General features: G+C 38.1%; 2 protein-coding genes across 3 annotated transcripts; both read left to right on the top strand.

Moving 5' to 3' along the window:
• The first annotated feature begins 1,852 nt into the window (after window positions 1-1,852).
• LOC127411385 (alpha-actinin-2-like) lies at window positions 1,853-30,429 on the top strand. 2 transcript variants are annotated; one of them, XM_051646912.1, is made up of 22 exons: window positions 1,853-2,138; window positions 5,772-5,886; window positions 5,977-6,096; window positions 6,419-6,505; window positions 9,695-9,782; window positions 9,918-9,996; window positions 14,499-14,580; window positions 15,321-15,406; window positions 15,519-15,611; window positions 15,825-16,055; window positions 16,970-17,117; window positions 17,828-17,978; window positions 19,415-19,523; window positions 22,497-22,637; window positions 22,742-22,924; window positions 25,452-25,586; window positions 26,340-26,519; window positions 26,832-26,978; window positions 27,436-27,513; window positions 27,816-27,881; window positions 28,272-28,430; window positions 28,541-30,429. In XM_051646912.1, the coding sequence occupies exons 1-22, from the start codon at window positions 2,013-2,015 to the stop codon at window positions 28,697-28,699; spliced, it is 2,763 nt and encodes a 920-aa protein (XP_051502872.1). In that variant the 5' UTR covers window positions 1,853-2,012; the 3' UTR covers window positions 28,700-30,429. The 2 variants fall into 2 exon arrangements, with proteins under 2 accessions (XP_051502872.1, XP_051502871.1); XM_051646911.1 differs by lacking the exon at window positions 27,436-27,513.
• Window positions 30,430-30,825: 396 nt separating this feature from the next.
• Window positions 30,826-103,735, top strand: LOC127411408 (ryanodine receptor 2-like). Its single transcript, XM_051646945.1, is given in 103 exon segments — window positions 30,826-30,888; window positions 33,306-33,422; window positions 33,558-33,662; window positions 33,833-33,925; window positions 34,036-34,114; window positions 34,190-34,302; window positions 34,381-34,498; window positions 34,995-35,091; window positions 35,174-35,248; window positions 36,200-36,356; window positions 36,580-36,738; window positions 36,920-37,041; window positions 37,238-37,421; window positions 37,712-37,847; window positions 37,933-38,028; window positions 39,020-39,138; window positions 39,243-39,376; window positions 39,607-39,848; window positions 39,970-40,162; window positions 40,857-41,076; window positions 41,248-41,352; window positions 41,432-41,535; window positions 41,633-41,716; window positions 41,849-42,023; window positions 42,289-42,436; window positions 42,614-42,819; window positions 42,990-43,164; window positions 43,356-43,564; window positions 43,843-44,168; window positions 44,310-44,424; window positions 44,568-44,728; window positions 44,877-45,036; window positions 45,347-45,433; window positions 48,427-48,653; window positions 48,798-49,623; window positions 50,099-50,299; window positions 50,638-50,740; window positions 58,364-58,504; window positions 59,388-59,664; window positions 59,842-59,956; window positions 60,067-60,199; window positions 62,451-62,554; window positions 62,853-62,988; window positions 63,111-63,297; window positions 63,383-63,491; window positions 63,697-63,817; window positions 64,112-64,281; window positions 64,720-64,943; window positions 65,075-65,165; window positions 65,274-65,414; window positions 65,579-65,742; window positions 65,918-65,996; window positions 66,166-66,255; window positions 66,440-66,577; window positions 71,457-71,534; window positions 71,914-71,989; window positions 72,379-72,502; window positions 72,596-72,711; window positions 73,248-73,324; window positions 74,037-74,158; window positions 74,889-74,938; window positions 75,268-75,328; window positions 75,692-75,927; window positions 77,246-77,327; window positions 77,540-77,658; window positions 77,760-78,056; window positions 78,289-78,529; window positions 78,648-78,735; window positions 79,947-80,039; window positions 80,202-80,372; window positions 80,490-80,540; window positions 80,642-80,722; window positions 81,835-81,947; window positions 84,305-84,401; window positions 84,529-84,638; window positions 84,865-84,916; window positions 85,023-85,073; window positions 85,294-85,393; window positions 86,335-86,414; window positions 86,573-86,649; window positions 86,950-87,023; window positions 87,147-87,227; window positions 87,749-87,837; window positions 88,097-88,225; window positions 88,889-88,993; window positions 89,106-89,187; window positions 89,321-89,850; window positions 90,001-90,735; window positions 92,440-92,507; window positions 92,936-93,065; window positions 93,217-93,303; window positions 93,955-94,152; window positions 94,905-95,035; window positions 95,223-95,265; window positions 97,443-97,579; window positions 97,832-97,898; window positions 98,034-98,180; window positions 98,264-98,398; window positions 99,115-99,271; window positions 99,673-99,737; window positions 102,210-102,310; window positions 102,846-102,897; window positions 103,150-103,735. Coding segments are annotated over 103 exon segments (14,721 nt in total). The 5' UTR covers window positions 30,826-30,840; the 3' UTR covers window positions 103,246-103,735.
• Window positions 103,736-112,877: the final 9,142 nt, after the last annotated feature.

The raw sequence follows: 112,877 nt of genomic DNA, 5'->3' as shown, positions 1-112,877 counted from the left end.
ACAAAACTGGCTCTCATCTGAAAAGAGGACTTTGGACCACTGGGCAACAGTCCAGTTCTTCTTCTCCTTAGCCCAGGTAAGACGCCTCTGACGTTGTCCGTGGTTCAGGAGTGGCTTAACAAGAGGAATACGACAACTGTAGCCAAATTCCTTGACACATCTGTGTGTGGTGGCTCTTGATGCCTTGACCCCAGCCTCAGTCCATTCCTTGTGAAGTTCACCGGAATAATTGAATCGATTTTGCTTGACAATCCTCATAAAGCTGCAGTTCTCTCGGTTGGTTGTGCATCTTTTTCTTCCACACTTTTTCCTTCCACTCAGCTTTCTGTTAACATGCTTGGATACAGCACTCTGTGAACAGCCAGCTTCTTTGGCAATGAATGTTTGTGGCTTACCCTCCTTATGAAGGGTGTCAATGATTGTCTTCTGGACAACTGTCAGATCAGCAGTCTTCCCCATGATTGTGTAGCCTAGTGAACCAAACTGAGAGACCATTCTGAAGGCTCAGGAAACCTTTGCAGGTGTTTTGAGTTGATTAGCTGATTGGCATGTCACCACATGAGCCAAAATCATCACAATTAAAAGAACCAAAGACTTAAACTACTTCAGTCTGTGTGCATGGAATTTATTTAATACACGAGTTTCACAATTTGAGTTGAATTACTGAAATAAATGAACTTTTCCACGACATTCTAATTTATTGAGATGCACCTGTAGCTATACGGAAATTTAGTTTAAAAAAATAAACCTACCTTGAGAAACATTCACTGCAGTAAAAAGTGTCAGCTAGCCCCATTCTCCTCTATATAGCCTTATAAATGTAAATATAATTTAAAATCCAATGTTTATTTAACCCTTTAATGCATACTTTGGGTGTGTAGTGACCTGGGACCTCATTCCACCCTCTGTATGTCATTCTTTTTTGGAGTTATACCCACACCTTATTAGTGTTCCTTAACTGATCTCTTCTCAATAGTGTAAAAAAAAAAGTGCTTAATTACCAAAGGTTTATAGGGTCATTAAAGACCCGAGATCTTTATTAGTGTTGCTTTTTTTCGCACTTTGATAAATCATATTTTTATGATTATTTCATATATAAGTTTACCATCACAGGATATACTGTATATTTCTTTATTACCAAACAAATGAGTAATATATTCATACAAATGACGATATCACGTTAAGTTTCTGTGTGAAAATGGTGAATTATCAGTATCCCAAATGCTTGTATACATATTATAAATGTTTTTTCTTACTCTAGGTGGTGCTGTTGTTTCAGCAATTGACTTGATTTACATTTGACATTGCTATTGGATAAAGAAGCAACGTGGAAGTGAACTATAGTAAGTGTAACGCATGAACAGTATGATTTGTAAATTGTCATTTGGGTGTACTACTGAAATTATGTAAGTTGTGGGTCTCTTTAGACTCAAAAAGTGCCGGAGGGAAAAAGTGCTTATGTGTTACGTGTAGCTTAATATGTTTTTGACAGCCAATTGTGTCTCATGAAATTTCAGTATGGAAGTAATGAATCTTGTTCTACAGTATAGGCCTATTTGTTGCATCATCTCTTTGATACGAAAAATAAGACATCAGAATATATTTTATGCTGTTTTATTATTTTCTAATTGTCTTGAATGTTTATTTATAATTATTTTTCTAAGTAAAAAGATCTAAATAACATTGGTTCAATCAATGGAAACGGTAGTGTGTGTGTGTGTGTGTGTGTGTGTGTGTGTGTGTGTGTGTGTGTGTTAATATAACTTTAGTGAGTGTTGTGTGTCCCGCAGTGGAAAGAGAGGTCGTGTGACCCATCATTACTAATCGACAACCGCTCCTCTCACTGTGCGGTCACTGCTCGCGCACTGCGGCCGGAAGGTAGGAAACCAACACGGGAATAAAAGAGACAGACATCCGACAAAACTGAAGCTTCCAGTTCCATCATAAATTCGCAGTCAAAAGACGAATATCATCAAGTTACTCATCGAACAGGAGAATATAACGGAGGAAAGATGAATCCGATCCAGATCGCAGTGCAGTATGATAATGGATACGATGAGAACGAGTATATGATGCAGGAGGAGGAATGGGACCGGGATTTACTGCTGGACCCAGCATGGGAAAAACAGCAACGGAAGGTAAGAGAAGGTTTGGTCCCTTAAGACGCAAAGCACACAGAAAAAAATAAATAAATAAAAATGAAAAACATTTTTTTTTTTTTTTATTGTTAACACTTTATTATAACTTTAATTAACAAATAGCCTATACTGCTTTACAGAGAGGTAAAGTTAGAAAAGTCATTTAACTTTCATTTATTTTTTCATTGAAGAATGTGTTTTAACCTACAATCAAATAGTTATGAAATGTCAGGATATGCACTGAGCTGTTAATCACTAGGCTATATAATGACTGAAGTGTCATCTTACATTATGAATTCCCTCTAATGTGCCTTTTACAGTGGAAATCTGTTAGATATAAATGGCATTGTATCACTAACGGTGGATTATCAGTTGCCTGCAATGGAATCTCGTCCCGTTATGCTGGCACTCACTCACTGAGGGGGGTCTGGTTTGGCTCCTCTGAGGGACGGATGAAGCGGGTACCGAACTAACAATGGCGCAGCTGCACGCGGCACTGTGCGTCTGTTGCCGCTCCGCTGATACGAATGGAATGCGGACTGTCAACAGATGCTTCCAACACACGATGACGTCCTTGGGATTAGAATTGATGCAGGGGCTAATTTTAACCCCAGGACCAAAAGGCTTAATCCGGTGTCCTTGGTGGGGAATTCTTTTGGACATAAAAGCTGCACTACGTTATTGTATAGGCTATAATTGTGCATCGGATTTACATAATGGAGCTACATATCCTGTATTGAAGTAGGAAGGCACACGTGCCTTACCTGTGCACCTATTAAGAATTTAATATCACATTACTGATTTCATATCAAAACAAAGTACATTACTTGGCATAAGAGAGATGTGAGACATTTAATAGCCAAGGGTTTAAACTCATTGGGATACCTCATGGATTGTGATATGGTTTATGGACCTCTTAAAATGCAGTTAAGCAGGGTGTTCTTTAACTATATCTCAACAACACAAGAATTCAATCCTATTATAGCCTATACACAACCACAAAAGTTCTCTCTCTCGCTCTCATCTACTCAGACTTATGCATTTTCATAGGGAAGAGTATACAGCGATCCTAAATATTTGTATTTATTATAATTTTTTTTTATTCCCTTTTCTCCCAATTTGGAATGCCCAGTTCCCACTACTTAGTAGGTCCTCGTGGTGGCGTGGTTTCTCACCTCAATCCGGGTGGTGGAGGACAAGTCTCAGTTGCCTCCGCTTGTGAGACCATCAATCCGCACATCTTATCACGTGGCTCGTTGTGCATGACACCATGGAGACTCCCAGCATGTGGAGGCTCATGCTACTCTCCGCGATCCACGCACAACTTACCACGTGCCCCATTGAGAGAAAGAACCACTAATCGCGACCACAAGGAGGTTACCCCATGTGACTCTACCCTCCCTAGCAACCAGGCCAGTTGCTTAGGAGACCTGGCTGGAGTCACTCAGCACACCCTGGATTCGAACTAACGACTCCAGGGGTGGTAGTCAGCGTCAATACTTACTGAGCTACCCAGGCCCTCCTAAATATTTTAATTGACAGACAGTATGAACATTTTGACGGACTATCAATGAGTGGAAAACAATTATGTTTTGTTAATAATATCAGAGGATGAAATCGTAACAAATGGACATTTACTCCCATTGAGAAAAACAAACAAACCAACGAACAATGTTATTACAATTTTATTTTTTAAGTTAAACCACGAACCCAAATATAAACCTAACCATAAAGTCTTATCAAAACCCTAAACTAAATAAAATGAAATTCTGTTTGAAATTCTGTTGATCGGTTGGTCTCCATGGGAATAAATGTTGACCTTTTCATATGAGCCAAGTCGTACGATATCTTTTGGTTTCACCATCTCGTACAAAATATTACGAGATGTCACTAGAAAGCACTGATTCACTGTTCATCAGGTCCTGTTCTTGTTTGCGTTGGGCAATTAGGCCTCTTCTTAAATTAGCCTGCAATATACAAGGTAGATTGCATTCTGTCCTTTAAGAACTTTAGATTATTAAAGACAAGAGTAGAGACAGGACAACTATTATGAACACAAGGAAAGTGTCTGATACAATTTGGTCTCAATTTGATTCCTAAAGGAATAAAAAATCTAGTTTGCTTGAGGTCTTGTGGTTTGTATAGCTCAGTTACACCCAAGGATGTAATCAAACATTCAAGATTAAGGGAGGACTTAATGTAAAAGCTCATGAATTGGTCAGTGTTCCATATGGATCTTCCACGATTCCATATATCTGAGGGGGAGTGGATGTCACCCTCAATGTTGTTCTCAAACATGCCACACTTTCTACAGTATTTACATTTAATAAATATCTAATAAAAGATATTTATCTGAACTGAATTTAATAACTGAAATATAAGGTATTGAGCACATAGCTTGTTGATCTGTGACAAACTCCTCTTATTCTTCCAGAAACCATAACCCCACACAGACATGTTACTGTTGACACACCCTATAGTTTTACAGAATTAATGAAATTATTTCCTGTATAAAGCGTGTTATACATACTGCATTCTCTCTCATATCTCTTTCCTCAATGTGAGCATACTTCGTCAGGTCTCTTGTCAAAAGCAGACTCTGCAGAGAGAGCTAAATTTACATCCTTACCTCACAGGAATTTGCTCTGGAGTCCACAGTAAAGCTTTCATCTGGCCAGGAATGACTGCGGCATTGTGGAACCTGCTTTGATGGATTAAAAGATGCTCCACTGAGACCAAAATTTGAGAATGCAACTTAATGCAGATATGGGCAGCACTACAGTTCCTGGCATTACTGATTCATTTTTGGTCTAAATATTAGTGTCTGACATGTGTCTAACACAATTTAGACAGTTCTTTGTTATAGTTCTTTGACTATAGTGATGTTAATGGAATTTAGTTGCATTTGTAAAGTTATTTATACATTTACAGATTCTTTAAAAGTAGTTCTGTAGGGCAATCACAGGGTAATGCTATAGGTAATCCTGCTGTTAGTTTTTTGCTTTGTAGCTTATTTGTAGATCTTGGTAAGTGTTGGCTATTTATGGAGGATGAACTCAACAGTACAACTGAAGTGGAGACTCGCAAGTGTGTAATGCAAGTGTGTATGTGTGTGTTGGGGATTTTTATTATGGAAAAGTCTTTCCATTGTCTCACAGTCTAGACGACCTGATTACACTTCCTGTTCATGATAAGAGTGCCTATTTCAAAGATTATGTATTAAATAATGGACAGAAGTTAGGACAAAAGAAGAATAAATACAGAAACTAAAACACATCCTACAGAGATTGAGTTATGCAGCAGTTTTTCCCCCATATCTTTCTAAATTAAATGTAAAGTGCATGAACTAGTCTACAAACTTCCCTACTACACCTTCTCTTGGCACAGCTATTAGTATAGGGAGTAGTTTCATTGGCAGCTATCCTCAACTTCACCCATGCAGTGAGGTTTTGACTGAAAGTGATATCAAAAGCTTTCATTGTGCCAACAAACACATTAAGACCTAACAGTCTCATGATCAAATCTGGTCTATTGGCAGACATCAGACTTAGGGGAACTACATTAACATTTACTTAACATTTGTAAATTTTTTTTAAACGCAGGTTGTATGATTTATGTTGTTTTTACTCCTAGACCTTCACAGCCTGGTGTAACTCTCACCTGAGGAAGGCTGGCACACAGATTGAGAACATAGAAGAAGATTTCAGGAATGGCCTCAAACTAATGCTGCTGCTTGAAGTGATCTCAGGTACACATACTGAGCTTCCTCAATAATGAAACATTCATATGATCCACTTTACATCAATAAAATCTTTCATACCAAACTGCATTTTGGCAGGTGAGAGGTTACCCAAGCCTGACAGAGGAAAAATGCGTTTTCACAAGATAGCCAATGTGAACAAAGCCCTTGTTTTCATCACCAGTAAAGGAGTAAAATTGGTCTCTATTGGAGCTGAAGGTATTTAATTCTTGGCATGCAATGCTTATGACGTCTGATTCATTAAAAGTATACTACAGAGAATTTGTTTTGTTAAAATTTTCATTAAAAATTAACAAAATACCATTATTGAGCCAGTACATAAAAAAATGGGTCAAAACCATGTTCTTGCACTTGCCACAGAATGATGTGCAGTGTACCTTTAATAAATTTAAATTACATAACTCAGAGAAGCTATGTTGTTCAGTATATTACAGACAGTTTGTTAGTTTTAAAATCTTAGAGTGGTTTTAGTTTAACTCTAAAGCAACAGAGCAGTGATTTTGCTGTTGTATGTTTGTAGAAATTGTGGATGGGAATGTGAAGATGACTCTTGGATTGATTTGGACCATCATCCTTCGCTTCGCCATCCATGATATCTCTGTAGAAGGTAATATTAAGTCACCATTTTTACAAGTTATACAACAGCTGCACAAATAGTAGCAAAACACAGTAACATTGCTGGAATAAAATAATGTCCTTTTGCTAATGACTGTAGTGCTCAAATAAATGCTTCAAAGATTTGTTGGTGGAATTCATAACACATGAAGTCTGTCATACGCTATTTGCGTTATGTGCAGATTGGCTGAGGTCAGTGTATGGTAATGACATGGTTTCATAATTCATATAACATGTTTTTAAAAGGGAAAATGGAAGCAATGCAAGACTTGTATTCAAAGGAAACCTGTTTGAAAACAGTCACTATTTTGGCAATTCTGTTTGGGGGACACTATTGGTGCAGAATGACACACTTCACCTCTAAATGCTACATTAATTTAACACATGATTCAGCAGCCTGGGGCCAAATCTAAATAACAATATGTTGTATATGTTTATATACAACAGTTAGTTCTGGTCCTCGAATCTGATTGGACGAGAGACGTTCCATGAGCACTGATGGTCTCACACCATCAGCACTCGGACACTTCACTGTGTGTATCACTCCGCTTGTGTTCGTGCCATTCTAAACAAAAGTGTAAGAGCAGTGTAGATGTGTTAAGAGCTACTGTATGTGTGTCTCTTTACATGTAGTTTTTTTTTTTACATTACATATGTTAGCCAGCAGGTGGTGGCAAAAGATAATATTTGTGTGTAATATATGCCAGTTAGGTGAGGTGAAGTGAATCCGCGTCAGTCAGTGTTTACATACAACAGCACTCCGTGATCGCTTGTATTACTACTACACTACTAAAGCTAGGAAATAGCTTTAAACCGCTTTAAATGAACAACTTCAGCATTAAGGCTCATCACAGCTGAGAGACACAACAGACTGATTAGTTACACAACTCAAGGCGCTTACCTCTTACTGGAGTTTCCACATTGGAGAGGACATGCTGTTTAAAACGGCGGAGGAGATTGCGGTTTCTATAGTGAAAGACTCTTGCGCAACGGCTTCTGTGAAATAGGGAGAAATACCCCAGCTTGGACGGCTATTTTTCCACTGAGAAAGCTAATCTTCAGAAAGCTGACAGCATTTCTGCTTGGGAGTGGCAACAGGTGATCGCACCTGCTCCATCACTCTCTCTTTGTCTCTCTCTCTCTCTCTCTCTCTACACACACACACACACACACACACACACATCCATCCTTGTTTATCCAATAACTTGTTAGAAACAGCACAAGCCGTGATACTATTTCTGAAGTGACATTTCTGAATTACTAACGAAGGCTTGGATGCATCATTTGTTTTGAACCAGCAACGGCAGATTCTGATCCGTCACGTAAGAAAGTAGTTCCATGCACAAATGAGTTTTTTATGACCGAACTCAGTTTTTCCTAATTTTTTAAAATTTACTTGTTCATTGAACTGTTGTATATAAGCAATATCACACTCACAATCGTGCTATATGGCCCTAAATCAGCACTGCTGTGATTCGGCCGCAGGCCGAGTGCCGTAGGTAATCACAGTGCTGATGTAGGGCCATATTGCACTCTTGCTCGTGTGATTTTGCTTAAGTATGATATACAGGTGCATCTCAATAAATTAGAATGTCGTGGAAAAGTTTCATTTATTTCAGTAATTCAACTCAAATTGTGACACCCATGTATTAAATAAATTCAATGCACACAGACTGAAGTAGTTTAAGTCTTTGGTTCTTTTAATTGTGATGATTTTGGCTCACATTTAACAAAAACCCACCAATTCACTATCTCAAAAAATTAGAATACATCATAAGACCAATAAAAAAAACATTTTTAGTGAATTGTTGGCCTTCTGGAAAGTATGTTCATTGACTGTATATGTACTCAATACTTGGTAGGGGCTCCTTTTGCTTTAATTACTGCCTCAATTCGGCGTGGCATGGAGGTGATCAGTTTGTGGCACTGCTGAGGTGGTATGGAAGCCCAGGTTTCTTTGACAGTGGCCTTCAGCTCATCTGCATTTTTTGGTCTCTTGTTTCTCATTTTCCTCTTGACAATACCCCATAGATTCTCTATGGGGTTCAGGTCTGGTGAGTTTGCTGGCCAGTCAAGCACACCAACACCGTGGTCATTTAACCAACTTTTGGTGCTTTTGGCAGTGTGGGCAGGTGCCAAATCCTGCTGGAAAATGAAATCAGCATCTTTAAAAAGCTGGTCAGCAGAAGGAAGCATGAAGTGCTCCAAAATGTCTTGGTAAACGGGTGCAGTGACTTTGGTTTTCAAAAAACACAATGGACCAACACCAGCAGATGACATTGCACCCCAAATCATCACAGACTGTGGAAACTTAACACTGGACTTCAAGCAACTTGGGCTATGAGCTTCTCCACCCTTCCTCCAGACTCTAGGACCTTGGTTTCCAAATGAAATACAAAACTTGCTCTCATCTGAAAAGAGGACTTTGGACCACTGGGCAACAGTCCAGTTCTTCTTCTCCTTAGCCCAGGTAAGACGCCTCTGACGTTGTCTGTGGTTCAGGAGTGGCTTAACAAGAGGAATACGACAACTGTAGCCAAATTCCTTGACACATCTGTGTGTGGTGGCTCTTGATGCCTTGACCCCAGCCTCAGTCCATTCCTTGTGAAGTTCACCCAAATTCTTGAATCAATTTTGCTTGACAATCCTCATAAGGCTGCGGTTCTCTCGGTTGGTTTTGCATCTTTTTCTTCCACACTTTTTCCTTCCACTCAACTTTCTGTTAACATGCTTGGATACAGCACTCTGTGAACAGCCAGCTTCTTTGGCAATGAATGTTTGTGGCTTACTCTCCTTGTGAAGGGTGTCAATGATTGTCTTCTGGACAACTGTCAGATCAGCAGTCTTCCCCATGATTGTGTAGCCTAGTGAACCAAACTGAGAGACCATTTTGAAGGCTCAGGAAACCTTTGCAGGTGTTTTGAGTTGATTAGCAGATTGGGATGTCACCATATTCTAATTTTTTGAGATAGTGAATTGGTGGGTTTTTGTTAAATGTGAGCCAAAATCATCACAATTAAAAGAACCAAAGACTTAAACTACTTCAGTCTGTGTGCATTGAATTTATTTAATACACGAGTTTCACAATTTGAGTTGAATTACTGAAATAAATGAACTTTTCCACAACATTCTAATTTATTGAGATGCACCTGTATATGGATTCTCTCATTTCTTCTTTCAGAAACTTCTGCCAAAGAAGGACTTCTACTATGGTGTCAGAGGAAGACTGCTCCCTATAGGAATGTCAATGTTCAGAACTTTCATGTCAGGTGAGGCTCATTTTTTGGTGCAAAAACAAAATTGTCAGATGAGGCGATTCCAATAATGGTTTTCACAACCTTTTATTGACCATTTGATCTGATGACCCCAATATGACCCTGGTTCTCTCTCTCTCTCTGATGAAGCTGGAAGGATGGATTGGCGCTGTGCGCTCTCATCCACAGGCACAGGCCTGACCTTATTGACTACTCCAAGCTCAACAAGGTCTTGAGTGTTTCCCCAGATTAACATTTGACCCTCTGGGACATATAATCTAACAGTTCTTTCACAGTAAATTAACATATCTGCCACAACGTTTTGATGTTCCCTTGTATTGATATCACTGTACAGATGGTGTGTGTTTACACTAACGTTTCATTTTTTTATTGTCTCATAAATTGCACATTCCAGTCACCACATTTGCACTTGCAGGAATCCAAGGATTTAATCTCTAAAATTAATGATTGATCTTTTATCTGTGGTTAATCCCACTCTTCACTTCTTGCATGCACAATCAGAATTTCACTGTTTTGTGCTTCTTGTGGCTTCAATAGCTGAAGGGATGGACTGGCCTTCTGTGCACTCATACACAGACACAAACCAGAACTGACTGACTTTCAGAACCTGAAGGTAGCATAAATTGGTTGGATGTGCTTGTTGTTTTTGCAAGTATATGTATATAATAGATTAGATATGATCAATCCTGCACCTAGAGATCAACCTAGAGTTTATTTCCAACTTGAACACACTGGCCGATCATTTTTTTAGTGAACCCCAAGACCATGGCTGCATGCCAGTTTGCATACAAATTAATAATACTGTATGTGGGCTACTTCACTGGTAATACACTGAGTATGTAGTAATACAGCTTGCCAGTATTAGACACACTATCATAAAATTGCATCTTGATACCACAGACCCCCTTGTTGTGTTTGGTTTGTGTTTACAAGTGCTGGCATTTTGTTAATTTATTCCCTCAAAAAAACAAAATAAATAAATAATGCCATAGTCTCACAATATTAGCCAAAAAAAAAAAAAACTTTGAAAATCTACTGGAAATAGTTTACCATCTGGGCACATTTGGCCTTGTCTAACACTAATACATTTTAGTTTGAAAACACATTTATTTTGCTATGTTTACGCCTCTCATCCAAAGGCACAGCATTTTCCTTCACCAAAACCAGAGCTTTTTGAAAACATTTGATGACTTTAGGAAACTGAAAATAGTGCCTTTAAACAAAACAGATTAGTGTGGATGTGGTCTTTGACATGCTGTTTTAAACATACTATTTCAATGGTGCACTGATTCTAATCTCACATACATTTTAGGATGGATAGTATGCAAATTGGGACTAAGCTCTTGATTAACTGGTTCTGATGTACTTGATGAAAGATGGATATAAACTCTGCAGGAAGGTAGATCTGGATTGAGCTCCATTGTAAATAGATGAGGTGTTGTTTTGTTAAAAGATAGTGAGAACAAATTTGTAGTTTATATTTGTGAGCTGTAATTAGCAAGTTGTTATTTGTGTTGTAGATGTTAGTCTACTTCACTAATGTAGTTAAACACTGATAGTTTTACACATATTTGCTCTTTAGTTGTTATGGAAGGTATGGCAATCAAGAGGCAAACAGAGAAAGCCGGTCCATACCACTTTTCCCAGGGGACCATATGGGATACCTGGAATAGAACTTGTTAAACTGATCCACATACCAGGAGCACCAGAGCTTTTTCTGAAAGATGCTTTCTAATAAACTAGCAGTGGGAATTCTACTAACTGTGGCCCAAGCCCCTCTGAATAGATCAGCTTAACCAACATAAACTGGTTGGCTGGTCTAAGCTGGTTTATGATGGTATAACTTGTCTCTCAGCCTGACCAAGCTGGTTTTCAACTAGTTTAGATGGTCAGTCAGCTGATCTCCTAGACTGGCCAGCTGATAAGTGTCTGAAACCCCTCTAAAACCAGCAAACCAGACCTGTTGAACAGGCTGAGAGACCAGATTAGATCAGCACATAACAGGCATGGCTGGTTTAAATGAGTTTTGTTTACCAAGCAGGGAAAGCATGTCAGAACTTAGAGGAGCACTCAGTAACTTTTTGATTGTGTCATCTTGGACTTACAGTGACACCTAGTGGTGTGGATGCAGCATCATTCAAAATAAATAGTTTTCATTTACAGATGCCATTGTAGAAATTAACTATTCACTATCAGCCAAGAGCTATCAGCCATCCAAGAGTGAAATTGTCCAATAACAAGACGGTAACTGAGATTAAGCGAATAGTATCAAAGTCTTTCTAGCAAGTCAGTCCACTGTCGGCCATCTTTGGAATGCTCTCGGGAGGTTATGTCCTGTCATGACAGTGCAGCTCCTGTCTACTTGAATGGGAAAATACAAAAATCTCAAAAACGGTTGGTCAAGATTACGATAAAAGAACATATTTCAAATAAGCATTAAAGTTTTTTTGGTCCGAGGCGCATGGGGCGGCAAGTTCACTCGAGCGCCCTGGCTCCCCTGGGTCTTGGTACTTGAGGAGAATAGCGGCCCAGCATCCTGGCCCTTCGGCCACGACGCATGCTCCAATCCCTGGCGTCGCATATAACTCGTGGCGGGGTTCCGGGGTGTGGGTCCGGCGATGCATCTAACTCACACTGGACCCTCCATGCTCTGTTCCTGGACCCACGATGATGCCAGCAATTAGAGACTGGTCTCCAGAGGAGAGGTGCACTCGGTGTTTAAGGCAGTGGTGATAAGGCTGTATTTTTTCTGTTGACCATTGGCTGCCATTGGGTGTTCCAATTTCTCCCATTATTTTTAATAGAAGTGTCCCATCTCTGCTACATAGTCTCTGTTTTGACAAGCAGGAAATGTTCACGGAACAGTGACGTCACTTGACGTCACCAATGAACAGTCCTTGAAATGGTCTATAGCTAATGCGCATGTGTGTTCTCGAGTTGATTGGCAGGCAATGTCTGTATCTAAATGGTGATTGGTGGTTTTACCTGTAAGGCTGGACTTCCTTTCTACATCTGTTTACCATTGGGCGCTAGAGCTCCTTGGTTGGGCATTCCAATTTCTCCCATTCACTTAATAGAAGTAACCCATCACTGCTAAATAATCTCTGGTAGTATTCAGATGGTCATGTGATTCTAAAATGGCAGCCCCCACGAGGGTGCCCCTCCCCCATTTAGAATGAAACAGCTTTTATAAGGTTACTGATATGACTGGAGTCTTCATCTCATGTGAGTTGTCATGATTTTATACATATGTTTAAAAATTACATTTAATTTATTTAGGAGTAAAACTTTTTAAATGGGGAAAAAATTATTGAGTGCACCTTTAAGTGTAGACTAGGTTTTATTTAGTTTGACTTGGTAGTGTTTGGATGCACGAAAGGTCTTTTATTATTACCTGAATGAGTGTGATTGTCTAGATCTGTGCTGTGGTTTTAATTAGATGTTGGATCAGATCACTGAAGATTTAGGATTTATTTAGCATGACAGGGTCAGTCAGTTCAGCAGTGAGTGAATAAAAGAGCACACACACACACACACAGACACATTCCTATCCCTTTCAGCTGTTGCTGTTGGCTCCAGGTGAGCTTGAATGGGGTAATCCGGTGTTTAGCATGGACCTCTGGGTCCCAGTATGGGCACGGGCAATAGGAGTGCCCAGGACCCTCATGGATCCCTTGCAGCTGCTGATGTCCTGCAATGTGGCCTTTTATTGACACAGACAACAAAAGCTTAATCCCCACCCTTAAACACATACACACAGACCCAAAAATACATCCTACCATAAACATACACATGGATGTGATCATAGGATACAATATTAATACATTTTGTGTGTGACCTGTGATTGGGAGAGTATTACTATGCTGCTTGATCTGAAAAATGTGACCAAACAATGTTTTAGTATGATCTGCCTGTTTGTTTGTTTTTACAGCAAAGCCATATTTCTCACACTTTTTTATGCATATTTACACATTATGGCCCTGGGCTGTCACACATTTGTCTTTTTTTGGCTTCTATATATTGTTAAGTTGTTAAGCAGGACACAAAAACTATACAAAGGGTAAACAATAAAAAGGGCAAACAATCATATATATATATATATATATATATATATATATATATATATATATATATATATATATATATATATATATATATATATATATATACACATATACATATGATGACTTGCAAGTAATTCATCATTTTAAAAATCCCTAAGAATTATATTTTTACTTCCCAAAAATCTCAAGGTTTAAAGTCGTAACTCCCCTCTGGTGGCACCTGAATACTGACACTCCGTGCTCAATACTGACCTGAATACTGCATGGAAAAAGATTTTGATTGATTTCTTATGTAATTTACTCAGTCTCATGTTGTTCCAAACCTTTAAGACTTTCTTTCTTACGTGAAACACAAAAGAAGTCAGGCAGTATGTTAGTCTCAGTCACCATTCACCTTCATTGCATCTTTTTTTCTTAATGAAAGTGAATGGTGACAGAGGCTGTCATTGTGAACCACACTGTAAGCTGTCATCTTCTTTTGAGTTCCACATAAGAAAGAGAGTTATACTGGCTTGGAGCAACATGAGGGTGAATAAATAATTTTCATATTTGGATGAACTTACCTTGTAAGTTTTTCTTATAGATTTTCACATATAACCAACGTTTTTCTTATAAATGCATTTTCTCTCCTTTTGTCTTCCTGTAGGATGATGCACTGGGTAATCTGAATCTGGCATTTGACATTGCTGAAAAACATCTGGACATCCCCAAAATGTTGGATGCAGAGGGTAAACAATAATGTGAAGTTAGAAACTTTTAAAAAGTTTCTTGTCAATTTTAAGGAACTTTTAGCATGTCTAGGGTTTTGGGTGTGTGCAGTTTCTCTATATTCTCAAACCCATTTCTCAAACTTACTTGGCTTTTCAAGTCAATTCAACTTTATTTGTATAGTGAATTGTATGTGTGTGTGTATATATATATATATACATACAATATATGGTTTCAAAGCAGCTTTACAGAAAATGGAGCCTTAATACCCCCAGAGTAATAAAGCATGGAAAAACTCTTTAAGATGTTGTGGTAGGGAAAAAATCTGGAGACCTGTCTAGAGAGATGTTGTCGGTAGACCTGTCTAGTCCCCAGTTACTTCTGATAAAGCAGCAAAATTATACAAGAATGCAAAAAAATTATATAACATTTTTCTATTGATACCGTAACTTTAAAATGATTGCAAAAAATGGCCTTTGCTCCACAGTCCTAGTTAGCACAGACAGGCCAGATGAAAGGACAGTCATGACTTATGTCTCAGTTACTACCACACGTTTTCAGAGGCTCAGAAGGTACATCTGCTTCCGGAACTAATTCCAGATGTTTTAGAGATGTAGTTTCCCCAGTAGCCCTTTATCCATCTAATGTTATTGTGGTTGTGTTTTGTGCATTTCCTTGTGGTCTTACTATTTTCTTTCCTTAGCACCCTCCTGTAAATTGTCTCCTCTCTTGTCCTCTCCTCTCCTCTCCTCTCCTGCAGACATTCTGAACACCCCTAAGCCTGATGAGAGAGCTATTATGACATATGTGTCCTGCTTCTACCATGCATTTGCTGGAGCTGAACAGGTACTGAGTGCTAGCATGAGAAAAGAATAGATCTTTGTGTTCCTCTTTGCCTATGTCCCCCCACTCTATCCTTACTACCATCCTTCCATTCTTACTCTTTTCTCTCCATCAGGCTGAAACTGCTGCTAACAGGATTTGTAAGGTGCTGGGAGTGAATCAGGAAAATGAGAAGTTGATGGAAGAATATGAAAGACTGGCTAGTGAGGTCAGGAGACACACTGCACAAAAAAATACATTGGCACACACTTGTTGGTTAAAATGATTTCCCCACCCACATAGCCTTGGCTACATAATCAGAATAGAGAAATAGTTTCCAAGGCAATTCAAAGTTTTTTTTTGTTTTTTTTTTTGCAATAACAGGCACTGATGAATTGTGCTCAATTATAATAATAAACTTAAGCTGTCCTTTCTTCTCTAGCTGTTGGAGTGGATTAGACGTACCATCCCCTGGCTGGAGAACCGTGTGGCGGAGAAGACTATGGCAGAGATGCAGCGGAAGCTGGAGGATTTCCGAGATTACCGCAGATTGCACAAACCGCCCAGAGTGCAGGAGAAGAGTCAGCTAGAGATCAGCTTCAACACCCTGCAGACTAAACTCCGCATCAGCAACCGGCCTGCCTTCATGCCCTCTGAGGGAAAGATGGTGTCGGTGAGAGCCTACCCCCCCTTTTGTTTTTACATTAAACTAATTGACTCTTTGCTAAGCCCCACCTTAAAAGCGCTTCTGACCAATCCTGTCCTAGTAAATAAAGCGAATAAAGACATTTAGGATCTTTACAACCATTTTTCCTCACGAGCATGTACCTAAACAGAGATTTTCAAATCCACAACTTCTGTAGATATTTTTCAGCAATTTAGTCCCCAGAAGTATTGCTAGATCAGAAACATACAAGCATAAAAGATGTTAATATTTTGTAACTTGTGTGGTGAACCAGTGCAGGGGGCAGCAAGGGGGTGCTAAAGGGTCCGCAGAAAGTTTCCGAAAAAAGGGACGTGAACAATGTAAAAATATTTATACTGAATTTGATAACAGATTTATTCTGCTTTCTAAAGACTACAAATACATTTCAATTTAATTTAAAGTATTTTTATTCTAATAATGGGTAGAAAAAAAGATATGCTGTCAGTTTTATTCAAACAAAATATTTTCCTGATAATATTTTCATATTTCTTTTGGCTTTAGTGCAGTGACAATATAAACACCAATTATTTAATTTAGCAAACACCATGTTGTCTTTGTAATATGCTCTCTGTTTTTCTCTCACAGTATAAATTGGTCTTTATTTACTGTATAATGTAGCTGCCTTTATATTTCTGGACTGTGGTCCCTCGCAGGGAGGATTATCATATTCGGGGGTCCTTGGCATCAAAAAGTTTGAAAACCCTTAACTAGAAGACTATCATGATGTTCATTACTTTTAAGTGCAGTTGGCCTATATAATTGTCTCAGATTGTGGGTGTTTTTGAGTGTGGTTATATGTAAGCCGTATGTAACTCGTTTGTAAGTCGCTTTGTATAAAAGCAAATGTAAATGTACATGTAAATGAATGTGTGTTTGTGTAGGACATAGCAAGTGCTTGGCAGGGGCTGGAACAGGCTGAGAAGGGCTATGAGGAATGGTTGTTGACTGAAATTCGGAGACTGGAAAGATTGGACCATTTGGCAGAGAAATTCAGACAGAAAGCCACCAACCATGAGTGCTGGGCTGCAGGTGTGTCACAAACAAAGAGTGTGTGAATGTTTGTGAGTTTCATCACTATGATACTGCAAACTGTACAGCTGACTCCTGTAATGTATGTTAAATCCTTGTGAACTGGGAGGCCTGGGTAGCTCAGTGAGTATTGATGCTGACTACCACCCTGGAGTCGTGAGTTTGAATCCAGGGTGTGCTGAGTGACTCCAGCCAGGTCTCCTAAGCAACCAAATTGGCCCGGTTGCTAGGGAGGGTAGAGTCACATGGGGTAACCTCCTCGTGGTAACGATTAGTGGTTCTCGCTCTCAATGGGGCACGTGGTAAGTTGTGCGTGGATCGCGGAGAGTAGCATGAGCCTCCACATATGTGAGTGTCCGCCGTGTCATGCACAACGAGCCACGTGATAAGATGCGTGGATTGACGGTCTCAGAAGCGGAGGCAACTGAGACTTGTCCTCTGCCACCTGGCTTGAGGTGAGTAACTGTGCCACCACAAGGACCTACTAAGTAGAGTGAATTGGGCATTCCAAATTGGGGAGAAAAGGGGATATAAAAAATAAAAATCCCTGTGAACTGTAACTGCCTGGCCAACTTTGAGACTATTGTAAACCATCTAACTTAATTGACTTATTATGATTAAATTTGCCAGATTGCAACTTGCATTCCTTTTTGGATAAAAGTATTTGCTAAATGGATAAATCTAAATGTAATTCAAATGCTTTGCAATAGGTAAGGAGGAGATGTTGACACGGAAGGATTTTGAGTCAGCATCACTAATGGAAGTTCGAGCTTTGCTGCGGAAGCACGAGGCATTTGAGAGTGACCTTTCCGCTCACCAGGACAGAGTCGAGCAGATTGCTGCTATTGCTCAGGAGCTCAAGTATGACCTTTGACCCCTTAAATAATGAGTGTCCTCTACTACAGTATATGCTCAAGCATAACACTTATAACAGTGAATAACATCTTGTGCCATGCCATAGTTAGTATGCTCATTCTAGTATGTATTTTGTCCTTGTGACTGACCTGTGACGTTCTGTTTTCCAATGCCTTGCAGGGACTGGATAGCTTCGTTTCTCTTACACTGCTTGTCTACAGCTACACACACAAACACAAACACACACACACACACACACACACACACACACACACACACAAATTGGTGCAGCTATCATTATGAGGACTCTCCATAGACATAATGATTTTTATACTGTACGAACTATAGATTCTATTCCCTATCCCTAACCCTACCACTAAACCTAACCCTCACAAAAAACTTTCTGTATTTTTACATTTTCAAAAAAAACATCATTTAGTATGCGATCTGAATTATGGGGACACTAGAAATGTCCTTATAAACCACATTTATAGCATAATACCCTGGTAATTACCAGTTTGTAACCTAAAAAAAAAGTCCACCCAAACCTGCCCCCACACACACACACACACGCGCCGTGCATCGCTGTCTTTCTATTTTAGCATGTATTGTCTCCATGCAGGCCTGATTAATTGTCTGTGCCTGTGTGTATTTAGTCTGTGACTGACAGGTTCTGACCTTTAGGCTGTTGCTGTGGCTACAGTGTGATATCATTTATTAGCTATGGAGGTTTGCTAGTATGGACATAAAAGGCAAACAGAAAAGAAACACTGTGTGAACAGTTTGACACTACTATAAGGAGGGTGAAAGTTGATTTGTATTTTAAAGTACAGTTAGGCCATGGAAAACAGGATTGAGATCAAAGAGGTCAATGTACATCTATAGTACGGTAGTTCACCAAGCAACAAGCTACTCATAATTTAAAGTAGTTAGATGCAGTGAAGCTACTCTTTTGAAAAATTAACTTCATTACAAGCTATTAACAAAATCATAAGCTACTTAATAGGGTAATGTGTAAATGAACATATAAGTTACACTAAATACAGCTTAAAGTAATGTAATGAAAAACAGCATTTAAATATTTACATTAAAAAAAGTCCTAAAATACCAAGCAGGGACTTGTATCAGTTAATTGTTTTATGAATCTGTTCATTTCACAAGGGTCAGAAAGAGGGTGGGAAAAGATAAACTTCTGTTTTTGGTGCAAGAAACCTTCAGGAGAAAATGAATACCAAAGTATAAAATGCTTCAAAAGTGTAAAATGTTTCCATAGCATGCAACAGAACCATTTTTATTCCTCGTCATTGTTACTAGGTGCTTCTTCTTTTAACCACTAGAGGGAGACAGCAGATGGTAGTGTTATTTTGATGCCTGAGGTCTCTCTCTCTCTCTCTCTCTCTGTCTGTCTGTCTGTCTGTCTGTCTTTGTCGGTCACTTTAAAGTGAGCTGGACTATCATGATGTGGCATCAGTGAATCAAAGGTGTCAAAGTATCTGTGACCTCTGGGACCAACTGGGCACACTCACCCAGAAACGCAGAGAGTCACTGGAGGTACGCTGTTTACAGGGTTGGGCGGATTACTTTAAGAAAGTATTCTGGGCTGAATACAAAATACTCTTTCTAAAATGTATTCAGTAAAGTATTCCGAATGCATCAAATAAAAAGTAATGAATTCAGAATACTTTTAGAATACATATTAATAAAGGCAAGGCACAATTGGAAGAATTACATGTGATGTTATTATTATCTTATCTGAAGTGCTACACCTCCACTTTTAACTAATCTAAGTGAATCTGAATATCTTGTTTCTTTAAATTAGATGTGGAGTTGGACACTAATGTTTTTCTTTGTGGAAGGCTTGTAACAAAATTGTAATCTTCTTCTTAACTCCTTATTTAATTGAACTAACGAAGAATAATATACTGTATTTTGACACAAAATTAAAAAAGAAATGCAAGTAAACCATTTTTATTTTCGAGATGATAACTGGATGCCACTTGCAGAAATTAAACAAAATAGTGAGGTCATTTGACAACAATGTAGTATATTCATGATTTTAACTAGACTTGCTTGCGTATTTCCATAAGGCCTATTTATTCATTGTATTTATTTATTTATCTCTTTTATTACTGACACTTTTATTTTTGGGTGCTTCTGATTCTTTTACTCATCCTTTGTTTTTTTTATTGTGATGTCATATTTTTCGTGAATCACTTCATATGAGATGTTTTTAAAAAGTGAGATAAATAATAATATGTCTGTATCATGTTACAATACGCGTCACACTGAACTAGCCTCCCAAATTTGTTTTTTTTCTGTCTTCGTTTGGACTCTGATCCACTTCAAGTCATTTTCGGTCTTTCATTATTTGCAGTAGACCTACTTTCTCCCATATTTTACCTATTCATATTATTGCTTTTAATAACTGCTGTTTATCATTCTTCAAGTTTCTGATGTGGACGTGACTCACCAAATGCTTATCAAGAGGCGAGAGCCGTCTGTCTTTACTCCGTCTTTAAATGTATTTACACAGCAACAATCGCGAGAAACAATGTATAATGCGCGTGAAATTTTTTTTGCTGGCTGTATTGATACTGTTGCACAGCTGACAGTGCTCTGATTGTTAAGACAACGGCATACTGGCATGAATAAGATGTTGTATTTTAATTCATTAGTGCCTGACATCAAACCTATTGGTGACCACATTCCATTTTTAATGTATCCCAAAAACACAACCCGCAATTCTGAGATTTTAAATCGTGCGTTAAAATCTCAGAATTGTGGGTTACGTTTTTGGGATACTTTAAAAATGGACAGCGGTCACCAAAATGTGTTTTCAAATGAGCCCAGTTTTGCATGAAACCCTGGCAACGCTGCAGTAACGCGCGGCTGCTGATCTGAGGAAGAGAGAGCGAGAAGAACCATTTACAGCACGCATCTGCTGTTCAGAAACTCTCTTCAGAAAAACAATCAAGTTTCTCACTTGATTGACAAGAATTTGAATTTGGTCACTATGAGAGAAGTATTCTTAAAGTATTCTAACAAAATGTTATAAAGTAGGGGCCTGGGTAGCTCAGCAAGTAAAGATTCTGACTACCACTCCTGGTGTCACAAGTTCGAATCCAGGGTGTGCTGATTGACTCCAGCCAGGTCTCCTAAGCAACCAAATTGGCCCGGTTGCTAGGGAGGGTAGAGTCACATGGGGTAACCTCCTCGTGGTCACTATAATGTGGTTTGCTCTCGGTGGGGCGCGTGGTGAGTTGTGCATGGATGTCACGGAGAATAGCGTGAAGCCTCCACTGTAGTAACTGTATTTTGAATACAGGTGCTTGAAAACGTAACAGGAAGCTGAATACAGTTACTTCATTTTTGTATTCTGAATACGTAACATGTATTCTGTTACAGCCCAACCCTGGGTTTGTTTGTGTGTGTGTGTGTATGTATATATATATATATATATATATATATATATATATATATATACACACATATTTACATATACATACATATATATATATATATATATATATATATATATATACAGTACTGTGCAAAAGTTTTAGGCACTTGTGAAAAATGTTGCATAGTGAGGACTTCTTCAAAAATAATGCAATAAATAGTTTTCATTGATCAATTAATGTCATACAAAGTCCAGGAAACATAAAAAGCTAAATCAATATTTGGTTTGACCACCTTTGCATTCAAAATAGCACCAATTCGTACACCTGGACACGGTTTTTCTTGTTTTTTGGCAGATAGGATGTACCAAGCTTCTTGGACAATATGCCACAGTTCTTCTATCTATTTAGGCTGTCTCAATTGCTTCTGTCTCTTCATGTAATCTCAGACTGACTCGAAGTTCAGTGGTGGGCACTGTAGGGGCCATGCCATCTGTTGCAGGGCTCCCTGTATTTGCATAAGGAATGTTTGTCTCAAATTTATATTTCCCATTGACACACTAAAACTGAAGATGTAAATAACCATCTTAAGACAAATGTTTTTGTGAAACATATTATGTGCCTCAGACTTTTCCACAGTACTGTATATATAGAGTATGTATACATACTTATCTATAGTTTTGGCACAACTTTGTCCCCAGAAGTGAGGTAAATTCAAGAAAACCTCCCTCTGGGAACGTTTTGGTACGTCCTCATTTGGGAAAATGATCCATACATAAATATTGTTGACAAATATGCAAAAAGTTTTCTTTTAGGGTTAGGATTAGGTTGTGGGGAAGGGTTAGTGTTATAATCAGATGTATATAAAATCTATGAAGTCTATGGTATGTGCTCATTTAGAAATAATTGCGTTTCTAGGGCATATAATCTTTGCCATTCTACAAAAATTTATTTTTTTTTTTCTAGAATGTTCTGTGAAACATATGTAAGGAATAGCTCACCCCCAAAAAATGAAAATTCTTGAGGGTTTGTAAATGATTACAGCATTTCTGAATTTCTTTAAAGGATCCAATGTAAAAACAGTAAACAGCTGATATGGTCTGAATCTGTGTTGTCTTGTCTGTAGAGGACAGAGAAGCTTCTGGAGACAGTGGAGCAGTTGTTTCTGGAATACGCAAAGAGATCTGCACCCTTCAATAACTGGATGGAGGGAGCCATGGAAGACCTGCTGGACATGTTTATAGTGCACACCATAGAGGAGGTCCAGGTAAACACAACATACACCCCAAGAAACAGATACTGTAAATAAACACAAGAAAAAAGACCTTTTCTTCTAAAGTTTTCTTTGTCTATGTTCCTCATTGTGTGCAGAGTCTGATAGCTGGTCACGAGCAGTTTAAAGCTACTCTTCCTGAGGCAGATGCAGAGAGGAAGGCCATAGTCAGCATTCAGCAGGAAGTCCTAAAAATCTCCCATAGTTATGGTATCCGTGCAGATCTCACCAACCCCTACAGCACCATAACTCCTGAAGAGATCGCCGCCAAGTGGGACAAGGTCAGACACACACACCACAATTCTCAAAGAAATATTCTGGGTTCAGTACAAGTTAAGCTCAATCGACAGCATTTGTGGAATAATGTTGATTATATATTGTCGACTGAGCTTAGTTTGATGCTGTTTCATTGCTGTTCAGGAAATTTAAACAATAAGCTCCAATTTACCGTTATTTTTTAAATGTAAATAACTAATTTATCTCACATATTAAATGAATCTCTGATTTCAGTCTGTTGTATAATATCTATATCTCTTGACTCATTAAAAAAGCTCAACTGTTTTTTTTAGAGCAGTTTCTTATTAGAGCAGATCTGTGGCCTGTTACACAAAGCTAGTTGAATAAACTCAGAGTTTCAGAGTAAGTTTCAGGTTGACAAAACCAGATAGAGCCAAACAGGTTAAGAGATCTCAAGACGCTCGCTACAAACATTCTCTGTCAACTCAGAGTTTGATCCTGAGTTTGTGGGTAACTCTGAAGCTTGTGCACATGAATGAGTGACATTTGAAGCGAACAGCCAATGGGTGAAGAGAGTCGGCACGATTTACTTCTTGCGAGAAATTCAGTGTGATTTACGTCTCCACTGAAATCAAGAGATCATTATGAAAATATGAAGAATTTTAACATTTACACTACATGAAGAAACACTGTTGCTGCTGCAAAAGAAAAAAATAACTGAATATAATTTGTAAATTCATATTAAATAAGAACATACAGGCTTATTCATTTTAAAAGCATAAAAATCTATATATTTATCTAAAATGTAAATGCTTTTATATTAATTTAAATTAAAAGCCCAATATAATTTAATGAAGTGCAAGCTATGTCACTTTGTGTGATAGTCTAATATAATTCTAGGCAGTATTTTTGTTTATGGGCAAAGACTCGTCACACAATAAATTTGTCTTTAAAGTGTGACAATCACCTTACATTTATACATTTACATTTATTCATTTGGCAGACGCTTTTATCCAAAGCGACTTACAAAAGAGGAAAACATAAGCGAATCGTCTTAAGGAGACAGTGGTACGAAAAGTGCCATATTACAAAGTTTCACTAGCATCAGAATAGTAGTATTCAAAACAGATTAAAGTGCAACAAGAAATTATATTTTTTATTTATTTATTTATTGTATTTTTTTGTGACTGGTTAAGTGCTTATGGAAAATATGTGTTTTTAGCCATTTTTTGAAGACAGAAAGTGTGTCAGCTTTACGTATGGAGTTGGGAAGGTCATTCCTCCAACGTGGTATGATGAAGCCGAAAGTCCGGGAAGGTGTTTTGGTGCCCCTTTGTGTTGGTACAACAAGGCGACGTTCCTTAGCCAACCGCAGGCTTCTAGTGGGCGTGTAGCTCTGCAGACGTGGTTTTAGGTATGCTGGAGCAGACCCAGTGACTGTTCTGTATGCCAGCATCAGAGCCTTGAATTTGATACGTGCATCAACAGGCAGCCTGTGAAGGGAGACAAGGAGTGGTGTAACACGAGCCCTCTTTGGTTAATTAAAGACCAGACGTGCTGCTGCATTCTGGATCATTTGCAGGGGTCTAACTGCACATGCAGGGAGGCCTGCAATGAGAGCATTTCAGTAGTCCAGTCTAGTTATGACAAGTGACTGAACAAGAAGTTGTGTGGCATGTTCAGAGAGGAAGGGTCTTATCTTACTGATATTGTAGAGTGTAAATCTACATGATCTTGCTGTCTTTGAGATGTGGTCTGTACAATTTAGTTTGTTATCGATGGTTACCCCTAGATTTCTGACTGTTTTGGAAGGTGCTACTGTAGTTGAACCTTACGAACACTTTTGCAAGCAGTATTGTTTTCGAGTTTTTCAGCAACACGCTCTGCATGTAAAGAAATGCAAATAAACTCAATAATACATTTTAATGTGCTGCTCAAAAGATAAAAGTTTCCTGTTCTCTCAAATAAATCATCTTATAGTATCTTAATATACAGGTCTAATAATACATAAAATGTTAATATATAAATATAAATTCATGAAACATATCCATTTCCCTGTGAAGGGCGGTTTATTTTGGAGTGAGAAATACAGGGAGAGTGACTTCATTGCATCAGAGATGTCACTTTACTCACAGCTGATTGGTTCAGCTTCAGTTTGTGATCTGTAACCCAGAATAAAACTTGCTCCGGAGTAGGTTAGCCATGTAGCGTAAATTGCTATGGCGATGAACACCAGTAAAAACCGACCCACCTTCTTGAAACTGAAAAACCAGAGTTTGCTCAAACTAACCTCAAACTTACTTGGGTAGCCACTGAAACTGGCTTTGTGCAACAGGCCGCTGTTATAACAAAGGAATAATTGATAACAGTTAATCATTTTTCTCTTTTATGAACTGTTTTTAAAATGTTACTATACTAAACTTTGGTTTTCCCTGAATTTCATGATTTTTCATGCTGGTCAGGATGGATTATGCTAATTTGTGCTGGTTTTATCTATATGATGATTTTTCAAACAAAAACAGTTACTTTCGAGTGTGCCCTTAGATTTAATGAGGATGTGTGTGTATTCAGGTGAAGAAGTTGGTTCCCCAGCGTGACAGTGCACTGCAGGAGGAGTTAGCCCGACAGCATGCTAATGAAAGGCTCAGACGCCAGTTTGCGGCCCAGGCCAACCTCATTGGACCCTGGATACAGACCAGGATGGAGGTGGGTGGCTGAACCATCAGAAAATGAGATGTACATAAAATTGGTGAAAAGAAATAGATGTTTATTGTACACATTATCAAAAATACTTGACAAAAGAGAATTTTCAAACTTTGGCAAAGTTTTTGGCAAATTTTGGAACTAACACAAGGGGAAGTTAACACTTCTGTTAATCAGTCAAGTGGCACAGTTATTGCCAGTTGCCAATATGCTCAAAATGGTCAAATTGCCCCCTGGAGTTGCGAGTTCGAATCCAGGGTGTGCTGAGTGACTCCAGCCAGGTCTCCTAAGCAACCAAATTGGCCCGGTTGCTAGGGAGGGTAGAGTCACATGGGGTAACCTCCTTGTGGTCGTGTTAGTGTTTATTAGTGTTTCTCGCTCTCAATGGGGCGCGTGGTAAGTTGTGCGTGGATCGTGGAGAGTAGCATGAGCCTCCACATGCAGAGTCTCCGCGTTGTCATGCACAATGAGCCACGTGATAAGATGCGCGGATTGACGGTCTCAGAAGTGGAGGCAACTGAGACTTGTCCTCCGCCACCCAGATTGAGGTGAGTAACCACGCCACCATGAGGACCTACTAAGTAGAGTGAACTGGGCATTCCAAATTGGGGAGAAAATGGGATAAAAAATAAAAATACTAAATAATGGTCCAATTGCCTGGTCTATCACTAATAGATAAAGTATGTATTACTATAGTAATATATATATATTGCAAGTCCATCTTGACTTGTTGTACATGTGTTAATGACACAACAGGAAATTGGCCGTTGTTCTGTGGCGATGGGTGGGACGCTGGAGGATCAGATGACCCAGCTGAAGCAGTATGAGCATGTGATTGTGAGCTACAAACCCAACATTGACAGACTGGAGGGAGACCACCAACTCATCCAGGAGTCACTTATCTTTGACAACAAACACACAAACTACACCATGGAGGTACACTCATGCACACATGCAAAAATTCTTTCGCTCCTGTAGCTCAAACGAGTATGGCGCAAAACAAGATAATAGGTTTGATTCCCAGGGAGCTCACAAAATGGACAAAACATACATCTGCTATGCACTGCAAGTTGCACAGAAAAAAACCATCTTACAAATGTGATTAAATGTAAACATCCATGTCATGCATATTCAGGTGTATTTACATATACATTTATTTATTGTTTTAGAATAATTCGAACACTTAGCAACAAGTTTAAATTGTGCCGTAATCCTGTTTAATTACTGCAATATCCCTCTCTCTTTCAGCACATCCGTGTTGGATGGGAGCTCCTCTTGACTACGATCGCTCGTACTATAAATGAAATTGAGACTCAGATTCTGACACGCGATGCAAAGGGCATCAGCCAGAAACAGATGAACGAATTCCGCTCCTCGTTCAACCACTTTGATCGGGTGCTGTACTCTGTGTTTACGTAAATTAACTACACTAACCTCTTTTTTACTGTGACTGGATGCTCTACTAAACTGTATTTAATCTTCACTACCCCTCTACCCCACTGAGCATTAAAATACATTAAAAAACAACAAATCTGTCCACAGAAACAAATACATATTCTTTTGCTTTATTTTATCTATGTTTTGCCTTCAATTTATCAGAGGCTTCACAAGGCAAGAGTGGTAACTATCCCTCTCATCAGATTATGCTAAAACAAAGTGAATGAGGCAAGACACAGTAATGCTGTGCAAAGAGATACATGTATATGTGACATTTCATATCATGAAATTTAGATGTAGCCAGTAATTTTGTGCAGTTTTTGTGTCTCTTATTATATTGATCACTTTAATTACTTTATTTCTACTTACTATCTGTGCATGTACTGTATATGTGTCTGTGGATACCTGCTCTCAGGAAGAGAAGAGTAATCTCATGCCTGATGAGTTTAAAGCATGTCTGATCAGCCTTGGTAATGTGGGAAATGATAAACAGGTACTAACCACACCCCTCTCCCCAACATGTCTGCTAATCCTTGACCCCAACATGTAGTTCTTTGCATAGATTGATATATATTTATTCCCGTGTCTATCGGGATGTAGATCTGATGTATCTCTCCTAATTTTTCTGTCTCCGGTAGTATGATGTCTCATTTATTTTGTTTATGTGTGTGAATGTATGTGTGTTTCTGTGTTAGGTGCTACCATTTTCCCTTCTCTCCATTGCTTTGTTTTTCCTGCCGTGCCCTCCGTTATCCGTCCACACTCAACTGCTACACTTTAACGTTTGTGGTGCAGAAGAAGAACGGTGCAATGGATTCTGATGACTTTAGGGCCTGTCTGATCTCAATGGGCTATGATCTGGTATGGTTCAGAGAGGACTGCCAATAAAAATAATTTTCATAATCAGTGTTGTTGTCTTGTTTTCTAGGTGCTTTTTTGTTATGTTGTGGTTTAATTTTGTTGTGCTGTTGTTTATTTCCATTGTGTTTTCCACTTGGTTTTGTTGTGCTTCCCTGGTTTATGCTTCAAACAAGAAGATTTATTTTTTTTTTTACTTAATTCTTTTTTCATAATTTTAAGCATCAATTTAACAGAATTTAGTGAGGTTTAGAAATTGTGCTGTGCAAATTATAAAACACAGTAAGTATAATATACTTTATATAGCATAGCAAAAACATGCTGTGATGATGGGACAGTATTTCAGTTTTTAAATACTATAAATGTGTATATGTTTGTGTCTGTTTTTTTAAGGGTGAAGTGGAGTTTGCTCGGATCATGATGCTGGTTGATCCAAACACAACAGGTGTTGTGTCGTTCCAGTCCTTCATTGACTTCATGACCAGAGAGACAGCAGACACAGATACAGCTGAACAGGTCATCGCCTCCTTCAGGATCCTCGCTGCAGACAAGGTGCGTGTGTGGGTTATGTTGTTTACCTAATCTCAAATGAAGAGGAGCATCTCTCTCCGAGATATTCTTTCCATGCCCCTTATCTGTTGTTTGCTTAATGTCTTTTACAGCCGTATATTCTGGCAGATGAGCTAAGGCGTGAGCTTCCTCCAGATCAGGCAGAGTACTGCATTAGCAGGATGCCCCCATATACCGGCAGTGGAGCTTTAAATGGAGCCCTGGACTACACCGCCTTCTCCACTGCCCTCTACGGAGAGAGTGACCTTTAACTTCAGTACCTGACCTTTGATCTTGAAAATTCCACCTCACTTGTTACCCTAGTAAATTCTTTACCCAGCGGATCCAGTGCACCAAAGAAATTAAAACATGCAAGTTACATGAAACAAATTTTTATTTCCATATTCACAGTAAATATTATTCGCTAGTTGATATAGATATTATGGTTTATTAAATAAAACATTTTTTAAATAAAACCTTTGGAACGCAGTCAAAATGCAGCCAATAAAGTGAAAATTTTGCCATTTAGCTGCAAGCTTATGAAATTGATATTCACTTTGTTCCTATTGAATTTGTGGTAATGGTAAGAATATCAGACTGTCATTCATGTATTGCTTTTGGTCATGTAGTACAATAACAATTGAGATACAACGTGTCGCTCTATATCACATTATATTTGTTTGAAAAAAAATATCAGTAATGCACTAAGCATTTTAAGTTATGCATTTTTTTCTTTTTTCTTTCAAGAATTAAATCCTTTGCCTTTGCAAGTGTAAAACCTACAATATGGAAGATTTTGCTAATTGAATTACTCTCAAATTGCCATGGTTAATTGAGAAAGTCTAGTTTCCTTTTATTTTACCCTGGTAGTATCCCTCAAAACATGCAGAGCAGAATTCTAGAATTGCTGGAATTTTACTGAGGTGCAGCATATCATCTCAGATAATCAGGGGATGTTTTTACCAGTTAGGACACTCAGTGTGAATTATATTATTTTTATATACGGATTCTTCTTTGACAACATCACCTGACCCTTTGCTACAGTGCCTGATATACAGTAATATTTTATAAAGTAAGGAGAGGAGGCATGTATCATTCTCATTAGTGAGTCAGTAAGCATGAGCGCACCAAATACACACTGCAAAAAATACTTTTCTTAATTACTGTAGTATTTTTGTTTTGTTCTCCAGTGAAAATATCCAAACATTCTCAAAACAAGTAAAATTTAAAAATATCTTGTTTTCAGAAATCTGACTAAATCTATTAAAGTTTATGCTTAAAACAAGAAAAAAACTATAAACTTATTTCAAAGGGTAAACAAGTATATTTGTCTTACCCCCAAATGGTATATATATATATATATATATATATATATATATATATATATATATATATATATATATATATATATATTCTTGTTTTAAGCATAAGTTTACTCAGTTTTAGATTTCTCAGTTAGATTTCTCTGAAGACAAGACTTGATATACCATTTTGCTTGTCAAGTAAATATATCTTTTAAGAATATTTAGATATTTTTACTGGAAAACAAGACAAAAATCCCTTTTTTTTTTCTTTTTGCAGTATACTGATTTTGTTGCACTCGATAAAAGATGTTTGAACATTTTCATCAAGTCAAGAAGTTGTATGCAATCTACAGATAAAAACAAAAATTATTTTGTGACAATACCTGACTTTTTTGGGAGTATTCAGTTGTACTCTTCCAGGTTCAAATGTCTTCATGTTAAAATGTTTGGGATATTAAAACTATTTGATTTCCAGAAATGTCAGTCAAACTTAATTTGAAGAAAGGTCACACCAGTGGCATATACTGTGACATTGCATTGTGATTTTGCATTTCAATTTGTTATCCCACAAAAATACCTTTAATACACAACAATGAAAGTGATTGTGAATGTTTTTGGTGTTAAATTACTATGAGCAAGAAGGCCAAATATGTTGGTTTTACAGTCACACAAATAAAAAATAAATCTTATTAAATCAAGTCTCTGCATTTGTTATATGTCAAATATTAATTGAATGTAAAAAAATATACATATAAATAATGATACATGAATAATATATGAAAAATAATAAACACATTTTTATATAATATAGTGAATATAAAATAATTAATTGATTAGTTGATCATTAATATTAATTAGATGTTAAAGTTTCATGTCTCTGAAACATGAAACAATTCTTTCTTTCTTTCTCTCCAAACATGGTAAACACCTTACTTTCCCACTTTAACCTTATCAAATGTGAGCAGTATTATCTCATGATGGGTGGTTTCATGGTCTCTCTCTCTGTCCTGGGATGCACCTGTGGCTGGATAAGTGGGGAGTTGTTCAGTCTTCTGTTTCTTGTGCACCGAATCCTGAACATCCAACGCACGGCTACATAGTCACTGAAAATGATGGATACAATAGAGGGGGAAGATGAAATTCAGTTTCTGCGAACTGTAAGTATAGACTGCATTATAGTGCAAATATGTACAGGTTTATATATATATATATATATATATATATATATATATATATATATATATATATATATATATAGGGCTTAGTAGTGTGCATTTGTAACGTCTCACAGAGAAAGACTAAACTGTACTAAGATCTTCACTCTGGAGAATATATGTTAACAGACAGGTTGCAAGAGGTTATTATTCACAATAATCAGGACATTTTGGTTGTGCATGCAGGCACGTTTCCAGCTTCTATTAATTTTAGATGTCATTTAAGACAATTTCATACTGACTTCAACAATCAACCATTAATCTGTCTATTGCTTATCATTAGGCTAAAGGGTTGTACACATTAATGTATATATACATTTATGGACAGAATTAATGCTATGTGCTTGATGATTTACAGTGTTTGACTCCCATTTTTAGCCCATATCTCAGATGTCTATTTTTATTGTGTGCTATCAGTAGTAGGATAACTGGAGAGACTGTTGGATGTGTGAGCTATCCACTCTCAGCCTCATATCTCTAAAAGAAAGATAAATGGGACATTGCATTCTCTCTCTCTCTCTCTCTCTCTCTCTCTCTCACACACACACACACACACAAACACACACACACACACTTACCCTTCAACATATTCAAACATGTATATTTCAATAGATACAAAGTAAATCGCTTAATCTTCTGCTTTTAGCATGTTTCTGTGACAAATAATGTATATGTAGAATGAGAAACAGTATAGGTTATGTACAGGTTTAATCTCCATTGTGGGGACCAAATGTCCCCACAAGGATCGTAAAACCTGAGATCACCTACATTGTGGGGACCAGCCAGTGGTCCCCACAAGGGAAATGGCATATTAAATGATGTTTTTTTGAAAATGTAAAAATGCAAAAAGGTTTCTGTGAGGGTTAGGTTTAGGGGTAGGGTTAGGGTTAGGGGATATAATCTATAGTTTGTACAGTATAAAAATCATTATGTCTATGGAGAGTCCTCATAAGGATAGCTAAACCAACATGTGTGTGTGTGTGTGTGTGTGTGTATGTGTAGGCAGGTTTAAGTGGTTTACGAGAACATATTTTAGGTTACAAACTGGTAATTACAAGGGTATTATGCTATAAATGTGGTTTATGAGGACATTTCTAGTGTCCCCATAATTGAAATCGCTTAAAAAACATACTAAACGATGTTTTATTGAAAATGTAAAAATGCAGAAAGTTTTTTGTGAGGGTTAGGGTTAGGGGATAGAATCTATAGTTCATACAGTATAAAAATCATTATGTCTATGGAGAGTCCTCATAATGATAGCTACACCAATATGTGTGCAGGTGCACTGGAATTCATTGACAAGCAATAGGTGTTGGAATTCTCCATTCAGTGAGTGTCTAATTATACACCAGCATTCAGTCCTTTTAAGGCTGTACTGTAACAGAGCAACAGAAACAGAATTTATTCTCCATGGCACATTTAATCATCAAAGTGCAGGCAATCCAAATAAGTCATATTTTACTGCATTACCTACTCAAACATTATAATTTATCATGCATTTGTTTCTCAGATGTTTAATGTTTATGTTCTGTGACAGTAATTTTTGTTCTGTCTGTGCAATGAGAAAAGCACCGAAATAAATATGGAAAAAAAGTCACATTTTAATTTTCATATAATATAAAAATATTGATAAAGCTCGATCCATCTGCTGATACATAACTAAAGGGTTTCAATATTACTGTATAAGTAGGATAATTTTAAACATTATTACATCATAAAGCTATTATTTCAGAAATAATTTTAAATTTATTTTTAGTTAAGCTTTAGTTAGGTTGCAATAGCTTTGGACTTAAGTGTTGGGGAAGCAAAACTGCCGTTTAAAAAACAATGAGGGTTTTTAAATGAACAATCTCAATAAAGGTGAGCATAAAACATGAACAGATGTTTACACTAAATATCTATAAAACTGCAATACAAACTAATTTACATAACGAAAACATAGTAGGCCTAACAAAAGGCAGCGTTTATTTATTTTTTTCGCTTTACAAAAGAAGACCTTAAATACTGCGTAGGGTCCACAGACTCGAACCGTGACTTTCCAACGTTAAATATGAGTGAGGAGGACCTTTTAGGAAAAATCGATTCAGTAGAATTATTTGGATTTTTGAGAGAGAGGACAGTGTGTGAGCGCGCGTAACTCGTCCTGCTGCTCGCGCGACGAAGCCGGGGGCTCATAAGCAAAAACGAGACATTTTGTAAACAGCTGAACTGCACTGACGCTGATGCAGTTAGCCCAGAGCATTGTTGAGCTTATGTATGTGTTGAGTTATATTTGTACTGTGTTTTTGTTGAGAGGTCGTATCAATCCATATTCTTAGTGCTTTACCCTATTGTAATGAGAAATGTGGTGTATTTTTCAGAGGGATGAGTTGGTGTTGAGGTGTTGCTCGTCAGGCCCTCATCTGCAGAAACTGTGTTTAGCTGCAGAAGGTTTTGGTGACCCCCTGTGTTTTCTGGAGTCCACCTCCAACTCCAAGGTGAGATACACAGTTACATGAACATTTCAAACAGAGTCACTATTCATATACAGTATGTAAGTACAGTCTGTGCATATTCATACTCCTCAAAAGGAACCTCCTGCAGCTTCCTGTTATCTCTCCTTTTGTTCACAGAATGTTCCAGCAGACCTTTCTGTGTGCGTGTTTCTTCTTGACCAGTGTCTGTCTGTCCGAGCGCTACAGGAGATGCTGGGCAACCATGAAGACCTGTGGGCAGGGGTGGGTGATGCTGTAAAAGGGAGATAATTTAACATTCAGGAACACTTATCAATTATTGATTATCAATCATGGATATCATTTCATACTCAAACCAGTGTACAGGACAGGTTACATATTTAATGGTCAAGTCTGTAAACAAATGCTGCAATTTGTGGCAAATTTAAACTTAGATCTTGTTTTTGTGTTAGTCACCCGAAGCAGGTGGGCGTCGTACTCTGCTCTATGGCCAGGCAGTGCTGTTCCGACACGCCTACAGTGATATGGTGACAGACCAGACTTTTTTTCTTTCTTTTTTTTCTTAATGATTGCCACAGCTATTTAGCTACTTGAAAATCCTGACTCTGGTCTTGCAATCTCTTCTTTCTTGTTTTAGTATCTGTGCTGTCTGTCCACGTCAGGGCTCTCCTCCGACAAACTGGCTTTTGATGTTGGTTTGCAGGAGGACACAAAGGGTAAAAAAATCAATCCTTTTTGTGACAGTATAAGCATATAAAAGTATTATGATGTCACTTGTTGTCTACTTTTAGGCGAGGTGTGCTGGTGGACGGTTCACCCCGCCTCCAAGCAGAGGTCAGAGGGTGAGAAAGTCAGAGTGGGTGATGATCTCATTCTAGTTAGTGTTTCCTCTGAGAGATACCTAGTAAGTATGTCTGTCTGTCTATCTAATGAGGTGTCTTTCTCTCATTCTTGCTCTCAAGCCCATTCTCTTTCTTTCAAGCATGTGTCATGGAGTTACAGTAACAATAATGAGAATGGCATTGGCAGAGTGGATGCTGCCTTTCAGCAAACATTGTGGAGTGTGGCTTCTGTGTCCTCTGCGACTGTAGAAACAGGAGGTACATGACCGATCACATGGCAGCATTCATTTAAGCATTTGTCTAAACATCTTCATGGCTGATTTTCATGATCATTGACTGCATTATCTAAAATTACAGTGAAATGTATTGAGTTCTCATCTTAAAGGGTTAGTTCACACAAAAAATGTCATTCTCTCATCATCTACTCACCCACATGCCATCCCAGATGTTTATTACTTTTTTGTTTTTCTGCTGAACATAAACAATTATTTTTAGAAAAATATCCCAGCTCTGTAGGTCCATTCAATTCACTTTTATGCTACCTTTATATGCTTTTTGGACCTTCAAAGTTCTGGCCACCATTCACTTGGATTGAATGGACCTACAGAGCTGAGATATTCTTCTAAAAATCTTTGTTTGTGTTCTGCTAAAGAAAGGAAGTCTGGGATAGCATGAGGGTGAGTAAATGATGAGAGAATTAACATTTTTGGGTGAACTATCCCTTTAACTACAAGTCTAACCTGTTGACCTTTAGGTCATCTGAGAGGAGGCGACACTGTGCGTCTGCTACATGGACACACAGATGAGTGTCTGACCATTCCAGCAGCTGAACACAAAGCGGAGGAGCGCAGGTCAGAGAGACCAGAGCTTACTTATGAGACTGACATTTACTGATATTTATTTTAAAAGATTATATTCATCCTCTTCCTCCAGATCTGTCTATTTTGAGGGAGGCTTGGCGTCTCTTCAGGCTCGATCACTGTGGAGGCTTGAGAAGTTGCATGTTGTGTAGGTTTACCTCCACTTAATAATAAATATTCCAAAATTCTCTCATCATTTACTCACCCTCATGATATCCCAGGTGTGTATGACCTTCTTTCTTCACCAGAACACATTTGAAGCAAAATAGAAAAATATTTGAGCTCAGTAGGTCCTTAAAATACAAGTGGATGGTGATCCGACTTTTGAACCTATACAAAGAACAGATAGTCAGCATAAACATCATCCATATGACTCCAGCTGTTAAATGTATGTCTTCTAAAGCGACTCGATCACTTTTGGTGCGAAAAAGATCAAAATTTAAGTACTTTTTAACTCTAAATCATCGCTTCCAGTCAGCAGCGGTATGCGCGTGTGATGTAATCGTGTTGGCACGTGAGACACGCGAGAACTGAGGCACATGCGACACACCCGGAAGAGCAGCGCTGTTTACAACTGAGTTGGAGGAATGCTGTACAGAAGCTTTGTTGGTTTTGGTTTAGATCTGTATTTATCTGTTTCTTTACTCACAGTGGTGTGTTTGTGTGCTTATTCTGGATGTCTCAACCGAGAGATGAACGTGAGATTATGTCCGTAACATGCTAAAGCGAATTCTTCACATAAGGAACATGTGAACTCGGCACTCTCGATGATTTATATTTAAAAAGTACTATAATATTGATCTTTTTCACACCAAAAGCGATCGCATTGCTTTAGAAGACATTAACAGTATCAATGACGTTTATGCTGTCTGTCTGTGATTTTTGGAGCTTCAAAAGAGAAATCTCCATCCACTTGCATTTTAAGGACCTACTGAGCTAAGATATTTTCTAATTTTCTTCAAATGTGTTCTGATGAAGAAAGAAAGTCATACACACCTGGGATATCATGAGGATGAGTAAATTATGAGAGAATTTTCATTTTTGGGTGAACTACCCCTTTATGTAAAAGATTGTGATTTATGTGTGTTTGTGTTTGTAGGTGGAGTGGTAGCCACACTCACTGGGGTCAGCCTTTCCGTATTAGACACCTTACTACTGGATCATACTTGGGATTGACTCATAATCAGGCACTGCAGCTGATCGAACGAGAGAGAGCGGATGTTAAAAGTACTGCATTCTGTCTTCGTGCATCAAAGGTGGGACTACCCATATTTGTAAATGCAGCACAACCAGACAAACAGCACACATATTGACCAATAAGATTTAATGATTTTATTTAATTGATTATATTATATAATCATAGAACCATCTGTATAATCATCATGTGTGCGTTGTGTAATATGAGAAGTATGTAAAATAATTATGATGCAATAATTATTAAGCATATTATTCATGCTTTTTTTATAGGAAGAGAGCCAGGAGAAGTTCAACTTTTTTGAGAGGAGAGATGGTATGGGTGCACCTGAGATCAAATACGGAGACTCTCTTTGTTTTGTCCAGCACGTTGACACTGGGTTGTGGCTCACTTATCAGACCAATGACACCAAGAGAGAGAAGGAAAGAGTGCCACAGAGACAGGTTAGATTATGTGAATAAATAAAACAGACTCAATACACAATCCACAGACATGATAGATTAGAATATTTACATTTGACAGTTCAGAAAAGATGCTTGGTGGGTTGTAATTCAAAATTCTCCTTTTATAATAGTTCCGTGAGAATTATTTTTTTTTATTTATAAAGTGAAATGCTTCTCGCAGGCTATTCTGCAAGCGGAGGGTCACATGGATGATGGAATTACACTCTCTCGCTCTCAGAGGGAGGAGTCTCGGGCTGCTTGTTTAATACGAAGCTCTACCCTTCTCTTCTCACAACTGATTAGGTAAATGTTAAACGCAACAAACATAGACTGCCAGAAAGTGATTTAACTGATTAAATACCATCACGCAATCGTAACAGAGAAATGTGTTTATAAGCTGTGCATGGGTTTGTATTCTAAATGGTTTTCGTAAGCATAAGATGGATCTATTAATGACATCATACATTTATTTCATAATGATTTTTCTTTATTTTTGAAGGGGACTTGATGATGTGAGTCAGAAAGAAAATATTACTGTTTTGGATCTTCCAGTTGAGATAGTTCGTCTGACCCTCCAGGATTTGATTGGTTATTTTCAGTCACCTCAGTTGGCGAAAGGCCACAAAGTCAGAAAGGCAGATATTAGTGCTCTGAAGAACAGACAAAATCTGTTTCAAGATGAGGTAACACATGTCACTACCAAAAAAATTAACTAAAAATACTAGTATTGTAAAAAGAATTTTGGGATCGAAATTGGTATCGAGAACCATAAAAATTTCACTGGTATCGTTACTAACTAATACAATTTTAGTGTTATGACAACACTACATGAGACATGATGAAAAATTTTATTTTTTATTTACTTAAAAAAATTACACATTTAATACAATTTAGTATGAATACCTACAGTATGTCTAGCTATACAATACTAATACTGCCTTTTCTTTGTCTCGTTGTCTAATCCTTTCCTCAGGGTATAATCGCACTGGTGCTGGACTGCATTGACCACCTGCATGTGTACAACAGTACAGCCCATTTTGCTCAGGCTGCTGGGAAAGAGGCAGGAGAGTCATGGGAAATGATCTTGAACTGTTTTTATGAGTTGCTAGGTATAATATTTCTTTGGTTTCTTGAGTTATGGATGTTCTAATTTACAGTATTGCAATTTGTAGTTTTTTGTTTTGTTTCCTTTAGCTGCCCTAATCAGGGGTAATCGGAAAAACTGTGCCCACTTTTCTGGCTCCTTGGACTGGTTGGTCAGCAGATTGGAGAGACTGGAAGCCTCCTCTGGTAGATGTCTCCAAAATTACTAATTTAGTTTATTGACCCACAGTTTAAACTAGGGATGTGCATGCGCAATCGATTAATCATGTACTAGTTCAGCTTTAAATATTTGACAACTCTACTTGAAAAACACTACTTGAATATTGCAATTTGATTTTACTTTGTGCCTTTGCCTGGCGTGGGCAACAATAAAACTGCTTCTCTCACCTAAATCTTGCCATTACAACTAAATGCATTGGTTGGTGCAGTAGATGCATGATGTTGTTAAAGGAATAGTTCATTCAAAAATAAAATTCTGCCATTATTTTAAGTTATTATATCGCTGGGGCATGGGTAGCTCAGCGAGTAAAGATGCTGACTACCACCCCTGGAGTCGTGAGGTCTCCTAAGCAACCAAATTGGCCCGGTTGCTATGGAGGGTAGAGTCACATGGGGTAACCTCCTCGTGGTCGCTATAATGTGGTTCTCGCTCTCGGTGGGGCGCGTGGTGAGTTGTGCGTGGATGCCGCGGAGAATAGCGCGAAGCCTCCACATGCGCTATGTCTCCGCGGTAACGCGCTCAACAAGCCACGTGATAAGATGCGCAGATTGACTGTCTCAGATGCAGAGGCAACTGAGATTCATCCTCCGCCACCTGGATTGAGGTGAGTCACTATGCCACCACGAGGTCTTAGAGTGCATTTGGAACTGGGCATTCCAAATTGGGGAGAAAAGGGGAGAAAAAAAAGTTATTATATCGCTGTGCTGTATGTTAATGTGCAAATGTATTTTTTTCTTCATTTTTTTATCTAGATGTTTATGCATAGTGCTGTTTTTCATAAGAAAAACAGGTTTAAATGTTGAACTTAAATTCTACATTTCAAGTAATCGACTACTTTTTTTATGTGTAAGTGTACTCAACTACAAAATTACTTGAAATGCCCATCCCTAGTTTAAACACAATGTTTTTAAAGTCCTTTTCTAATTCTGTTATTCTCTTCATTTCATGCTTGTTTAGGAATTTTGGAAGTGCTACATTGTGTTTTAGTGGAAAGTCCCGAAGCTTTGAATGTAATCAAAGAAGGTCACATAAAATCTATCATCTCTTTACTGGATAAACATGGACGGAACAATAAGGTATATTTTGTGTGCTCTAATGAGAGTAGTCCAGTCATTTCTGGAATTAACTGCATTCAACATGTGTTGGTATGTGTGTGTGTGTGTGTGTGTTGAATCTGCAGATCCTGGATGTGTTGTGTTCACTCTGTGTGTGTCATGGCGTGGCTGTTCGCTCTAATCAACATTTGATATGTGACACACTGCTGCCAGAAAGAGATCTGCTGCTACAGACAAGACTAGTCAATCAAGTTGTCAGGTGACCTCTTTACGCTGAACTCAAATTTAACCACTTCATGGAATTCCAAGCCTGAACGTACTGTACCATTTAATTTAAAAAGGTGCCACAAAGTCATAGTACAAGGCGCATTTTAGAAATATTTAAACAGTAACAGCTTTTTAGTTACGATAGTTATAAATATTTGCACAAATGTGAGTGTAAATCAAAGAAAACATCTCTTAGATTTTCTTATTTTTATTTCTGTGTAGTGTACGTCCAAACATCTTCCTATGTGCAAGAGATGATTGTGCCCAGTACAGGAAGTGGTATTATGAGGTGCAAGTTGAGAAGGCAGAGCCTTTTGTGACAGCAGAGCCCACTCACTTGCGTGTGGGTTGGGCCAGCTCTGAGGGGTACAGTCCCTCCCCTACAGGGGGTCATGGCTGGGGGTCAAATGGTGTAGGAGATGACCTCTGTTCATATGGTTTTGATGGGCTTCAGCTATGGACAGGTGAGATGGATACAACTGGGCAGCACAGAATTTGGAATCTCAGGGGTTCTAGGGGTTCATATACAGTTTCATTGAAACTGTTAATATGTAATTATTGATAACTGCATATATTTTTACTTAGGTGGGGTTGGTCGAAGGGTCAGCTCACCCAATCGGCACCTGTTAAGAGATGATGATGTTATTAGTTGCTGCCTTGACCTTAGTACAACCTGCATCTCCTTCAGAGTAAATGGACAGCCAGTTCAAGGCATGCTGGAAAACTTCAATGTAGATGGGCTGCTGTTTCCTGTGGTCAGCTTCTCTGCTGGAGTGCAGTGAGTTGCTTTAGAATGGCATGTTTGTTTGTTCTCTTTTTTTTTTTCCAAGTGATCCGGCCAACATTGAGAAATTAGTTCTAACTCCCAAAAGACCTTATCTACAGTAGTGCCATATTCAATTTTTGACTTGAATGAAAATGAGGCTTTGAGGGTAGACTTACTGTCTTGTCAACGGCATCCTCTGTTTAAAGCTCCTAGATCACATATAATTTTCTGCAACTCATGTTTTCTCATGATTTTTTATTTTTTTTTTCAACTGAAATTTTTTGGAAAGATGTTTTTTTTTAAATGTTACATCTGCCGAATGATCAAAAACAAGTTTAAACAACCGTAAAACCCATTGAAGAGACTATAAGTCTATCCCTTACTGCCTTGTTGTCATTCCCATCTAAAATTAAAGATGCTTTTGCTGTGAATAATGTCCATTCTGTCTCGTTTTGCTTGGAATCAGCCATACCATATCAATACTGTAACTGTAGGCCTCCTTTCTTGCCAAATGTGTTTACTGATATTTTCATGTCACTTGTCAGAGATAAAGCAAAACAAAACAAAACAAAACAAATGCTAAATGGCTCAATGGGATAAAGGCATTATTTTCTACTTGTATTGCAATATGGAATATTTCCCCTTTAAAAATGAATTTTTTCCCATCGCAAGGCCTCCTTATAGTGTTTGTTTAATTGTCCTTTAGGGTACGTATGCTGTTCGGAGGGCGGCAGGGTGAGTTTAAGTTTCTTCCTCCAGCTGGTTTCTCCCCGTGTGCGGAAGCTCTCCTCCCCAAAACACGCTGCAAGCTGGAACTGTGTCATGAACTCACACGAAATCACACTGGAAGTCAACGTGACCTCTTAGGCCCTGTCATACTTTCTATCCCAGTGACCTTTACCCCCACTCCAGTGGACACCAGCAAGGTACCCATTATTTTTATATAACTTTTTACCCAACAGGCATTAGATGAAGAATGACATGACATGCGTGAATCTCAGTAGAGTACGTCATATGCGTGTTTGAAGCCACAACCTGTCTTGTATCAACTTGTATGAGTGTATGGCACCTCTAAGCTGTACTCTGTATCCTGCCAGGTTGAACATCCTCCACAGCTGGAGCAAATCAGAGAGCGATTAGCAGAAAACCTCCATGAACTTTGGCTCATTGACAAAATAGAGCAGGGTTGGACCTATGGACCCGTAAGTACAACATCTGACCAACACCCATTCAGTAACATCTCATTCAAGAGTAAACTGAAAACTATGTCTCTTCTTCCAGGTCAAAGATGAGGCTAAAGGAGTACATCCTTGTCTAGTTGAGTTTCCCAAACTCCCAGATCAGGAGAGAATTCATAAGCTTCAGTCATCTGAGGACATTCTCAGGTATTGTGGATAATTTTCTTTAACCAATTATGATTTAAAAACATTTCTGGTATGAATTAGCTCTCAATGATTAATTGAACACCTCCTTGTACTGAAGGACTCTTCTGGCTTTCGGCGTCCATATTGGACTATCTGATGAACATGCTGAGGAGAATGTGAAATATATTCAACTTTCAAATAAGTACATCTAAATATCAATCCTCACTGACACACCTGATTTTACTGTTCACTTACATCTCAGTAGACATGAAGAGTGCAATGATGAAGTGTTAATTGTTTAATGAATCCTCAATACTATATATCACCTGTTTAGGTATGAGCTATGGAACGGATATAAACCAGCCCCTGTGGATCAGTCCCGTATTGTACTAACAGCTGCTCAGGAAGAGTTGGTTGACAAACTGGCTGAAAATGAGCACAACATCTGGGCCAGAGAGCGTATTAGGCAGGGCTGGAGCTATGGACCACACCAGGTGGAAATCAACAATGTGACACTAAACCTTGTTTTTTGAAATCTTAAAAGAAAGAATTTGTGATCTTGAGAAATATTCAGTCACAGTGATGGAAATGTAAGATTTGTCTGTTTGAGACTGTCTGTTGCCGTTTTACATGCTATTCTTTAACTACATCTCCAACTAGCATTTACCCTTTGTCATTGTATTTGATTTTTTAAATTATGTTAAATGAGGAAATGGCATCTCACTGTATTTATAATATATCTATATTTATATATACAATATGTCTGTATTTTAGGATGTGAAGTGTAAGAGAAGCACTCAACTGGTGCCGTTTTCCCTGTTGGATGAAAAGAGTAAACAGGCTGGTAAAGATGCCATGAGGGACGTACTGGGGACACTTCTTGGGTTTGGATACACTGTGGAACCCCTGGAGCAAGAACATTGTTGGTTCTGCCATTTGCTATAAAATATCCTTTCTCTAATGCATGTTGTTAACAACATCCTTTGGTTTTGGAAACTTTGCTCAAGAAATGCATGAAAATCTGATCATTTGTTGTATGAATTCACATGTCATCTTACATTGCAGACATGAACACTGTTGTGTTTTATTTATGCTATAGATTCGGGAAGCAATGATTCGGTGAGTTCTGAGAGATTTCGAATTTTCCGTCTGGAGCAGCCCTTTGCAGTGCATTGTGGGAAATGGTACTTTGAGTTTGAAGCCGTAACTGATGGAGAGATGAAAGTCGGCTGGGCACGACCAGGATGTAAACCTGATGTTGATCTTGGTTCAGATGATCAGGCCTTCGTGTTTGATGGCTCTAAGGTATTTCAGTGCTAATAACAATTTGATTATGCCAGCTCTTTCCAGCACAAAATCTCTGCTGTGAATCAAGGTAAATTGTACCGAGATCATGTAAACATACAGTACATTGTCACTGAATTGCTATTATGAACAGTTAAGGATTATAAAAATAATAATAAAATATGTTATAGGGGCAGTGGTGGCATGGTGGTGCAGAGCAACTTGGCGGCTTATGGAAGAGAGGGGATGTAATTGGCTGTTTGCTGGACCTGACTAGATGCACCATGATGGTCACTCTTAATGGAGAGTTATTTCTAAACAATTGTGGTTCAGAGCTGGCTGCCAAAGACTTCAATAAGTCTGATGGTCAGTATAATTTTGTGATAATTGTAATTTTAAAATGTAAAAATTTTATATAAATGTTGTATTTTTCTGTTGTTAACAATAAATGCAACTATTGCTTTTAGTTAATTTGAAAAGCCATATTATGTACAGTAGTATGTATAGAAAACATTTTCCACTTTCATATGCTACCCCTGATCCTCTTGGTGTTGCAGGTTTCCTGCCTGTTTGTAGTGTAGGGATGAACCAGGTGGGTCGTCTAAATTTGGGTCGCCAGGTTGAATCACTGAAATACTTTAATGTGTGCGGCTTACAAGAGGGTTACCAGCCCTTTGGTCTGAACATGAGCAAAGATCTGCCTCTGTGGATGAGCTGGAAAGAACCCTTATTCATTCCTGTACCTGAAGACCATCCTAACATACAGGTTAATTTATTTATATCAAGTTTGGTTTAAACATTTGCAGATAATTGATAAATTTACAGATATTTTAAGAAAATTTACATTCAGAACATTCAAGCCATGCCCCCCTTCACCTTTGGCAATTGTTGTGTCTTATATATAATTCTTGGCTTTTTCCCCTGCCAAATATAGCAAGAAATCTATAAATGACTAAAATGACATCTGCAAACAGAGACAATTTCTGATCCCTTCCAATCATGTCCATTCCCTTGATGTCATTGTTCTGTCTTATATATTGGCAGGTCACAAGATTTGATGAACCAATTGATCACACCCCATGTCTGAAAGTCACTCAGAGACTTTTTGGAAAACAACATGGCAGCAAAGGTGATTTTGGGTTTTATCGCCTGAGCATGCCAATAGAGTGTGCACAGATGTTCTCCAACCCCAGCGAGGGCACTGTGCCCCCCAGCAGTGGTGTGCTGTGCCATCTCAGAGAGCAAGAGGAAGGAGAGGCAGATTCTGACTTTGAGTTACTGATGAAAGCTCACAGATATGCAGGATCCAGAGATGAACTCAATAATCACAAGGACCACGGTCAGGAAAAACCATCCAAACTCAAGCAGCGGTGAGTTTAAGCCTCTTCAAAACATAAGATCCACTTATTCACCTTTCTATAAATCTTACCAAGGTGAAACTCATCAGATTACACAATGATTTGAAATGAATCATCTGATTTTGCCATGTTTGTGCATACTGGTGGGTTTAGGTTTCTGATGAAGAAGAAACCAGAGTTAAACACTAGCCACTCATCAGCACGGCTGTTGGAGGAAGTGCTGGCCATTGAGAGAGATGAAGACAACAGCCTTGTTCACTGCACTATGGTACTTACACTACATGTTTTGCATTTGACCACTGAGTGGAACCTCTTGACTTTCAAACAAGTGGTCTTCCTTTAGAGTTTGGGTTAAGATTGCATTGGTTTTAGCAACTTTTTATCTCTCTCTCTCTCTCTCTCTCATTGCAGTATTACTACTCAGTGAGAATCCCTCACAGTCAGGAGCCTTCTTATGTCTGGGTGGGGTGGGTAACCTCTAATTTCCACCATCATGATGTTACCTTTGACCTGGACAGCATTTGCACTGTCACAGTCACACTTGGGGATGAATGGGGCAAAGTTCATGAGAGGTAAGATTTACATGTTAAGTCTCAGAGCCTCTAGGATATGGCATATATTCAAACATAGCAAAGAGATTGTTTTATATGCTTCATTTCTTTTTGTGAATACCTGTTATATACGTATAACATAGTATGTGTGTGTTCATGTATTTGTCAGTGTCAAACGCAGTAGCTGTTACATGGTGTGTGCAGCAGAGGGCAGTAATCTGTCTCAGAGTCGCAACAGCAGTGGCCTAGAGATTGGATGCCTGGTTGACACGGCAACAGGTGTCCTGACATTCACTGCTAATGGCAAAGAGCTTGGAACGTTCTACCAGGTAGCCATCATACTATGACTGAGGTGGTGATAATGTAGTTTAAGCATTTTATCATGTAATTTAAACATTATTGCATTTAAATTATCAAGGGATAAAAGTGGCTGTATCAAGAGCTGTACCATAAAATGCCCCATGATCCTTAAATGATGAAGAGTAACAGCAGTTGAAATGTGGTTTGGTTGACAATTTTGACATGATTTCACCCATACAAAGAGAACTAAAAACTTTTAAAATTTGTCTCACTTTTCCTTGATGTCTGTATTATTTGAGTTTGACTCGAGTAATAGCTTACCATCTCTCTAATTTGAAGGTGGAACCTGGTACCAAGCTCTTCCCTGCTGTGTTTGCTAAAGCAACCAGTCCTAATGTCTTCCAGTTTGAGCTGGGACGTATTAAGGTAAACCCAATGTATCAGTTATGTACGCCCAGATAAAATAAAATCTGTGAAAAGTGCTTCTTTCACCCCAACAGGAGTGCTTGCATGCTTGCAAGAAAATAAATTTCAATACAGCAGTTTCTGTTCTGCCATTGATAAAAAAAAACTTTTAACCTTGAATTCCGTAACTGTCTTTTTAAAATTGTCTAAAACAATTCAAATTTGGAGCAAAGATGAATATCACAACATGCTTTAACATTAATGCCTCCATCCACAAAGAAACATATATACATTTTGCTTTACAAATGTTTGTACCATTTTATACCACTGGAAATTTAACCTGTATTCTCTGACTTTATTATTCACAAATTTATGGCGCATTTATTAGGGGCCAAGAACCGAAGGTCCTTAGGCACTGGGCACCTATTGTATCCGCTAGTGTTCTTATTCTTCTTCTTCTTCCTCATTTTAAGTCTATGGCAACCCATTGAAACATGTTATGAAATTTGACACACTGATAGAGGACACTCTCAGATGTAACTGACCCAAATTTGGGCTCTCTAACTAAAACCCTCTAGCGGCACCAACTGTTCAAAATTTCACAAACGTTTTGGCCTTTAACTTTTGAAACATATGGCCTAGAAACAAAAATTATTTTTCCTCTGATTCCTTGGCTCATGCCGAGTTGAATGGATACCATGACGAATTGTAAAGAAACTTGGTATAGTGCATAGCTATCATGCCCTGAGGGTACCTAAGCAGTTTCGGCACAGTGCCACCTAGCGGTCAAGAAATATGTAAAATGGCTATATTTGCTCATGACTTCTGAATAGTTTGGCCTAAAATCATGAAACTGGTCTGATTAGATTCCTTGGGCCATACCGAGTCGAATGATACCCAATATTCCTTTGTCAGCCATTTTACATTTTATAGTAAAAATTTGTATTTTACAAGCACATTGGCGGATTGTTATGAAACTTGGTATGCATCATGCCCTGAGGATACCTATAAAGTTTGGGGACAGCGGCAACTTGCGGTCAACAATTATAACGAAATGTGCAAAAATGATTGTAATTAGGCCTGTTGATTATTAAATAACCACCTGATCGCGGTTATTTCATCTAACCACGGTTATTTGAGACAACAGCGATTATTGGGCATTCAAATTCCAATCACATTTTAATGAGCATCACTGAGCCGCACCGTGGTGGTCAAACAGCTCCTTCCTGAAGAGCGCATGAAGCGCTCTGATGTGCGCGCTGTCAGCAGAATCTCGTGCCAAACTCCCGCGAAAATATAAACAAACAAGAATAAACTTTGATAGTAAACACAGAGTTTTAAAGTTTCACTTTAAAGGATTGTGTAATGGCAAATGTTCCTGGTTCATACACGCTGTGTTAATGACACGCAGTGACAAAGAGGAGGAGACACGCGCTTACTCTATTTCTGTAGAGTGATAAAATGATGAAACGAAATCTCAAAGATTTTGCTTCATGAGAGATAAGGACTCGTGAGTTTATTTAGAGCATTAAAATAACATGTAAAAGTGAAGAAATTAGGAAATAAATATTTTTCTATTGCATAGTATAATACAAATGTAATATAAATATAATAATAAATATATAAAATATATGTCATTTTATTTGAATTATAAAAATGTGTAAATGTAAAATTGACCAAAATTAAGTTGACCAAAAAGAAAGACATATTTTAAGTATTTAGAAATATTTTGATATTTAAAACATGAATTTTCATGTTATTCATAAGTTTTTAAATCCTTAAAAGAAAATCATAGTTTATCCCTATTTTATTATTTGATTTATATATTTGAAGTTAAATATGTAAAAATTACTTCTTAAGGTGTATGAAGCACACATGCAGAAAAAAGCACACCTTAAAAAAATATGACAATTTATGTGACAATTAATCGTGAAAGCCCATAACGAGACAATTAATCATCATAAACGCAATTATTTGTTTGACAATTAATCGTCAGCCAAATTTCATAATCGTGACAGCCCTACTTGTAATATTTGATTAATTTGGCCAAACGTCCTGTGACTGCTCTCTTTAGATTCCTTGGATCATGTCAAGTATGATGATACCTAATTTGCCATGGTCATCCATACTTCCTGTCTGCCATTTTGAATGTAACTGAACACCTACTTTTGCAAACTCCTCCAAGGACGTATATCCGATTTGCAGAAAATTGGCTGTGTGTCATCTAGGGACACTCTCGGCAAAAAATTATGAAAATCTTTTTGATAGACCAAACCGTTCTCATGTAACGCATCAACGAATTTAATGGAAAGATGCCAAAATGGATCTGAGGCTGTATTTCGGCAATGCTTTGACCTACTGACATGAAATTTTGTTTGTGTCATTGTCTTTGTTTGTTTGCATCACCTTGACAGCATCATATTTGCTAGGGGCAGTGGTGGCTCAGCGGTTAAGGCTCTGGGTTACTGATCAGAAGGTCAGGGGTTCAAGCCCCAGCACCACCAAGATGCCACTGTTGGGCCCTTGAGTAAGGCCCTTGACTCTATCCACTCCAGGGGTGCCATATCATGGCTGACCCTGCACTTTGACCCCAGCTTGGCTGGGATATGTGAAAAAAAAAAGAATTTCAATGTGCAATAAATAAATACAATTATAAATTATTATATAGATATGGTCAAAACTTGGTTTACTATTGGTCAAATGTTAGAATTGTAATATAAGCAATTCTAACATATATATATATATATATGCAGGTTTTCTTAAATTATAATCACTGATGTCCAATAATACTCCCTTTCATGCCATTGGTGTGCTTGGCCCTGCCTTTCATAAACATAAAGAGGAGCTTTCAGTAAAATCATTTCACTTCCACTTACCTTTTGTCTGTATTATTCTCTCTGTAATATTTAGTCTACTGTAAAATGTTCCTGTTGGTCAAGTGGTAGATCGTAGCGCTAAAAATGACAAGTGGCTGTAATTCATTCTGAAATATTTCAATCGTCCATTATCCTCAGAATGTGATGCCGTTGTCGGCGGGGGTTTTTCGGAGCGAGAAGAGGAACACAAATCCTCAATGCCCTCCCAGACTGTGTGTTCAGTATCTAAAGCCCATGCGGTGGACCCGGGTACCCGACCATGCTCAGCCTGTGGAGGTGACCCGACTGGAGGAGAGATATGGCTGGAGAGCTCGCTTTACTCGGATCCAACAGGTTATGACCCTGCACATACCTGAGGAGAGCAGGTCAGAGGTCACTTTGAAGATGTCATTGTTTCCAACTTTTTTTTATTATTATATTATATTATATTATATTACATGTCTAAATTGCACTATTAGAATTGACTAGGAACAGATGTTCTACTAGTTATCCTCTCTTCCCTCTCTCAGGTGTGTGGACATTCTTGAATTATCTGAACTGAACAACCTTCTCAAATTCCATGACCAGACCCTTCGTCTCTACTCTGCCCTCTCAGCCCACGGGAACACACATGTGAGCCACGCCCTCTGCAGCCATGTGGACCAATTGCAACTCTTGTTCGCCTTGCAATGCTCTAGAATGCCAGGTCATCTGCGCACAGGTTACTACAATCTCCTCGTCAATACCCACCTTAGTGCCCACGCCAGTGCCAGGCAGGCCATGAACCATGAATATATTGTGCCCATGACTGATGCCACACAGTCCATTACACTCTACAAAAATCAGAAGAAAGCACAGAGATTCCCAGGAAGTGACCTCAGCACGTCTTTGTGGCCAAGAATGCACTTCACATCACCTTGTTTTATCAGAGCTGATCGAATAGGTTTGATTGACAGTGATGGGGGCAGAGCTATTTTGAGTAACTTGTGCCAAGACAGCCCTGAGTTCCCACTGGGTATATTAAAAGCTGTTGTCATAGCAATGCTGAAGGATGCCGTAACAGTGGTAGGGCAATGTGTGAGGGATCCTGCAGGGGGCAGCATTGAGCTCCTGCTGGTTCCTCTGCTTGGTTTGCTTCATACACTCTTGTTGATGGGTGTGTATCAAGGGACAGATCTGGAGGCTGTGTTTAGTCTCATTTTGCCAGACAGTTTCATGAAAGGAACATGTAGAGCAGAAGAGCTGGATGAACTGGAAGAAAGTGTTGGAGAGGAAAGGGAGGGTAGAAATTGGGAGGATAATGTGCCTCAACAATGTCTTCTTCAGATGAAACTTCCAGAGGCTGTCAAATTACAGGTAAACCAGTACAGCTTATTTAATGGGAGATTTCATCCAAAAATGAACATTATGTCAAATTTACTCACCCTCATGTTGCTTGAAACATAACACAAAGTAGTTATCTAGCTGAATTACAGTCTTTGTTCCGCACAATGAAAGAGGATGGGTGTCAAACTCAAAAGAAGCTACGTTTCCAGTCTTTTGAAGTCATACATGAGCTTTGTGTGGGGGACAGACTAAAATGTAAGTTGTTATGCACTGGAAATCTTGCGTTTTGCTCTTATTCTCAAATGCTGTTCATACTTTTGCACATTCAAATAATGCATGTGTTGAGCAACATGAGGGCAAGTAGATGATAGATTTTTCCTTTTTGGGTGAACTGTCCCTTTACACTATTGTCTCCCTTTCTTTCTGTCTTTCCATTTCTAATCTGATTCTCTCTCAGATTATGTTTTCTCTTTCCCCCTTTTCCCTCTCCTTCTCCATGTTGCAGCTGTGCCACCTTCTCCACTACCTGTGTGACTGCCAGGTGCGTCACAGAGTAGAGGCTTTGGTGGCATTCTCAATTGACTTTGTAGGTCATCTTCAAGACAATCAACACTTCCGGTACAATGAAGTCATGGGTGCGCTTAACATGTCTGCTGCCCTCACTGCACGCAAAACCAAAGAGTTCCGCTCTCCCCCACAGGAACAGGTTATAAGCCATAGTTTAACAGTCATAAATACATTTTTAATTGTCTTGGGCAAGATTCTATACTTCAAAGTGCACTAAGTAATTTTCTCATGATGGGCTACTGAGGTAAAGTGAGTTGTGTTCGGCTGGTCATGTCATCTCAACATGGCAGCCCCTATGAGGGGGTCCAGATGATATAGCATTTTTTTTATAATAGCTTATGAGAGTGTTCATTATTTTTTTTTATACTCTTTTTGTCGAAGTACCCTTAATTTCATTAGGTGTTAAACTTATTTAGTGCACCTAGACTGTGATAAGTCTTTCCATGAATAGTTGTGTACTGTTTTCTCTAATTTTAGATCAACTTAATGCTGAACTTCCGGGAGTGTCAGGTATGTCCTTGTCCAGAGGAGATCCAAGATCTGCTGTGGGAATTCCATCAAGATCTAATGAGTCACTGCGGTAAGCAGCCAATCGCAGAGGACTGTAGTTAGGACAACATTTCCATATTTCACTGCCATCAGCTGGCATCATGATCGTCCTCTTATTAAGTGTAACCTCGATTCTCTGAAGGAAAGGATTGAGATGCAGACCACTCTAGGAGAGATGCGGCCCTCGCACAACTGCTCTTGAAGCCTTTTTAAACATGCCTTTAGGCAGCAGGAATTGGCTGCTGGCATTGGGAGCCCCGCCCTCCCAAATAAAATCAGGCAGCTGCTCAATTCCACTTCAGAATTATTCAGCTCTGAAAGACCAGCTGGGATTGCGTGGCTCTCTTGGTCTGTGTCTCACACCTTTCCTTCAAAGAACCAAGGTTACACTAAGTAACCGGATGTTCTGTTTTAGTCAAGGTGTTTCGACGGACCACTCTACGGGAGATGTTTTAAATACGCCCCGCAATGGAAATAAATCCACAAATAAATACATTATACAGTATATTACACATTCATCTCCAAAGTTGAGCTTCGGTCACATGCCTGTAATACTTGACAGAAGTGTGATAAGAGGCCCAACTAGCAGCTGCACAGATATCTTCAACAGGAGTACCCTTAAATAAAGTCCAGAATGACGCTACAGCTCTGGGAGCTCCTACCCTGAACAATGATGTACACGAGTAATAGCCTCAACTTTTCAGTGTGAAAGGCGTTGCTTAGATAAAGCAAAGACCTTAAATGGCTCAGAAAAACAAAGTCTAAAATACCTAGTCCTGTCAATATAAATTCACAAGGCACAAACTGGGAAAAGAGCATGAAATCTCTGGCATTCGTCCCATGAAAAAGGTGGCGGACAAAATGACGACAGTTGAAAAGACGAACGTGCATAGGCCTTAAGAACTGAAGGTATAAAAGCAGTGTTTGGGTGTAAAATGACTTCAGAGCCGTCAGCACTGAACTCAGTACATGACGGATGCACCGACAGCACATGAAGCTCCCCAGCGTAAGAGTAAGAGAGCAGACTTGTAAGACAAGATATTTAAATCCACCTCACACAATGCTCGAATGGTGACTCACACAAAGAATTTAAACAACAGTCAAGTCCCATGAAGGAAAGACTGATTTAAGAGTCGAGCGAAGCCGACAAACACCTTTTAAAAAATGGCATGCAAGTGAATGCGCCCCGGCGATACCACATCAAAGCCCACATGATAGGCTGATATAGCAGACAAATAAGCATTCTGAATGAATATTTCCTCATGTATGCGTTCAGGGCCCTCAAATCCAGAATTGTATTTAACCCCACATCTTTTTTGGGAGTTAGAAAGTATCGGCTGTAAAAGCCCCACTCTTTCTCTTCCATGGGACTGTTCTAATTGCACATTTTGAAAAAAGGGAGACAATCTCGTCTCGTAGGGTCTGCGCAGAGCTCTGTATTACCCTCGACTGCAGCACACCCCGAAATGCCAGTGAGCATTTCACAAACTGCAACCTGTAGGGAGGGAATAAGGAACAGCTGCCGGTACCGGGATTTGTTTGTGGGGCAAAAGACAGCTAAAAGCCTAATTTTCTTTCTTCTTTGACTCACAGTGAGCTTGCATAACTGCCACCACTGAACTGAATAGTCCATCTGGAGACACAGGAGCATCAAGGAACAGTAGTTGGTCCTTATCAGTTGTCTTGGAGAGGTTAAGCCATAGATGGCATTGAGCTGCCACTGTCAGGCCCATGGCACGACCCACCACTTGGCTTGAACATCTTGTCATCCTCATGACAAAGTCCATAGCAGTGCTACTAATTTCAGTCCATAAGTCTTTAACAGGCTTACCCTCCTTAATAGCTGTGCCCACATCAGCCCTGCAGCTCAAGCAGCAGAAAAACAGAGTTCTGAGGCCAAAATAGGCAGCTAGAGACTGTTCCACCTAAGGGCAATCAAAAAAGCCTCTGTTTGCAGCATCATTCATATCTAAAAATGTAAGAAAAATGTTGTTGCATGTTGGCGGCCTATGTCAAGTTAAGTCAAGTCATATTTATTTGTATAGCAATTTTTTACAACAGGCATTGTTTCAAAGCAGCTGTACATGAAATTATGCTATAACAGAAACTTAATGAATATAATACCAATATTAGTTATTTATGTTTAGAACTATTAGTGGTTAAAATTAGTAAACTAAGTAAGCATTGTGGGTCAATAATTAAACAAAATGATTTTATATGAACTATAAGTTTTAGTGTTAAAGTCCTTGTAGAACCAAAGTCCAATACATGTAGGTGCATTGTCCTTTGATTTTGGCCGATGAAGGCTTTTTTTAATGGTTAATTTATGTTCTATGTAGTTTAAGAGAGTGTTGTCCCTCCTTTGACCAAGTTGATATAGGCATCATTCAGTGGAGTAGACTTATTTAAATTAATATTCATCTGTTTTTATCCAGGTTTCAGTCAAACATAGTGAATCCAAACTATGATCTGTAATAATTTCATTTACAATTAGTGATTTGGATGAAAGCGATCTAATGTTTAGTACTCCTACCTTTACATGATGTTTATTTTCATTTTTCTGTTATTTTCATGTTTGACATCAAATGTTTTCTAAATTACTTAATTAGGGTTTTGTGTTCGGTAGTTCAGGGAACAGACACGGTCTCTGTATGATATACAGGTGATTCATTCTCTATGTGTTGAAGTTTGTGCGACCTGTGTAATGTCTCAAGGCAGATAGCAGACGTTCGGATTAGCCAGTTTGTCTGCTTCCTGACCTGGGCCCCAGTTAGTCAAATACTATCACTATTAAGACTATGAGTCATATTACTAGAGAGAAGAGTAGCACCTTCCATGAAGGGATGGAGTCTAATCTACTATAGATCTCATCACCACAGCGATCAGGGAGGGGGCCAGAGCATATTACAGTGTCTGACATTGTTTTTGCAAGTTCACACACCCCTTTAACATTATCTTTAGTGACCTCTGACTGGCAAAGCCAGCACTTGTAAATTTGATCTGATGTCAGATGCTCTGGTACCAGAAATGCATTTAACAATAGTGGCTGGAGTCTCTATTTCCACGTTCCAATAGAGTCACCAATAACAAGGACGCTTTCAACATTATTCTCAATGAGTGCATCACTGAGTGCGGAGAATCGATTGGAAATCCTAACAGGAACGTGAGAGTGGTGTCGCTTTGCCTTACGAGTATGCTGCCGAGACGTCACCCAAATGCCCTGCTGCAGGGGCTCTACAGCCAGAACCAATGTGTGCTTGCTGTACTACTGTAAAGCTATCTTTAGTAGTTGAAAGAATAGTTCTACCTGAACAATAACTTTGCATAGATTGAGTTACCTTTGCTAAGCACAGCACACAAGAGACGAGGTAATGATCTGAAATATCATCACTCTGAATTTCTGTATTATCAACATCAATTCCATATGACAAAATTAGATGTAGCATATGATTTTGGTGATGAGGAGCATCGCAGTCTGGCTGGAAGCTTTTCGCAGGTAATTTTGGTGAACTCCATCCTGAGCCCATGCTTCAGACAGTGGCTCATGAAGAATCCCATGTCTTTGAGTTTGCATCAATTCATCCTCTGTGAAGTCTGTCTTAGTAGACTGAAGTGAAGTCTGGCTGGCACATGCTGCTGTTGGTCATCATCACTCAGCGATACAGTGGGAATCGGACATCAGGCAGGACTGGAGATGGATCTGGCAGGCTCTGGCATCCACGGGATATAATCCTGAGGTTTAGACAGGGAAAGAAATAGAATAAAATTAGTGTAGATGCCATTCAATTTAAAGCAGGGTTAAAGAATAAGAGAAGTGTTTTCGGTTCCGGCAGACTTAACTAAAAGCAGTATAGCTATGAATTGAGGGATAAATTGGTGAATGCCTGGCTGAATAGATAAGTCTTTAGTCTAGACTTAAACTGAGTGAGTGTGTCTGAGTTCCAAACACTGCTAGGAAGACTATTTCATAGTTTAGGAGCCAAATATGAAATGATCTCCCTCCTTTTGTGGATTTTTATATTCTCGGTATTGTTAACAGGCAGGTGTTTTATGATAGTAATGAGTGCGATGGATTATAGTGTAACAGAAGGTCACTTAAGTACTTTGGGGCTAGACCATTCAAAGCTTTGTAAGTAATTAACAGAATTTTTTAATTAATACAAAACTTTACAGGTAGCCAATGCTGATATGATCGTATTTCTTGGTTCTAGTTAGCACTCTCGCTGCTGCATTTTGAAGTTTATTCAGAAGTTTATTTATTAAACCTGCAGGACATCCACCTAGTATTGCATTACAATAATCTAGTCTTGAGGTCATGACTAGACCTCAAGACTAAATTAGGTCAGATGAGGTCATAGAATAAAACTATGAATTAGTTTTTCGGCACCAGAAACAGATAGCATGTGTCGTAACTTAGCAATATTTCCTAGGTGGAAGAATGCAGTTCTAAAAATATTGGAAATTTGTTTTTCAAAGGTTATATTGCTATTAAATATAACAACTAAATTTTTTGCTGTAGAAGTTGATGGTACAGTACATACATCAAGAGTCAGATTATATTTTAGCGTCTTTTAGGTTTTTGTTCCAATAATTAGTACTTCTGTTTTATCAGAATTGAGTAGAAGGAAATTGCTAGCCATCCACTCTTTGATATCATTTATACACTCTGTTAATTTGGAAAATTGTGAAATTTAGTTGGGTTTAGAAGAAATATAAAGTTGTGTATCATCGGCATAACAGTGAAAACTAATTCCATGGTTCCTGATAATGAAATGCAGCTGTTATGAGATGATAAGAGCAAGTCATTTGTAACTCTGATAAGTGCAGTCTCTGCACTGTGATGGGGCCTAAACCCTGACTGAAATTGTTAATATATTCCATTTCTCTGTTGAAATGAACATAGTTGGGAGGACACTACCTTTTCTAGTATTTTCGACATAAATGGTAGATTTGAAATCAGTCTGTAAATAGCCAATTCTCTGGGATCAAGCTATGGCTTCTTAATAAGCGGTTGATAACTGCCATTTTAAAGTTTCTTGGGACATGTCCTAAGGATAGCGAGGAGTTAATAATATTAAGAAGAGGTTCTGAGATTACTGGGAATTCTTCTTTTAAGAGCTTATTTGGTATTGGATTTAACATACATGTTGTGGCTTTTTGATAAGTTTTGTTAGCTCTTCATGATCTATGACAGCGAAATATTGAAGTTGCTTGTGAGCAAAATTATGAGACACTGTTTTCTGAGGTGCTGTGACAGTTGATTGCATAGTTCCAATTTTATTTCTGATTATTTTTATCAGTAAAGAAATTCGTGATGTCATTACTATTATGCTGTGGTGGAATATGTGGTTCAGTTGATGCTTTATTCCTATTTATTAACCAATTTAGCCACAGTACTGAATAAACACCTAGGACTGTTGTGGTTATTTTCTATGAGTTTATTAAAATATGCTGACCTGGCAGCTTTTAGTGCCTGTCATTTTCTGAGCTGCTTTCTTGAGAGCATGAGTGTGATCATTGTACCACGGTGCGAGGCCTTTTTCTTTAATTTTCTTTAATCGAAGGGGGGTGCTAGAGAAGACTTATTTATATTTTCTGTTATTTCCTCAAGTTCTTCTTGACTTTTTGGCTTACTGAGTATGTGAGACAATTCTAGAAGATCATTAGTGAAGCTATCTTTAGTGGTTGAAAGAATATTTCTGCCTGAATGATAGTGTCGTGTAGATTGAGTGACATTAGCTGATCGCAACAAACAGGAGACGAGTTAATGATCTGAGATGTCATCACTCTGCGGTAGAATTTCTAAAGTATCAACATCAGCTCCATATGATAGAATTAAATCTAGCGTATGATTATGGATGAGTTGTTCCTGTCTCATTTTGTCTGACTTCAAGAGAGTTGAGAATATCAATAAATGCTAATCCCATTGTGTCATTTTCATTATCTATGTGAATGTTGAAGTCACCAACAATTAAATCTCTATCTACATTAACTACTAGGTCAGATAGAAAATTGGCAAGTTCACAAAGGAAACCAGAGTAAGGCCCGGGTAATCTATACACTGTATCAAGGGCAAAAGATGACAGAGATTTTTTATTTATATCTGACGGTGTAATATTATGCATTATTAGTTCAAAAGATGTAAACTTGTAGCCTGTCTTCTGAGTAACACCAAAAACTTTAGCCAGCCAGTAATTTTGATCTGATGTCAGACACCCGAGCCCCCAAAATGCATTTAATAATGTTGGCTGTAGTCTCTATTTCCAAGTTCCTTACAATAGAATCACCAATTATTAGTGCTCTTTCAACATGATTCTCATTGGGTGCATCACTGAGTGGGGAGAATCGATTGGAAACCCTGACAGGACAGGAGAGTGGTGTCGCTTTGCTGAGCTAGTATGCCGCTGAGACGTCACCCAAATGCCCTGCTGTGGGGGCACTAGAGCCTGAATCAAAATGTGTGTGTTGCTCGCTGTTCTACCAGCATCCGAAACAGTATCTACTGGCTTCTATTTCTCACTGACCTCCACTAGCATTCGGATGCGTGTCTCTAACTTAACCTTCTCCATCAGCCTGACTAATTCCTTAAATTTATCACATGTGAGTCCCTCACTGCTGACGGAAGAAGCTATAGTAAACGTGGCATGCAATGCACGAAGCGATAATATGAGCGGATGCCATGACTTACAGCAAATGTTTGTTGTGGTGTTGGTGTTTTTTGATCAGCGGGGGTTTGAGATTAATGTGAATCCCTCACGTAATTTTGTTGAGGTGGTTCCTGATCACCAGTGGTTTGAGATTGATACAATGATCCGTGTAAAAAATGCGTGTGGTAAAGCACGCAGTTTAATCGCGATAAATGTTGAAAGGCAGGTATGCGCAGTAAAATGCACGTAGTTGTATCTCGTTAAAAAGTACAAAAGCAGGGGCCTGGGTAGCTCAGTGGTAAAAGACGCTGGCTACCACCCCTGGAGTTCGCTAGTTTGAATCCCAGGGTGTGCTGAGTGACTCTAACCAGGTCTCCTAAGCAACCAAATTGGCCCGGTTGCTAGGGAGGGTAGAGTCACATGGGGTAACCTCCTTGTGGTCGCTATAATGTGGTTCGTTCTCGGTGGGGCGTGTGGTGAGTTGAGCGCGGATGCCGCGGTGGATGGCGTGAAGCCTCCACACACGCTATGTCTTCGTGGCAACGCGCTCAAAAAGCCACGTGGTAAGATGCGCAGATTGATGGTCTCAGAACCGGAGGCAACTGGGATTCATCCTATGCCACTCGGATTGAGGGGAATCACTACACGACCACAAGGACTTAAAAGCACACTGGGAATTCCAAATTGGGTGAGAAAAAAAAAGTACAAAAGCAGAAAAAACATTGCTGCGAAATGGCAATTCCAAATAAAGCTTGGAGAGAGAACTTGAAGAGTGAAATTCTGAAGTGGAATTAAGCTGTAGCCTGATTTTATTTAGGACGGCAGGGCTTCCAATGCCAGCAGCCAATTCCTGTTGCCTAAAGGCGTGTTTAAAAAGGCTTCCAGTGCAGTCGCCCAAGGAGTGTACCTCCCACCTCCCATAGACTGGTCTGTCGAAACAGCTTGACTGAAAGAGAACACTCATTTTTAAAACATTTATCCTCATGTCTGTTTTTGGTTTAATTCAGAAATTGAGACAGACAGCGTTTCAGAGAATGAGAGTAAAGATGACCTGTTTGTCAAGAATCACCTCCAAGGCCTAGTGGATAAAATAATTCGTTTCAAGAGGCGGATGTCTGGCCTAGCTGAGAAGATTGTGAACAAACCGGGTAGGAAAAACTGCCAGAAATGTGTTTTTTATTAATTCCATTCCACACATTTACTCTTGGCTTGCAAAATGGATCTTTCCATATTTTTTTTAATTTTTTATTATTTTTTTAGGATCATGTTGTCATGTTTTGACCTATACCAATGCATACTCTAGATTATATTACTTCATAATGGCAAAGCTGTGCAGGGTCTGTCGATTACATGGCAGATGAGTAAACTTGAAGGAATATTTCACCCAAAAAAGAAAATTCTCTCATCATTTACTCACCCTCATGCCATCCCAGATGTGTATGGCTTTCTTTCTTCTGCTGAGCACAAGCAAAGAAGATTTTTAGAAGATCTCAGTTCTGTACGTCCATTCAGAATCCATGTCTTCTTAAGTGATCTAACAGATTTTGGGTGAGAAAAGACCAAAAATATTTCTTTTTCAGTATAAATCTTGACATTAGCAGTCTTCTTGGCGATCATGGTTTCAAGCTCGATTACACTTCCTAGTGACATCTAGTGCTCTGCGCATGTCAAGCACTAGGATGTGTAATCGAGAGACTGCAATGGCAAGATGTACAGTGAAAAAAAGAGTTATATTTTGGTCGGTTCTTACACAAAATAAATTAGATCGCTTAAGAAGACATGGATTAAACAACTGGAATCTTTTATTATGCTCTTTTTGGAGCTTCAAAGTTTTGGTCACCATTCATTTGCATTGTATGGACCCACAGAGCTGAGATATTCTTCAAAAAATCTTTGTGCGTGTTCTGCAGAATAAAGAAATTCATTCACATCTTAAATGGCATTAGGGCGAGTAAATGATGAGAGAATTTGTATTTTTTGGTGAACTATTCCTTTAAGCTGAAACAGATCTTGCACGTTCTCTCTTTCTAGTGTCTCTGAAGCAGCTGATATCAGAGACCATGCTAAGCTGGGCCCAGGATGGGGCTATAGAGGACCCAGCTCTGGTGCATGCTGTGTTCAGCTTGCTTCATCAACAGTATGCTGGGCTAGGTGGTCAGATGTCTACACCACTACAGAAGGCTTACTGTATCAGCCAGAACTCTGTGGAAGACACTCTCAACCTGCAGTGGGCACTAGCACGCATTCGTTCATTGCTCACGGCCAGGATGGGCAAAGAAGAAGTGGAACTCATGATCAGAGGACTAGGGTGAGATATCACATATCATTTGAAGCACAAAAAGAGTTTTCCAAATGAGATCCCATGGATTTTTGTACCATTGTTGACAACATGCAGTTTTCACTTCTTAAATTGTCAGATCTTTTGATGAAGTCCAAACCAATTTTATTCTTATCCCCCATTTGAGACCTGAATTTTCTTGTGTAGTGACATCATGAACAATAAAGTCTTCTATCAGCACCCTAATTTGATGAGAGCTCTGGGGATGCACAAGACTGTCATGGAAGTTATGGTGAATGTCTTGGATGCTAGAGAGTCCAAGGTAATCAAAATTACATCAGATGTTTGCATTGAGTTTTCACAAAGTGTTTTGTTTTGTTCACTCTCTTGAGATCCTTTGTTAACTCTGATTCTCTCTCTGGCCTCATTAAGGAAATCATGTTTCCCAAGATGGTTGCACACTGCTGTCGTTTCCTTTGTTATTTCTGTCGAATCAGCCGCCAAAATCAGAAGGCCATGTTTGATCATCTCAGCTACCTGCTGGACAACAGCAATGTTGGACTTGGTATATTTTCTTACTGATATATACTCTTACATGCTTTACTAGCTTATAGTTAAATAGAAATGACATTAAAAGCACAAATTACTGTGGAAGGAATTTGATAGCACCTGATGTAAATGGATAGTTCGCCCCAAAAATATTATCTGTAATCATTTACTCACCCATATATTATTCCAGACTTGTATGAGATACAGGTGTGAAACAACACAAGTAGTAGTAGTGGTAGTAGTAGTGTCTTTTGGAATTTTCTTTCAGTGAAGTGGTTAGGTAAATGATGACATGAATTTTTATTTTTGGGTGAACTATCCAGGAATAGTTCACACAAAAATGAAAATTCTCTCATCATTTACTCACCCTTATGCCATCCCAGATGTGTTTGACTTTCTTTCATCTTCTGAACTCTTTTTAGAAGAATTTGTCAGCTCTTTTGGTCCATACAATGCAAGTGAATGGGTGCCAACATTTTGAAGCCCCAAAAATTACATAAGTCAGCATAAAAGTAATCCAAAAGACTAGTGGTAAAATCAATGTCTTCAGAAGCAAAATGATGGGTGTGGGTGAGAAACAGATCAATATTTAAATTCTCCTCCCTGCTCTGTCAATCTCCACTTTAAATTTCACTTTCTTCTTATTGTGTTTTTGGCGATTCACTTTCTTCATGGATATCACCCCCTACTGGGCAGGAAGAAGAATTTCTGAGACTGTCCTGGCTGCGGACTGTAGTGCGATGACGTAGTCGATTTCCGTGTCGTACTGGATGTTTTTTAATGTGCACATCCACAGCTACATATTAGGCTATATTAGATTGTCTTTACAATACTATATGTTATTTAGTGTTGTCAGTACGGCATATCGCCTATATGCAATTTTGTTTGACAGGTTATATTAGCCTAGTGGCTAACTAAAAGTTAGTAGTTTAACTACTGCCGGTAGATCTATGTCTATATAAGCTTTAATGTTTAATACATTTAACCATATACAGTAATAAATGTTTGTTTCTCTCTGGTAGCTTCAAAGTTTTGTGTTTATTTTAAATACTGGACATATGCAATGTTTTGTATTTTATCTCCACGAACTGCTCTACTTGTGCCGTATCATAATCGACCATTGCAGGATACATAAAGATAAAAGTTTTCTTCTTTTTGTTCTTGCCATCTCAAGTAAGTTATATTTTAAAACAATATATGTGTTGTCCATAATCCACTTAACTTCGTTTTAGAAATCAAAGTCTACTAGCCTACACATTTTTATTTGTCCTGTTTGCTTTGTAAGGTTTAAAGACTGAAAATATCTATCTGTAACTGAATAATTATTCTCTTGTTTTACAGAGACGTTGTATCATAGATATGTAGAAGCAGTCATTGGCATGTTATAATCATTAATGTATTCATCAAATAAAGGCTATATATTTCTTTGTCCCTCTGTGATATACATGACAGTATAAAATAAGATTTTAATCCCAAATCAAATTAAAGAGAAATAGGACTGTATATTTTAAAACTGAATCAAACAAATAAAAAAACATGTAGCCAAAAAGTCATAATCCATACCAAACAAATTCACTCCAAATACTCAGCAACCTCTCATATTCTTTAGAAGACTAAAATCCCTGATGCTCAAATGTTATTAGTACGCTATACTATACTACTAATATAAAAAAAAATGTTTAAGGAAATACAATCATTATTGGACTCTCTTACTTTTTATTTACACAACGCTACGTACTGTAAATGCTGAATAAAATGTTTGCATTAAAGCATTCAGTATATCACGGATTTAATCCACTATGTAATGGATGTCCGTGTTGTAGTAGATGAAATCCACTACGTCGTCGTGCTACAGTCTGCAGCAAGGATCTCTTGGAATTTCTATCAAAAATGACTTAAATATTGATTTGTTTCTCATCCACACTTATCATGTCACTTCTGAATATATGTATTAAAACTGGAGACGTATGGATTACTTTTATGCTGACTTATGTGATTTTTTTTTGGAGCTTCAACATTTTAGCACCCATTCACTTGCATTGTATGGACCTACAGAACTGAAATATTCTTCTAAAAATCATAATTTGTGTTCTACAGAAGAAAGAAAGTCATACACATCTGGGATGGCATGAGAGTGAGTAAATGATGAGAAAATTTTCATTTTTGGGTGAACTATTCCTTAAAAACCTTCTCTCTCTGAACATGTGTAGGAAGGTTGAAATGTTTTAGATTGAAGTAGACAATAATTAATGTGTTTTTCTTATCAGCTTCTCCCTCAATGAGAGGATCGACCCCTCTAGATGTGGCTGCCGCCTCTGTGATGGACAACAATGAGCTTGCACTTGCTCTCACTGAGCCAGATCTGGAGAAAGTAAGACGCATGTCTCTATGGCTATGATCGGAATAGCATACTATCATAATACTCTCACTATTTCTGCTCTATACATGATATTTAGAATAATAAAATATATATTATACTATACTATATTATATTACATTACATTACATTACATTACATTACATTAAATTACATTACATTACATTACATTAAATTATATTATATTAGCACACACATCATGTTTTAACCGCTTTTGACTTGTGTTTTTCAATTGTCATTGTGAAGTCATAAAATCATGCTTTTCTCTGTCTTTCGGAATATGTTTGAACAGGTGGTGCAGTATTTGGGAGGCTGTGGTTTGCGTAGTTGTGCTCTGCTGGTCTCTAAAGGATACCCAGATATTGGTTGGAATCCTGTAGAGGGAGAACGTTACCTGAACTTTCTCCGCTTTGCAGTATTTTGTAATGGTAAGAGCTTCGATCTTTAATCCTGAAAAATACAGAAAAAAAAATGAAAAGATTTAATTTAGTCTGTCCATGACAACCTTGGTGTTCTTGGTTGTTTCTGGTTGGTTGTTTTCCTCCTACAGGTGAGAGCGTTGAGGAGAATGCCTATGTGGTGGTGAGGCTTCTGATTCGCCGGCCCGAATGCTTCGGTCCTGCCCTGCGAGGGGAGGGGGGAAATGGTCTCTTGGCTACCATGGAGGAAGCCATCAGAACTTCTGACCAACTGGATGGAATCAGTTCAGCCAGTACACACAGTTCCAAAAGGACTCTGTGAGTGTTACATTTTTCTTTTTCACATCTGTTTTTTTTCATTCTCACTCTAATGTCCATGTCTTATTCTGACCTACTCTCTAAGTGACACACTTGATGATGAAGATGATAATTTCATCCATATGGGACATGCCACAATGACCTTCTATTCTGCTCTTATCGATCTGTTAGGCCGCTGCGCCCCTGAGACACATGTAAGTGTTTTAGAAAACCCGCTGGGAGAGCTAGATAAGAGCCTCGTAATATGTTTTTAAGTTAAGGAAAGGCCTTATTCATTTATCTACTTTTTAAGCCACATTACTTTTCATTAAAGGTTATAAAGGTCTTCAAGGTTTGCTAATGGGTGTCTAGATTGTGTGTGTTTGTGTGTGTGTGTGTGTGTGTGTGTGTGGCCTGTAGCTTATAGAAGCAGGTAAAGGTGAAGCTACCCGCATCAGGGCCATCCTTAGGTCTCTTGTTCCCAGAGAGGATCTGGAGGGAATCATCAATATCCCTTTCAGTCTACCAACCGTGAACACAGGTGTGTGGTTGTGGATAAAGTCACTGTATGAACCTGGGATGTTGAAAGTTAACCCAAGTTAAATATACATTCATGATGTGAAATCATTATTTTCCAGAGTATTGAATTATCTTTCTAAATGTATTTGATTGACATAAATTAGGCTCTGTTTAATGAGAGAGTCTGATGTCAGTTTTAAAAAAAACTCAGTACATTTTGTATGGGGTTGTTGGCAAAGGTGTGTAGTAGTTGGTTATTTTAAGTGTAAATGTGATTAATTTGTGGTTGAAAATATTTTGTTCTTGTTATAATTAGATGGTCAAGTGGTGGAGCCAGACATGTCTCGACTATTCTGTCCGGATCACAAAGCGGCCATGGTGCTGTTTTTGGACCGGGTTTATGGAGTTGAGGACCAGCAGTTCTTGCTACGTCTACTGGAGTGTGGTTTCCTGCCTGACCTGCAAGCTGCTGTTAACATAGACAATGTAAGGGGGCAGACATTGCTTTAAGGAAAAGTTCACCCAGAATTGAATATTTGGTTATCATACAGCATATCTAAACACCCCATGTATCATTCCAAACACATATGACATACTTTCTTCTATGGAACACAAATGAGTTATAATGCAGAAAGCCCTGTATGAAAGTGAAGGACAAGCAAGTGCCATAAAGTATCATCGACTCTATATTCAAAGTCTGAAGCCATATGATAGTTTTGTGTGAGGAAAAGACTGAAATTTAGGTCCCCTCCACCATATATCTCAAATCGATATATGGTGGAGCCTCATTGAAACATGTCCTCATTCTGCCAATATGCACAGGTTTTTCAGTTTTGGATGGGCTATTCCTTAAAATAAGTGGGAATACATATTAATACATTATTGCAAGAGATGATAAATGCATTTCCATCTTTTCCTTCGCAGACTGGGTTGGGCGGAACAGACATGGCGCTGGCCCTGAACCGATACATATGTGTTGCTGTGCTCCCATTACTGAGTAAGTATTCCTCTCTGCTCTGTGACTCTACATCGCTGCATGTTGAGCCAGTGGATGATCTCCTGCAGGGTGTGTACAGCCTCTCCAAAGCCAGTGGACTGACCAAAGCCCAGAGAGACGCCATCCAGGACTGTCTGCTGGCTGTGTGTGGGTGAGGATGCTAGAATGATGACTCCACGCATTTCTGTGCTGATCTATGCTCATGGCATGTTCTGTTTTGGATGCTGGTGTCCGGGATGAGATATTCTGATTATATGTATTTGTGTAACTCTGTTCCCCCAGAAAACTAAAGCCTTCAATGTTGCTGTCTCTTCTGCGTAATCTTGTGTTTGATGTTCCTCAACTATCAGAAAATTCCAAGATGCCACTGAAGGTCTACACTGATGATATAGTATAAGAATAAAGTCAATTAAGCTATCAATTTAAAGCTGAATGTTATTTCTTTCATATAACTTATCACAATGGTCACTTCCCTTTCCAGTTGCTTAACAATCATTATGAGCAGAACAGGAAGTACTACTGTTGGAATGAACGTTGGGGTGGCTTTGGTTTAGCCTCAGAGGAAGAACTTCGCCTGACCAGGAGGCTGTTTTGGGGCATATTCAGTGCACTTGCCAAAAAGGTGGGAAAAGACACTGATTATGAGCCTCACTGATGTGAAATTGCAAAAAAATGTCAAACTATTGCTGTGGTAGACCACACAAACGATTCAGGTCTTTAAAAGTACCAATTCATTTGAGCATTTGAAATGCAGTTAAATTGTTCATTTTTGAATCTTATCCCCAGTCATATGATGCAGACCTGTTCAAATTGGCCCTCGGTTGTCTCAGTGCGGTTGCTGGGGCGATTCCTCCCAACCATATTGACCTAAGCTGTACAGGTGGACGAGAGAAACACTCTGTGATGGACTCGGAGAGACTGTTTTGTCCTCGGCCCCTGGACACCTCAAAGTAAGATTGCTATGAACTTTGAAAATTGCTATGAAAGGGTCATGCACATCCCAAACCAGGTCAAACAGACACACTTGGGAGGGCACTATAGAACCATGACCACTAATCTCAGAGGTTCATTTGACCCTTTTATGAGAAGCATATTATAAATGATTGTTTAATTTTTTGTTCATAGTGTGACTATCCCAGAGAGGCTGGAGTTTGTGGTGAATAAATATGCTGAACACACACATGAGAAGTGGTCACTGGACAAGGTAAAGACTAAGAGTCTATTCATTTTAACATGGGAGTACAGACCTGTAGTTTTATTTAGATAGAAGAAAAGTTTGAGAGGGAATACAGAAAAATTACAATTCTGTAATTTTAAAGACATTTGTGTTTGTTTGTCCAAAACGAGCAAGTGTTTTATCCCCTCCCCCCCAGTTTGCTAATGGTTGGGTCCATGGAGAGCAGCTTTCTGAGAGCTCTAAAGTTCACCCACTCCTGAAACCTTACAGAGCTCTGTCTGAGAAGGTATCTAACCTGCTCTCATGCACAATGAATGCATGCACACACATAATAATTGACAACACCAGATATTTTACTGTTCCTTTTTCAAAGCACAAACACCTTTGCTAAGGTATTGGATTGAATTTGTCAGTGTATTGTCTGATTTTTCATAGAAGTTGGCCACTTACAAGGTTGCTCTATATTTTAGGATAAAGAAGGTTATCGAGCGGCCATTAAAGAGACAGTGAAGTGCATGGTGATCTTGGGTTGGACTATTGAGAGGACAACAGAAGGAGAGACACAAGGCTTTCACAACCCAGCCAGGAGAATTTCACAGTCTGGTCAGGTAATAAAGTGCACCATTAAAAGGTTAGTTCACCCAAAAATGAAAATTATCTCATCATTTACTCACCCTCATGCCATCCCAGGTGTGCATGACTTTCTTTCTTCAGCAGAACACATTTGAAGAAAAATTTAAAAATATATTTGCTCAGTAACTCCTTAAAATTAAAGTGGATGGTGTTCAAACTTTTGAAGCTCCAAAAATCAGACAGTCAGCATAAATGTCATCCATACCACTCTAGTTGTTACGAAACGATCACTTCTGGTGTGAAAAATATAAATGTTTAAGTACTTTTTAACTCTAAATCATCACTTCCAGTCAGCAGCGTTATGGGCGTGTGACATAATCGCGTTGGCATGTTCACGTGAAAACTGATGCATGTGCGACACACCCGGAAGAGCAGTGCTGTTTACAGCTGAGTAGGAGGAACGCTGTACAGAAACATTGTTGGTTTTGGTTTAGATCTGTATTTGTATCTGTATGTTTACTCACAGTGGTGTGTTTGTGTGCTTATCCTGGATGTCTCAACTGAGAGGAGAACGTGAGATTATGACTGTAACATGCCAGCGTGAATATGTCCCACGAGGACCATGTAAACTCAGCGCTCTCATGAATGCATATACTGCTGCTGATCAGAAGCGATGGTTTATAGTTAAAAAGTACTTAAATATTGATCTTTATCGCACCAAACGTGATAGTGTCATTTTTGAAGGCATTTAACCGCTGAAGTCATATGGGTAACATTTATGCGGACTGTCTGTGATTTTTGGAGCTTCAAAGGTTGGATCACCATCCAATTGTATTTTAAGGACCTGCTGAGCTAAGATATTTTTCTATTTTTCTTCAAATGTGTTCTGCTGAAGAAAGAAAGTCATATACACCTGGGATGGCATGAGAGAGTTAAAAATTAGAGAATTGTAATTTTTGGGTGAACTGTCCCTTTAACCCTGTGGGGTCGACGGACGCGCCGGCACGTCCTGCTGGATTATTTCCTCATAACAGCGGAAACAACTTAAAATACTCCGTCATTTTTGGGCATACAGATTAGTGTAAGACATCATTAGAGACTATAAAGGGTCTACTTTTATTTGTGTACACTCACAATAACAACAAAACCTTGTGCTTTTGTAAAATAAAGAAAATAAACAGGGTGCGCTTTCAGCCGTCACTGTCTCCGCGAGCATCTTTCTGAAACACGTCACAAAAATTAACTGAAACTCCGCGAATTGTTATCACACAAACATGAAACATACAGGTGCATCTCAATAAATTAGAATGTCGTGGAAAAGTTCATTTATTTCAGTAATTCAACTCAAATTGTGAAACTCGTGTATTAAATAAATTCAATGCACACAGACTGAAGTAGTTTAAGTCTTTGGTTCTTTTAATTGTGATGATTTTGGCTCACATTTAACAAAAACCCACCAATTCACTATCTCAAAAAATTAGAATACATCATAAGACCAATAAAAAAAAAACACTTTTAGTGAATTGTTGGCCTTCTGGAAAGTATGTTCATTTACTGTATATGTACTCAATACTTGGTAGGGGCTCCTTTTGCTTTAATTACTGCCTCAATTCGGCGTGGCATGGAGGTGATCAGTTTGTGGCACTGCTGAGGTGGTATGGAAGCCCAGGTTTCTTTGACAGTGGCCTTCAGCTCATCTGTATTCTTTGGTCTCTTGTTTCTCATTTTCCTCTTGACAATACCCCATAGATTCTCTATGGGGTTCAGGTCTGGTGAGTTTGCTGGCCAGTCAAGCACACCAACACCATGGTCATTTAACCAACTTTTGGTGCTTTTGGCAGTGTGGGCAGGTGCCAAATCCTGCTGGAAAATGAAATCAGCATCTTTAAAAAGCTGGTCAGCAGAAGGAAGCATGAAGTGCTCCAAAAGTTCTTGGTAAACGGGTGCAGTGACTTTGGTTTTCAAAACTGCATTTGGTTTTACAATGGACCAACACCAGCAGATGACATTGCACCCCAAATCATCACAGATTGTGGAAACTTAACACTGGACTTCAAGCAACTTGGGCTATGAGCTTCTCCACCCTTCCTCCAGACTCTAGGACCTTGGTTTCCAAATGAAATACAAAACTTGCTCTCATCTGAAAAGAGGACTTTGGACCACTGGGCAACAGTCCAGTTCTTCTCCTTAGCCCAGGTAAGACGCCTCTGACGTTGTCTGTGGTTCAGGAGTGGCTTAACAAGAGGAATACAACAACTGTAGCCAAATTCCTTGACATGTCTGTGTGTGGTGGCTCTTGATGCCTTGACCCCAGCCTCAGTCCATTCCTTGTGAAGTTCACCCAAATTCTTGAATTGATTTTGCTTGACAATCATAAGGCTGCGGTTCTCTCGGTTGGTTGTGCATCTTTTTCTTCCACACTTTTTCCTTCCACTCAACTTTCTGTTAACATGCTTGGATACAGCACTCTGTGAACAGCCAGCTTCTTTGGCAATGAATGTCTGTGGCTTACCCTCCTTGTGAAGGCTGTCAATGATTGTCTTCTGGACAACTGTCAGATCAGCAGTCTTCCCCATGATTGTGTAGCCTAGTGAACCAAACTGAGAGACCATTTTGAAGGCTCAGGAAACCTTTGCAGGTGTTTTGAGTTGATTAGCTGATTGGCATGTCACCATATTCTAATTTTTTGAAATAGTGAATTGGTGGGTTTTTGTTAAATGTGAGCCAAAATCATCACAATTAAAAGAACCAAAGACTTAAACTACTTCAGTCTGTGTGCATTGAATTTATTTAATACACGAGTTTCACAATTTGAGTTGAATTACTGAAATAAATGAACTTTTCCACGACATTCTAATTTATTGAGATGCACCTGTATGTCTAAAGAAAGCTTAAAATGTCTACTTTTAAATAAAACAATACAAATTTAAAACAAATATTCTCCTGCAATGTAATCTGTATGAAATAAAGAGATGTACAGTTTCTCCTGGCTCAGCTAATTATCCCTAATGTGATCACACCCACCAGCAGAGCGTGCTATTCATACGGTAATGTGCTGAGGCGATCAATGCAAATGGTAAACACCCCCAGCAGTGCCTTAAAAAGCATCAAGTTCATTCACTTTTCTGCGTGTTTGGAAGATGGCACTCTACACAGGTGAGGAAGGTCCTGGATAGTGACAAAGAGTTCACATTTTCCTCAGAAGAAGAGCGGGAATCCGACGAGGAATGTTTGAAGAGCGACTTGATCCAGCCGAGGATACAATTTCGGATTGAATCAAAGTCTTTACTTACATTAGTTGACATGCTATTTTATATAAACATGTACATATTTTACAAGTTGGATTATTTCCAGACTTGTCAGCCAGGATTCAGAGTATTAAAATTTGAAATATGTTGTAATAGGCAAGTTTTAGTTACATTTAAATGTTGTTTCGGCTGAAGCAGGTATTTAAATTGTATGCTGTATGATATAAATAATATATTTAATATGATATAAAAATAATATGAATGTTTAGATTAGATTTAAACTAGTGTTTATGCTGCCTCATTATCATCAACGAAGCTTGTGCGAGCAAATATCTGTTCGGGTGTAAATGTGTAAAATGTGCTGTAAATATGCCCATATTAGAAAATCAGCATATTAGAATGATTTCTGAAGGATCATGTGACACTGAAGACTGCAGTAATGATGCTGAAAATTCAGCTTTGATCACAGGAGTAAACTGCATTTTACAATATATTCAAATAGAAAACAGTTATTTTAAATTGTAAAAATATTTCACAAAATCACTGTTTTTGCTGTATTTTGGATCAATTAAATGCAGCCTTGGTGAGCAGAAGAGACTTCTTTTAAAAACGTTAAAAATCTTACAGATCTAAAACTTTTAAATGGTAGTGTAGGTCTAAAGTTTTTAAGTAATGTAAATAAAATGTATAGTCAGATTACTTCTTTTAACTTAAACTTGATTTTGCTACAAACAATACATTCAATCATTAAGTCTCCTCACATTCATTCTCTCTCAGGGGAGGGGTTTTTCTCTCCTCAGGTGTGAATCACATCAATATTCATAATCATCCACGCCTCCTCGCATATGGCCTTTCTAACAGTAAAAGTGTCTTACAAAAGTTAAATGACTATATTGTTTTGTATGAATGAGTGATCAGGATGGTTTTCACATCATTTTTGTAGCAAAAACTCTAGGCTACAAGATCCAGTTCTCAAAAGTCTTGTGAACAAATGTTTAGTATGTGTTATATGGCCTTATTTCAGTGACTTAACATTTTTGTTTTTTCAAAAACCATGCATAAACATTATTTTCTCAAAAATACAAACATGTACATATGTGTGTTGTTCACATATTATTGTAGCCCAATATGTGCTGAATACAGTGTTATCAGACTTTAGCCATTTAATATGTTTTTAAGCAACTGAAAAAAGCACAAATGTCAAGGCATGTCAAAACTTCTCCAGGGCCCAAAACACCCTCAGACCCCAGAGGGTTAAGGGGAGCATAAAGCTATATTGATGAACTGCACCAATGCACCATCTTACTTATGTGCACTATTTGAGTAAATTATTTATAGATAGTAAATTGTTACAGCAGATTCTTACACAATATGATGCTACATTTTATTTTTTTTATTTTTTTGGCACTGCAGCTGTTTGCACCATGTATAAATTATTTATGCATTAATTGTTCTGATTGCTGTTCTGTATTACACATGGCAAATATAAGTGATTCAGATTAAGAATACGCTGTGAGTCTTGTAAGATATTGTATATTTTCAGTTTGAGAGCATGAGAAGCAATTAGAATAGGCTGTGCTTGGGGTTTACAAATGTTTGATATCAAACCAGGTAAATAGTTTCTATGAGGAAAATCAGTTTTCCTTCATCTTTTGTCTGCCAATAGCTGTCCTTTGAAGGAGCCTCAACATTCAGTCCTAAGCCTGTGGACACCAGCAGTGTCATTCTGTCCTGGGATCAGTATGTAAGTGAGCACCAGACAGCATCCTTAATGTAACTCCCTGAATCTTAAGTCCTTATTATTGTCACGGTAATAAACTGCTAGAAGGACCATTTGAGACACACACTGCCTTTTAAACTTTTCACTGCAGGATATATAGAGTCTCCCCCCAATTTAAAAAGTCATGCACCTAAATCTAAATAAATTCTACAGGTCAGATAAGAGAATATATTATTTATAAGTAATTGCTGCTTTTAACTTGGGTAATTAACATCATACATTAATTTTTTGGCAAATTTGGGAAAATAACAGAACATTAGTCATTCTAGAAAGTGCCAGCCAGCTCTGTCCATGAGCATGATTAAAAAGATAAATTAAATGCACTATCTTTCTGGTTTTGAAGGCTATGGCTGAGCAGTTGGCTGAGAATTATCATCACATCTGGGCTGTGAAGAAGCTGCAGGAACTGAAGAGTAAAGGTGTGTATTACAGATGGGACACTGTGAGAGATGATGCAGTAAATTATATTTCATTAGGGTTCCTGCGGCCACCTGCGTCTTACAGTGAAACAGGACACGGTCAAATAGCAATACTGTTTTGGGGGGAGATTTGGATGTGCACTGTACAGGTATGGGGGATTTTTATCCTTTGATATTGCTGTTAATAATAAAGGAATAATGTACTGTATGCACTAAATACTTAAGGAGAGCCCAGTACAGGCTAAAGACAACTGTCCTTCACAAATGTAATTAAATCTAATGCATTTTCTTCAATTTTATAACACTTTTAACACCAGTGGTGATTACCTCAAAGCCAAAATGGCAATCCTAAAAATGTCAGTGATGATGCTGTTGCTCTTTTTGTCCAGGAGGGGGCAGTCATCCCCTGCTTGTTCCATATGATGCTTTGAGTGTTAAAGACAAGAGTCATGTAAGAGGCAAAGCTCAAGATGTTCTCAAGTTCTTCCACATCAATGGGCACTCGGTGAAAAGGTGAGGACTCTTCTCTGCTGTTCAATACTAGAATGACCACATTGCATTTTAAGTGCCCATGTCCCTTTCACTGACTGCCGTCTCACTGCATAGAAACAGAAAGGTGGCAGATGCCGACTCCCCAGCGATTGCCAGCCGCTTTGCTTACGGCCTGCTCCAGCAAGCCCTCTGCCTCACTGAGAAAGCCCAAGAGCAGTTACTTGAGCTGGGTTAGACACTTCCACATATCCCCCCTGTTCCACCGTCTCCTCTCCTTTTCTCTCCTATTATTTAAACAGACTTGCTTATTAGGCTTTTGGTGATCTCAGAATGGGCAGCACACTCTTGTTTGATGCAAATGTCCAATAATTTCAAGGCCTCATTGATTTGAAGGGGGTGGTTAAAAAATTATAATTAATTTACTCACCCTCATGTCATTCCAAACATGTATGCCTTTCTTTCTTCTGTGGAACGTAAAAGAAGATGTTTTGAAGAAGGTTGACACTGCTCTTTTCCATGTAAATTTCTGTTTCCTAATGTCATCGTCTTCCAAAGTATGTAGTACAGTATTTAATTGAGAATGAGAGGCGAAAACCTGCCAAAATCAATGCGTTGTCAACCGATAATGCATTATTGTGGATGTGGCCTGACTCTTCTTTTGTCTACCGTAGAAGAAAGAAAGTATTTGAAAGAAAATATTTGTGGTGGCTTTTCAGAAGAACATGAAAACATGGCCTAGTTATCTTCTTGTGTTTCTGTTTTGCAGAGATTGCTCAGGCCCAAAGGCAGATTAACAAGACTGAGAAAGTTCCCCATGAACAGCAAATGTATTTCTTCATTAAGGTCAGGCATTGTTTCTGTAGTCCAGACATTTGGATCAGACCTTTGCACTGAAAGCCATGAGAATTTATCACAGCATAGGAGCTGACTGATGACAGACTTGTTTAAACAACTACCTGATTTGATCCCCAAGCAACCATATAATGGATTTTTAAGAGACTGCAAATGTGTATTTTGAGTATTGGGAATTGAGTACTGTGTGTTGTATCTTGCATGGTAATCAAAACAAAAATCTCAGCTTGTGTAAAGCTACAAGATGAAAGTTTACACATTTAAAAAAATAAAAATGAGTATAGTTGTCATAGTCAATTTGTGTAAGTGCAGATACTGTAATTATGGCTTTTGTGTTGTTTTTGCAATTGGACATCTGTGAGGGTCATGTCACTGCTGATCTCGTAATTGATTGCACGTCATGTTTTGCTTTGCATGATGGTATCTCCCCCTGTTCTGAGACAATATGCTGCCTGTCAGTTAAAAGGCTTTCTTTCCCACGCAAACATTAGTAACAGTGGTCAGCAGTCCACTGACCTGCACACGAACATCCATCTCATTAATGTGCACGAAAAATGTACACTTCAACGCTAAAACATCTCACTGTCATTTCAAATGGACATTTCTTTAAGGTTCTAGTTCGTAAACAGCAGATGACTTATAGACACTTGTTTTATTCTGTTTATTCAAACCTAACTGTTTTTTCTTGTTTTTTTCATCCCAGGTTATATTGCCACTGGTTGATCAATACTTCAGAAATCACTATCACTACTTCCTGTCTACTACAATGTCTTCCCTTAGAGATGGTTTTCAGTCCTCCAGCAAAGAGAAAGAAATGGTGACTAGGTAATAAGTGAAAACAGACTACAATGACAGGCGTGTGTTTGTATGGCAGGGCTCAACAATAAGGACTGCTTTCAACATCTACTTGCATAAAGAAATGTAATTTTTTGCCATATTTATTTGTGTCGCTCCAAACTCATATGACTTTCTTTACTGCATGCAACACTAAAGGGGGATTTTGAATAATTGTTCTGGTCGCTTCTTTTCATGCAATTGTAATAAAGGGGGACTGAGGCTTTCAAGCTTAAAAAAAAAAACTATTGTAAAAATTGTCTATACGACTTTTGTGCTATTCCACTCTTGGTGGAACCATATGAAAGCTTTGTTTAAGGAACAAATCAAAACATAAGTTGTTATTCACTGAAAATCTTGACATCCGCATTCAAAATTTCTTTTTTTGTGTTTCATGGATTAAAATACGTATCGTTATACAAGTTTGGAATGACAAAGTGAGTAAATAATGTTTTCATTCTTGAAAATTATTCATTAAAATAAATTTATAAATTAATAGTTTTTCAGTTAAATTGTATTTTTATTAATTTATTATTTGTATTAATTTTTTGTTGAGCCCTGAAGTATGGTATATGAGATGTCTGGGCTCAAACTCTGTTCTATGTTCACTTTTGCTTCTCTGTCATTATACTGTATATTTTCAGTTCAATCCATCTTGTTGTTTCCACCTATTTCCCTGATTTCTTCTCTTATACTCATCCTCTCTCGTGTCATCCTTTAGTTTGTTCTGTAAACTTGGAGCTCTAGCCAGATGCAGAATCTTTCTGTTTGGTAAGGGTTGATGTGGATGAATGTTTCTCTCTCTCTCTCTCTCTCTCTCTCTCTCTATCTGTCTCTCTATCTCTCTCTCGTTCTGTATGTCTCTCTTTTTAATAGAAAGCTGGTTTGGTTTATTTTGGTACAAACACTTGTAATTTAGAGTCACGTCTTTATATTCAGTTCATGCACTCTGAGATTTATCCACTGCTATTATTCACTCACCCCAGCCTTGTAATGCTCAGGTGAATACTTTCATACCTCATTAATTTTACTTACCAACCCTCCCTTGAAACTTTATACTAGCTGGATTACACAGAGCTCAAAGCCATGTTTCCTCTTAGGAAATGATGCCCTTGCCGTGGTGAGCTGCCTACAAATCCTGGCACAGTCCTTGGATGGCAGGTAATGCCACACCAAATAAACGTGAAAAAATAGATACTTTAATGAACAAAAAATTAAATGAGAAAATCAATTATTAAAAGGAAATACAATTTAAGCTTAATATAGAAATCACTGTAAAATGTACAGTTGTTTTTATTTTAATTTTATTTTTTGATAAAAAAGTGATTGTTAATTGCATTTTTAATTTGTCTATAGCTTTTTCTGTTTTAATGGCACAAATAGGCTCCCATACTATACATACTAATCATGTTTTTGTGACATTTTCAGTTAAATGAAAATCAATGTTTAATTCAATTTATTCAATTCAATGAATAGAAAATGTATAGCTTTATGCTGATTTGCCAAATGATTGTTTGTTTCTAGGACAATAATGAAAGCTACTGAATCAGTCAGGGTGTCACTGTGGTCATTCTTTGAAGCTGCAGCAGAGGATCTAGAACTAACTGTGGAAAATGTGATCCGGGAGGACTATGGACTGATCCGAGCCCAGATCAGGGGAGACAGTGAGGTCATAACATACACCATCACTGCCCTGATCCCAGTGCTAACTGCTCTGTTCCAGCATGAATCACACAGGCAGCACGGAGGAGGACTGATTGGTTAGTGGAGAGGATGGAAGAAATCACGGCAGCTAATTGGATGCATAATGAAAAGATTAGTGTGTCCTATGATGAATGAACAGATGAAAGGGCAGATGGAGGGAAAATAAATGAAGGTTATGGAAAGCCTGTGGAAAAATATTCAGAAAGGTGTTGGATGAAGCAGATCACTTCCCTTTTCACTTACTTCTGTTTTGACAATTAGACAGGCACTTCACTTCCTGTCTGCATAGGATACAGTAGTTCACTGAGCCCTGTGTTTGACCCCTCTTATTTTTTTTCATGGTCATGTGTGTCTGGGTTTGTATTAGAAAAGATTTGTCTTTTCGCTCATGTGGTACTAATTGGAAAACTAGAGAAAATTGCTCTACTAAATGTAGCATTTTCTTCTCACTATACCAGTCAAAGGTTTGGACACACAATCTGTAGGGTTAAGCTTAAATTGTTGAAAATAATTTAATAGACAAATATACAATGTGTTTACATATGCATTTCTTTACAGAACTTTTTTTTGCATACATAGCTGATACCTCATGACACAAGTTCAAAAAATGCTTGGCAAAGATGGCTACTTTGAAAAAGCTAAAACAGAGACTATTTAGCAAAGACGGGCCACTTCTATTAAAATGAATGGGAGAAATTGGAAGGCCCAACAGCAGCCAACGGTCAACAGATGTAGAAAGGAAGTCCCACCTTACAGATAAATGAGCCAATCACCTTTTAGATACAGACACCATCTGTCAATTAACTCAAGAAAGCGCATGCGCATTAATTATACAAGCTGGTAAAATTGCACTTTATTAGCTTAATCTGAGGTAAAGAAGCACAATTTATGATACCAGTGTTGTCCGATTTTACTGTTGATTTGGAATATGTTCTTTAATCATAATCTTGACCAACTGTTTTGGAGATTTCTATCTTTGCCCATTCAAGAAGATAGGAGCTGACTGGAAATAGCTTCACGGGAGCGTTCCAAAGATGGCCGCCAGTGGACTGACTTGCTAGAAAGACTTATAAGTTTTTTTATGAAGTTTAAAATTATGCAGTTTTTAAAAGTTTAAAAATATTAAGTTTTGATTTGTTTAAAAAAAATTTTGGTCACAAGATAATTCCCAGGCTTCCAATTTTGTTATTTCATAGTTCTGATGAATAATAGTTCAAATAGTCAAACATTTTGACTGGTAGTGTGTTTTTGTCAGTCAGCAAGTAAATACGAAAGATCACCATGAACACTATCACCAATGTTTATAAATGAGTTATAACACATTAATACGTATTTAATACATCTATTACTATGTAATAAGTTATTTTCTTTTAGTGGATGAAGTGCAGACCTACTGTTACAGGATCCTCAGCAGTCTCTACATTCTTGGCACCACTAATGGCACCTTTATAGAGAGGTATTGTTCTAACCCTTGACTAAATAAGTTGGCCTATCCACATTGTGTTACTTTGGATGTTTGGCTCTTGTTTACACTATTTATTGTTATTATATCTGATTGTGTAGTGCTCTATTAGTATTCAGTTTTGCCTTTTGAAACGGTGCAATCCTCTGATATTAGCTCATGTCTTAGCTTGTGCTTAATCTGTCAATCATTCTTTGTTTTGATAGGCAGAGGTCAGTCCTGGGGGAGTGTCTGGCTGCATTATCTGCAGCCTTTCCTGTGTGTTTCTTGGAGCTGAGTGACCTTTATTCCCCCTCCGACACTATACATAATGAAGAGAATGAAGGTAAAGTCCAGAAAAGTTAAACTGAACACACACACTTACACACACTCACAAATCTCTGTTGCCATACATACTTCCTCCTTACCAAAATGTGTTCTTTCTAGCCGAGAGAGCCTGTAGGATCCTCCCCTCTTTTCAAGAAGCTTTATTAGAGGTTGAAGAGCTTGTAGGGGCGGGGTCAGCTGCCCGCCACGCCCTTTTATCTGTGGTCACGGAGGTGACACTTCCTCTATTGTGTAGTTACATCTCTCGATGGGGGGAAGCTGGTAACCAGACATCCCAGGATGGGCACTGTTCCTCTGTCACACCCCAACATACGAGTGCCCTACTGGGTTACATCCTTTCCATCATCCATGCCCACTTGGGGACTGCAGATAGTGCTTGGATGAAACGGCTTGCAGGTGAGTTGGTTCTTTTCTAAGAGAAGTTAATTGAACTTGATTATGATTAACCAAAATACATTTCTTACATTTTAATCTGACATTGAAACATACATTTTAGAACAAAACAAAAGATTAAGAAACTTCATTCTAAAGTTTATGGCAGAAAAAAAATCAGCACAAATTACAAAATTGGAAAGTACAAATTCAAATATAAAGGTAGCATATAACAAAGCATGCCAATTTTCTTTAGTGTTTGCCCAACCAATCTTCAGCACGGCAGAGCCACACCTCCTGAAGAATCACTTTCTGCCTCTGATGGAAAAGTTAAGGAAGATGGCGGAGTCAGTGTTGCTGGAGGAGGAGCATTTGAAAACAGAGGGGCGTGGTGATGTCTCAGAGCAGGAGTTGGACATCCAGAAAAGGTTTACAGTGTTGATGCAAGATATCTACGCATTTTACCCTTTACTCATTCCATTTATAGAGCTCCACAGGTGAGAAACAGTGCTTATTATTGAGCTGTATACAACCTATTTTCAAATATTAAAGTTCATTACTGGTTATTGGCCCCTTAATTTTTTTCCACTCTAATTAATTTCTTGTGCTCAATAGAATTAGTTGGCTAAGAGAGGTGAACGTAGATGCTGAGCGGCTGTTCACCCTTGTAGCTGAAGTCTTCATTTTCTGGGCTAAATCTCATGTGAGCACCTCTCAGTCACACTTTTGATATCTAATATAAATTCTTTAAATAGGGTCATATCATGAAAAATTAAATTTTCCTTGATCCTTTGAAGAAAAATAGTTTTTGAACTGAAAACTTCCCTCCCAAGTCCAAAAAGACCATATATTGAAACTAAAAGGGATAGTTCACCCCAAAAATTTTATTTTCTCACCCTCATACCAGCCCAGATGTGTATGGCTTTCTTTCTTCTGCAGAAAACAAAGATTTTTAGAAGAATATCTCAGCTCTGAAGGTCCTCACAATGCAAGTGAATGGTGGCCAGAACTTTGAACCTCCAAAAATCACATAAAGCCAGCATAAAAGTAATCCATGCTACTCCAGTGGTTAAATCCAAGTCTTCTAAAGCAGTATGATAGGCGTGGGTGAGAAACAGATCATTATTTATTTTTTTACTATAAATCTCCACTTTTGACCAGCCTCGACCAGTAGATGGTGATATGCACAAAGAATGCGAATTGCCAAAAAACTAAATAAGTAGAATGTGAAAGTGAAAGTGGAGAATTATATTTTAAAAGTACTTAAATATTTATCTGTTTCTCACCCACACCTATCATATCACTTCAGGAGACATGGATTTAACCACTGGAGTCGTATGGATTAATTTTATGCTGTCTTTATGTGATTTTTGTAGATTCAAAATTCTGGCCACCATTCACTTGCATTGTATGGACCTACAGAACTGAAATATTCTTAAATATGAATAAAATCTTCATTTGTGTTCTACAGAAGAAAGTCATACACATCTGGGATGTCACGAGAGTGGATAAATTATGCAAATTACAAAAAAATTTTTTTGGGTGAACTATTCCTTTTAAGTTACAAAAAATCCAGTATACAACACCCAATTCAAATAAACTTTTGAACTTTCAGTGAAGTATTAGGGAGGAATTGGTACAGTATTATTCCTGGACTAACGTTATAGATTGACCTCAGGGAAAAAACAGAAAACGTTGAATGGATATAAAATGTCCACAAAATGCCTACATACATAGGAACATTTGTATTTGTTGTTGACATACAGTGCATTTGTAACTTGTGGGCATTATATGAACAAGTAATTTCTTAATGACCAAAATCAAAATCATAATTGACAACATTAACATCTTGTGCACTCCTACCTTTTTATCTTTTACACACTTGTTTTCAAAGTTTTTATTTTTATTTTATAGAATTTCAAATGGGAAGAACAGAACTTCATTGTTCAAAATGAAATCAACAACATGACATTCTTGATGAACAGCAGCAAAAGTGCGATAGCCAAGGTCTCTTTTCAACTTACTAATACTTTATCATTCATTGAGAACCAATTTTTCTCTGTAGATGACCTTGGAGGACCTTTTGGTCTCTGTAGTTCCTCTCAATCCTGACCAAGTTTGATTTGTATTGAATATTGAATGAAACTAAATTGTATGATTTTCCAAAAGGGAGGGGTGTTTGACCAGGAGAGGAGGAAGATGAAGAGGAAGGGCGATCGTTACTCCACACACACTTCTCTCATTGTTGTTGCGCCAAAAAAACTCCTCTCCGTTGCCCTGAATGGATGTTGCCATGGCGATCAGGGCCTGGTTGCCATGGCCAAAAAACGTTTCTTTGAGGTACGGGTGCTGTTCATGCTGATCAGTAATGACAATGCTTGAAGAATCAGTCAATTTCTCAGCTTGAAAGTATTGTTATTAATTTTCCTGACACCTGAAACGTTAATGTGTTTCTAGAGAGACACTGAGGATGAGGTCAGAGAATTCATTCGAAACAACCGGCAACAGGTGAACCAACATTCATCCTGTATATGTGCTGAAAATGTCCTTTGATAATGCCTATTTGAAACTCCTCACCTCACTTGTTGTCTTGTTTCTTGTTTTGTCAGGATCTGTGTGAGGGCACAGTAGATCCCCTCAGTGTTGAGAGAGTTTTAAACATCGCTTGTGTCCTTTTCCACCTGGATCAGGTTAGACTGCAAATGCATTGCAGCAACTTTTAGAAATATTAGAGAACTTTGATCAGTGTTGTTCTAACTTTGAAAACATTCCATGAGATGATACAATTGCTTGAATGTGATGCTTTATTATATACTCATAAGACAAAGTGAGTGTTAAACAGATGCCTAGCAACAATAATTTGTTGTTGCACAGGTGTCTTTGAGGTACATTTAAAGGGATAGTTCACCCAAAAATGAAAATTTGCTCATAATGTACTCACTCTCATGCCATCCCAGGTGCGTATGACTTTCTTTCTTCTGATGAACACAAGTGAAGATTTTTAGAAGAATATTTCAGCTCTGCAGGTCCATACAATGCAAGTGAATGGGTGCCAAAATGCACATTAACACTCCAGTGGTTAAATCCATGTGTTCAGACATGATATGATAGGTGCTGGTGAGAAACAGTTCGATGTTTAAGTCCTCCTCCTTTTGTTTTTGGTGATTTGCATTCTTCATGCATATCACCCCCTACTGGGTAGAGAGGAGAATTTATGGTAAAAACTGACTTAAGTATTGATCTGTTTCTCACCCACACCTATCATATCACTTCAGAAGATATGGATTTAACATCTGGAGTCTTAAAGATTACATTTATGCTGACTTTATGTGCTTTTTGGAGCTTCAAAATTTTGGCACCCATTCATGCATTATATGAACCTACAGAGCTGAAATATTCTTCTAAAAATCTTCATTTGCGTTCTGCAGAAGAAAGAAAGTCACACATCTTGTACGGCATGAGGGTGAGTAAATGATGAGAGAATGTTCATTTTTGGGTGAACTACCCTTTAAAATTTACATTAATGCATTTGAATTTCTCTTTTATCTAAAATGACTGACAATGCATTCACATTGTGCAGTATATATGTTTGTTTGTGTTTTCCTTGGGATTCAAACCCATGACCTTGGTGTTAATAATAATACACACTGCTGGACTGTGTGTATACTTGTAGCAATTAAGTTTTATAAAGATTATGGTTATGATTAAAAAGATTCGAAAAGATTAATTCTGGTATTCTATGTTGTTGTTATGTGGTAGTTGTTACTGACCTTGGTTGATGTTCTTATGTGTTTCCTGACAGGTGGAGCGGCCTCAGAAGATAAAGAGGGCAGTGTGGCATAAAATGCTGTCCAAACAGAGGAAACGGGCTGTAGTGGCATGTTTGAGAATGGCTCCTTTGTACAATCTTCCCAGGTATGTACTGTAACATCAGAGTGTTATAACAATGCCATTTAACGTTCATATTACATTATTAATTACCCAAGTGATAAAAGCTGAAAGACAGCAGAATGACTTATAATGACAACTCTAATGTTGTTGAACTATCACTAAAATAAAGAGGACATTCTGTCATCCCCGAATATTACATTGGCCTGGAATAATTATTAATGTAACTAATTTATTAGTAATAAGTGTTATTACTTAAATGCACAGAAAAGGATTCCAGATTCATTCAGGCAAATGCAATGCAAATTTTTTGTGTGTATTCTTTTTCTATTTTATTCGTTCTAATGTTGATGAATTCGGTTAATTGTAATGATGTAATGTGGGCATGTGCCAACAGTTAGTTGGCTAATTAGCATAATACACACCCAAACCAACTCCATATAAAGGCTTTCCACACAACATCACCTGAACAGCCATTTGTTACTCTCTGATTTGAGTGAAGTCAAGTGTGCTATTCTCAAAACCAATTGGAACACAATAAACACATTTTATATAGATTTAGACTACACAAAATTAGCTGCAATTTTATGCAAACCTATCCTGGATCAAGCTATCCTGGATCAAACATGATTTTGAAGTTTGTTTTGTAGGGTTACTTAGTTATTCAATTTCTAATAATAATATATATTGAAAACATTTCAGCTTGACACATTAATTGTTTTTAAGGCCATCAGGAGTCTGTGATTTTTGAGTTGGTTCTAAATAGATATACACCAATGTATCGGCCAAACATTGATATCGATAGAAAAGAAAGAAGTCAAGTTAACTTAATTTGAGCCTAAAACGAGGCTTTTAATAATGTTAATGTGAGTCAATCATGTGATTTTGTTTCAGTGTTTTATTTCTAACTGAGACCAGTTACTCTGAAACATGGAAGACACATAGAGACATAGAGGATAAAGTTTTGGTGCATCCCTTGATCTAAATTTTAAGCCATATTTAGAAAAAACTAGGTGTGAACTTACTGATGTTTCATTTTTGGGTGCAAACATTCCCATACAGTTTTTATGAACATAAACATGCATATGCAGGTGTGGCAGGGCGGAGGGCGGGGCCAGGTGTACAGAATCACTAATTAGGCTGATTAAGCCCGAGAGGGATAAAGCTGACCGGAGACGGCAGTGCGAGGGAGAGAGTGTTACGGGCAGCTGCCTGACACCTGTGTGTATTTGTCTTTTTGGTTGTTTATTATTAAAATATTATTTATATTATCAAGCCGGTTCTCGCCTTCTCCTTTCCATTGAACTGTGTTACACTGGTGCCGAAACCCGGGAATGAGGAGGGATGCACCGTAGTAGAGTCCTCGCCATTACCAGCCACCCCAACAGAGCAGCCGCGGCCATCCGCCGGGGGACGGAGGAGCCCATCCACCTGAGAGCGGAGGAACGGCCACTGACCGCAAGTGGAGGAGGTGCTCCTAACCGACCGCCTGGAGTGGTCAGGGCCGCTGCCAGGGGCGGAGGAGACCCCTACCAGCCGCTGAAATGCGGCGGGGTGTGAGACCGCCGACCACGAGCAGGGAGGGGCTCCTGGCCGACCGCATGGAGCGGGAGAACTGCTGCCAGGGGCGGGGGATACCCTTTCCGTCCACCAAAACGCGGAAGGGCATTCTGTCTGCCAGGGGCCGGAGGACTGCCTCCAATCCGCCCGGGGAGGCGTGGCTGTCGTCCACAAGAGGGTGGAGGAGTGGCAGAGGACCAGGCTATGGCATATCGGAGAACCGTCGAGTAAATCATTTATTTTTCTCTCTCTCCTCTCTCTCTCGCGCTGCCGCTCCGCGTTGGCCTTTCCCTCTCTTTTTAAATATTAGTATTGTTTTAGTTGGGTATAATCACCGTTACGGTATATAAGTACCATGTTTTTTTTTTGTTATTGTTGTTTCCCTCCCCCTGTCCCCTCCCAGATACAGGAAGACGGGGATGACCTGCCGGCAGATGGGGCCGGAAGGGCATGCCTCCCCCCAGGGAAAGGGGGGGGAGGGGGATGTACGTCATGCCAGGGGCTCCCCGGCCTGAGAGAACGAGGGAGGAATGTGGCAGGGTGGAGGGTGGGGCCGGGTTGTAATTCCGCACACCCGGCCCCTAATTAGGCTGATTAAGCCCGAGAGGGCTAAAGCCAACCGGAGACAGCAGTGTGAGAGAGAGAGAGAATTACAGGCAGCTGACCTGTTTGATTGTGTCTTTTTGTTTTAGTTAATCATTAAATATTATTTATGTTGTTAAGCCGGTTCTCGCCGCCTCCTTTCCATTGAACTGTGTTACAGCAGGGTTAGTGAATGAGACCCAATTGCTGTATTTTAACATGAGATTTTTATTCTTCTGCAGGCATAGAGCAGTGAATCTTTTTCTGCAGGGTTATGAGAGAGTCTGGCTGAAGGCAGAGCTTGACTCACCTGAGGACAGACTGATTGAGGATTTAGCTGTGAGCAATTTTCTTATTTGCTGTTTTCATTGATAGTGCTTGACTATCATTTTTCATTTTTAAAGTGTATTTTTTACCCTGAGCGTTTTTTGATTATATGGTAATATATATACTTTTTACCCATCAGAAAGCAGGTCATGTAGAGATTGTGAAGGATGGAGCAGAGCAGAGTAAAACAATTGATCCACTTTGTCAGCTTATCAGTCTATTCAGTCAAAGTGCCCTGACTGAGAAAAGGTGTGTATGTGTGTGAGAAGAATTTGTGCATTTTTGTGTGTTTTCTGTGTAAATCAAGGCAAATAAATCCATTTTACATTTATTTTGTTAAGAGGATTATAATATTTAGAAAGTATTTAAGTGTAAATGTTCTAGCTCAGTTCCAAAACCTAGTGAGCAGAAATGTCTTAAGCCATCTGGCCAATGTTCACTCTCTTTTCTTCTGTCTTTTCATCTCTTTTCACAGTAAACTAGAAGAAGATTACTTATACATGTGCTATGCTGATATAATGGCCAAGGTAAGAAACACTGTTGGGATTGATCTGGATATACTGTGCTAGATTTGTCCTTTTTGCCACAAAAACCTTGTGTAGCTGAGAGGCTGTAACTGTAATGTCATTGCAGAGTTGCCAAAGTGAGGAAGATAAGGATGAAGATGGGCTGAAATCATTTGAGGTAAGCTATGGGGATTATGTGAAATGAAATGGTCTCGTTGTCTGATTTGGTATTGATTTATTTTAGGAGATAGAGCTGGATTGGAATAGTAGAGGATGCTGGTTATGTACGGTACTCAGCTCGTTAATTTCATAATCGATGATTGACTTAAGGAAAAATAGACTGAGAAACAGATATAATTTGTTTGTTTGTGAATTGATTCACTAATTGATTGTTTTAGGAAAAAGAGATAGAAAAGCAGAGGTTGCTGTATCAGCAGGCCCGACTTCATGAACGCAGAGCTGCAGAGATGGTTTTACAGAACCTGAGTGCCAGCCGAGGTATCATTCAAAACATATTGTTCCTTTAAGTTTTATTTATTTTAGTATTTATAGTATTTATTTATATTGCACCAAAGCTCAAGGACACTTCATATTCAAAAATTTTAAACAGGAATAAAGGAATTTATGCTAGAAAATGCTAACAGCAGCAACAAAACCAACAAAAACATGATACAAACCCTCTACTAGAATACATTTTGAACAATTGTCAAGTCTGTTATATAACTTTCTACTTTCTGCTTTTAGTAGGTATTGGTGAAATAGCTCTTTCAATTTTTTGTGTTGTTAGGGTTGATTTATTTGAGCTTATTGTAGAACAGAATACTAGTATAGAGTAGGAAAATGGTTTAGCCAGAATTGAATGTATTGAATTACATGGAATGTTAAATAACAATTAAAATACAAAGGAACTTTTCTCACCCACATTTTAAAAATCTAGGGCATTTTTGTCACTTTCCGTAGCATTTTTGCCCAGAGTCAAAGTCTTTTTAGCAAGTCAGCTATTTTCTATGTAAACAAGCAGCATACAAGTTCAGCTCTTATCTACTTGAATAGGGAAAGAAAATTTGACAACACTGGTATCACTGGTATTTTCCTGGCTTGTCTAGCTAATACGCACATGCGTTCTCGAGTTGATTGACAGGCGATGTCTGTATCTAAAAGGTGATTGGCTTCTTTACTTGTAAGACGGGACTTCCTTTGTACATCCATTGACCGTTGGGCATTCATATTTCTTGCATACATTCTAATAGAAGTGTCCAGTCTCTGCTAAATTGTCTCTGCCTGAGTTCTGGTTTACTTCTGATCCTGGACCATACATATCTTTGAAACTCACTTGAGTTATATACTTATACCCTGATATCTTGAGGCAGCTGGCTCTGACTTTATTTTATTTTCAATACTACTGAAGATGAAGTTGGCTTTGATGTTTTATGAACCAGGTGATATGGGACCTATGGTGGCGCCCACATTGAAGCTCGGCATTGCTATTTTAAATGGAGGGAACACTTCTGTCCAGCAGGTAGGTTTGAAAAGTTCAGCCTGGATTACTGATAATAACCCAAAAGTTTTGACATTATCACCAAAAACAACTTTTGTTGTGGAATATAACAACTTCCTTATGTTCATTACCTTTCTTTTTGAATTCTCTGTCCTCCCCTCACCCCTTTGTCCTTATAGAAAATGCTGGATTACTTGCGACAGAAGAGAGATGTGGGCTTCTTTCACAGTATAGCTGGCCTAATGCAGTCTTGCAGGTTTGACTGTTTTTTGCTAATGCAGTGCTAGACATGCTGACAGAAAGCTCCTCAAACCACCTAAAATTGGTGAAGTGCTTTGTTCACTCATTGATCCCCCCCCCGTCCCCCACCCCTCACACAGTGTTCAATTTCTCTGTATAATCAGCAGAAAAGAACATCGTTTTACATGACTTTTTCCCCCTTCAATCTATTTCTTTGCTGTAATGGAAGTGTCTGTTGAGTGTCACTGTTAGTTTGTATAATAAAAAGAAGAGGATTGTGTGTTTGATGTTGGTGTTGTGATTCTGCATGTCACAGCGTGCTGGATTTGAATGCATTTGAGAGGCAGATCAAAGCAGAGAGTTTAGGAGTGGGTGCTGAGGACAATTCAGGTACATCACTGACATCTACATCAAAGTTCTTCTTTGAAAAATGAATTTTAGTATCAGGAGAGACAGATTTTTATTTTTATTGACACCCTCCTGCATATCTACCTCGCTGCTTCTCTTTCTCAGGTGATAGGGTAATGGCAGATGAACAACTGACCTGTGATCTTTTCCGATTTCTTCAGCTTCTTTGTGAAGGCCATAACACAGGTTAATTTATTTTATAAATAACTGTCATTGCACTAATACAGTTATTTTTGTAGTAGGTCTGTCAAAGGTAATGTGTTTAAGGTGAAGTATATCATTTTTGTTTACATTTTTGTTGGAAATAATTTTTGCAATTCCGTTTGGTGCTGCTGAAAATAACACTTTAACTTATGAGATAAATATGTTTAATACTGTTAAATTTATATATATATAAAAATATTATGAATTACACTTAAATCCAGATGGGACGTTAAAGATATTTGCTTTGTGTTAATATTGGAATTTAATAATCATTAGAACTTGACATACAGTATTTGAAATATCACAGATGAGTGAATGTACTACATTGTAAAAATCTGCAAATTCAAAATATTACATTAATGGTAATTACTCCAAAAAAAAACAAAAAAAAAAAAAAACAAATCTGACAGCCCTATGTTGTTGCAAAAGTGAAATAGTCTTATAATTTGTTCCATCTTTGTGATATAAGCACTAGAGGTATGAAACAGATTTTCTCCACACAGATTTCCAGAATTACCTGAGGACACAATCTGGAAACAACACAACTGTCAACATCATTATCTCTACTGTGGATTATCTGCTGAGGGTCCAGGCAAGCCCAACGATTTAGCAAACACTAGTTTCTTACGTCTTCCATTTTGCCTGTCTGTTATGTACATGTACAGGTTCTGAAAAGCGCACATTTTCTGCTGTAAGTGGTTTCAGCATGGAATATTCCACACTGGAGAAAGACCCAAAACAGTGTGACAGAGCTTGTAGCCAAATTATGTTTCCATAAACCATTCACTGTTGACAGGCTGCCTCCTTTTTTTGTCTGATACCGAGCATGATGGATGGTCTCATATCTGCAGGAGTCCATCAGCGATTTCTACTGGTATTATTCAGGGAAGGATGTGATTGATGAGCGTGGTCAGCACAACTTCTCAAAAGCCATCAGCGTGGCCAAACAGGTGTTCAACACACTAACTGAATACATTCAGGTAAATGCACACAAACACACACATGCTGTATTTAAATGGGTCAGCAGAGATGAGTGTTTAGCAAAAAACTGTAAATCTGCTTGGTCTAAAACAAACACATACTGTGCAACATTTTTCTAGCTGTGCTTCACAATATGTCTAGAATTTATATATATATATATATATACTGTATTCTTACCATGCCTGCCTCTACAGGGGACTATGGGGGCCCTGGCCCACCCAATCATGAACTTGGCCCACCCTACTAATAGTAACCCGCCCCCCAACTGCACTGCCCACCCTCAACTTTATGGCCCACCCTGAGAATCCTAAGGCCCACTTAACATAGGACTAGTTCACACCTGAAATTGTTTTTGCATCCGTTCATACTTTTTTCAATTGTTTTCTTATGTAAACGTAATAGACAGACATCTTTGACTGTTGCGCCAAGTCTTGCTCTTTTTTTCATTGTCTTGTTTAGGAGTGCAGTGTTTTGTAGATGCTGTTTTTTTTGTGTAAGTATGCATTCACTGTAAACGTCCTCTTAGAGTTGGAGCTGAGCCGGGTTCTTAGTGAAGAGCATATAATTTGTGTGATGTTTGAGGTTGTGTGACCTAATCTGTGAAACACTTGATTTAACATCCATTAAAATTATTAAAATGTATTTTTGAATGTGTGATTCAGGGTCCATGTACAGGTAACCAGCAGAGTCTGACACATAGTCGTTTGTGGGATGCTATAGTGGGCTTCCTCCATGTGTTTGCACATATGCAGATGAAGCTTTCTCGGGTTGGTCTAAGGACAAATTACTTAAACCTTATCTGCTTATTTATTCATTGTAGAGTACTAATGTAAGAAAACCCAGGGATAAAAGAGACATAACTAATTGTTGTGTTTGCAGGATTCCAGCCAGATAGAGTTACTGAAGGCTTTGATGGACTTACAAAAAGACATGGTGGTAATGCTGCTTTCCATGCTTGAAGGTAGGAGCAATGTCCAGGAAAAACATTAAAAAGGTCTTCTCGTTTTCCATGCAGTTCCATAGACATCCTATTCTGCTTTTGAGAAAAGTGGCATTGGTGATTATACTATCAGTAAACTCCTTTGTGTCTCTAGGAAATGTGGTGAATGGGACCATTGGCAAACAGATGGTAGACATGCTGGTAGAATCATCCAGCAATGTCGAGATGATCCTCAAGTTCTTCGATATGTTCCTCAAACTCAAAGACCTCACATCCTCTGAAGCCTTTAGAGAATATGACCCAGACTGCAGAGGACTCATTTCCAAGAAGGACTTCCAGCGAGCCATGGAAGGCTTCAAGCGGTATTCCCAATCAGAGACTGAATTCCTGCTGTCCTGTGCTGAGACGGGGGAAACAGAACTTCTAGATTACCCGGATTTCGTGGCACGTTTTCATGAACCGGCCAAAGACATCGGGTTCAATGTGGCAGTTCTTCTGACCAATCTGTCTGAGCATATGCCCAATGATGTCCGTTTGCAAAATTTTCTGGAGCTGGCAGACAGTGTGCTCAAGTACTTCCAACCTCACCTGGGAAGGATTGAAATCCTGGGCAGCGGGAAACGGATTGAGAGGGTCTACTTTGAGATCAGCGAATCTAGCCGCACACAGTGGGAGAAACCACAGGTATTCGAGGATCATTAACTGGTGTACATTTGTGGCCTGCTAGTGGGTGTCTTATATAAATCTTTTTGTAAATGTCTGTTGCATAACTTCAGTGATTAATGGTAAGTTTTATGCCATGAATGTTCTCAAAGTATTTGTGTGTTTTTTCAGGTGAAGGAGAGCAAACGGCAGTTCATCTTTGATGTTGTGAACAAAGGAGGAGAGAAAGAGAAGATGGAACTATTTGTCAACTTCTGCGAAGACACTATATTTGAGATGCAGCTTGCTGCTCAGATCTCAGGTTCAGAGAGTGGAGAGGAACTAAAAGCAAATGATGAAGAGGAGGAGAAAGAAAAGGTAGAAAAGGGTGAAAACCTTGCAGAAGACATCAGGATGACCAAAGACTCGAGATGTTTCTCCATGATGAATTTTCTCTCCATAAGGAAGATCAGAAAGCACATACAAAAGATAACTATCAAGGGTATCATCTCAGCGGTCTTTTCCTTCTTCCAGAACATTCTTCTGTTTATCACTCGTGCCTTTTTGGGTATGGTTTGGTTTTGTCTTTATCTACTCTACCACATCTTCTTGAGTGGATGGATTATTGACGTGGCTAAAGAGATGAAACTGGCTGACCTTTTGGGAAACCTTCGGGATCCAACCATGGTTGAGGTCACAGGGGTCAGCGAAGGTGCCGACAAAGAGAATAACAGTTACACATGTGCATTTTCGTCTCAGAGTAATTTAAGAGGCATGAGTCTGGATCTGTCTGCAGTGTCCAGGGACCCCCAGCGCCTCACAGATATTTTCGGCCTGTGTCTGAAGAAGGAGGGAGGAAAGTACACCTTGTTGAGCAGTGACCAACACACCAGCGTGGATGAATTTCTAAACACATCCAAATATCAGGTCAGTAGTCCAGAGTATACTATTGTCAAAGTACTTGATTGCATAAGCACTTAAATAACTTCTTTTTTTTTTTTTTTTGGCTAATTGTACATGTGATTCAGTCATGGTGTTAGTTGATGGTCAGTTTTTTTTCCCCAAATTGGAATGCCCAATTCCCACTACTTAGTAGGTCCTCGTGGTGGCATGGTTACTCACCTCAATCCGAGTGGCGGAGGACAAGTCTCAGTTGCCTCCGCTTCTGAGACCATCAATCCGCGCATCTTATCACGTGGCTCGTTGTGCATGACACCGTGGAGACTCTGCATGTGGAGGCTCATGATACTCTCCGCGATCCATGCACAACTTAGCACGCGCCCCATTGAGAGCGACCACAAGGAGGTTACTCGACTCTACCCTCCCTAGCAACCGGGCCAATTTGGTTGCTTAGGAGACCTGACTGGAGTCACTCAGCACACCCCGGATTCGAACTCGCGACTCCAGGGGTGGTAGTCAGCGTCAGTACTCGCTGAGCTACCCAGGCCCCCCGATGGGCATGTTCTTAATTTTTTAACATTTGTGTTCACAAAGTAGACATTTGTGTAGACATTTGTGTCCTCAATTTCACATTTGTGTCCACTAACTAGACATCTGTGTCCTTTTTGAACATTTGTATCCACTTTGAATATTTGTGTCCACTTTTAATATGTGTGTCCAGTAAGTGGGCATTTTTGTGGATGTTTATGCCCACTGTAGACATGTGTTCAATACGTGGACAATTGTGCCCATTAAGTTGAAATTTGTGTGGAATTTTATAATATTTGTGTCCACTAAATGGACACTTGTGTAGAAATGTGTGTCCCCTTTGAACATTTGTGTCCGCTTTGAACATTTTTGTCCACTCTGAAGATTTTTGTCCACTAAGTGGACATTTGTGTAGACATTCGCGTCCATTTTTAACATCTGTGTCCTCTTACTAGACATTTGTGTCACTTAGAATATTTGTGTCCACTAAGTGGATATTTGTGTAGATGTTTATGTCCACTTTAAACATTTGTGTTCATTAAGAGGACATTTGTGTGGATATTTATGTCCACTGTGAACATGTGTCCAGTAAGTGAAAATTTGTGTCTGTTTTAAAGGGTTTTGTCCAGTGAGTGGGCACTTGTGCAGACATTTGCATCCACTTTGAACATTTGTGTTCACTAAGTGGACATTTGTTTAGACATTTTTTTGTCCACTTTAAACATTTGTCTAACTGGACATTTGTGTGGATATTTTTGTCCACTGTGAACGTGCCCACTAAGTGGAAATTTGTGTGGACATTTGAGTCTGTTTTGAATGGTGGTGTCCACTAAGTGGATACTTGTGAAGACATTTGTGTCCACTTTAAACATTTGTGTCCACTAAGTAGACATTTGTTTGGACATTTTTTTGTCCACTTTAAACATTTATGTTCATTAAGTGGACATTTTGTGGATATCTATATCCACTGTGAACATGTGTCCACTAAGTGGACATTTGTGTCGACATTGTGTCCACTTTGAACATCTGTGTTCATTGTTCATTTTGTGGATATGTCCACTCTGAACATGTGTCCAATAAATAGACATTTGTGTCCACTTATTGTGTGGACATTTGTGTCTATTTTGAATGTTTGTTTCCACTAAGTGGACATTTGTGTCCTCTTTGTGTCCATTTATTCCTGCTTTGTTAATGTTTATAAAGGTGGAAATCTCTGAGGAGGCTTTTCAAGAGGTGCAGGAGGAGAAGGATTCAGAGACTGAGAATGCTATGTAAGTGCTCCAGACTGGGGAAAGATCAAACTCACACATTGAAATGAGAGGAAATACAGCTGCTGTAACAGGGAATACCACTGATTTTCAGCTTTCAAGTGTATCATTTATATACCCTGGGGGAAGCTCAGGGAACGTGTGAAGAAATGTTTTAATAATCTTCACAGTTCCCTTGGGTAATAAAGGTGTCCAGGCCCTGAACAGTTCAAAGGGCGTGAAAATAAAACATACTTGAAATTGGAGAATCACGGTTATTCCAACAGAAGTAGCACAAAAAATTCTTCATATTAAATCACATTTCAATTAGCTTTGACATTCATATAATTACAATTATGGGTGTAAGCACAGTGGACAGATTGGTTGGATAAACCACCTGCAAGTTATGCAACATTATCAGATGATGTAAGACATGCAGTTTAATTTCCCAGTGGAAAAGAGGTTGAAAAGAGAGCGAGGAAGAAGAGAGTTAGAAAGCTAAGCTCTCCCAAACCTGAGGAAAGTGAAATCCAGGAATCGGCCATTTGGAAAATGATCAGCTCTCACAAGACCAGACTTCTGGTATGGTTCTTTATGTTTTTTTTCCTCTTCTCTCATTCTCTCTGTTGTTTTGCCCACTGCCCAAGTACAAGCATACTCACAGATGTTTGAGCATATTGAGCTGGACACCTGTATGTGATCTAATGACCTGCAGTATGTGCTTTCTCCACAGAACTGTTTTGCCAGAAATTTCTACAACATGCGATTGTTGGCTTTGTTCCTCACTTTTGCCATCAATTTCATTCTCCTGTTCTACAAGGTGAGTTTTCATTTATGTTCTTGACACACAAGTGTGAGCAAAATACACTACCAGTCGAACATTTGTACATACCTACTTTTCATACAGACACCTACATTTCTAGATCTTAGAATAATGGTAGAGTATTCAAAGCTTTGAAATAATGGAAGTATGGAAATTATGTAGTGACCAAAAATGATAAACAAGTCAAAATTATTATTCATTGTTACTATTTTCCACATTTTTTAATTATAGTGAAGGCACCAAAACTATTAAATAACATATTGAAGTATGGAACTAATATAACTATCTTATATAAAAACTATCTTATATTTTAGCTTCTTTACACTCTTGGCATTCTCTCAACCAACTTCATAAGTTGCCACCTGGGATGCATTTTAAACACCGTTGAAAGAGTTCCATTTTGTGCACTTTGTCTCCTTTCCTTCATCCTCTTCCTTACTGTCCAACTCCTCCATTAAAAAAAAAAATGTTTTATTCAGTAAAGAAATTTATACATAGGCACACTTTTTATTTGTCTACAATGTTAATCTTAAGCATTTAGGCGCAAGCCTTAAGATCAAGATGATTTTATGATAATAAAAAAAACCAGTTCTGTCAAGTGTGTCCAAACCTTTAATATTTAATAGTTGTATTTCCACAAACTGCTAGGTGTCATCGTCCATGGATGAAGATAATGATGATGAAGAGGTGGTGACTGCCCTTATAAATGACAGAATCAAGGATTCACAGGCAGTGCATTTTGAACTGGAAGAGAACAGTGGCTACATGAAAATGATTTTACACAGTCTGGCTGTCCTGCACACTCTCATCTCACTGTGCTGCATCATCGGATACTATTGTCTGAAGGTTACACACAGACACAGACACACACACACACACACACACACACAAACAAACAACAGATAAATCATTTGAGTGTGCCTGTGCAAGTAGCCCCTTAAATTTCCTATGGTGAAACTAAACACAAAGTCTATGATAGACTAAATAAATCCCCCTTTTCATCTGTCTGGCTTTTGTTAAAGCTCTCAAACATACACTCACTGAGCACTTTATTAGGAACACTATGGTCCTAATAAAGTGCCCGACGTGGTCTTCTGCTGGTGTAGACCCTCCGCCTCAAGGTTTGACGTATTTTGCATTCTGAGATGCTCTTCTGCTCACTACAATTGTACAGAAAGTGTGTCTGAGTTACCGTAGCCTTTCTGTCAACTCGAACCTCTCTCAACAACAAGGCATTTCTGTCCACAGAACTGCAACTCACTAGATGGTTTTTGTTTTTGGCACCAATTTGAGTAAACTCTAGAGACTGTTGTGCATGAAAATCCCAGGAGATCGGCAGTTACAGAAATACTCAAACCAGCCTGTCTGGCCCCAACAATCATGCCACGGTCCAAATCACTGAGATCACATTGTTTTTCTCCATTCTGATGGTTGACGTGAACATTAACTGAAGCTCCTGACCATTGCACTGCTGCCACATAATTGGCTGATTAGATAATTTCATGAATAAATAGGTGTACAGGTGTTCCTAATAAAGTGCTCAGTGAGTGTAAATGCATGTGCTTTAACTAATATCATCTGATTCTGACCACTGACAGGTTCCTTTAGTAATTTTTAAGCGAGAAAAGGAGCTGGCTCGTAAACTGGAGTTTGATGGACTCTACATCACAGAGCAACCTTCTGAGGACGACATTAAAGGCCAGTGGGACAGAATGGTCATCAGCACGCTGTAAGTGCTGCAGAACTGCCTAATAAATCTGAAATAAATAGCCTCTTAATGAGCAAAATGGATGTCCTTGACTTGATTGACTCGATATTCATCAATGATGACCATCAAGCTGATCTCTTATAATAAAATATTGTAGTATAGTAATACCTCTTATAATTTTTCCTTACCTTGCTTGCTGTTTTTCCAGGTCATACCCAAGTAATTATTGGGATAAATTTGTGAAGAGGAAGGTAGGATTAACACATCACATCTTTACTCTCTTGACAATTTAAAAACATATAAAAAAATGCTAATATCTCACATCTTCTAACAACTATGACTCTTGAGTGAATAGTCTTAATCTTTAAGTCAAGTCAAGGTGTTTTCTTTATCATTTGCACAGTTTATGCAGGGTTGACTGGGCATTGAAATGCTCAAGGCAAGGCTCAGTTTGCAGGACGTTGACAATACAGACAATTTTGAAAAACATGACACAGACATAGAATTTTTAAACACAAACTTGATAATATAAAATACATACACTGGCGGCCAAAAGTTAGGAATAATGTGCAGATTTTGCTGTTCAGAAGGAAATTGGTATTTTAATTCTCCAAAGTGGCATTCAACTGATCAAAAAATATTGTCAGGACATTAGTGATGTACAAAACAGCACCATCACTACTTGAAAAAAAGTCATTTTTGATCAAATCTAGACAGGCCACATTTCCAGCAGCCATCACTCCAACACCTTATCCTTGATCGATCATGCTAAATTGCTAATTTGGTACTAGAAAATCACTTTCCATTATATCAAACACAGTTGAAAGCTATTTGGTTCATAAAATGAAGCTTAACATTGTCTTTGTTTGTTTTTGAGTTGCCACAGTATGCAATAGACTGGCATGTCTTAAGGTCAATATTAGGTCAAAAATTGCAAAAAAGAAACAGCTTTCTCTAGAAACTCGTCAGTCAATCGTTATTTTGAGGAGTGAAGGCTATACAATGCTTGAAATTGCCACAAAACTGAAGATTTCATACAAAGGTGTACACTACAGTCTTCAAAGACAAAGGACAACTGGCTCTAACAAGGACAGAAAGAGATACGGAAGGCCAGATGTACAACTAAACAAGAGGATAAGCACATCAGAGTCTCTAGTTTGAGAAATAGATGCCTCACATGTCCTCAGCTGACAGCTTCATTGAATTCTACCTGCTCAACACCAGTTTCATGTACAACAGTAAAGAGAAGACTCAGGGGTGCAGGCCTTATGGGAAGAATTGCAAAGAAAAGCTACTTTTGAAAAAGAAAAACAAAAAAGAAAAGGTTAGAGTGGGCAAAGAAACACAGACATTGGACAACAGATAATTGGAAAAGAGTCTTATGGATCTTAACCCCATTGAGCTTTTGTGGGATCAGCTAGATTGTAAGGTGTGTGAGAAGTGCCCGACAAGACAGCCACATCTATGGCAAGTGCTACAGGAAGCGTGGGGTGAAATGCCACCTGAGTATCTGGACAAACTGAAAGCTAGAATGCTAAGGATCTACAAAGCTGTCATTGCCGCACGTGGAGGATTTTTTGATGAAAGCTCTTTGAAGTAGTTTAAGAAGTTCTGAACACTTTTCTCAAATTTTAATAGTAATTTTTCACGTTATTAATGTCCTGACTATACATTGTGATCAGTTGAATGCCACTTTGGTGAATACAAGTAACAATTTCTTTGCATAAGAGCAAAATCTGTACATTATTCCAAACTTTTGGCCACCAGTGTAAATAATAAACAAAACATGTTAATTGTTACATACATTTTACTTGTAAGATTAATTATTAAAAATAGTCTTGGTTAAAAAAAAAATTCTAGTCTTATAATTTATCCTAATTTAAATTTTTATATTTTCTAAAGAATATGTGAGTAGTACTTGCCCATGCTAAATTTGTTGCCTATTTGTTCTTATTGGCTGTTATCACATTGCTATTTGGTTGCTAGGGTTCTCTGGATGGGTGGTTGCTAAGGTGTTGCTTGGTGGTTACTAGGGTGTTCTGGGTGGTTGCTAGGGTGTTCTGGGTGATTGCTAGTCTATGATATTCTGGTGCCTAGATAAGGCTTGGGTCACTCCTTCTGTACAAGTCCGTGGGATTCTTTTACTCATTTTATTGTTTGCAAGGCAAAAAGTGTAAGTCCAGCTTAGAAAAGTAATAGCATGCCTTTCCAAAATAAATCACATAACCTGAAGTATCAGTCATGTCCGTAGCACAAACAATGTGTGTTGAATTACGTACTGAAATTTAATACTTGTGGTTAGCAACACTTAATTATATATTCCCTGGGTGTGGTAATGGTGAGGTACAGTAAGTTGTGTGGTTTAAGCTGCAGGTTATAGGTGTCTGTCTGTGTTTAATGCATTCTGTGACATCTCTCTGTGATGTAGGTGATGGCAAAATATGGAGAGATGTACGGTTCAGCACGCGTCAGTGAGCTGCTGGGTTTAGATAAAGCTGCTCTTGACTTCAGCTCTGAGGCTCAGGAGAGGAAGAAACCTGTGCAAAAGGGAGCCGTCACTACCCTGTGAGCTACGGGTTAAAATGGATTTATAACTTTCTCCTAAAATTTCACATTCCTTAATTTTTCCTAAAATGTCACATTCCTTCAATCAAATATGTTTCTGTTTTGTAAAACACAGACCTTTCAGAGTATGTGCAATAACCACAATGAGAAATGATGATTAAAATCACTGTGTGCCAGTTGATGGCAGCAGTGTTCAATAAGATGAGCTTAAATAAATAATACATGAAATAAATATTTCTTATGTTTCCACAGTTTTAGATTAAATACCATTGATATGAAGTACCAGATATGGAAGCTGGGAGTGGTTTTCACTAACAATGTAGGAACCCTGAACATCTCATTCTAATAAAGTTCTTTGAGTACTTAAATTATTCTGACTGCAGGAATTAGCAATTAATGAGCCAAATCTTACAAGAAATTTGTGTTTGTCTGTTTCTTTTTGTCGCTCACTCAGTCCTTCCTTTATCTGGCCTGGTATATGTTTGTGTCAGTTCTGGGCCATTATAACAACTTTTTCTTTGCCGCTCACCTGTTGGACATCGCCATGGGCTTCAAAACATTGCGCACCATACTGTCATCAGTTACGCATAATGGAAAACAGGTACTGTTTTAGAAGTGTGTGTGTGTGTTTGTGTGTGTACATATATTTGAAAGGGTGATGAAATACTGGTGTCTGTTTTATAGCTGGTTTTGACAGTAGGGCTACTGGCCGTGGTTGTGTATCTCTACACTGTGGTCGCCTTTAACTTCTTCCGCAAGTTTTACAACAAGAGTGAAGAAGGAGAATCGGTGGATATGAAATGTGATGACATGCTCACAGTGAGTATCTGTCACATTCTTCATATATGTTTAATGTACATGTATATTATACACCGATCAGCCACAACATTAAAACCACCTACCTAATATTGTGTAGGTCCCCCTCGTGCCGCCAAAACGGCACCAACCCGCATCTCAGAATAGCATTCTGAGATTATATTCTTCTCACCACAGTTGTACAGAACGGTTATCTGAGTTACCATAGAATTTGTCAGCTCGAACCAGTCTGGTCTCTGTTGACCTCTCTCATCAACAAGGCATTTCCGTCCACAGAACTGCCACTCACTGGATGTTTTTGTTTTGGCACCATTCGGAGTAAATTCTAGAGACTGTTTTGAGTGAAAATCCCAGAAGATCAGCAGTTACAGAAATATTCAAACCAGCCTGTCTGGCATCAACAATCATGCCACGCGCAAAATCACTGAGATCACATTTTATCCCCATTATGATGGTTGATGTAAACATTAACTGAAGCTCCTGACTCATATCTGCATGATTTTATGCACTGCACTGCTGCCACATGATTGGCTGATTAGATAATCGCATGGATGATTGTTGGTGCCAGATGGTCTGGTTTGAGTATTTCTGTAACTGCTGATCACCTGGGACTTTCAAATGCTGTCGTCTTTTTCTTGACATTTAAAATAATGTCACTAGATCTTTTGAGCATAGCAATGAAAGAGGCATTAACTCTGTAAATGTGTGTTTGTATCTAGTGTTACATGTTTCACATGTACGTTGGCGTTCGAGCTGGAGGAGGGATTGGAGATGAAATCGAGGATCCAGCCGGTGATGAGTTTGAGTTCTATCGTATCATCTTTGACATCAGCTTCTTCTTCTTTGTTATTGTCATCCTCCTTGCTATCATTCAGGGTGAGAAACAGAGAATAAAAAGAGAGATTGTGAGAGTCAGTTTATGAAACAGAGCTTCAAAAGCACAAAATGTGAAACGAACGATTTGTACGCAACATTTCAACAAGGACAATGATTAGAATCATTGCATTTTAATTATTTAGCTTGTCCTCTAGCTCCAGAGTCCTGGTGAGCATCTATGGAGAGCTTCATTAAAGGATCCTGCTCTCACATGCTGAGTGGGTTTATGAGAAGAGATCTGAGGTTCATTTGATGCTGAAGAAACCTGTTATGCGTGGGGTGGAATAATACCCATGTTTCAAATGTGTCTCATTTACTAACAGTAATTATGTTTGTGACTGTTAAATTACTCTGTTGTTTGCAGATTTGAAATGTTTTCAGAATTCCACATTTGTTTTCAGGTCTAATTATTGATGCATTTGGGGAATTGAGAGACCAGCAGGAGCAGGTTAAAGAGGACATGGAGGTGAGTCTCACACATGGCACCTTTTACAAATAGGGTACACTTCGGTGTCCTGTTAATTTTTCTACAGCATTAGAGGCACAAATCATATTTTTTTATTTTTGTAGTGATAACTAATAGATATGTTAGATCAGGGGTCGGCAGCCTTTTTGACATGGACTGCCACACACACACACACACACACACAAAAATAAAAAAAATTAAAACATGGTCATTTATGTGATTTTCTGAAGTTGAGTCCACTTGTAAAAAGTTTCTATTTTGCATATTTCTAATTGAATAATATCTTTTATAATGAAAAATAAACTATCAGCATAACAGTTTGAGTAAAAAATGTGTACAAAACCTGATAATTATGATATAATAATGATCCTGCATGTGAATTTTCAAAGAGCATCATGTGAAAGTGCTTTAATGAAAGAAAACCTGTCCTTTTGTTCAAAATGAGTTAACAGTTAATGTTACACATTTACTGATCACGAAATTGTGTGGAATCTTAACGAATTCTTATATTATGTCATTATAATCATGTAATCACTACCACGCAAGCAACAGCGTGAGAGGAGCAGACTGTTTTATTTATATGAAGTTTTTTGCACCTGCATTCCAATCTACATCTTGATGTAAACCTTCCTCATGATCACGCAGAGTGTTTTCAACAGCTGACTGGGAGGCAAAACACTATTAAAGTGTGATGAGTCTTTATTTCCAGGTTTAATTTATATTTTGAATAGACAGATCTTTTAACCCCACGAAGTGTGTTTATGTTTTCTCTTTTAATCGTTTAATGTAATTTTGAATGTCCATGGTTTAAGGAGGGTGTACCTGTATGCTGGGTTGGAAATCTCAAGGATTAATAGTGGTATTTTCCTTATTACATCACGTGTTGTTCTTAAAGCAAAAAGAAACAAATGAAACACGGAATGTAGGCTGTCATCCGCGCAGCCTGACCGAAGCAAAGAGGATGCATTTACTTGCGCAATTAACCGAACGTGAAGCGCTGCTGGCTTGTGATGCGTGAATGGCTTGCATGCGCTGCACGAGTCTGCGGGGTATGCTGCAGTCTCGTCACATTTTAACTTTTTGTTTAGCCTCCCATTCAGCTCATGATAACATGATAAGGAAGGATTACGTCAAGATGTAGATTGGAATGCAGGTGTGGAATTTATATAAATAAAATATTCTCCTCTCTTGGCGTTGCTGGCGTGCCAGTGATTACCCCTCCAGCATTGGCACGCGTGCCATAGGTTGCCGCCCCCTGTGTTGGATAAACTATTATCTAATATAAAATCAACTCAGCATGACAAGTAGCTAGTTTTAAACACCCCCGGTCTTGACCTTCTTGTATGTATGCAACAATTAAAATCATACAACAATGTCATGATTAAAACAAAATTGGTTGGATTGAAAAAACAAAACAAAATAAATTTTCATTACCAAAAATATAATATTTAGATGTATCCTACATTTTGCTTGGAACCGTTACTTCATGATATTCCCCTATTATAAAAAATGTGCATTCCGTAAAATTGTGACACTTATGAAGTAACAACATGTTGACCCTCTTCTACTATATGGTGAGACCAAAATTAACCAAAATGACAAAAAAAATAAAAAAACAATAAAAAAAAATGTTCAGTGTTCAAATGTGCAATGTTAACTGCATTAGTCAAATTCAGCCATTTAACCCGTTATCTATTTTTAAAAAAATAAAGAAAATTATGATTTTATGATGATACTTTATGATAATTTTATGGAATTGATGATTAAATATTTGTATTTAATTTAAGGGAAATGTAAGTTTATCAGTTACTACAAACTAACATTTGGTCTCAAGTTTCATGAAAAGTTTAATTTATGTTAAATTGCAACCCTGTTTCTTATTGTGGCTTTTTTCAGTTGTATTCATTTCTTTAATTTTACACATTTTGTCAATTTAATTTAGTCTAAACTGTGTTTAGAAATGTGCTGTATTTTGGTAACAGGCTTTGCAAATTGAAAATCTCATATAAAATAAATAAAAATATATAAAACCTCATAACATCAAATCTGTAGGTTAAACATGTCCTTTTAGTGACCCTTTGTTAAAAAAAAATAAAACAACTTAACCCTAACCCTAACCTTGTTAAGGGTTTTAGGCCATATTTTGTACCATGCTTTTGGAAAGTGTTACGTTCCACTGAAAATCTGATAATTTTAGCACCATGGTATTTTTTTAATCCATCCAGATTTATGACACCTGTCTTCTTGTGTTCCAATTAAAATACTGAATTAATTTATCAAAAAATAAACATTTCCCTTAATTATAATGCAGAGCTACGCTGCTATGTGTGTTAATATTTTATTTCTCTGTTAGTTAATACTTTATTAATCTCTGTCAACAGCTCTTCGGCCAAGCCCTGCATTTTATATTAATTGATCATGTTTTATTAAACAGTAAATGTGTCTGTTAAATCTTGGTTCTTTCCTGTTCAGACTAAGTGTTTTATCTGTGGCATTGGGAGTGAGTACTTTGACACGGTGCCCCATGGATTTGAGTCACACACACTGCAAGAGCACAATCTGGCCAACTACCTGTGAGTACTACTCAAACACTGAAAAAGAGGTTGCCTCAAGCATGTGTGCAGAGATCAGTTTTGCCACTTTTTTTTTTTTTTTTTTTTCAAGATTTCAGAGGCTGTTCTTAGATTAATATTCAGTAGGAAAATATGCCTTTTGTTCATTTTGGGTTGGTCAAGATAAGAGGCAAAACATTTGTCTTCTGCAAGTGTGGTGGTACCATTGTACTGTGATGAAATCAGATGGAAATACAGTGGTACTTTGTTTTATGTCATGGTAGTGAATGCTTACCATATTCATATACTGTTGTATTTACATGGTACTCCAATATATGTTGTACTTTAAAGAGTACCATAGTATGATTATGGTACGTGCCCAAAAAACTATCATGGTACCATGTTCTTGGTAATACAATGGTACTTTTTGTTAGTGTTACCTTAACCAAAAGATAAAAAATAATGTTTAAAAGTGTAACCCAAAAAGGTCAGCTTGTTTATTCATTCTTTTAATGAAAATGAATTAAGTTTGTTTTGTATGTTGTTTGCCCTTTAGGTTCTTTCTGATGTACCTCATCAATAAAGATGTAACAGAACACACAGGACAGGTACAAGTTCAATTCTCAAATGAAGTACAATTGTCAAATGTCATGGATCTTTTTTGAAAAAGACATACGGATCGTTTCATGAGAGTGAAAGATATTGTGTGCTTCAATTTATATGTGAAACAACTGAAAAATAGTTTGAGATAAAAATGACACAAGCCAATATTTGGTTTACATACTATATGTAAGAAAAAACTTTTTTGTTGACCTTTTTTTGTTTTTGCCTCTTGCCTACTGAACTCTATAATTTAACAGGAATCATACGTGTGGAAGATGTTCCAAGAACGTTGCTGGGAATTCTTCCCAGTTGGAGACTGCTTCAGGAAACAATATGAGGATCAACTCAGTTGAAGAATTCCAGTTCACTTCGTACAATTAAGAATAAGAGGATATTCTGAGAATAAGAAGATGATGTTTGGATTAGTTCTGTTTTGCATATTGATTTGGTGTATTACACACTACATATATATTGTTTAATATTACTTATTGTTGTATTTATTGTTTAATATTACACATTGTTTGCATTTAAGGCACTAAACTGATGCTGCACTTGTGAGACATGTCCCAGATTTCAGTAACAGGGTTGCAAAAAACAAACAAAAAAAAACTTCTAGAAAATTAGAAATAAAACTGAAATCATATCATATCATATCAACATTATAAACAAGGTTAAGCATCTCTGTTGACCCTTTGTTGACAAAGAACAAAATAAGACTTAATTTTTAAAGTGATGCTGCACTTTGTGGTTTTGGGTGGATATTATGTGTTTGTGTGTTTATAATTTTACATTTTATGTAACTATTAATTTTGAATAAATTCAGCATTTATAAAATCATAAAAACACATTACTTTAACCGTGATACTCTTCACCAACAGCAATCTTCACAACCAATATCATAGTGGTTGGATGTATACTGTAATTATATAAGGGATAATGATCAGGACCCTGATGCAAAGCCATGCACTGCGCAGACTTGCAGCTTGTCTTGAAATGCGTAAATACAGACCAGCGAATGATGCAAATAGTAAAACATCCCTGTACTGTTATACTATCACTACTCTTGGAATGCAACTTGTTCAGTTAGATTAGAGGACCGAAACTAAAACCACTATACAGCTCTCAAAACAGTTACTTAGCTTATTTTAGCTCTTCTGCAGTTCTTTTTGTTTGAGGCAAAGCTTCTTATCTCACTTCCAATCCTTGTGTCCCCATCTGACAGTCTCAACTCTGAAATTAAGTCAATTCTTTCATTGACTGATTTACATGAATACGAGTCATGCACTTTATTTGCCCTACTGTAAGCCCTCTATAATGCTTCCATACAGATTTGCCCCTGCTCATTCCAAAACTTTTTCCACCCCTTTCTCTCTTCCACCACTGTAAACCTTCACCCGTTCTTCCTCTTATTTTCACCATCCACTCCTCCCTCTCTGGTTCTCTTCACACTCATCTTCTCCCTTCCCCTTTTTCTCCACCATGTGACAGGTAACTCTCAGATCTTAAGCGTGAAATTAAATGCCGGCCCACATCACATGCGGCTGGTCAAGTTCTTGTCACCGCAGCGCATGACGCATTGATCACCCACCTCTAAGAGAGCATTTCACAGTCCTGCTGCTGTCAGCCTTATTATCAAGAAGACAAAGGACAGAAGTGATTATCATTATCTGGAATACCCTCTAGATAGATAGATAAAGAAAAAAAGTGCCTTTTTCCTCACCAATATTTACATTTATGTTTAATCATTTAGTCAATGCTTTTATCCAAAGTGACATATGAATAAGAAAATACTATGAGAATTTATCACACAGGAGACAACAGTATTAGCAGTTCCACAATACAGAGTTTTGAGAGTAAACCAGAGTAGTACAGAAGCTAGAGCATGGGAGTGTATGCAGAAAAGTAGAGAAAAGTAAAAGATTTTATTATTATATATATATATATATATATATATAAAAATTATATATAAATATAAAGAGCATTTGTTTATGGTTATGGATTAATTAAGTGCTTATTGAACGGGTGTGTGTTCAACCATTTCTTGAAGTTGGTGATGGTCTTAGCAGATTGGAAGTTTGTTCCACCACAGATGAACATAAGAACACAAACTGAAACCTTAGGGAGTGTCTGGTGGGCACTGTTTAGTTGGTTGATTGAAGACCAGATGTGCCACCACGTACTAGATCATCTTTAGAGACTTAATAGTGATAGCTGGAAGGCCGGCCAACAGAACATTGCTGTAGTCCAGTCCTGAGATGACATATGACATATGCTGAATCTTATGTAAATGAATCAGAGGTTGTGTTAATCATAAATTTCCCACTATTCTCCACATTTAAAAAACATTGACTAATTATTGTAAATGCAAAGCATTCCGTGTGCAATATATTTGCATATATTTGAAAATGTATTTGCCCGCAAACACACAGGATGCAGTGTCTCCTGCTATTACCATATGAAACAAGCACAACTGAAATCATGTGATCCAATTTGTCATGGCAAAACCAACCAACTAGCTGAGTAGTCATGCCACCCCTACAATGTCCTAAATGCCAGAAGTAATATAGCTGCTCTGGTAAATTTATTGCACCACAAAAAATAAAATAAAAATGAAAAAACAAAATACATTTTATATATATATATATATATATATATATATATATATATATATATATATATATACATAAAAGTTTGTTCCTACAGTTTGTGGTTTAAGAATGCGTCATATATTTATACAAAAATTATATATACAGGTGCATCTCAATAAATTAGAATGTCGTGGAAAAGTTCATTTATTTCAGTAATTCAACTCAAATTGTGAAACTGATGTATTAAATAAATTCAATGCACACAGACTGAAGTAGTTTAAGTCTTTGGTTCTTTTAATTGTGATGATTTTGGCTCACATTTAACAAAAACCCACCAATTCACTATCTCAAAAAATTAGAATATGGTGACATGCCAATCAGCTAATCAACTCAAAACACCTTCAAAGGTTTCCTGAGCCTTCAAAATGGTCTCTCAGTTTGGTTCACTAGGCTACACAATCATGGGGAAGACTGCTGATCTGACAGTTGTCCAGAAGACAATCATTGACACCCTTCACAAGGAGGGTAAGCCACAAACATTCATTGCCAAAGAAGCTGGCTGTTCACAGAGTGCTGTATCCAAGCATGTTAACAGAAAGTTGAGTGGAAGGAAAAAGTGTGGAAGAAAAAGATGCACAACCAACCAAGAGAACCGCAGCCTTATGATTGTCAAGCAAAATCGATTCAAGAATTTGGGTGAACTTCACAAGGAATGGACTGAGGCTGGGGTCAAGGCATCAAGAGCCACCACACACAGACGTGTCAAGGAATTTGGCTACAGTTGTCGTATTCCTCTTGTTAAGCCACTCCTGAACCACAGACAACGTCAGAGGCGTCTTACCTGGGCTAAGGAGAAGAAGAACTGGACTGTTGCCCAGTGGTCCAAAGTCCTCTTTTCAGATGAGAGCAAGTTCTGTATTTCATTTGGAAACCAAGGTCCTAGAGTCTGGAGGAAGGGTGGAGAAGCTCATAGCCCAAGTTGCTTGAAGTCCAGTGTTAAGTTTCCACAGTCTGTGATGATTTGGGGTGCAATGTCATCTGCTGGTGTTGGTCCATTGTGTTTTTTGAAAACCAAAGTCACTGCACCCGTTTACCAAGAAATTTTGGAGCACTTTATGCTTCCTTCTGCTGACCAGCTTTTTAAAGATGCTGATTTCATTTTCCAGCAGGATTTGGCACATGCCCACACTGCCAAAAAGCACCAAAAGTTGGTTAAATGACCATGGTGTTGGTGTGCTTGACTGGCCAGCAAACTCGCCAGACCTGAACCCCATAGAGAATCTATGGGGTATTGTCAAGAGGAAAATGAGAAACAAGAGACCAAAAAATGCAGATGAGCTGAAGGCCACTGTCAAAGAAACCTGGGCTTCCATACCACCTCGGCAGTGCCACAAACTGATCACCTCCATGCCACGCCGAATTGAGGCAGTAATTAAAGCAAAAGGAGCCCCTACCAAGTATTGAGTACATATACAGTAAATGAACATACTTTCCAGAAGACCAACAATTCACTAAAAATGTTTTTTTTATTGGTCTTATGATGTATTCTAATTTTTTGAGATAGTGAATTGGTGGGTTTTTGTTAAATGTGAGCCAAAATCATCACAATTAAAAGAACCAAAGACTTAAACTATTTCAGTCTGTGTGCACTGAATTTATTTAATACACAAGTTTCACAATTTGAGTTGAATTACTGAAATAATTGAACTTTTCCATGACATTCTAATTTATTGAGATGCACCTGTATATATATACACTGTATATATAATTTTTGTATAAATATATGACGCATTCTTAAACCACAAACTGTAGGAACAAACTTTTGTAATTTAAGGAAAAATAATGAACTGTCTGTGCACAGGTTTTACTGTGATAGCTACCCAGGAATGTACACGACTGAATGGAGGTATTGATGATGGATGGTGGAGTCAGGGCTCTCTGTGTGTATGTACCCTGCCTTTGGTCTACTCACTACTCAAGTTCTGACCACAGAGTAATCCAGAGCATGTTGTGGGTTTTTAATTGAGAGTAATGATGGAGAGAAGGATGTGGGCAAGTAAAGGAGAACAAACTCAGACTGGATCCATCCTGGGATCCAATCCTACCTAAAGCCCATTTTCACCTATGAGAGTGTTAATCTTTTTATTATGTTTCACACATAATACACAATATTTAGCTATTTAGCAGCTTCTTTATTCAAACATGGAGTGGTGTACCTTGCTAAAGGATACAATGGTAAAAGAGTGTGAATTGTATGATTAACAGAACGTCCAATTATGCAGGTCAGCTCTGTTTGGGTAGCGGCCTTGAAACATCTCTGTTAGCAGCGCAGTTACTTAACCATCATGACCTTTGGGATACCACAACCCTCTGCTTCCAGATCATCCAAGAACTGCTGAATCTCCTAGGTACTGAGCGATCATTTTAAAGTCAATAGATTTCTTTCTGAGGTCACAACTCTTCAGAGACCGGTAATTTATCATATTAGGGTTTTAACTGATCAGGGACATAACTGGCGAAAACTAATTACCTGTTCTCATGTATAATGCATAAGACTGTGTATTGTATGTTTGGTGGTACTGTAGTGTTAGATTTAATCCAATGTTCAAACATCAGAATGCATGATCCACTAACTACAGAGTTGCTGAATCATCCAAACACCACTTTGCCCTTAAACAAAATATTTAACTGCAGGTTTTGTTAGAGAATATTTCAATCATGTACAAATGCTTGTGTGGGACCTAAAGGTTCAATAACATCTGAATGTGGCATGACTCTAAATGTTTTATAGAAATTAGCCCATTAATTTTTGACACAAAATTCACTTATCGACCTATATCTTCTGAATGCAAAGTCCAAACATAACAAAATTTGGTATACATTGAGAACAGAACATTTTATCCAGAAGTTTTATCCAGTTCTGCCTTTAGGGGGCGCTACAAATAAAAATGTGTCCTTAATCTGCAACCATTTGATCAAGAAAGTTGACATCATCTTTGGGGCAAGTGCTAACATATCCTTAAAATATCAATCAGTCAAATTATCATAAATACATTTTATTTGTGAATGTCTGATGGTCATGAATCTTGGTATACCTACAGGCCACAAGGGCACTATAATAAGCTAATTCACATTTTTGCTAACAAACCTGGAACCATAAGAGCTAGAATTATTATTATTATTATTCAAAATAATTCTGCGCCCCTGAATTTTTTAAATATTATTTTTCAAACTCGTCCTAGGCCGTTCATCAGATTCACATGAAATGTTTTATGTATCCTGACAAAAAGTTGTTCAAAGTATTTTGATTCATTAAGTTTTTCAGAATATATAAGCCAATATCCTTTTAGGCTTGGCCCACAGGGTTGGGAGGGTTACTTTTGAAATGTATTCCACTACAGATTACAGAATACATGCTGTAAAATGTCATTTGTAACATATTCCATTAGATTACTCAAGGTCAGTAACGTATTCTAAATACTTTGGATTACTTCTTCAGCACTGGTAGATTTTTTTCACTTGTTTTGACTATAAAAACTCTGCCAGTACAGTAAGACAAGATACGCATGTTAAAAATACATTCTCTGAAAAACCTAAATATCACATGCAATGTTGTTTCTAAAGCAAGTGTAAAAAAGAAAAAGAATATCTTTATGGATAATTTTCTATCCGTTCCGGAGTGGAACTTCAATAAATTGCCCTTGAAGGTCTCTGTGTTGTTCTGTCTTTTCTGAGCGCTGAAGTAAATCAATTATTGTTAATTCACACATTTAATTCCGTTATTCATTTTATCTGACCCCAATTTTATATTAATCTGACTCCAATTTTAAGTTGACCTCTAATTTATATTTAAGCTCAAATTAATTTCTGATCATTCTTTTAATTTAACATTTTTAGGTTATTGATTACTCTAAATCCTCTTCTATTCATTGTCCTTTTTATCTTTGGAGACTTACGCCGGCCGTTATTAAATTACGTAAACCTCCCGAAAATAGATAGCCAGTTCCGTTCTTAGTCAGCGGTTGTAGGGTTAACTAATATCGTCTGGTTTGGCTTTTCTCATAACCAGACGATATTGCCACTTAGTCACGTACATACAACTTGCAAAGACGGGCGGTGAGCAGTGACAGAGTCTTTAAATGGCTTTCTCCTACCCGGTTGTCCTGAGTGGTTTCTCGTATATTAAAGCTCCAGTATGGTCTACCCTGGTCTATTGAAATTCAAATCCTACCCGGCTGTCCTAGGTGGTTGTCCTACCTAGTTGTCCTGAGTGGTTTAAATTCAAACTGAGAGTCTTTAAATGGCTTCCTCCTATATTAAAGCTCTAGTGAGGAATTCAGAATAAATCAAATAATAACAATTTATTTGTCAGGTAGGATATAAAACATTGTTGCAGAAATTAAAATCAAAGCCAATTTCACATGATCAGAATAAACAAGCATTACTAAAAATAAAAGACAAGTCAAAGAAACATACCTGACAAAACTACATGCAGCGGTACAGCATGGGAGATCTGTATACAGATTCCCAGAACTTCATGCCAACTTTCCTTAAATATCCAGACAGAATAAACATTGTGTACCAAATGGTATTGTCCTTTGAACAGTGAGGATTTGGGGGTGAATGGGTTCTTGACTTCCTGGGGTTTAACCTTGTTAACATACAGGAGATAATTTCATTTGTAGGTCAAGGAGGGGGAGCCACCTCCAGAATTATGCAGTATTTGGCAAAGACCTTATAACTTTGTTACCATTAGTTTTATCAAAATGGGAAAGAGTCCACTATACCAGTCGCACAGAGACCTCTTAAATGATATCAAACACATACAGTTGCATTCTTTGTTTTCATGGTATTTGTTATATTTTTTACATATAAATCTTGTGTCTTTTGTGTTGGTCCAGAGCTGATGAAGGGGAGAAGGGGGAGAGAGAAGGGGGGGCAGCAAGGTGATTTGCAATTTATCACAATGTGGCGATATTCAGGTGTAGAGTTCAGCTTTTGTGAGAGAGTTCTATGACGTTGATTCTCGCAGAGTTCTTTGACTTTTACCGGAAATGGCGCCTTTTGGTTGTAGACATTCTGGTGCCAGCCTTACACAAGATATATCAAATTGATCTTGTTTTAAGGATTTTTTGATATTTTTACAGGAAAACAATACAAAAATTATTATCAAGAATATGATTTTTTCCCTAATATCAAAGGTCTTACAAGAAAAAAGAAATTACGATCCAACGTGAATTTTCATGATAAAAAGATATGATCGTGCCTGGTAACGTGCATGTAAAATGGCTAGAAAAAGCATTTTAGCTTAGTGTAAAGCTGACAATTTACACAAGGTTTATTTATATTTCTTGTGCACCAAACTTACTTCAAACTTACTTCTCTGTCTGCTCATATGAATGTAACACATCATAAGAAAGTATTTCACCGCTGTTCAAATGCACTTTGGATCACATAATTTATATGTTTAAATTGATCCATCTGAAAGGACTAAATATTAAATGAAACAAATGACAATAAAATGCAAAGTAATCTCTTAATCAGTAATCAAAATACTTTTTGAATGTAACTGTATTCTAAATACCAACGATTTAAATTGTAACTGTAGTGGAATACAGTTACTAATATTTTTTATTTTAAATACGTATTCCCGTTACTTGTATTTCGTTACTCCCCAACCCTGTTGGCCCATAATGACAAACTGCCAGTATCTTTTGAGTACAATGTCTAAACTTCCTAAACACATGCCAGAGCTTGTCAATTTCTAATGATAAGATTATCTAAACTTTTTTATGTTGGCATTTACACCAACACAGCTGGATCCACAGCATAAACAGGATCTGTTTGTTCAAATTTGGCAATCTTGGTTATTTCCGAACTGCTTGCACATATATATTTTTATTTTGGGATTTCTCCACTTTATTAGGCATGCAGTGGGATCCAGAACTCCAGAAAATCTGGACATGATATTCAAATATTTTATACACATTGTTAGTATAGTGTAGTGTGGACAGGTACACATGGGGAGACAAGGAGCAAAATGATTGGGGCACATACTAGACCTTAAGCCTGCATTGCCCACATGAGCACTGCAGCTCTGACTTTGGTGCATTTTGATAAAGGCTTTTATCAGAACTAGAAGGACTCCATGAATCACGAATATTCAGCTCTGCTTCTTTGTGAAGACTTAAAAAGGCAGAACACTGGTACAGAATGAAGTGTCTTCACCAAGTGCCGGGTTCATTTATATGCTATCAAACTCAAGGATGTCATTATGGCTCCTACCAATCAAGCTGGTTTATAAACACTTAAAAGCTACTCGCAATTTCAAATGGTATGTTTTCTGAACCACTGTTCTAATATTTTTTTCCGTTCTTTGGTTTACTAAACAGCCTGTGACCCATTCAAATGGCATGCTTAGGTTTAGAAGGACATGGTGTATTTGGATTTTCAGAACTCATTATGAATTCTTCAAGTTGGAAAATTCATTACTGAAGTAAGATGTCGACTGTAGTGTTTGTAGTTATTGACAGACACTACACATGAAATTAATTACATTGTGTCTGTGAGTCTAAACTTGTTTGCATTGGGTCCCAAAAGTCTAAATTTGAATGACTTATCCTCTTACATTTCATTTTTCTTTCTTTGTCTTTGTCTCTCTTGAGTTTTCTTTATTCCTCTCAGGACCCATCATCTCAATAGTATTTCTTATTCAGTCTGCTGAGCTGACCAGAGAGAATACAGAAATAATATAGAGCTGCACTGAATACAAACATATAGTACAGGACAATGGAGAAACACATCACAGACTGGCAAAGGGGTTGTGAGGACAAAATATCAAGGACACAAACTGTATGTAATAGAAATAGTTAGAGGGTTTATCTCTTGAAAAAAAACAAAAAAACAAAAAAATAAAATATTATATCATATTTTAAGAAATTATGTTTTGCATCAAGAAAATTTAGCCTATTTTAGGACCATTTAGATTTTTATTTGTTTTTACATTTTCATGACAATTAAGCACATTTACCCCCACATATTCTAATTACTATAATGTGAAAAAGTACAAAAGCAAATGGAAAAACAAAACATAGTGATTATGGTAAATCATGGTGGTTGGATTGAATTTAAAGGGGTCATACCATGAGAAATAATATTTTAATAGTTATATGTGCAGTGTATATGCTGTATATATATATATATATATATATATAGATAGATAGATAGATAGATAGATAGATAGATATAGTGCATTCAGAAAGTATTCTGATCCCTTCATTTTTTTCACATTTTGTTATGTTGCAGCCTTATGCTAAAAATCTTTAAATAATTTTCAACATCCCCATAAGGACAAAGCAAAAAAAAAAAAAAAGATTTTTGATAACTTTGCAAATTTA

This window comes from Myxocyprinus asiaticus, chromosome 20, assembly GCF_019703515.2.
Source record: "Myxocyprinus asiaticus isolate MX2 ecotype Aquarium Trade chromosome 20, UBuf_Myxa_2, whole genome shotgun sequence".
Classification (NCBI taxonomy): domain Eukaryota; kingdom Metazoa; phylum Chordata; class Actinopteri; order Cypriniformes; family Catostomidae; genus Myxocyprinus; species Myxocyprinus asiaticus.
Note: the sequence above shows the minus strand (reverse complement) of the source record. Positions and strands in the feature narration are given on the sequence as shown.

Excerpts from the sequence above, each read along its gene's own strand:
- LOC127411385 (XM_051646912.1), top strand. The coding sequence starts at position 2,013 with ATGAATCCGATCCAGATCGCAGTGCAGTATGATAATGGATACGATGAG. Across the intron at positions 14,581-15,320 it reads CAAAATGTTGGATGCAGAGG|ACATTCTGAACACCCCTAAG; the intron begins GTAAACAATAAT and ends CCTCTCCTGCAG. Across the intron at positions 17,118-17,827 it reads CCATGAGTGCTGGGCTGCAG|GTAAGGAGGAGATGTTGACA; the intron begins GTGTGTCACAAA and ends GCTTTGCAATAG.